This window comes from Saccopteryx leptura, chromosome 10, assembly GCF_036850995.1.
Source record: "Saccopteryx leptura isolate mSacLep1 chromosome 10, mSacLep1_pri_phased_curated, whole genome shotgun sequence".
NCBI classification, from domain to species: domain Eukaryota; kingdom Metazoa; phylum Chordata; class Mammalia; order Chiroptera; family Emballonuridae; genus Saccopteryx; species Saccopteryx leptura.
The window spans coordinates 4,556,015-4,671,370 of NC_089512.1; the positions used below are offsets into that span (position 1 = coordinate 4,556,015).

Here is a 115,356-nt window from a genome sequence, read left to right on the forward strand (position 1 = left end):
ACCTGCCGTGACCTCTGTCCGGAGTAACCCCGTTTCCCCCTCAGACACTGGACGCCGCAGGTCTCCAGATCTCAGCTGGGACACAATTCCCTCCCGGGAGCTTTCTGGGGACCCTCTGCCTGCCCCCTCCGCATCGAATGACATTCTCTGGTGGGGGCCCTCCCAGACCCGCCCTCCTCTAAAGCACTCGTCAAAAACCTAACGAGGTGACTGATACGATGAATGGTTGATGGCTGCCCTTCTCCCTTGGGAAATCCAAGTTCCCGGAGCAGGGGGAGCGTGTCTGTCCCACGTGGTCTGTCATCTGGTCATCTACCTGCTTGTGACACGCTACAACCTCGTGCATACGGCTGGTGCTTAAATTATAATTGAATAAGTGAATGATCAGAACTCGGGAAGGCCGGAGGGAGGTGACTGGATTGTCCGAGGGAGGAGCAGCGGCGGACGAGGAAGGCCGTGGACAGCAGGTCCCACGGGTTGGCAGCGTCCGGCGGGACAGTGTCCTCGCCAGGACAGGAGCACGCTGGGCAGAGGCGGCAGCCCTGAGCCCTGAGTGCTCAGGGCCTGCGGAGAGGGGCCGCGCCCACCCGGACACTCAGCTGTCACGTGGAAGTCAGAGACCTCGTCTTCCCTTGTCTACGGCCATACCACCCTGAACGCGCCCAATCTCGTCTGATCTCGGAAGCTAAGCAGGGTCGGGCCTGGTTAGTACTTGGATGGGAGACCTCGTCTTCCCCAATTTCCTGGGTGTCCCAGGACGTGGGGGGGCGGCTGGCTGGCCGCTGTGCCTGTGCTGATAGCACTTCCGAGATAGTCTCCCAATCTCCTAACTGAGTGGAAGGAACGTGAACCACATCTAGGTCTAAATTCCATCACCCGCCTGCAGCGCGGCTCCGGGAAGCCCAGCACGCAGGCTGAGCTTGGCCGGCAGTTTGGGGAGAATTGTTCTCATGGACGCAGAGAGGGCCCCTGTGGTCCAGGAAGAGCAGAACCAGGCGGCCCGAATGAACGCCTTCTCCAAGCAACCTTAGACGGCTTTCCCACTGGGGCCGTCAGGGGACACACTGCTGCCTCCCTTCAACGGGGCCTTTCCAAGGCCAATGAATTCCTTTCTCCTGAATTAGTTACTTTTTCTTTTTTTTTTTTTTTTTTTTTTTTTTTTTTTATTTATTTATTCATTATAGAGAGGAGAGGGAGAGACAAAGAGAGAGGGGGGGGGGGGAGGAGCTGGAAGCATCAACTCCCATATGTGCCTTGACCAGGCAAGCCCAGGGTTTCGAACCGGTGACCTCAGCATTTCCAGGTCGATGCTTTATCCACTGCACCACCACAGGTCAGGCCTGAATTAGTTACTTTTTCAATGTGAAATTTAAATTTGTTTATAAATGATCATGGCCGTTTTCAAACATCTTCACCCTGGGATGGAACAGTACAGAGAACCTCATACCCAACCTCAACGACCAAGTCACGGACAATGTAGCTTTAGTTATATCTGCTCCCCCCCCCAACTGAACACATTTAAATCAAATTCCAGACAGTCCACCGCGTCATCTGTAAATGCTCTGACTGGTCAATCCCTTTCAAAATGCAAGTAATCCATGTTCCTTCCAAGGGGAAACGGCTTTGAACTGGAAAAGGAAGAAAATCACCCATAATGCCAACCGCCCAGTGTGGATTTGAACAGGGCAGCTCTGTCCAAAGGGGTCAGGCAGATTGGGTTGGCATGTCCTCCCTGTCACCTGCACTTGCACAGCCCTGACCCAGGTGCCTCTCCGAGCCTGGGCTTCCGTGGATATGAAGCCGGCGTAAGGGGTGCGTGAGCCTGACCCGGGGTTGCAGGGAGGAAGGCGCTGGTCACCCCTGGCTCGAGGGAGGAGCACGCTGCCCAGCCTAAGACCTCCTACAACATGCTAGGCCTCGGAGCTGTGCCACAAGCACAGCCGCTTCACCCACAGAATCCGCTCAGAGCTGCTCAGGAAGGGAGGCGGCCGGCGTGGGAGGGAACACTTCTGCTTGCCTGCGGGGGTTTGGAATCTCAGATCCCTGGGCCGTCTTAAATTGCTTCCAGAGGCTGACCTCAGCGCTGGGTTATTGACTAACGCACAACCACTTGGTCAGGGTGACTTTTGCCTTAGAATTCCACTCCCTACTCCCTTTGCTCTGGATGGAAAGGAAGGTGGGGCCTAGACACCTCCACTTTACAGACGGGAAGACTGAGGCCAGAGGGGGGAAGCCCCTGGGATCCCAGCACTAGCTGATGGCAAAGCTAGGACCAGAGGCCAGTTTCAGCCCGAGGGTCCTGGGAATAGATGGGCTGACCGCGTGGGAAATGCCAGCTCCGGTGAGAGGGATACTGGTGGGCCACCAGGCAGAAAGCCAGCTCTCCCCCCAGTGCTGGTCAAGGAGCCAAACCCACCCCGGTGCTGGTCAAGGAGCCACCCCACACACACACTGGTCAAGAAGCCAACCTCCCCCCGGTACTGGTCAAGGAGACACCCCCCCACACACTGGTCAAGGAGCCACCCCCCCCCACCAACGCTGGTCAAGGAGCCAACCTCCCCCTGGTGCTGGTCAAGGAGACACCCCCCCCCGGCACTTGTCAAGGAGCCAACCCCCCCCCCACCGGCGCTGGTCAAGGAGACACCCCCCCACACACTGGTCAAAGAGCCAAACCCACCCCCCGATGCTGGTAAAGGAAGGAGCCAACCCCCCCCACCGGTGCTGGTCAAGGAGCCAACCTCCCCCTGTGCTGGTCAAGGAGCCACCCCCCCGCTGCTGGTCAAGGAGCCAACCCCCCCCCCGGTGCTGGTCAAGGAGCCACACCCCCCCCCCCGTGCTGGTCAAGGAGCCACCCCCCCCCCAGTGCTGGTCAAGGAGCCAACCTCCCCCCCCCCCCCGGCGCTGGTCAAGGAGCCGTGGAGAGGTTGATAAGGGTGGGCTAAGGACAGCTTCTAAGAATCAGGCCATGTGGTTTCTCCCGAGAGACTTGACAGTCCAGCTTGCAGGGACCCCTGTTCCTAGAGACGGAGGCCACAAGCCGAGGTAGCGGCCCGAATGCAAACAACTTCCCTCTCTGTTCTTGTGAATACTGATAAAGGGCTTCCTTCCTCATTCTGGGGACCAGCTTCTCCCCCTCGTGGCTCAGCCGCCAGCCCTCTTGTCACACTACCCTCCCACCTCCTCTCCCCTCTGGCCGCCCCGGACTTGACCTCGCCCCAGACTGTCTTTCTGACAGGATTCGGAGCCACTTGATTCCCCTCCACCAGGCTGGTTCCTTCTCTTCTTTCTGACACCAGCGAGCTTGTATTTCACGTCTCCAGGAGAGAGGTGGGGGCCTGGGGTGGCGATACGCCATCACCTCATTTCTGGCAGCTGTGGTGGGCCCTGGGGCCGAGGTGTCTAGTTCTGGTTCTGCCACCAGGCCCGCCTCTCCACCTGGCCAGCTCTGGTTTCCTCTTGGGCACCCTGGGGAGCAGCATGTCCGCCACCACCGTACAGGGTCTGGCAGAGGAAGCCAAGGTCATGGCTTCCACGATCCAAGCGCCCACTGTGTGCTGGGTCCGATCCGAGCGCCCACTGTGTGCTGGGTCTGATCCGAGCGCCCACTGTGTGCTGGGTCCCATCCGAGCGCCCACTGTGTGCTGGGTCCCATCCGAGCGCCCACTGTGTGCTGGGTCCGATCCGAGCGCCCACTGTGTGCTGGGTCCCATCCGAGCGCCCACTGTGTGCTGGGTCCGATCTGAGCGCCCACTGTGTGCTGGGTCCGCACGGGCCTGACCTACCTCACCAAGGCCTCACGTAGGAAAACAAGCTCAGGGAGAGAACTGCCTGCCCATGGCCACCCAGGGAGCAAGGGGCGGAGGCCCCCGCCACATGACACACTGCCTTCCTGAGCAGGACCACCGGCATGACACCCATAGAACCACCACCCATGTCCCCTCCAGTCACACCTCTGCCATATTTGAGCGACAGCTACGGACGGGATGCCCCAAGATCTTATGTCCCCAAGGGGGAGGGGGCATCGAGCCTGTCCTTTCACTGGCGCTCCGCCCCTGTGCTGATGAGGGAGCAGCAGCTCAGACAGGCGAAGGGACCTGGGCAGGTCACCCAGCCGGGCAAGGGCAGCAGAGAGATCTGAATGCATGCTAATTCATCCATTCTGTGACGGAGTGCCCACTGGGCACTGGCCTGCGTGTCAAGCACCGAGCACGCGGCGGGGTCCGCGGCAGGGCCCCCATCCTCTCGGGGCTCACAGGTGGCGGGGGTCAGGCAGTAAACTGTGGTGGCAGGTTCTCCAGGACCTCACAGCTGGGCTGCTCCCACTCCACGGGCCTGTTTCTTTCGGGCTGTCGACACTGCAACCAATCAGCAGCCGGGTCACGTTTTATTTGCCAGAATGGATAAGCAGTAGGAACAGTGAGTTAGACCCCCCGTGGCCAAAAGAAGTTGTTGACGTGAGTTCCAGGCCCCTGCTGCCTCCACTCTCCTGACACGGCCCAGCTGCGGCCACACCCTGAGGGTGAGGGAGCTGAGGGGTTCGGTGGTTGAGGGGACTGGTGGGGGGAAGCTGGGTGGGGCCCTGACTCACTGCCACCAACAGAGCTTTGTCTGAACACTTCCCCTCGGGCACATGGGAACACCCATCTGGAAACCAAGGTGAAAAGAGGGTGTGGCCCTGGCTGGGATTTGAGCCTGGGCACCCACCTCCTGTGCTCTCGCTCCTGCCTCCCCCTCCCCCTCCTCCCCTCTCCCCTGCCTCTCCCCCTCCCCCCTTCCTCAGCGGGCACCTTCGCTGGGACAACCAGCCAGGCAGCTGCCTACCCCTGAAGCTGCTCAAATGTTTAAAAGTCCATCACTCCTTCTGTCCCCTCTCTAACCGACGCCTCCTTGGGCCACCAGGACTCCCGTTAATGTCCCTGAATCCTTGACTCAGTTTGCTGGGAAGGAGGAGAGCCTCCTCCCTGCACCCTGTTCCCCTTTCTTCTGGTTTCTCTGTGAGGGAACAGCTGCCTTGTTCTTCGGCTTTACAACCATGTTCCGTGGCTGTCTCCTCCCTGCAGGACACACTGGTGTTGGGTGCTCCGATCACACCCATTGGAGGGACTGCTTTGGCAGAAAATATGTACTCTGGTTATTTTTGTGCTGCCAAAACGGACACACCGTCCGTCCCCCTTACCTGTCGGTCTTAACCGGGAAAGGGAGGCCCAAGCCCAGTTCCCCTTTCTGTTGGCCTGTCTGCCGAAAAGTCACCCACCATCCAGCTGGTTGTCCCCATGAGGACAGAGGCCGGGGCTGGGAGTGGGCAGGGCTGGCCCACCGCTGGAGTCGATACCGCGGGAGTCCCCACCGACGTGTGGGGAAGGCACAGCGCGTGGCCGGTCAGATTTCTGCAAGCCCAGGCCGCTGCTACGAGTTACTGCAAACATTTCTCTTTACCACAGAAGTGTTTGTTCGGCCGTGGTTGGTAAAAAGGCATGAGACGAGGGAGGAAGGAGAAGGAGGGAGAGGAAGAGAAGAAAAAAGAGGAGGAGAGAAGGAGGGAGAGAGTCCAACCCAGCAGGGGCCTGAGAAATGCAGAGAGAGAGAGAGAGAGAGAGAGAGACGCAGGTGGGGACGACGTGGATGGGGGCGCACCACAGTGAGGAGAAGACAAAGGGAAGGAAGGACGGGAAGAGCGAAGGACATCTGAGAGTCAGAGGAAGGACGGGGCCAAAGGAGAGACAGATCTGGGAGAGCACAGAAGAGTAATAGGAAAGAAATAGAAAGAATCAGGGACTGCTAGAGCTGGGTAGGGTCTTAATGTTACTTCTTCCTTTTCGCCAACACTTCGGCTCCTGACCCAGCCCACCTTGGTCCCCTCTTCCCAGCTGTGCGGTTGAGACAGGCGACTGAGATGCCGTGCCTCAGTTTCCTCATTGGCAAATGAAGACAACAGTCTCTGCCTCGTAGGATCCCGGGGGAGGGGGGGGTCTGTGCGAGAGTTAACGTGTCAAGCAATGCTCAATAAAACACCAGGACGGTTATTATCTTTTTTTTTTTGGCAGGAAGGGTGGGATGTAGGACCCAAAGATGCCCAAGACCCTGCCCTATAGTCAGGGGCATGTGCTCTCCAGCTGTCCCTGGGTTGTCTGATTGATATTTGTCCTTAGATGTCCCGATTTAGATGACAGACTTATATCTAGATGATAAGCTTATATCATCAGTGGAATTGTGGGGTGGAGGGTGTGAGCTCATAGGGCTGGGCCGGGCCTGCAGCAGCTTAGCACGCGCATGCATGCATGCAGGCAGGCCACTGGGGCTGGGCCGGGCCTGCACCAGCGTAGCACGTGCATGCCTGCAGGCCTCGTTCCCACAGGCACAGGTGGGGATGTCAGTCTGTGTTAGCACTTTCTGATTTTCCAAGAACAGCCGGAAATTGGCGTCTTTATATGAAATCATCCTATTGTTTCCATGGACTTTATTTTTTATATATTTTTTTATAGACTTTATTTTTTAGTGATTCATTATCCTACTTCCGAAGCTCCGCATCTCACTGAACAGGTTTCCCAGCTGCCCTGTAGTCCAGCCAAAGCACGCCTGTGGTTTGGGCCAACTGGTGGTCCGTTTCCAACCGCCCGACTGGAGGAAGGGACGGTCTGTTCAGGGGAGCAAGACAAGGACACAGGCAGTCACCACACCTGGGAGAAGGGTGGTGACAGAAGTGAGCCCAGGGTGAGTCAGAACCCAGAGAAGGGGCAGCTGCCTCAGCTGGCAGGTGGGAGTCAGGGAAGGCTTCTTGGAAGAGGGTGACAACTGAGCTGATTCCTGCGAGGTGAGTGGAAACAGGTTCCAGAAACGATAATAATAACGATGGCAACCACTGTCTCCCTTGTTGCTTTCCAGGTGTGGGGCGCTGCCGTTCACACCTCTGCAAGCCTCCTCTCATCGAACCCACCCCAGAACCCGACACATCACGTGGCTTTGTTTATTCCTGTCTTCAAGAAGAGGAGACGGAGGCGGCCCAGAGAGGGTGAGCAGCTTGTCCAAGGACACACAGTCAACACGCGCGTTGCGAGCCGCCTCACGTGCTCCGCAGCCCTCCCCTAGAAGGGTGCGTGGAAGGGCGGCGTGGCACGTTCGCTGACCGCAGGGCACTTGGAAGCAAGGCAGGCGGACGGCACTGGAGCAGGCCCTGCCGCTGGAGCCGGGGATGTGTTCCGACCCAGGCCAGGAGGCAGGAAGGAGCCCAGAGGAAAACTCGGCCAGGCTAAGGCGCTGGGGCTTCTCTTACAGCCCGGAGGGAAACCCTGGAAGGTTAGAGACCTGCACAGCCGCCTCCTCCTCTCCCCTCCCCCATGGCAGAGAAGAGGAAATAGAGGCCCAGAGCACTTCCCTAGCCTAGCTTACCCTGAGGTCACACAGCCCCCTGGGGGCCAAACCCAGACTCCCATGGGACAGGGCCCCACCCCGGGGAGTGACGTGGGAAAGGAGAAGAAGGCCCAGAACCGCGGCTTTCCAGACTCTCTACTGCAGATTAAAGAGTTATCTGAACAAGAGAAATTAATCTGCCTGATTTCTTTCCCTTGCACACACACCCTGGGTGGACCCACAGTTGTTCCTGTGGCGTCACCCTCCCCACCCACCAGCCTGCTTGCGAAGGAAGAGGGTAGGGGAGGTGACTCTTCCTCACAAACCCTGGGTCTGGGCTTCCTCAAGGTCTGGCTGGCAGCTCAGGAAAGGCTGCCCGTCCAGTGGGCTGGAGCCCGCCCTTGCAAGCCACCCCTCGGTGTGAATAAAGCCACCTGAGAGCAAGGCCACCTAGTCTGCGGTGGGCGGGGCAGTGGGCGGGGCCAGCCCTTCTGAGCCGAGACAACCCCTATCTCCGCTCCCTGGGTGAATGAATGCCTGCCTGCGCCGGCGGATTGATTAGTGTGCAGCTGCCAGCGCAACCCCGCCAAGACCAAGAGTCTGTCCTGTCCTGGCCTGTTTTCAGGGAGGAGTGGTCTCCCTGGCTTAGCCTGCAGCTGGTGGGCCGGTGCTAATCTACACGGGTGAAGTCAAACCACTGGGTTGGCTCCGGCGGTTAGAGACACTCGCTATAGCTACCCAGGGCTGCGTGCGCCTACTCATCTCCAGGCGCTGTTTTAGGAGCTATGGGCAGGGGACGTCCCTGACCTCATGGGACTCAGATCCTAGTAGGGGAAAAAGACAATGAACAAGAAATAAAATCAGGCCCTGGCCGGTTGGCTCAGTGGTAGAGCGTCGGCCTGGCGTGCAGAAGTCCCGAGTTCGATTCCTGGCCAGGGCACACAGGAGAAGCGCCCATTTGCTTCTCCACCCCTCCCCCTCTCCTTCCTCTCTGTCTCTCTCTTCCCCTCCTGCAGCCAAGGCTCCATTGGAGCAAAGATGGCCCGGGCGCTGGGGATGGCTCCTTGGCCTCTGCCCCAGGCGCTAGAGTGGCTCTGGTTGCGACAGAGCGGCGCCCCGGAGGGGCAGAGCATCGCCCCCTGGTGGGCAGAGCATCGCCCCTGGTGGGCGTGCTGGGTGGATCCCCGTCGGGCGCATGCGGGAGTCTGTCTGACTGTCTCTCCCCGTTTCCAGCTTCAGAAAAATACAAAAAAAAAAAAGAAATAAAATCATTTCAGATACAGTGGGGATGGATGATTCTAGACCGGCATTTTGCAACCCAGGTGCTATGAACGTTTGAGGCTGGCTAATTCTCGGTTGCGGGGGGCTGTCCTGTGCCTCTCAGGGTTTAGCAGCATCTCCGGCCTCTACCCTCTGGATGCCAGCAGCAACCCCCTTAGATGTGACATCCTGAAATGTCTCCAGCCATTGCCATATACCCCTGCCGGGCAAAGTCACCCCAACCTGGTTGAGAACCATTGCTCCCCTGCCAGAGCTAGTCCATGAACAGAAGAATGCCGGCCGCAGCAGGCATGATGTGTAATTTTCTAGGACTCACCTTAAAAGAAAGTAAAAAAAAACACAGGTGAAATTTTTGAATATATTTTATTTTACCCATTATCTCTAAAATAGTATCATTCCCATGTGTCATTAATACAGAACGTTATCCGAGAGATATCTCACACCATCTTATTCTACTAGGTCTTCAAGATCTGTGTGCATCTCGCAGTCAGCACAGCCCAGTTCGGAGAGCGCCAGCACCAAGGCCGGAGTGGTGAGTTCCAGTGGACTGTCCCCAGGCTGTCCCCCGGCTCCTGCCAAACAGCCTGAAACCGGAGCCAGGCTGTTCAGAGAGGTCGCAAGGAGGGAGCAGCGGCATCCTGGGAACGGTCAGAAATGCGGGCTCAGGCCCCTGCCAGACCTGCTGACTCAGCATCTGCATTTTAACAACCCCCCCCCTCCCCTCCAGGGGCAGCTCGGTGCCCGTTTTACACGCTTGAGAAGCAATGGACGAGGAAGTCACAGGGCCTGGGTGCCAGGCATTTCGGGGGTGACTGAAGCCCACGAAATGAAATGCTAGTTCGCTCAGCAGACATTGCACCTTCCTGTTAGCTGACCTGCACCTCAGTGTCCCCATCCGTAGAACGGGATTGTTAATGCTCTTTCTCCGGGTCGGGTGACCTTGAGTGCGAGCTTCGCCGTGTACCTCTCCCCTCCGCCCAGGCCCCCTGGACTCACAGAGCCGTGCACCTCTCCCCTCCGCCCAGGCCCCCTGGACTCACAGAGCCGTGCACCTCTCCCCTCCGCCCAGGCCCCCTGGACTCACAGAGCCGTGTACCTCTCCCCTCCGCCCAGGCTCCCTGGACTCACAGAGCCTCCCCTAGGTGAGGGGGCAGGGTATGTGAGTGGGAGGCCGTTTCTGCTGCCAGGGCACATGCCACAGAAGAGAGGGGAGACCCCAATCCCACTACTGGCCCCCTAGGTGGGGAACCTTGAGCAGCTTGGGCTTGGGGTGAAGCTGTCCCTCCAAACACACACACACACACACACACGCACGCACGCACGCACGCACACACACGCGCGCGCGCGCGCACAACCACTTACACGCTCTCACACGCTCATGAGCTGTCACAGGGGAGTGTGTTTGGAGGTGGGGGAGGGGAACAAAACCCTGTTAGCTCTTGTCACCTACATGGACTTCTGTCCCCAAGGCCAGGGCATTATAAAATGGTTATTGAGGAGCTTTTCCCAGGTCCCCACCTCTCGGCTCTCTCCTCCCACCTGTCTCCCCGGGAAGGCCGCCCTCGAGGTCTCGCCCTGGTCTGCCTAGGGCCCGCCCCACCTCCCACACCCACCCCAGCCCAGCCCCAGCCCAGCCCCAGCCCAGGATCTGGGTAAAGCCTGGCCCTCCCTTCTGAACCTCAGCTCGTTTCTAGTTAGGACATGTCCAAATGAAAGGTGCTTATCTCCGAACCCCAAGGCAGCCTCCACCTGGCGCTGGCTTCCTTTCCCTTTCATCAGACCTCCGGGCCAGCTCCCAGGGCAGGTGGGAGGGTGACAGAGAGGTCAGGGGAGGGCCGGAGCCCCAACTGCGGTGAGAGGAGGACGCCTGGCAGCCGCTCCACCAGTCCCCGTGGGCTCCCAGACCCGACCCAGAGCACCACTGGCAAGGGGTGGTGGGTGACCGGGTCAGGCGTGGAGGCAGGAGGCGGGGTGAGCGGAATGCCATCCTCCTGGGTGCCAGGCAGGGGAACAGCCGGACTGCTGCATTGGGGTTCACCCTGTGGGTCCCTCTGGGGGAAGACAGTCACGTTTATGAGGATGAACAAAGTCGCAGGAGGGAGAGTCAGAGAGGGTCCTGGGCTGGAGTGCCACTTCCGAGCTTAGTGACCTTAGTTAGATAGGTCGCTTAATGCCTCCGGCCCTCAGCTGCCTCATCTGTAAAATGGGTGATTTACAGATAAAAGCGACTTTGCAGAGCTGTCAAGTAGAGGAGCTAATACACGTAGGACCCAGCGCCCGCCACAGTCAGTCGTGACCAGCACGATTACGTCTGAGGGAGTTGCCGGAGGGCACACGGCTAGCGGAGAGCCCGCGCTCCGACTCAGGCCTGCGGGGTCCAGCGCGCGCACGTTGAACACCAGGCTGACTCACCGACAAGCCGGGCGAGCGGCTCCTGAACGATGAACCCTCTCTCCCTCAGGCATACATTTCTGCACAGGGAGTGGACACCATTGTTTCTGCCTGCCCAGCAACCATTCCCTTTTATTCTGAACACGGCGTGTATTTCCTTTTCTCCCTGGGAGATATTTTTGTGGAGAAAGGAGGCTTCTTTCTGGTGAAGCGGTTATGCTGCTGGAATGCAAGCCTAGAGTGACGGGCAAGAGTTTCAGCTACCACAGGGGCCCATGCAGGCAGAGCTGAGAACTGTAAAACAACAGGTCCCTAATGCTAGCACTTGGGCATCTGGATACAGCTATGCCTGAAGTCGTCTCTAGATTTCCTTTTCCATTCTGAGTCGATTTAAATCCAGTTGCTGTCCCTCGTAATCAAGAGTACCTGGTTGAGGCCCTGGCCAGCTGGCTCAGTGGTCGAGGGATGGCCCAGCGTGTGGCTGTCCTGGGTTCAATTCCTGATCAGGGCCCATAGGAGAAGGAACCATCTGCTTCTCCATTCCTACCCTCTCCCTTCTCTTTCTCTCTCTCTCTCTCTCTTCGCCTCCTGCAGCCATGGCTCTGTTGGAGCAAGTTGGCCCCGGGCACTGAGGATGGCTCCATGGCCTCCACCTCAGGTGCTAAAATAGCACAGTTGCTGAGCAATAGAGTAGTAGCCCCAGTAGAGCTCTGCCCAGATGGGCAGGGCATCGCCCAGTAGGGGGCATGCCGAGTGGATCCCAGTCGGGCTGCATGCTGGAGTCCGTCTCTCTGCCTCCCTGCTTCTCAAGAAAAATTTAAAAATAAATAAATTAAAGAGAGTACCTGGTTGACTAATTCAAGGCTTGTCTGATGCTAAGGCTCATGTACCTCAAACCGTTCTAGATTGACTCAACAGTATAGAGACCAAAGAGGGAAAAAAGGCAAAACAAACAAAAACTTTCTCTTTTTTTTTTTGCTTTTTTTCATCATATATATATGGTACCTCCGTTAATGGTTGCTAAATGAGTGTGCAAACATGTTCAAGAAAGTCCCTTCCTACAACCGCTATTAATAACCCAGTTACCTGCATGAACATCAGGATTCTTTGCATCAACCAGCGTTGTCTACACGAAACCTGTGTCAGTTCCATGAAACTATAGCTCTGTCTATCTCTAGCTCCACTTCCGGTGCCCCTTTGAGAAAACCAGGGTTGCTCAAACCCAAGTCCGAATATATACATAGTCGTTGACTTCTCGTTTGGGGATTGCCCTTGTCATCCTGTTCCTGCAAAGCAGGAGTCATTCGGCAAATATTTGCCGTCCCCTTTCCTCACGCCTCTCTCTCAGCTTGTCTTAATCGGGGTCATCAAGATAAGCAGATCCAGTCCATCATTTCTGAGATATTTAGCGTTCCAACAAACAGAAGGGTAAAAAGAAAAAGAAAAAAAAAGCTCTCTCTCCACCCTCTCTGCAAGGCTGTATGTCTTCTAAACCGTCATCTGGCGGTCCGGGGTCTCAAGCTCAGAGCCGGCTTTGGCTGCGGGAGGCTTCACCAGCCTGTCTGTCGGGATGCGGGGTCCCTGAGTCATAAAGAGGAATGTCTCCCGCTGAACATCACACCCGAGCAGCTAGACGCTCAGCTAAGCTGGCAGTGACCTGGCCGCCCCTGAGGGGAGCAGATCGGAGGTGTGGGAGGCAGAGCTCGCTCTGCTCTGCGCGCAGACGGTCAACCCATGATGACCTCACCTGCCAAACAGGTGACTCACCCTCCCCCCCTCTCCTCCCTGCTCCCGACCAGATCTTGCTCATTTGGAATACCTGAGGGGAATACCAGGCTCCTGCGTTTAGAGAAAACACAGTTGTGAGCTATTTTTAAAGGTGTGAGGTTTTCTTGCTTTCAATTAGAGGCAGCCACCCCGGAAAAGCCAAGAAATGGGTTTTACATTAAAGCTGCTCCCGCTTGCACACACCTGTGAGAATCCCCCTCTCACAGGAAACGGAGAGTGAGAAGGGGAAGGGAGAGAGCTAAGGCCGTTTCCTCTTGATTTTATAAAACTTCTTTTCATTGTGGTAAAATACTCAAAGAAATTAAATTCCTCATTTTAACCATCGCTGAGTGTCCAGTTCAGTGGCATGGAGTACGTCCCCAGTGCTGTGCCGCCGTTACCCCCATCCGTCCCCAGAACGGGCTCGCCATCCCAGACAGAACCTGTCCCCATTCGACGCCGACTCCCTGTTCGTTTCGCCACCACCCCGACCCCTGGGAGCGTCTGCTCCACTTTCTGTCTCTGTAAATGTGTCTGTCTTAGGTACCTCATCCAAGTGGAACCAGACAAAACCTGTCCTTTTCTTTTTTTTTCCATTTTTCTGAAGCTGGAAACAGGGAGAGACAGTCAGACAGACTCCCGCATGCGCCCGACCGGGATCCACCCGGCACGCCCACCAGGAGGCGACGCTCTGCCCACCAGGGGGCGATGCTCTGCCCATCCTGGGCGTCGCCATGTTGCGACCAGAGCCACTCTAGCGCCTGAGGCAGAGGCCACAGAGCCATCCCCAGCGCCCGGGCCATCTTTGCTCCAATGGAGCCTTGGCTGCGGGAGGGGAAGAGAGAGACAGAGAGGAAAGCGCGGCGGAGGGGTGGAGAAGCAAATGGGCGCTTCTCCTGTGTGCCCTGGCCGGGAATCGAACCCGGGTCCTCCGCACGCTAGGCCGACACTCTACCACTTAGCCAACCGGCCAGGGCAAAACCTGTCCTTTTCTGACTGGCTTCTCTCACTGAACAACGCCTTCAGGGTTCATCCACATCGTCGCATGTGTCTGAATTTCATTCCTTTTTTTTTAGAGCTTATTTGTATTCTACTGTGTATATATGCCATATTTTATTTAACCATTTATCCATTGATGGACATCTGGCTTATTTCCACTTTTGACTGCGGTGGCTGTTTGATTTCTGTTTCCTTAAAGACCCCTTGTTTCCTTGAGTAGTTAAAAGTCTTCCCTGCAAAACTTCTCGGAGTTCACTTGTCCATTGGGACTAACATAACCAGTTCTGACTACTCAAGAGTGTTGTGGAGACATAAGGCCCTGGGTAGGGAAGTGCTTCCTAACTCTAAAATGTCCTGTAATAACATTTTTTACCTTGTTTATACTGTTTGCTTAGCAACTCTTCCCCCAGGGAGATAAAAGAAGTCCTACCCTAGCCTGCTTTCAAATTAGAATACATTTTAGACGGAAATGGTCTCAATAAACAAGACTTTCTGGAGTGTGTATGTGGGGGGGGGGGGTGTTTGTATACAGCGCCCTCTCTCCATTTTCTCCAAAGCAGAGTACAGCGGTACTCTGTACAGAAAGAACACCTACGATGACCAAAAAGCACTTCTGGGCATGACTCAGGATTCTGTTAGCTGTGGGACATGGACAATGACTTCACCTCTCCTGCCTCAGTTTCCTTATTGGGAATGGGTACCAAAGTGGTAGAAGAACGACCTCACAGAGTTGGCATGAACATCAAGTGTGGCAGTGACTATGGAAGGCTTGGCACCGGACCTGGCGTGTGGCGAGCCTTCCATCAGTGTTCGCTGCATTTATAATATAAAATATTTTGTGTTTCTTATTCCTTCTTTAGGATTATTATTGCCCTGACCATCTCAATTATTAACAGATAATACAAGATTAAATGCACGGTCCCGGCACAGTATAAAAGGCATCAAGTCCAAGAGGCCAAGGGTAACCGATAATTAAAGATTACGTGCACGGCCTCAGTGCAGTAAAAAGACAAGCCCAGGGACCAAGGGTCACACCTGCCATTTTAACTGACGTCTTGGTTAAGTACTCCAGTTTAGGACTCCGGATTTTGCTTCCTAGCTGGTTTTAGACTAGCTGGCTAACCCGAGTTTCCTCTTCCGTCAAACAGGATGAGACCCACTGCCGAAGCTTATAGTGAAGGCTAAGCGGGTTCGTGTCTGCGCAGCCTTGCCGATAAGTGTTCAAGACCACTAGGCTATACTGTTGCCCTCTGCCTTGGCTTGACACGTTTATGCGCTCAATCTGACCTGGCCCAAGTGACTTAAAACAAACATTGCTTCTCTAAAAGCTGCTAAAGCCAGCCAGTCTTCTGAAAGAACCATAAGAAACTGCTCCATGGAAAAAAAGATAAGGGGAAAAAAAAAAACCTCAGAGGACTCAAAAGTCAATTCTGGGAGGCACGTGCTGTTTGGGGGTTTCAGTCTTTTCCAGGGAGACAGTGCTTTGAGACTTCGAGGATCCTGTGCCACAAGGCCGGTAGCCCAGCAGGGGACCCCCCAGGGGAGGATCTGGGACCCCTCCCCCCCTGCAGCCAGCGGTGAGTGGGCTGAGCTCCGGGGCACTTTTAGGGGCGGACTGGCCTCACCGAGGCTGCCAGGATGCTGTCGTCTCCATGACAACAGAGATGAACCCGGAGGCGCCACACCAGTGGTGTCATCCTGCGCCACCAAAAGCCCCCGCCCCCGCGCAGCCCGCTGGGGGGGATTCTTCTGAGAAGACGGTGACGTCGCCGGGCCCAGACCGCGCCGCCCCGCACCGCAGGCAGGCGGCGCCCTGGGCGGGTGTCCGCAGCTCTTTGGGTGGGTCCTCACACAACACCCGGTAGGGGGAAATAATGTGCCCTTGTCCAAACCACTTCCTTCTTGCTCTTCCCGGATTTCCCCGGAGAGCCCGAGCATCCCAGCCTGACCTCATTCAGGGCAACGCCAAGGGCCCTCGGGCTCCCCGAAGGCCGCGCCCGGGGCCGGCCCAGTGTGCCCGTGATACCTGGTGACGGCCGGTGCCGAGGGAGCCGCCCGGATCACGAGGGAACCGTGTGTCTCTGGGCGGAGTGGCGGCGAAAGGCCCTGGGGGTGGCCGTGGTCCAGCCAGGGCTGGTGTGCATCGCCCTCTGCTGGGCAAGCGGCGCAGCTGTCTGACCGCCCAGCCGGGGACCTCCCCGGAGTTGGGGGTTGCGGCCGGGTGGGCGAGTGGAGCGGGCGGGACTGGAGAAGTAGAGATGCCCCTCCGCGTACAGCAGACCCGGCAGCCGGCTCCCGGAGGGCGAGGACCCAGGGAGGGCGGTGGGGGCTCCAAGTCACAACCATTGTCATATCAATCCTAGGAGGATACGGGCCTTTTTCGCGATTTCTCTCCTGTGGGCACAGCGCAGTTTGCTCCAAAGACCCACGCGATCGCGCTGCTGCAGCCGACTGAGCCCAGAGCAGGCAGGAGGGGCCGCCGTCGTCTGTTCAAGCGCGCGTTTCGAGAGACGAGCAAGAATGGAAAGCGATGCACCCTTCCCATCAGAGCTTTCTGTGTGAGGAAACAAGGCTACTTTCATAAAAATAGCTGTTCGTCTGTACTGTTTATTATTTTTAAGTGAATTCATATATTTTTTAAAATTTCTAATATGACAAATATGGATCAACATGACCCAGAGAAACAAGCTCATTAGCGCGTCCCAACAACCCTTCAGAATGGACCTGGTTCTGAGACCAGCACCTGGGAGAACAGAGGCCCTATGTAAATGAAATCGCCTAGTCCTTGGTCACTGTCATCTCTCTCTCTCTTTCTCTCTCTCTCTCTCTCTCTCTCTCTTTAACTCCAGTCTTTACCACTGAAGACATTCACTCATTTTATTGATCTGTCCATCAACTGTGGGGATCTTGTTAAAATGCAGATTTGGATTCGGTGGGTGGGGCTGAGGGTCGGCACGGAACAAATTCCCAAGGCCACACTTTTGAGGACCGCTGCTCTAGGGCTCACTGGGTCCTTGCAGGTGACGCTGGCCAGGGGCCCCCTCAGGGTGGGGGTGGTCGGGCGGTTGCTGGTGTCAGCAGTGAGAGAGCAAGTTTATGCGGTTAGGACCGGCTCCTCTCCGCTCAGGGCGAAGGCTCACGGGAAGAAATGGAAGGTCAGCTAACTTGCAAACTGGGCGAGGTCAGAAAAGCAGGAGTCAGGGCTGAAGAGGAAGTGGAGGTGCCTTTGAAAATATGCCTTGAGCTCCAAACAGTAAACTAAAGAGCAGTCCCGTGAGCGAGCCCTGAATCAGACAGGCTGGGGGCTCCGTTGCTGACAGCCGCTCGTCAATAGAATTGTGCTTCTTCAGCCCCCATCCCGGCAACCGCTGGCACCACCGCAAGTCTCAAAACACAGGGCAGAGAGGCAGGTAATGGGAATTTTAGTTCTTTAAAAAAAAAAAAAAAACACCTTTAGCCTGACCAGGCGGTGGTGCAGTGGACAGAGCGTCGGACTGGGATGCGGAGGACCCAGGTTCGAGACCCCGAGGTCGCCAGCTTGAGCACAGGCTCATCTGGTTTGAGCAAAGCTCCCCAGCTTGGACCCAAGGTCGCTGGCTTGAGCAAGGGGTTACTCGGTCTGCTGAAGGCCTCTGGTCAAGGCACAGATGAGAAAGCAATCAATGAACAACTAAGGTGCTGCAACAAAAAACTGATGATTGATGCTTCTCATCTCTCTTCGTTCCTGTCTGTCTATCCCTATCTATCCCTCTCTCTGTCTCTGTAAAAAAAAAAAAAAAAAACCCAAAAAGCCCCACCTTGACTGTGAGAGGGGGAAGAATTCTAAATACACCATGTAACATTTTTGCATTGGGGTGGAAAATATTTAAAACCAAACTGGATGTAACTGCTTCTGCTGTCTAATTTGGGGTGGCCGTATAATTTACATCAGTGGAAAAATGAATCTCTGGGCTGGGTCTTTCCACTTACAGAAGGGAAGAACGAAGATTGACGTCAAACCTCCACCAGTTGGGTGACACGGCCAGGGAAGCATTACCAGCTCAGGGGCTTCTCGAGGCCCGATGATGAGTCAGTCCGGCGGGAGCTCAGGGGGCTCCGGGGAGGAGGAGCCGTCCTGCTGCCTCCGCAGCTCGCTGCTGCCCTGTGTGATCGAGGGCCCCTTGTTGTCCAATCTTCCCATTGCCTGTGAAATATATCCTTTCTGTGTGTGTGTGTGTCTCTCAGAGACAGAGAGAGGACAAGACAGACAGGAAGGGAGAGAGATGAGAAGCATCAGTTCTTCATGGCAACACCTTAATCGTTCATTGATTGCTTTTTCTCATATGTGCCTTGACCGGGGGGCTACAGCAGACTGAGTGACCCCTTGCTCAAGCCAGCAACCTTGGGCTTCAAGCCAGTGACCTTTGGGCTTAAGCCAGCGACCATGGTCATGTCTATGAGCCAGCGCTCAAGCCCAGCGAGCCCACACTCAAACTGGATGAGCCTGCGCTCAAGCCATCAACCTCTGGGTTTCGAACCTGGGTCCTCTGCATCCCAGTCCGACGCTCTGTCCACTGCACCACCGCCCCATCAGGCCCATTTTTTTTTTGTTTGTTTTTTAAATGTCAGGAAGAAAATAAAAAACACACAGTCAAGCAAATGTTTTATGCTGGGGCCAAACAGATCACGTCTTCCAAGCTCTGAGATAAACAAGGAAGGAGCCAGGTTCTGGGGACCTCCCTTTTGGCTGAGCACTGAACCCCAAGGTAGACAGCATCTGAGCGGAGGGGCGGGGTTAAGATGGTCAAGTGCTCTCTGCCCAATCAAATGAGGGGGACCTCAGCGTTCTTGTGGGAAAGGAAGAGCTCAGAGGGGGCGAAGTCTTGGGCAACAGACTCAGAGGAGCAGAGAATATGGGGGAGATGGAAGAAATTCTATCAGACACATTCGTGCTTATAATAAGCTGGGGGGGGGGTTGCTTGTTTTTTACAAATGCTTGCCCCTACCTGCCGCGGACCAGCGCGGCTCCAAATAACGGTGCGGAATTGAGGAAACACACTTGTCAGAACAAAACCAATGGGACCGGGAGGACTCCTCAAACTGCCTGGCAGCATCTGAGTGCCTCACAGCCCCAGTTCGCTTTATTATATGGACCTATGCAAATCAAGGACCTGATACAAAGTTGCACATCAAAGGCTAAGACAGGAACTCTCCCAAGGCAAAAACAGGATACATTAGTGAAATTTACAAACATCTGAAACAAACAGTCAGAGGAAGGGCATGTATATTGCTTCCTGCAACCCAAGGAAACAAGTGGAGTGGGTGCAAACACTCAGCACAAAGCCAAATATGGAGATGGAGGGGGGAGAACTTAGCCCCCTGCCAAGCCTCGAATCTATAATGGCTTTTTGCCATTAACAGTCCACAACACCTACCTTGCAACAGTTTTCTGTTAGTCATTGTGAAGAACCAAGATGAGGAGCAGTACTGACAATTAAGTACCGGTATACCTACGTGAATACCAGAAGGCCGATGGCAGCAAGTTCTATTCACTGGGGTGCTCCTTGGTTCTGGAAGTGACTGATGCTAGATAAATTCTGATGATTTTTTATCAGATAATTTTCCACTTAAACTGTCAGCCTGCAGCGGTAGAGCATCGGCCTAGCGTGCGGGGGACCTGGGTTCGATACCCGGCCAGGGCACACAGGAGAAGCGCCCATTTGCTTCTCCACCCCTCCGCCGCGCCTTCCTCTCTGTCTCTCTCTTCCCCTCCCGCAGCCAAGGCTCCATTGGAGCAAAGATTGCCTGGGCGCTGGGGATGGCTCTGTGGCCTCTGCCTCAGGCGCTAGAGTGGCTCTGGTCGCAACATGGCGACGCCCAGGATGGGCAGAGCATCGCCCCCTGGTGGGCAGAGGGTCACCCCATGGTGGGCGTGCCGGGTGGATCCCGGTCAGGCGCATGCGGGAGTCTGTCTGACTGTCTCTCCGTTTCCAGCTTCAGAAAAAAAAATGCAAAAAAAAATAATAATAAATAAAAATAAATAAATAAACTGTCAGCCTGCCTAGTGTCTATTACATAAACTTTGTAAAATATATATACATATATATACGTGTACATATATATACACGTATGTATATGTATATATATATATATTCTTTTTTCCATTATATGCAAATTGAAAGGAAAATATGTACGATTTCTTTGTTGTATGTCGGATTAGGTAGGAAATGTTCACGAACAATTAAAAAAGGATTTGGGGGAAAAAGAATGTGAGGGAGAGAAAGGGGAGATGAGTGAGTGGGACAAGGTGGGGGAGGACTGTACCTCTGTTGGGGGGGCTGAGGGAGGGAGGCCGCGCTCTACCTGCTCTGGGTGCTGAGCAGACCCACGTTATCAGCAGTTCGAGGTGCGGTGAAACTGAGACGAATCTGTGGGAACAGGGCTCGACCCAACGACTCAGAGAACAGGGGCTCCCAGGAGCTCCAGAAAGACCTGGGCCTGCCTGGGGAGGGCAGGGAGGAGACTTCAGTCACCTTCGCATCTAAGGAGCAGCCAGTGCCCCAGCAGGGGCCCTCTGTGCAGGCCCAGCCCCTGCTGCCACTGCGCACGGTGTCTGAGATTCCGGTGAAGTCATTTAGCATCTCTGGGCCTCGACTTCCTTTTAAAGTGGGTAATGACGTCTGTGTCACCACCCCCCCCGCAAGGTTCTTTCCAGGGGCAACTGAGGAATATGGGAAACGCTTTGTAAAAAGGAGAGAACTCGATTCATGGGAGGTCTTGGCTGACAGATGGCACTCACTTGAGTGACAATGCTGCTTATCTGATTAAAATGGCGTAACAATGACGGGTACCCTTGTCCACATCCGATGGGGAAAATGTTAGCTGGCAATTGTTGGAACCAGGTCTGACTGACTCTTAAGTTATTATATTCTCAACTACTGTGTAACATGTTATTTTAATCATCATTCTTTTCTTTTCTTTTTCTTTTTTTTTTTTAAATTTATTCATTTTAGGCCCTGGCCGGTTGGCTCAGTGGTAGAGCGCCGGCCTGGCGTGCGGGGGACCCGGGTTTGATTCCCAGCCAGGGCACACAGGAGAAGCGCCCATCTGCTTCTCCACCCCCCCTCCTCCTTCCTCTCTGTCTCTCTCTTCCCCTCCCGCAGCCAAGGCTCCACTGGAGCAAAAGATGGCCCGAGCGCTGGGGATGGTTCCTTGGCCTCTGCCCCAGGCGCTAGAGTGGCTCTGGTTGCGGCACAGCAACACCCCAGAGGGGCAGAGCGTCGCCCCTGGTGGGCGTGCCGGGTGGATCCCGGTCGGGCGCATGCGGGAGTCTGTCTGACTGTCTCTCCCCATTTCCAGCTTCAGAAAAATGCAAAAAAAAAAAAAAAAAAAAGAATTGGACTTAAAAAAAAAATAAAAATAAAAAATAAAAATTTATTCATTTTAGAGAAGAGAGAGAAAGAGAAGGGCGGGAAAGGAGCAGGAAGCATCAACTCCCATATGTGCCTTGACCAGGCAAGCTTGGGGTTTTGAACCGGCAACCTTAGTGTTCCGGGTTGACACTTTACCCACTGCGCCACCACAGGTCAGGCTTAATCATCATTAACGTGATGCCAGCTACATATTGGAGAATATTAATCGTGTGTGCTTTTCTTTTCTTAATAACATGTTAGTATGAATAGGGAGTACTTATTCACTAGGATTTTTGAATGTCATTTTGGCCATTTGTTCAAACACAGATCTAGTAAAAATCTATGTGCTGGCCCTGGCCAGTTGGCTCAGTGTTAAAGCCTTGGCCCAGTGTGTGGATATCTCAGGTTTGATTCCCGGTCAGGGCACACAGGAGAAGTACCCATCTGCTTTTCTACCCCGCCCCCTCTCGCTTCTCTCTCTCTCTCTCTCTTTCACTATTTCTCTCTCTCTCTCTCTTTCTCTCCCTCTCCCACAGCAATGGCTTGCTTGGAGCAAATTGGCCACGAGCACTTAGGATGGCTCCATGGCCTCACCTCAAGCACTAAAATATCAATAGCTCAGTTGCCGAACAACAAAGCCACAGCCCCAGATGGGCAGAGCACTGCCCCATAGGATGCTTGCCGGGTGGATCCTGGTCGGGGCACATGCAGGAGTCTGTCTCTCTGCCTCCCTGCTTCTCTCTTAAGGAAAAAGAGAGAAAGAAAACCTATGTGTCAGGCTTGGTGCTACATAGTAGGAATCCTCCATAAACAAGAGACAGAAGGCCTGCTGCCGTCGGGGAACTTACAAGGTAACAGTAGAGGAAAAGGATTAAATGATTACGGGCCCAGGCGGCGAAGGGAAGGCTTGTCGGAGGGAGAGGAGTTCGCTATGGAGAGCCGGTGCAGGTGGGGCGTGTTCCGGGCAGAGGGAACAAAGTGCAATGGAGTGAGCAGCGGGTGGTGACAGAGAACACGCAGCGACAGGGGAAGTGAAAGTGACCCTCTGTGGCCCAACGTGGAGAGTTAAGGCCACTGGTGAGACATGATGCTGGGGACGGGTCAGAGACCAGAGCACACCGGGCTCGTGAGTCGTGTTAAGTCACATATCCACTTATCTCTGTATCTAATACACAAATAGAGGCACCTCAACGTACCCATGTTTTAGTGTTAAAAAACAAGCCAAGCCAGAATGTTGCCTAATCCCGGTTTTTAAGCTTGATTGAGATATAACTGACGTACAATAAACTACACGCACTCAGGGTATATACAGTTTGATGCGTTTCAATGTTCCTATACACCTGGGTCCCTAACCGCTACCAAGAAAGTGGCGTCCATCAGCCGCAGGGAGATGCGAGGTCTGCGGCAAGCCACCGCTGGGCACCACTGATCTGCTTTCTGTTACTGTCTCTCAGTTTGCATTTTCTAGAACAGGGGTCTGGAACCTATGGCTCGCGAGCCAGATGTGGCTCTTCTGATGGCTGCATCTGGCTTACAGACAAATCTTTAATAAAAAAAAAATAATAACGTTAAAAATAGAAAACATTCTCATGTATTACAATCCATTCATTTCCTACCGCTCATGTTCATGGTTGGTTGCGGGTGGCTGGAGCCAATCACAGCTGTCCTCCAGGACAACACCAAATTTTTATTGGATAATGCGTAACGTACACGGGTCGTTGTATGGCTCTCACGGAATTACGTTTTAAAATTTGTGGTGTTCATGGCTCTCTCAGCCAAAAAGTTTCCCGACCCCTGTTCTAGAGTTTTGTCGATTGAACATGCCGTGTCCATGATCACACCCAGCATGCACACTTCTACCAGGTGTCTGTCACGCAGCGTAATTGTGAGACTCACCCTTGTTGCACGTACTTTTGTTCTTTCCCATTGCTGAGTCGTATCCTACGTTGTTTTGAAACCTGCTCTTTTCCCCCCCTTAACATATCAAGATAGCTGGGCTTGAGGTCAGACTGCTGGAGTTCCACTATCAGCCATGCCATTAACAAGTGGAGGACCCTGGGCAAGAAGCTTCAACATGTGACCAGTTTCTCCAGACCTCAATGACCGTGTCTGTGAAAATGGGGTCACAGGACCCGCTCAAGGTGTGCTGTGAGTGTGGGGCAGAGGACATGTATGCCTGTGCCCAGCTGCTGCACACAAGAAGTCATCGGGAATGTTACCACTATGATGACTGTGACAGTTCACACCTGCCACATTTTAATTAAGAAGACGTCAGCCACAACCACAGAACGCCGGTGTGACCCTGAAGCTGTAAAAGCAGGAAACAGGCCGAGTTCCCTGTCTGGTGACGTCTCGGGCTTGAAGGTGGGCGAAGCTGGTTCCTTCAGCTCTTTGCTTCCCAGATTCTCTTCCTCAAACACAGTGGCCCCCAGAAGTGGGGTTCAAGTTGGAAAAAGCTGACAGAGTCTCTAGGGGCAAGAGAAAAGGGGGAGCAGGGGTAACTGCCATCAAATTGGTCACACAGACAATCACACCGCATCATCGCAACCTCAGAGACCCACGCCTTTCTCAATGGCTCGCTCAAATACCGGATTCGGTTATCTTGTACATCAACAACTGCGTGATGTTTAACAAGAAGTTTCCCCGAGCCTGACCAGGAGGTGGCGCAGTGGATAGAGCATCGACTGGGATGCAGAGGACCCAGGTTCGAGACCCCAAGATCACCAGCTTGAGCGTGGGCTCATCTGGTTTGAGCAAAGCTCCCCAGCTTGGACCCAAGGTCGCTGGCTCCAGCAAGGGGTCACTTAGTCTGCTGAAGGCCCATGGTCAAGGCACGTATGAGAAAGCAATCAATGAACAACTAAGGTGTCACAATGAAAAACTGATGATTGATGCTTCTCATCTCTCTCCGTTCCTGTCTCTCTGTCCCTATCTATCCCTCTCTCTGACTCTCTCTCTATCTGTAAAAAAATAAAATAAAAAGTTTCCCCGAGGCTTACGTGTAAAGGAGGGACTCGCCCTGGGTCTCGACCCAGCGATACAAAATCTGCGGAGAATTGTCTGCACAGGTGCTAGCCCGCCCCCCAGTGCCTCATCTCACCCTCTTCCAGGGCTAGAGGGTCAGCAGCACAGAGAGCCGTGTGTAATAGAAACACGCCAATGCTCAGCTCCGGAGTCGGCTGAGCTCCGGACTGAAATCCCAGGCTCTTGAACTTGAGCCAGCAACGTTAAACTCTTCTGGGCTTCATCTTCAAAATGGGGATAAAAATAATCCCTAAATCCACGGTGAATGGTGAAGACTAAAAGAGAAAGCAGAAGAGGTCTGTACAGCCCTGAGCAGAGCCCCCCACCACCACCACCAACACAGGGAAAATGCCACACAGAGGAAGTAACGGGGTCACCATACACCCATCCATGTAGGTGTTTTATCTAAACACTCTCGCTCGAAACCCTCGGTCTTTATGTCTCTCCTTAAATCACACCTCTTGCGGAAAGAAGTCTGCCTGTTTTAGGCGTCTCGCCCGCTGGACGTGAGGTCCCACAAGGAACAGTCAAAAGGAACGGAGGGCTCCGAAGCTGGGAACTAGGTGGGACGTGAAAGCAGTCCGCAGGGAGGGCTACTGGGGAAACATTAATCAGCTCTGCAGCAGCCCGGAGGCCTCAGGCCCGTGATGACCACCACCAGGGAGCAGATGAGGAAGGGCGCTGCCCCCAGAGAGGTCTGTGGAAGGAAGGGGGACAACCTTCAGGCTTGTCAGCTGACCCTTGTGGGCGTGTGCAGCTGAGGCTTGATGAGCAGGTGTCAAAGAGGCAGTCCAGGTGACTCCTGACATCCTCGGTCTGCAGACCCGGACCAGCTTATTAGCCGGCAGGGAGACTCAGGAGGAAGGGGGCGGGGCTGAGGGCCTCCCACACTCTCCGCGGGCTACAGTGGCACTTCCTCTTTTATCCGGTTTGTTTTCTACAATATATTGGGGTTCCTGGAGATCTGAAAAGAAGATTTTTGCTACTTAAAACCAAAGTGTTGTGTTGTTGTTTTTTTAAAGCCACTATCCTGGATGACCTTTGGAGGCCTCTTTCAACTCTGGGGCTTGCAGTGGATGATTCAGAATTGCCTGTGACCCTGACAAATACACAATTTGTCACAGCACTTTGGGTTGCAGGTGTCAAACCTCCTGTCAATTTATAGCTAAAGCAAGGCAGGCAGTTAGTGACCTGAGACACTTGCAGGGCTTGAGGTGGTTCGCGGAATTGGAAAAAAAAAAAAAAAGAGCTGATCGCTGGGTTTGGTTTTAGAGCATCATGATCCGGAAGCACAGAGGTTGCCGGTTCGATCCCCGGTCACAGCACATACAGGAACAGATCTATGTTCCTTCCTCTTTCTCCCTCCCTTCCTCTCTCTCTAAAATCAGTAAAAATAAACATTAAAAAGAAGAAGAAGAAAAGGTTCTGGGCTCGGGGACCAGAACCAGAGACTCAGCGCCGCCTCCAGGCTTTCTCACTGTTTATCTGCCTCTCAGCTCTTTGCTCCCCTCCTGACAGCCTCCAGAGAACATGCAAGCCAGGCAGCCTCAGCTACGGGGAAGAGAGGACTTCAGGCTCACAGTGTCTGTGTATGGATCCCAGGCAAGGATTAAAGTCTTAAGTTCGATTCCCGGTCAGGACACATACAAGAATTAACCAATGAATGCATAGATAAGTGGAACAACAGATTGATGTTTCTCTCTCTCTCTCCCTCCTTTCTTCTCTCTCTAAAAAATAATTTAAAAATTAAAAATAAATAAATGAATGCCCTGGCCGGTTGGCTCAGTGGTAGAGTGTCAGCCTGGGGTGCAGGAGTTCCGGGTTCGATTCCCGGCCAGGGCACACAGGAGAAGCACCCATCTGCTTCTCCACCCCTCCCCCTCTCCTTCCTCTCTCTCTCTTCCCCTCCTGCAGCCAAGGCTCCATTGGAGCAAAGTTGGCCCAGGCACTGAGGATGGCTCTGTGGCCTCTGCCTCAGGAGCTAGAATGGCTCTGGTTGCAACAGAGCGACGCCCCAGATGGGCAGAGCATCGCCCCCTGGTGGGCATGCCAGGTGGATCCCGGTCGGGCGCATGCAAGAGTCTGTCTGACTGCCTCCCCGTTTCCAACTTCAGAAAAATACCAAAATAAATAAATATGTTTTTTAAAAAGTTGCCCACCTTTGAGTCCATGGTCTGCCCTTTGATGGGGATGGAGCCCTGTGCGTGACCAGACCTGGGTCACACTCTCCCCACTGCAGCGCACAGGGACCAGCCTCCCCGGAGTAAAGGAGACCCTTCGGAAACACAGAAAGCAGTGGCTGCTCCAGCTTGGAAGGCCTTAGAGAATGTGTACAGAAAACGTCAGCAAAAATCTCTGATTCCCCCTCAGAAGTCTTGACAATAACAAGACTTCTTATCGATGACTGATTTTAGGTCAGACACATGACCTGCATGATTCTTTTTAAACTGTCATAACAGCCTGACCAGACAGTGGCGCAGTGGATAGAGCGTCGGACTGAGATGCGGAGGACCCAGGTTCAAGACCTCGAGGTCACCAGCTTGAGCGTGGGCTCATCTGGTTTGAGCAAAGCTCACCAGCTTAGACCCAAGGTCACTGACTCGAATAAGGGGTTACTCAGTCTGCTGAAGGGCCGCGCAATCAGTGAACAACTAAGGTGTCGCAACGAAAAACTGATGATTGATGCTTCTCATCTCTCTCTGTTCCTGTCTGTCTGTCCCTATCTATCCCTCTCTCTGTCTCTGTAAAAATAAATAAATAAATGAATAGTCATAACAACGATCTGAGGTGGACATTTTTTCTTTTTTAATCATTTTACAGATGAGAAACCAAGGCCCAAAGATGTTCATTAACTTTCTTAAGACCCACAGCTCAAGGTAAGGCTGGGGCTGGCTCCAGAACACCAAGTGAGCCTGCATGGGGAGCTGTCCTCACTCTAACGATGGAGAAGACGGGGAAGGGGGGGACAGGGGTTTGGACACGAGTGGGACAGGTTCCTCAAACACGAGGTGAGACCAGGGCACACGCTCTGAGGCTGGTGGGAAAGAGCACCGGCCGGAGACACAGAGGCCTGAATTTAAGGTCTACCTCTGCCCGAGCTGCGGACTAGCTGTTGGACAGAAGAGTCCTCCAAAAAAAGCAACAACTTCACAGACACAGATGACAGAGTGGTGGTTACCAGCAGGGAAGGGGGTTGTGGGGAGGACCAAGAAGGTACAGGGGGTCAAATATGTGGTGATAGAAAGAGACTTGACTTTGGGTGGTGAGCCCACATGGAGTGTATAGATGTCGTCTTTTTTTTTTGTATTTTTCTGAAACTGGAAACAGGGAGAGACAGTCAGACAGACTCCCGCATGTGCCTGACCGGGATCCACCCGGCACGCCCACCAGGGGCGATGCTCTGCCCACCAGGGGGCGATGCTCTGCCCCTCCGGGGTGTCACTCTGCCGCGACCAGAGCCACTCTAGTGCCTGGGGCAGAGGCTAAGGAGCCATCCCCAGCACCTGGGCCATCTTTGCTCCGATGGAGCCTTAGCTGCGGGAGGGGAAGAGAGAGACAGAGAGGAAGGGGGGGGTGGGGGTGGAGAAGCAAATGGGCACTTCTCCTATGTGCCCTGGCCGGGAATCAAACCCGGGTCCCCCGCACGCCAGGCCGACGCTCTACCACTGAGCCAACCGGCCAGGGCCTAGATGTCGTCTTATAATGTTATACACCTGAAATGTATATAATGGTCTTAACCACTGGTATCCCCGTAAATTTAACTTTAAAAAATGCAGGTTCAGGCCCTGGCCAGTTGGCTCAGTGGTAGAGTGTCAGCCCGGCATGTTGAAGTCCCAGGTTCGCCTCCCGGCTGGGGCACACAGGAGAAGCACCCTTCTGCTTCTCCACCCCTCCCCCTCTCCTTCCTCTCTCTCTCTCTCTCTCTTCCCCTCCTGCAGCCAAGGCTCCATTGGAGCAAAGTTGGCGCAGGCACTGAGGATGGCTCTGTGGCCTCCGCTTCAGGTGCTAGAATGGCTCCAGTTGCAATGGAGCAACGCCCCAGATGGGCAGGGCATTGCCCCCTGGTGGGCATGCCGGGTGGATCCTGGTCGGGCGCATGGAGGAGTCTGTCTGTCTCCCCGCTTCTCACTTCAGAAAAATACAAAACATGCCGACTCAGCTGTGTCGTCCCACCACCTGATACACCTCCGGAGCGTCAGGAGAACATCCAGATCTTTTTAGGCCAACGAGCTCTGGAGTCTGCCTCTCTCAACAGCGGCTTTGCACCGGTGGCCCCCTCAGGCCACCCACAGTGTCTTACAGCTTTCAGGCTTTTTTTTCAAATACTGCACCACACCCATTCCGCCCCAACTCCCCCACCATGTTTGTAACAGCTGGTCCCTCCCCCCATTTTGAACCAGCACCTACTTCTCCTTCCCACTGTAGCTTTGACGCATCACCTCTTACATGAAGGCCTCCCTGATTGCCTCTGATGAACACCTTTCATCGCATTTACTCTCGGTACGAAGGAATGATCCTATTTTGGCTGGCACTGGATTGGAAGCTCCGTGGGGGGGGGGGGGGGGCAGGGTCCGCCGCCGCCCAGTTCATCTGTGTGCACAAAGCTAGCGTGATGCTGGGGCCCCGGTGAGAGGCTCTGGGAACGTCTGAGCCCAGGCTCTCTGCCTCCTCCTCCCAGCCGGAAATGTCAGATTGTGTGACTTCAAGAGCACCTGGGTAAAGAGGGAATGATGTCCGTGGGTGGAATTTGGTTGAAATCTCAGAGGGTGTCGCATTTTATTTGAAGCCTGTGAAAGAAAAGGCTAGCTGGCCATCTGGTCTGGTGACAGGCAGGCTCCAAACTGAAGAGGAGAAGTTCGCTGGGAACGCAGCCCCATCCCCAACCCGGGGAGAAGCACGCTCCTTCCCAGAAGAAGGCTGTCACTCAGCTCCTCTCTGTAGCTCTGACATATGCTTGCTTCCTTCCCCAGCTCCTCAATGGGGGTGATATTCCGAGTTTGCTGCCGTGTGAGGGGAACTGTTGTCAGAACTGGGAACGGCCTCCCTGAGAGCCACGAGCAGCAGGAAGAATTCAGCGGCGCCTGCAGCCCCGGGGCCCTGGCACAGGGTGTCGGCGGCACAGATGTGGACACTGGCTCCAGTTGTGTTGCAGAATGACCGTCTCTGCGGCTTTGCTTTGTTGCCACAAAGAGCCTGGGTCTGAGGCCCTGGCCGGTTGGCTCAGCGGTAGAGCGTTGGCCTGGCGTGCAGGGGACCCGGGATCGATTCCCGGCCAGGGCACATAGGAGAAGCGCCCATTTGCTTCTCCACCCCCAACCCCTCCTTCCTCTCTGTCTCTCTCTTCCTCTCCCGCAGCCAAGGCTCCATTGGAGCAAAGATGGCCCGGGCGCTGGGGATGGCTCCTTGGCCTCTGCCCCAGGCGCTAGACTGGCTCTGGTCTTGGCAGAGCGATGCCCCGGAGGGGCAGAGCTTCGCCCCTGGTGGGCGTGCCGGGTGGATCCCGGTCGGGCGCATGCGGGAGTCTGTCTGACTGTCTCTCCCCGTTTCCAGCTTCAGAAAAATACAAAAAAAAAAAATTAAAAAAAAAAAAAAAAAAAGAGCCTGGGTCTGCCTGCCGTGTGTGAGCCTCTGCTTTGTCTGAGTGGCCAGACAGAGTTTGAGGTGGAGCTGCCTTCAAATCCTGCCTTTGTTTTTTGTTTGTTTGTTTTAGATTCCACATGTAAGTGACACTGATTGTATGGTATTTGTCTTCCTCTGACTTATTTCACTGAGCATAATACCCACAAGGTCCATCCAAGTTGCCACAAATGGTAAGATTTCATTCTTTTTTATGGCCGAGTAATATTCCGTTGTACCTATGTATGTGCCACATCCTCACTATTTGCTCGTCTGCTGACGGGCACTTGGACTGCTTCCGTATGTTGGCTATTGTAAATAATGCTGCAGTGGACGCAGGGGTGGGTATGTTCTTTCAAGTTAGCGTCTGGTTTTCTTTGGCTAGCTAACCAGAAGGAGAATCAATCCCTTCTCTGTCTCGTTCTACTGTTGGGCAAGACCTGAATTCTTAAAGGCAATGTAGGGAGGGGTAGGAATGCTGTACAACAGTCTGGCCTTAAAGAGAAGAGTCTAGAAAAGTCTCTTACACCTCCCATGCTCCTCTCTGCTGAAGTTCCTAGTCTGTGACTTGAATGCATCAGTTCGGATGTGCGGCAGTCAGAAAAGGCTGGGCCGTGCTGCCGTAACAAACAACCCCCCAATGTCCTCGGTTCTACACAAACAACTTCCTTACTTACGTTGCGTGGATCACGTTGCTGACGCCTCTGTTGATCACGGTCACTGGGGAGCCCGAGTTGATGGAGGCTCCTTCCCCGCCTCCTCGATGGCCAGGCAGGGGGAGGGGGTGTGGAAAATGACACTTTTTTTTTTGCCAAAAATGACACACAGCAGTTACACCCACATTTCATTGGCCAAGGCAAGCCAGATATTTGCACCTTGCTCCCAGGAAGTCAAGGAAGTCCGCCCTACCGTGTGCCCAGAGAGAGAGAAGGCAAATAATTGCAAACATCCCCGATGGGGGCACTTCCGGCCGCAGGTAGCAGGATGTCTGACCGAAACACCTGGGAGATTTATTATCTTATATACGTAGGGGCCCAAATATCGCAGGCGCCGGCTTGGCTCACTTCACGGGCCCGATGTCACCACCCAGCACGTGAGCCCCCTTCTGTTTTCCGCCCGGACAGGATGGCTCTCGTCACGGTCGCCAGAGGGGTGCCTTCTCTTGGCTGCTGCATACCAACAACGACAGTCAGAGACAGAAAGGGAGATGTACCTGCCTCCTATCCCTTTTACAGAACGCTTCTCCTATGTGCCCTGGCCAGGAATCGAACCCGGGTCCCCCGCACGCCAGGCCGACACTCTACTGCTGAGCCAACCAGCCAGGGCCTACAGAACGACGAAACCTTCCCAGAGGCTCCCCAGCAGATTTGTTTTCCCATCTCGCTGGCCAGAGGGGATATCATGTTCTCTTGTCTAGACTACCTGCTGGGCAGAGGCTGCGGACTGCCAGGACTGGCTGAAATGGGAGCTTTATTCCCCGGGGTTGTCTCAGGAGCCGGTCCTTCTGCCCCCAAAGAGAGGACACGGTCACCTCAAGGAGAGGGGAACTGAACGGAGACCCTGTTTCTGAGAGAGAAGGGTATGGAATCACAATAGGGTAGGGGGCTCCCTGTGTGGCACCCGGCTCCAGGAAGGAAGAGAGGAGCGTGGGGGGTGACAGAGGAAACCGTAGGCCAAAGGTGTCTGATCTTGTTGAAGCTTCACACTGAACTTGCCAGGGAGCTTTCTCGCCCGGCATCGCCGCTAAGACACGAGGCATTAGACACACCCACGGGTCTGTCTGACTCCGAAGTCCCCGCTCAACGACACCGGGCCTGGCTGTTTAGTTATTACGTACAACTTACAGAGTGGCATGTCAGAATTAATTTTTTAAAGAGTCTTTCAGGGAACACAGAGGAGGAAGAGGCAAATCCCAGCTTTCGGTTCCATCCACCGTTAGCCACGGTACAGGCAGGCTTTCGGTGACGACCCCGGCGACCTGCTGGGTTCCCTCGGCTAACGTCAACCGGAGAGATCCCTCTTGAACTCGGGACGGTGCCCAGTCCGCAGCAAGCGGAAAAGAGCAGGTGTGTTCCTCTGCAACTTGATCCAGGACTAAATTTACCTCGAAGAGGAATGTGGCCAAGTTGCCTTTGAGGCGGCCCCTGACGAGTCCAGGGCCAGGCACGAATCTCCTGACTCTCCCAGCCAACTCTCCGATGAGCCTCAGCTCCAGAGGAAAAAGCGGCATCCATTTGAAATTCAGCCCTTGGCCCGCATTTGCCAATAGACCCGTGGATCATGTCCTCAGAGCCCAGATCTAAGAACCCATTGGTGGGGGTGGAGAGAGGGGAGGGCTCCCAGGTGGAGGGGAGAAGTGGTCACCGACACGCTACACTGGCCGCCCGTGTCGGCCCCACATCCTGCCCTCAGTCGCTTGCCGCCTGACTCCGGGCTGGGCACTGACTGACTTCAAACCCCTGGCCAAATCATAAGGAATCCCAGGGTCCTGTCCCACCCACAACCCATAAGGACACAGTCCTCTTTGGAGACCCTACTAAGGGCCCGGTACCGAGGCAGGCACACTGCTTACACCCTCACACACTGTCTTATGCCTGCCCCCGGAGGTGGGCGGCTCTCCCAGGGATGAGGACACAGAAGCCCAAGGAGGTGATGTGACGTGCACCGCGTCCCAACGGGGGTGTTATCTCAGGTCTAGCTGCAAACTTAACGCTCCTGACAACAGCACCCTACTTCCTCTGCTCACCCAAAGAACTTGATTTGATTTTTAGCAAGAGAGACAGAGACAGAGAGAAAGAGAGGGACAGATAGACAGGAAGAGAGAGAGATGAGAAACATCAATTCTTCATTGTGGCACCCTAGCTATTCATTGATTGCTTTCTCATGTGCGCCTTGACCGGGGGCTCCAGCAGAGCAAGTGACCCCTTACTCAAGTTATCGACCTTGGGCTTCAAGCCAGCAACCATGGGGTCATGTCTAATCCCATGCTTAAGCCAGTAACCCCACACTCAAGCTGGTGAGCCCGCACTCAAGCTGGCAACCTCAGGGTTGCCAGCAACCTCAGGGTTTTGAACCGGGTCCTTTGCATCCCAGTCCGACGCTCTATCTACTGTGCCACCGCCTGGTCAGTCACTTTTTTAAAGCCCTATGAAAAGTCTACCAGGTGGATGTGGATATGAGTAAACCATATCAGTTCAGAGAAGTTGCATAAAAAAATCTTGCCCCAAGTCACACAACTAGTAAGAGGTGTAGCCAGGATTTGAACCCAGGTCTGAATGGCCCCACATCAGAGCTACTTTCCTTCATGAGCTGCAAGCCCCCCTTTCTGAGTGACCCCCCCCCCCACATACCTGGATAACAGCTTCTTTGTAATAGGGAGTTGCTGCATTTTTTTTTTTAAATCACACCCACCCACAAAAGGATTATGTTTGACATTACAAGCTGGTTTTGAGATATATATGTGTGTATAATTCCCCCCCCCCCTGACATGGCTCTGGGCTTTCTGAGGGCACCTTCTGCTGTTAAAAGTACACCCTCCATTCTCCCTAGTTCCCTTCAGGTCAGCATATTTAAAAAAAGAAAGACTTGGACTTGCCACTCAGCTCTCACTTTGTATGAATCAGAGCAGGGCCCTACGTGGGGGACAGCCTAATTCTAGGGACCCACTATAGAAGCTGGGGTTGTCACCTTCACGGGTGCATCTCAAATCCCACTTGGGTGCTTGTCTGGGGGCCCATGTACCCTCGACCCCGGGGCGGGGGGGACTAGGCACTTGGGCTGTAGGCCACCTCAGCTGACAGATGACCGAATCACACGTACTCTATGACCAGACCCCAGGCTGAGGTCAAAGGGCAGACAAGACTGTTCAGAGGATGACCTCTCCCCCTTCAAGACGGTATTTCTAAATCAGGGGTAATAAAATAATGACGACAAGAATAGCAGCTAACGTTCATTGAACACTTGGCTATGATGACTCTCCCTGGGGTTGCCGTTGTTACTCCATTAATCAAGAAATGGGACCATCAAAGAGCCCTACACGTAGCAATGGGCGGAACATCACCTGGTAGGGGGCTTGCTGGGTGGATCTACATGTAGCAATTATTCTTGCAACGAAGCTTGATGCTTGAGAGATCGGGCTGCGTTTTACCGTTACCACCGCCTCTTGCTGCTCACGTGAGTCTAAGAAGTTACTGCAACGTGCTGGGTCTCAGTTTTCCTCACCTGTAAAAGGGAGACCTCTCACAGAGCCCTTGGGAGGATTAAATAGGATCATGCCTGGAAAACACTGAATAGCATAGTTGCTGCTAAGAGTGAGGGCTCTGTGACGAGGGGTGATGACTAACTTAGAAGCAAAATGCTGGGAAACTGTCATGTCCGCGCCTTCCAGAAGGGCTGGCCTTCTCTGGCCAACTGTCCTCTGCCTGTACTTGTAAGCACCTCCAAGGATCCAAGCTTCCGTTGTGATGTTCGCAAAGAAAAACAAAGGGTGAGATCATCTCTGCCAACGAAGTACGATTTCTCGCCCGTGAGCCGTAACACGGTGCTCAGGCACCCTGCTTGGCAGCTGGCAGCTGGGCGGGGTGCGCGTGGCGGTGGTGGACTGTGGAGGACACAGGAGGCGGGAGGAATCTATTTGTCAGCTTTCATTGGTGCCTGGGATTTAGTACCGAATGCATGTTCTCACTGGCCGAATGGAAGGGATGTCACACCTGACGTGGCTCTTGTGTCCTGCGGGTCGGCAGGGAGGAGGGGGAAGCAATCAAGGCGTTTGCCTCCATAGTCACTGCGTTGGAGAGGAGAGGACGGGTATGAATCTGTGCAGTGAGCTCGACCTTGAAATAGGGTGAGAAATGGCTCCAAAATGCATTTTCTTTTTTCTTTTTCTTTCTTTCTTTCTTTTTTTTTTTTTTTTTGAGATATATATGTGTGTATTATTAAGTGAGAGGCAGGGAGGCAGAGACAGACTGCCCTATATGCCCCAACCAGGATCCACCCAGCAAGCCCCCAACCAGGCGATGCTCTGCCCATCTGGGGCCGCTGCTTGGCAATCAAGCTATTTTAGTGGCTGAGGCTAAGACCATGGAACCATCCTCAGCACCCAGGCCAACTTGCTCAAACCGTTTGAGCCTTGGCTGCGGGAGGGGAAGAAGGAAGGGAGAGGTAAAGAAGGGGGTGAAGGGTGGAGAAGCAGATGGTCACTTCTCCTGTGTGCCCTGACCAGGAATCAAACCTGCGACATCCACACGCCGAGCCAATGCTCTACCACTGAGCCAACCAGCCAGGGCCTCAAAATGCGTTTTCCATCAGGAATGTCGGTGGCCTGGTTACCCTTGAGGGTTGACTGTGTCTATGGATCTAACTATGTTTTAGGACAAACCCAGTCACCATGCTCTACGCTTCGGGGTTTCTTTCCCTTCTCATCCATTTCCTTTCCACTGATGCCCCGTGGGGGCTGACCCTGCACCTCAGAGGGCACAGGGCAAAGGGCACCCCCTGGTGTCTGCCCTCCAGAGTGTTAGCACCGGTGAGAGCTTCCCGTACCCGACAATCGCTGTGCCTGCAGTAGAGGCTGAGACAGCACAGGCTGGAGCTGGTGAGGGTGACCGGGGGTGACAGGGCACCAGCCCTGGCCTGGGTGCAGGGACAGCCTCGGTGAGGGAGCGATGTTTGACCGAGACCTGGAGGATGAGCAGAAATTAGCCAGGCGGAGTGGGCGGTGAGGATGTGGGTAGGGAAGCACAGCGTTTTTCAAGAAACAAGGAAATGGCCCGTGTGGCCAGAGCTCAGAACGCAGAGGGGACAGTGACGTGAGAAGGAGCTGCGGGGGGGGGGGGGGGGGGGAGCCCGGGGCTGGCCTACTCGCCTCTCACTTTGCATGGCTCCTAATGCTCAGCGCTGACGTGTCCGGCCCAAGACCTGCCGTGGGGCCACAGGTCTGCAGGCCCGAGGGGCACCCCTCTGGGCCCTGTGGAGCCGCCCCCCCCCAGGCTGTCTGGCCCCTCGGCTGGCTTCTCCCTGGGGGCCTTGTCCTCCCTGCACCGCCTTGTTCTGGGAGCTACTGAGCGGGGACCCGTGTTGTCCACCCTCTGAGGTTTCGGGAGCCTTGGCTCAGCTCCGTGGGTTGCCTGGTTCGCCCTTCTTGTGATTGGTGCTACCCGGGATCTGTTATCCCAGCAAAGTAACCAAGTCCCCACCTCCTACCCCAGCTCCGGTATCTGGTTCCTTCTCTCGTTATCACTCATGACAGTGAGAATGGCGGCCTTCCACAGGCCCTCCCTCATCAGTTCATTCAACAGGGGTCGGCCGTGGCAACTCAGTGTCAGGTACCCCGGCGCCAAGGGGACCGAATTAGACAGGGACCTGCTCTTGAACAGCGTGCAGGTCCCCAAGCACCATCATGAACACCTTACCAAGGACCCTGTCTCACCCCATAACAACTTCAAGCAGTAGGGACTGTCATTAGTGCCCATTTTATAGACGAGGAGACTGAGTCCAAGAGAAGCAACTGGCCCCACTTCTCAGCAGGTGGCAGTGGGATTTGAAACTGTCTGATCTCAAAGCCCTAGTTCTTTGTGTGTGTGTGTGTGTGTGTGTATTTTTCCGAAGTTGGAAAAGGGGAGGCAGTCAGACAGACTCCAGCATGTGCCCAACCGGGATCCACCCGGCACGCCCACCAGGGGGTGATGCTCTGCCCATCTGGGGTGTCACTCTGTCACAACCAGAGCCATTCTAGCACCTGAGGCAGAGGCCACAGAGCCATCCCCAGTGCCCGGGCCAACTTTGCTCCAATGGAGCCTTGGCTGCGGGAGGGGAAGAGAGAGACAGAGAGGAGGGAGAGGGGGAGGGGTGGAGAGGCAGATGGGCGCTTCTCCTGTGTGCCCTGGCCGGGAATCGAATCCGGGACTCCTGCACGCCAGGCCAACGCTCTACCACTGAGCCAACTGGCCAGGGCCAAAGCCCTAGTTCTTAACCAGTAAGTACCCTCTATTCCCTCCACTCATAACTATTTCTCTCTCTCTCCTCCCCCTGCCCAAATTTCTGGAGCTGTCCTTGCTCTGTGACTCTTCTACAACCAGGGGACTCCTGCTGTACATCCCCGGGCTTTCCCGTGGCTAAAGCTCACCTCCCTGTCCTCACACACCTCGTCGCATCTTGCAGGGCCTCTGTCCCTGTCCTCTGTTCCCTAGTTTCCCTGTCACAGTAGTATGTGCTCTTCGGAGCAGGATTTCACCTACCGCGGGAGGCTCAGCCTGTTACTCAGAATGTTTCCTTTTCCAAGTCACCGTCATTTCTGCTCCGTCCACGCCACCTGCCTGGCAGTAACCCTTAGATTCCCAGCAGGGTGCTCAGGGGGGGCAGAGAGGGCACTAAGGTAAACCCAGAGAGGGACAGAGAGAACTGGAGTTCTCCTAAGTGCTGTGACTTTAAGAAAGAGTTTCTCAAAGTGGGTGGCACCATCCTTCAGGGATGTTTCCTTGTGATGGGGCTTTTGGTTTCCCAAGGACTCCAGGGAATGGAGACAGGGAAGTCTCCTGTCCTACTGGCTTTGGGGTCCAGCATGAGACAGGCCTGTGGGGCAAAGAGATTGGAAATGTCCCACCAGACATTGACAAACTCAATTTACTTTTTTATTATTTGAGCATAGAACCTAAATCTTTTTTTTTTTAATTTACAAGCACAAACACCAGCACGGTTTTAACAGCCACCAAGCTTCCCAGGAATGCTTCCATTGTCTGAATGGAAGTAAGGCTGTCTAGCATATGCCCGAGAGTTGTCCGCCATTTTGGAAAATAGCATCATTAACAGCGGGACCACACTTGGGATCTGAGTCACCAGTGCCACACAGTTGTATCCGTCTCCACTTCTAGCTATTTCATTCATGGAGATCTTTATTTTATTTTATTAAATGTGTTGGGGTGACATTGGTCAACAAAATCGTATAGGTTTTTTTTTTTGTTTTTTTTTTCATTTTTCTGAAGCTGGAAACAGGGAGAGACAGTCAGACAGACTCCCGCATGCGCCCGACCGGGATCCACCCGGCACGCCCACCAGGGGGCAACGCTCTGCCCACCAGGGGGCGATGCTCTGCCCATCCTGGGCGTCGCCATGTTGCGACCAGAGCCACTCTAGCGCCTGGGGCAGAGGCCACAGAGCCATCCCCAGCGCCCGGGCCATCTTTGCTCCAATGGAGCCTCGGCTGCGGGAGGGGAAGGAGAGAGACAGAGAGGAAAGCGCGGCGGAGGGGTGGAGAAGCAAATGGGCGCTTCTCCTGTGTGCCCTGGCCGGGAATCGAACCCGGGTCCTCCACACGCTAGTCTGACGCTCTACCGCTGAGCCAACCGGCCAGGGCTATAGGTTTTAAGTGTAGAACTCTATAATACATCCTCTATCTAGTGTATTGTGTGTTCACTACCCCAAATCAAGTCTCCTTCCGTCACCCTCAATCATGAAGATTTTATGTATGCCCTGATTTAGACATGGCAACAGTAAAGCAAAAGGGGGCGACAATATTCAGTCAAATACTGTCTCACTCCTCGGAAACCCAGGTGCAATCATGAAAAGTAGCACAAACATTGGACCACTCACTGACTTCTCGAATCATCTGAGTGTTTTCATATGGAAATACGTGTTGTACTATATACATGATCCCTTTTATTTCTCCCACAGATGGTATTTAGAACAAGATACTGGTTTTTAGAAAATTTTTATCAGTAGATTGCAGGATCGATGAATTTCAATTGGAGATAATAAAGGCAATGCCAATGAGATATTTGTTTTAAAATGAAGGAGTTGATGACCAGGCGGTGGTGGCGCAGTGGATAGAGCGTCGGACTGGGATGCGGAGGACCCAGGTTCGAGACCCCGAGGTCACCAGCTTGAGCACAGGCTCATCTGGTTTGAGCAAAGCTTACCAGCTTGGACCCAAGGTCGCTGGCTTAAGAAAGGGGTTACTGGGTCTGCTGTAGCCCCTTGGTCAAGGCACATATGAAAAAGCAATCAATGAACAACTAAGGTGTCGCAATGAAAAACTAATGATTGATGCTTCTCATCTCTCTCCGTTCCTGTCTGTCTGTTCCTGTCTCTATCCCTCTCTCTGACTCTCTCTCTGTCTCTGTAAAAATAAAAATTTTAAAAAAGGAGTTGTGGTGGAACTAAGAACTACAGTTTTAAGGAAATGAAAATGACATTCTTGGTCGCGGAAGGTGAGGTGTGTGGGTGGGGGTCGCCTCCATCCGTCTTTGTTCTCCACCCCAGCGCTCAGCACAGGGCGCATCGTCCGTTCCCGGAGTTGAGCTGAACTGAATTCAATCAGATATGCCGTGTGAGCGTGGGGGGAGGAGAGCAGATCAATGCGCGCGCATCGTGCTGAATTTAAATGATGCAGAAGTGTGCGCGCTGGGGCGGAAAGTGAAGCCTCCTCCTCTGGGTGTCAGTCGTAACTATTTATAAGATGGCGTGGCATGGGCAGGAGGGGACGCTGCTGTGGCCAGCACTCCCGTTGAAAACGAGCCCTGCTCCCTCTGTCTGTTCCCTTGGGAGTCCCACTGCCCACAAGGAGCTGTTCGGAGTGATGGGGGTTTGGACAGTTCTCTCCTGACAGGAAACACTGCTCACAACTTAGCGAGCCTCCTTCCAGACTTAACACGTATCCACGGCAGGTCTGTGCAGCCCATGTGGAACCACATTGTCACTGAGCGTCGTGAGCGGTTTGACTTGGAAGGAAATTCCAAAGCAAGGGTGCTAAAGGTGTTCTGAAAACGGGGAGACAAGAGGACAGTTTTCACGAAAAGTGTGCTCTCCGAGACATGCATTGTTATGAATTCATTCCCCTCTTTTTTTTTTTCTTTTTTTTTTTTTTTTTGTATTTTTCTGAAGTCAGAAGCAGGAGACAGAGATACAGACTCCCGTGTGTGCCCGACCGGGATCCACCCGGCATGCCCACCAGGGGGAGATGCTCTTCCCATCTGGGGCGTTGCTCTGTTATAACTGGAGCCATTCTAGTACCTGAGGCAGAGGCCATGGAGCCATCCTCAGTGCCCGGGCCAACTTTGTTCCAATGGAGTCTTGGCTGCAGGAGGGGAAGAGAGAGATAGAGAGAAAGGAGAGGGGGAAGGGTGGAGAAACAGATGGGGGCGCTTCTCCTGTGTGCCCTGACCAGGGATTGAACCCGGGACTTCCACATGCCAAGCCGATGCTCTACTGCTCAGCCAACCGGCCAGGGCCTCCCCTCCTCTTTTGAAATGCACTGGAACTTTGGAGTTGGTAAATCTGAGTTAAATTCGGGGGGGGGGGGGGAGTGCAGGAATTTATTATATTCCAGCGCAAAAGACCAACAGGAAACAGGTGAGCAAATATGGAAACAAGGTCACCATCATTTATTTACAATCAGGGTAACTGTTCTGAAGGGTAGAAAGCGGAATGGTTTAGAAACTAGAAGCAGGAGGTCACTTTAGATAGAGTCATCAGGGAAGGCCTCTTTGAGGAGGTGACCCCTGAATCACACCCAGAGATCACGTGAAGACTCCGAGGCAGGAGAGGCCTGAGGGATCAGTGACCCACCGGCCGGGTCCTCAGTGAGGTCGGGGAGCTAGGTGGGGAGCAGAGCTTGTAAGGTCTTCACAGGCCAGAGAGAACTCCGTCGTGAGGATTCAGATTTTATTTTAAAGGAAGTCACTTGCTGTGATTTGGTTTTAAACGGCCCCCTCTAGACAATGAGATAGAGAAGGACAAAAGTCAAAGCATGAAGACCAGTGAGAAGCCAGGGTCGCTGTCCTGAGAGAGGAGAGGGCTTGGCTGGTGGCGGGCAGCATCCCCCGGAAGAAGTAAATGGGTTCAAGACCTTCAAGATCTCTTTCCCAGGTAGACCCACCAGGATTGGCTGGTGGAGTGGTGTGTGTGTGTGTGTGTGTGTGTGTGTGTGTGTGAGAGAGAGAGAGAGAGAGAGAGAGAGAGAGAGAGAGAGAGAGAGACTACGGAAGGACCAATGCCTAGGTTTTGGACCTGAGTAACTATGCGGATGGTGGCACTGTCTATAGAAACAGGAAAGATGGGCTAAGAAGAAATTCTGGAGGCAGAGTGGTCAGAGAAATGAGAATATGAGAATTCCTCTTTCGGTCAACTTCATTCTGGAACGCCTCTTTCACACACACACACACACACACACACACACACACACACACCCCAGTGAGATGCCCAATAAGTCATCAGATATTCACATGTAGAGCTTTGGGGACAGGTCTGTCTGGAGATGTAAACTTCAGAGGTATCCACATATTTAAAGCCAAGGGGGGAAAAATTACAACGACAAAAAGAACCCACCCCAGAATGTTACCTCCTAGGGCAGAAAACTAAATAAAGCCAAGGGAGCTGGCACTGGAAGGCGGCCGTATTTTCCAGTTTTTAGACATCTTTATTGCAAAGATTCTGGGTGATAATAATAATAAAATTAAATTAATTTAAAAACTTAAGAAAGGGAGACAGAAAAAAGAGTGTGCATGATTCCAATGTTATCTCTAGGCCCTGTCTTGCCCCCAAACAAGTTTTTGGGCTTCTGCAAGCACCTCCTTCCTGAGACGGTGCACTTCTGTGAGACACGGGACGTGCACACCACCTGCTGGTCATTTTTCAGCATTTTTCCACTAGTGCCCTTCAGAGCAAAAAGATGTTTTGAGTTCAAGAGTGTAAAGGCCCTGGCTGGTTAGCTCAGTGGTAGAGCGTCAGCCCGGCATGTGGAAGTCCAAGGTTCGATTCCCGGCCAGGGCACACAGGAGAAGCACCCATCTGCTTCTCCACCCCTCCCCCTCTCCTTCCTCTCTGTCTCTCTCTTCCCCTCCTGCAGCCAAGGCTTCAGTGGTGCAAAGTTGTCCCGGGGACTGAGGATGGCTCCATGACTTCCACCTCAAGTGCTAGAATGGGTCCGGTTGCAACAGAGCAACGTCCCAGATGGGCAGAGCATCGCCCCCTGGTGGGCGTGCCGGGTGGATCCTGGTCAGGCACATGCGGGAGTCTGTCTCTCTGCCTCCCTGCTTCTCACCTCGGAAAAATATAAATAAAGTAAGTAAGTAAGCTGCCTCAGGAAGACTCGAGAAATCAGGGTCAGGGTTGCTGCCAGGGAAGACATCAGGGGCCGTGGCTATGGCGGGATGGCACGGAAAGCCTGGGTGTGGAGCAGACAGAGCCGATTTGAATCTTGCCTTCGCTTAAGCAAATGGCAAGTCTCTCGGCCCCTGGACTCTAGAGCAGCGTGTTCAAGAAAACGTTCTGTGACGATGAAAACGTTCTATGTCTGGCTGCTCAGCACGGCAGCTGCCACTAGTCACCTGTGGCTGGTGAGCACCTGAAATGTGGCTGGTCTAACTGAGAAATGGACTTCTACACATTTGAATGACTTTATGTTTAAATAGCCACCCATGGCTAGGGACCACCATATCAGACAACGTCATTCTAAAGACTCAGTTTCCCCATCTGTACAGTGGGGGTGACACCGCCCACCTATGGGTTTTTGTGCGAGCTAAATGAGATAAGTTGGGAAAAACATCCCACACGGTGCATGGCTTACAACAGGCGGTTATGCTGTGTGTTTGGATAGACACGCAATGGAATCAGTAGAAACTCCCACCCACACGCCTCCATCCATCCCCCAATTTTTGTTGATCTCCTGCTGTGAATTCAAAAGGGAAAATTGGGTATATTTATTAGTACCATGGTCCTGTCTCTTGAAAACATTCCGTTTGGGAGGGATAGGTCAACGTGGTGTGCGGTACTTCCCCCCCCCCACCTTTCGGGGGCAGGAGACAGCGTCAGCTTATGGGAAGCCAGTCATCCCAGTCAATGAATAATCAAAGGCGAAGCCAAGCAGATGATAGATCTTGGCTTCTGTCCTGTGAAGCCACCCACTGAGCACGTAGAATAAATCTGTTCGGGCTTAGCATAAATTTCAGGGTAATTGGTTGCAGCTTTCCCTGACTCTTCGATTGGCTAAACTTATCTCGGGCCCACGCCAAGCGCATGAAACAGAGAATGGAGCGAGTTCTGAGTTTGGCTTATGTTCCGGGGAAGGGACCATCCATCACCTGAGCCCTGGCACCGTGGACAACAAAACAAACATCTGTGCCTGCTCCCCCATCCTGCGGGCAGGTACCCCTGGGCTTCCAGTGGTCTGCAGACAGTCGGTCCCTCCCCCTCAGAGAGGGCAGCGTGTGACCGAGGGAAAAGGCCGCAGGATGCCAGCTAACTCAGCTAACCAGGCTCTGCCGCTGAGGAGGTTAGCCTTCTAAGCCTCGGGGTGAGGAAGCTGCGCAGATAAACAAGAGGCACTTTCTAGACACGCTTCCCGGTGTCCACTTCAGAGTCAGGAGATCTGGGTTCGAGTTCCAGCTTCTGCACTTGCCCATGGCATGGCCTTGAGCGAATTCTTAAGATCTCTGAGCTTCAGCCCTGGCCAGTTGGCTCAGCGGTAAAGCGTCAGCCTGGCGTGTGGAAGTCCCGGGTTCGATTCCTGGCCAGGACACACAGGAGAAGCGCCCATCTGCTTCTCCACCCCTCCCCCCTCCTTCCTCTCTGTCTCTCTCTTCCCCTCCCCGCAGCCAAGGCTCCATTGGAGCAAAGTTGGCCCAGGCGCTGAGGACGGCTCCATGGCCTCCGCCTCAGGCACTAGAATGGCTCTGGCCGCAGCAGAGTGATGCCCCAGATGGGCAGAGCGTCGCCCCCTGGTGGGCGTGCCAGGTGGATCCTGGTCAGGCGCATGCGGGAGTCTGTCTCTCTGCCTCTCCACTTCTCACTTTGGAAAAATTCAAAAAAAAAAAAAATCTCTGAGCCTCTGTGTTCCTGTCAGCAGAACGGGCATGAGGTGCCTGGTAGGTGGGTCGCGGGAACTCAGAACACATGGGCTAGTGCTACGTCACCCCTGTTTACTGTGACATACCATACTTCTGAGAAAGAACACCCACAATGAGGCCTTTTTTGTGTCCCCACACTGTGGTGGGTGAGGTTGTGTTTCCCCCAAAATTTGCATGTTGAAGTCCTAACCCCCAGGGCCTCAGCAGGTGACTGTATTTGGAGATAGGATCTTTAAAGGGGCAATTAAGGTAAAATGAGGAAATCTGGACGCAGACATAGTCACGGAGGCAGACTGTGTGAAAACGCCATCTGCAAACCAAGGACCGAGGAGGCCTCAGGGGACACGGGTCCTGCTGACACTGATCTCAGGCTTCCCATCGCTCTGAGTCCTGTCCCCTCCAGCCTACGCTCTGCCTTAGGGGACACTAAGGAAGGACAAGGCCACAGGAAGGGTCAGGCCAACACCGGAGTGCTGAGGCGGACGCAGCCTGGAGGGTCCATCAGCGTCCCTCAGGGAAGAGCCTGGAAGAGGTCCTGTTCCTGCCCCACAGGCAGCCCGTGGGGAACTCATCCTGAGGAAGACCACCCTCCCACTGCCCCTGCGTGGACAGGCCTTCTCTGTGGACTTCCCCCATGTAACAGAAAGATCAGACTGGTCCCCTGTGGGCCCGAGACAGGGGAGACAACCCTGGATGGGAAACAGGCAGACAGATTCTTGTCTCAGCGTCAAGTATATGTTCAAAGTGTCATCGGAGCCGAAGTGGCTGCTTCGGGTGGGGGGAGGGCCGCTGATGACGAACTCACAGTCTCCTCTCGAAGGTCATCAGTCTCGCGGGGGGCCAGGGACCCGAGAACAAGATAATCAGAAGATGAATTATTATTGCTCTGAAGGCTTCTTCTCTTTCTTTTCCTCCCTCCCTCTTTGCTTCCTTCTTTCTTTGAGTGTCAGTCCTTTATTCGGGATACACTGTATTTGAAATCTTCTTGGTTCTCCCTCACATTGTGGAAACCTTTCCGCCAACCCTCCTTCCACCCAAGCTAATCCGTCCAAATTCAAATACTTGAAATTTACAGCAGCAAATCCAAAGCCCCCCAACCCCCCCACCCACCCCACCCCCCAAAAAAAGAAGGCAGCTGGGGCCAGAACCACCAGGAGCGAACACCGAGGGGCCAGATGGGAGCCTACATTTCTGTTCTTTTCTCTTCTTTCCTCCTTCCTCTCCAGACAGGCGTCTGGGGTGGCTCTGGGTCCGGCGTCATGGCGGCCGCTTCCAGAGCGGGGCTGGAGGGGTCCGATGTGTGTCTCCCCCTTGCTGCCCACGGAGCAGCAGGAGGGAGGCTGTTCTCATTTTTCTTTGAGCAGTTTTGGGCCAGACATCTGCTTTTGCTTTTCCAACCACCAGCATCTGGCCAAAGGAAGGGAAGGGACAGTCTTTCCTCGGACTCCTGATGTCGAACGAGGACCCCCGAGCGGGCGGTGGTGACAGAGGGTCCCGGCAGGTCTGCAGGGGAGCCTGGTCCTCTGCGGAGGACACGGGGAGAGGCCCATGGCCTGAGCAGAACTGGAGGAGCGGGTGTGGGAGAGGAAGGGACCCTCCCGGGAGTGGGGGCTCCTGCCCACGTGCGGGCCCCTCGTTCCCGCCCCACCTGTCCTGTCCTCGGCGTTCCTCCCACACATCTCCTGGTACTGCTGCTCCTTCTCCCGAGTGTCCCCTGAGCACGTCCCGAGGGTTTCCTCACAGACCGCTGGGAAGGCCCCTTTTCCTGGAACCCAGCCAGAGACCAGCCCTGTGCCCAGAGCCCGCCCCCCACTCACATCCCACACGCCTCGCCTGTGCGTCTGGGGAACCACAGCCCCCCGAAGGACCCTGGGCCTTGCTCTGACATGTCCGTGCCAGAGACTCTGACGCTTGTCCTCTCTGGCTTCCTGGTGCTGACTTTGCCACGACCTGTGTTTCCAATTCCACCCCCCCACACACACCCAGTTTTCTAAGGTTCCAGTATCCAGTGAGGGAAGCCACTTGTATCCCCAGATTCCTCTCGCCCTCCGGAAAGTGACTGATGACAACAAGCACCTGCACATGGATCCCTGTGACTTCACCCCCAGCCCAGGTTGGGTGATCGCTTGTGGGACGATGCCCATAAGAGCAGGAGCCTCACCTGACACATGAGGAGCCCAAGGCCCAGAGAAGTTCATTGGCTACCTTAGTTTTGGAAATGGACTTCAAGTTCTGGTCTGCTTGACACCAACATCCGAGACCATGGGATCCTGACCGTTATACAAACTCTTTCTGGTTATTCCTACTAATCTGTCTAGGAGGGGCTGTCAAGAGAATTGCAGCGCTCAGTGGCGGCAGGGAGAAGGAAGTTGTCCGCAGTGTTCATTAGGGAAATGCTGGCTACCGTCGTGACGGCTCAACCCCCCCATTTGAGCGGCTTCCTACAGTCAAATGTGTTTGTTACTCATAACAACCTGATGCAGGTGTTCCTGGTGGCTTGTCTCGGCTCGGGGCTCTGCCATCCTTTACGGCTTTGGAGACCTCCGCACCCAGGAGGAAGGCGGAGGGGGAAAAGAAGCTCGGCCTCTTCTGAACCGCCTTGGCCCACAAGTGACAAGTGTCACCTCTGCTCGCCTGCTCCCGGCCAGGACCAGTCGTGTGGCCTGGAGCAGATGAAGGGGTGTTGGGAAGGGCACTGCATCCTTGGCAGCCTCTCCTCAGCGCCAACTCTGCGCCGGGGAACGGGGAGCGTAATCCGTCGGGCGAAAGGGCAGTGATGTCTGACCCACCTCGGTGACCGCCAGCCAGCTGACGTCTCTCCCGTCAGTGCCGCGGCGTCACAAGGAAAGTTGCCTGGAATGCACGGGAGTCCGATGAAGACTTGACAGAGTGCTTGTGAGGAACGACGAAGACACGGTGTCCACGGGCAGGACACGTGGCGCGGCGAGAAGGGCGTGCCTGGGCCTTTCCCACGCCCCCTCGGCGTGGTCCGCGGCAGCCTCCCAGCGGGAGGGCGAGGCCACAGCCGTGGCCAGCGGCAGCCTGGCTTGGGCTCCTTCGGCTCGTTGGCAAGAGCGGTCCTCCAAAGCAGCGGCTTTCCCGTGATGTTTAGAAATAAGCACCTAAGAAGTGTGGAAACACGCCGTCCCGCCGTACCCCGTTCTATCGCTAAGCACTGACATTATCGCCATCTGCTGAGGGTGGAAGCTGTGTGCGCGTCAGTCATCTGGCACCAAAAGCCATTTCTGCACGGAGCCTCCCACCTCCAACCCATCCCCCGGTGCCAGCGAGAAGCCTCTGATGCTTGTCAGTGCTAAGAAGGCGAAGATAGCATGAGTCCCCCCAACTGGCATTTGGTTAGTGACCCCCCTCCCCCCTGGTTCAAGGTCCTCCACTTCCCTGACCCTATTCGAGGAGGCGGAGTTACCCGCGTGGACAAACGCAGAATTATTTCGGAGTTCACGCGAGCGCTGTCTGAACTGCACCCCTCTGGGTCTCTTCCTCATCTCGCACGCACTCAGTATTTCTTTAACAGCTGGCACCTTAGCCAGTGAGAAGTCCTACGGGGTCAAAGCATAATAAAATCATCCCTCGGGCATCCAAAAACACACCAGACTTCTCCCCAGGAAAGAACCCAAAGCTCCTCTGTCCATTTTGGAGTGATGGTCCTTTTGCTTTTTCCCTAGCCGAGTCACACTGTCCCTTTGAAATCTTGAAACTTAAATACTGAAATAGATGAGTAACTACTATCTATATGCCTTAACGTTAGATCGGTAGGATACTGGAACAGGGGAAAAGGTGATTTGTATAAAAGTAAATGCTCCCATGTCAAAATAAGGAAGACCTGCTCCTATTACCATCCTGGCCGCTGCGGCTGGTCACGTGGTCGCTGGTCACGTGGTCGCTGCGGCTGGTCACGTGACTGGGCGGTAGGGAATGGCCGTTCCTAAGCGCCATTCCCTACCGCCCAGTCCGGAGTCCCTTCGCCCTCAGCGAGCACATGGGATGTGGCTCTTTGCCGGAGCCCAAACTTTCGTTCCTAACCCACGAACTGCGTAACCCAAAAGGCTGTGGGTTGTATGTGGGCCCCTCCCTATGAGTGAATCACAGCACGGAGCCTTAGGCTTTGGGGGCGAAGAGCAGGCATCCTCTGCAGGTAAGTGTTCTCCTGTGAAGAGGCCCTTTGGGTTGGCTGCCGGGCCTCGGTGCAGACTGAACTCGGTGCAGACTGAACGCTTGCCCGGGGCCCAGCAAGCTGCCACACGGCCTGACATGACGTAGGAACCGGGTGTGTGCGGGCTGGCTCTGCGTCGCTCGTGAAACATCAGAACACGTGTCAATCTATGAGGGCCCAGCCAACCCCGGGTGGGCGAGATTCCTTCTGCCGGTCTGCAGAGCAGCAGGTCTGCTTAATGCGGATTTCTCCACGAAGAGTCTGGGCCCAGATCAGTTTGCTGAGCGGTATTTATACCTGTTGTCCTCTTGCCTGACTTCTTATCACCCTTAACATTCTAACATGTGTGGGGCGGGCGGGTGAGGGAGGCATGTGTGAGGAGAGAGACCTGTATTGCTGTCCAAACTTCTCACAAATAAATATATTGCATAGAATATAAATGTAGGCCCTGGCCGGTTGGCTCAGTGGTGGAGCTTCGGCCTGGCGTGCAGAAGTCCCGGGTTCGATTCCCAGCCTGGGCACACAGGAGAAGCGCCCATCTGCTTCTCCACCCCTCCCCCTCTCCTTCCTCTCTGTCTCTCTCTTCCCCTCCCATAGCCGAGGCTCCACTGGAGCAAAGATGGCCCGGGTGCTGGGGATGGCTCCTCGGCCTCTGCCCCAGGCGCTAGAGTGGCTCTGGTCGCAACAGAGCGACGCCCCGGAGGGGCAGAGCATCGCCCCTGGTGGACAGAGCGTGGCCCCCTGGTGGGCATGCTGGGTGGATCCCGGTTGGGCGCATGCGGGAGTCTGTCTGACTGTCTCTCCCTGTTTCCGGCTTCAGAAAAATACAGAAAAAAAAAAAAAAAAAGAATATAAATGTAAAAACGTGTAAACCCCTGTTCTTCACAGACACCTGTTAACACCACCTGGAAGCAGGCTGTTGTGGAACTCAGGCTGGGAACTTCTGTAAGAAATACTCCGTAAAAATGATAAGCAGCTGTCAAAACTGGTGAGTCCAGTGCCTGGATTTCTACATGTGAATTTTTTTATAGGGGAGAAAAAGGAGTTCGATCTTAAACTCTAATTTTAACTTAACTTTTAAGTGAAGAAGAGCCAAAGGTGAAATCACACATGTGTTATTGGTGACTCGGATCAGAGAGAAGTCCCCCACGTTGGCGAGTGGGCGTTCCGGTTAGACGCTTGGCAGGACCTGGTAATATTTCCCTCAAGTGATTTTTAAAATGTCTACTGCCTGCTTTAAATTTTGAGCCCAGTTAGCTCCTGCCACGCTGCAACATGCCTGCGTCTTCTAATGTGATAATGAGCTCAGTAGATAGGTGGAGCCTGGGGGTTGGGGGCGGGGGCGTGGCTGGATGGAGGGGTGACGTCAGCAGGCCCCCCGCAGGACGCTAGCCCGGAACAGCCTCTTCCCCCCCCCCACCCCCGTACCCTGGCACAGCCTAAACCCCCTCCAGGGCTGGGGAGCAGAAACAATGACAGGACCCAGCTTAAACCTGAAATGACCGAGACCCTGGAACTGAGATTTTATTCTATGCCAGGCGACAGAACACGAGATCTCCACAGAGATTAAGCGAAACTGTGAACAAATAAAGAAAGCCCCCCCCTGCCCACCCGGGGCCCCAAGGCTTGTGGGATACGGCGGCTGTGAGAATGTATACTCCCATTATTATATGCGCTTTCAGGAATAATTGCAACGTGAGCTGAAACTTGCTAAACTCAACTGCGTGCCAGGCGCTCCGCGGGGTGCCTTACGTAAGCGGGTTCAGCTAATCCTCGCTCCAGTCCTGGGAGGCACGTGCCGCGACTCACGTTTTCTAGAACAGGGACGTTCTAATGGGTTCACAGACATGAACCCACAGATGTGAAGTCGCTGGACAAGTTCAGAAGCTGACCAATGAGGAGCTGATTTTAAAACCAAGACCCCCTTGCTGTGGGGTCCTATGGCCCTAACCCCTGAGCCATACTGTCCCCTAAATCCATCACTTCTTGCGTTCTACAGTTATTCCAACATGCCCTGCTTCCTCATTATAATATTCGAGGGCAGGAGCATGTCTAAATTATCTTTTAAACTTTTTAATGAGCTATAACTTACTATCACAAATACATATTACCAAGTGTGTGTGCATAATCGCCCAAATCAAGATATTTCAAACATTCTAGCACCAAGGAACTTTCCCCTGAGCTCCATCCCAGTCAAAACGGTGACAAAGATACGCACAATTCTTATTTCTATCACCATAAACTATTTTGGCTCATTCTTGAACATTGTATAAATGAAACCATACAAATATATTAATAACATCATTAAACCTCGGTTTGTTTTTGAGACTTAAGACAGCTGTCTGTTGACATTCGTCTGTGAAAGGAGTGGAAATTAGCACATTTTCAAGGCAACAAGGCAAGTTTCACAAGAGCGTGCTATACTTGTTCTCATTAATAAAAAATACCAGGTGGGGCAAACGTGGGTTTACAGTTGCTGGTGTGGAAAATAATTAATAATAATACAAGAATGAACTCTGGATCCTCATACAACTGTGGACCATCTGCCCACCCTGTATACATGAATACATGCAAATGAACACTCATCATACACGTCTGTCAATGTACGAGGGAAATGTGCAGAAAGGTGTGCAAACGTGGGCATGTTACCCACACCCCTCTAAGCCTTGGTTGTTACATTTGGAAAGCGGAAGTAATAGAAGTAAGGAGAGGAGGACGAAATGAAACAGTGTACAAAGCGTTTAGCACAGTGCCTGACCCCAAAAATGAGTGCTGATCCATTTTTTTTTTTTGCTACTGTTATTATTACTAACGAAAACTCACCAAACAGCCAACAGTGACTGCCTCTCGGGAGGGAAGCTGGGGGTGTCAGGGAGGGGCTGGCGATTCGTGTTTTCTGTGCTATACACATCTGGATTGCTTGAAGTGTTATACACATTATGTAATTCATTAAAAATCTTTTCTCATACGTATATTTATTTTCCCAAATGCATTTTTTTTTCTCCTACAAGCAACCAGTAAAATAATAAAGGACTCTTTTTAAAAGAAAAAAGTTTTTTGAAAGGTCTATTCAGGTGCCTCTGCTCCGTAGGATATTTTTGGCTCTAGAGCCGGATGTTCAGGACGGTTTTCTTGGCATACCCTGAGTCGGAAGGCAGTCTTCTCCCCGCACGTGGGCAGCGCGGACCACCTGCCTAGGCTCGGTCAATGACAGGGGTATTTTGGACGCGACTAGCCGGAAACCTTCGAGACCGCCTTAGAACGTGGCAGCTTGAAAACCTCCTGCTAAAGCGTCGACCGGGAACGCTGAGGTGGCCGGTTCGAAACCCTGGGCTTGCCTGGTCAAGGCACATACGGGAGTTGATGCTTCCTGCTCCTCCCCCCTTTATCTCTCTCTCTCTCTCTCTCTCTCTCTCTCACACACACACACACACACATATACACACATACTCTCTATCTCCTCTCTAAAATGAATAAATAATAATAATAATAATAATAATAATAATAATAATAATAATTAGAAAACCTCCCGCGCCTCCCCACACGTCCCGCTGCGCTCTCAGGAGGCTGGGACCAGCCGTGCAGTGCGCTCCGCGGCCGCCAGCGGGAGCTCGGGAACCAGCAGCCCCGCACGCGGAGCGGAGCGGAGCGCAGTGCCAGCCCACCTGCCGTCAGTTCCGAAGCCGGGCAGAGGTTCACTTACATCTTACTTTTTCTACGCCTGCCTCTTTGTTCCATCATCCAGGGTTAGTAAAACCCAACTGAGCCGTTGCCAAAGGACAGCGATCCGAATGCTGTGAGGACAGGAGCCCGGCCATCCTCCACTGCATGGGAAGCGTTTACAGGCGCCCCCGCCCGGTGTCCGACGGGAGCCAGACGCTGGATGCCAAGCCAAGTAAGACAATGTCTGCCTTCAGACGACCTCAGGCTGGCTAATAACAGAGAATGAAATGAGTAGTTGCGATGAAACCAATTTGTCTTGTTAATCCTAATCCGGAGGGACCCAAAACATTGAAGACACGAACAAAGTCCGTCAATTACACACCAAAGCTTTATTGTCTAGCTTGGCCAAGCGGTGGCAACTCCAACATTGGTCTGAGGGAGAGCGCGCCGGCCCTTTGTTCTACTTAGTTTTTATAGTTTTGTAAGTGGGAAGTACAGAAGCAAAAATTGTAATTAGGAGCCCTTTACCACTATTGGTTATAGTCATATGTCCTTTAACATGATAGGACCATGTTCAATTTGCAAGCCATACATTATTTTGGAGAAAACAAAATTTACAAGTCAACACAATGGCAGAAAGATATCTTTTTACATATTAAAAGGCATTCCTATATTATCTAGTGTTTATCTGCCATCTCTCTGTCCAGAGTCACATGTGTTAACTACACACATTTACATAGGAGAGGTAGTTTCCATGGGGAAAAATGCCTGCAAATAGTTCATTGCTATAAGAAAAGGTTTATTTTGGCTTTTCTCTCCCTGTACCTGGCTAGCCATTCACCCCTTTCCCCACAGGTGTGGTGGAATGTCTGGGAATCCATGTTTTCCTTCCCATTGCATTTACAATACAATGCCAAGGGCCATCCTGGTCATGCCAATCACACAGTACAGGGACTATTTCTCACAATTTCTCTTCACACCTTAACCCAAATTAATAAAATGTTCTTCAAGCCTCCCAAAATATTAGTATTAATTCTGTAGCTTTTGGTACTTTACAACACCTGCGGGTGAGGTGGCGCAGTGGCTCCTCAGTCTTACTTGTGGCTGAAGCACCAAAATTGTGGGTGTCACCTGTCAACGTGACCGTCAGGCAGAGTACGCAAAACCAAGGCTTTGAGAGGCTGAAGCCTCAACCCCCCACTGAGGGAAGCAAGGACGCCAGCAGGGGAATGAAAGAAAAAGATGATGTTTGCAGACAGCTGGCCAGGAGTTGAGCTGCTCCCCCTCCTGGGAGGGTGTGTGTGTGTGTGTGTGTGCGCGTGCGTGCGCGCACACGCGCACGCTGGGGGGGGGGCTACCTAATTGTCACCTTAAACCTAGGGAGAGGGGCTTGAAAGGGACCTGTTAGAGAGGCTGGGGATCACAGTGGACTCCTGCCTGAGTGATCAAAAAAGTGTGGCACTGCAGCTGACTAGCTGTTCTGACTGAGGAGCAAAACTACATCACCACACTGAGGCAGTCTTGTCCCCATGGCTTGTGAGGACAAAGCATGGTTTGCATTTCCAGGGGACCAGATGTGGATCACCTGCCGGAGAGAACTGGGGTCCACCTGTCTCAGGGCCTGTCCCAGGAGGCCTCCGGGCGGGACAAGGAGACCTCAGCAGGAAGAGGAACAACGTCAGGGTTTATTCCTTCCTGACTGCCTGCCGGGGGCCCCTCCGCTCCCACCTCTTGGTACCCACTGCCCCAAAGTGGGTTTAAAGAACAGGGCAGCAGGAAATAGGGGGGAAGTATTTTCTCATCCCGTTGTTTTCAACTGAGGGCAATTTTGTTCCCTAGGGACATCACGCAACGTCTGGAGACGTTTTTGGTTGTCACAACCGGGGGGCTGGGGTGTGGCACAGGCACCTAGTGGGACGCAGGCCAGGGGTACCGCTCACGGTGCCCAGGACTGCCGCCTGCAGCACCTAGGCCAGCAGGGCCGAGCTGGAGGAGCCCTGGCCTCGACACTGCACCACAGGTGCGCCCAAGTGCCTCTAAAGTGCCCGCGCGGGGACAGCCCCAAGGGCGCATCAGGGCCTGAAGACCCGGGGCCTTCCAAAGGAGGGGATGTGTCCGTCATTTTCTGGGTAGCGTGCCTGTCACAGGGACGCAGAAAAGGGCATTTCCACCGGGGCCTTTAGAACCTGGGATGTCAGAAGCGAGAACGGTGCCGTTTAGCAAGCACACTCTATGGGCAGAGCACTGGGCTGAGACACTGTGTTGGATTGGTGCATTGGACTCTCCTGACAACCCTGAGAGGTAGATATTATTGTCCCCATTGTAGGCTCAGAGAGGTGAAGTAATTTGCCAAAAGCCAGAGAGAGGGAACCGGTATGTAAACCCAGACACCTGCCAGACTCCGAAATGATTGCTTCTACCATCAAATCATACACCGACTTGTCATCAAATTTCCCCCACCCCCAAACACAGTGATGACCTGGCTAAAGCAGAGATCCACTTTATTATTTATTTATTTATTTGTATTTTTCTGAAGTTAGAAGCAGGGAGGCAGTCAGAAGGACTCCCGCATGCACCCGACCAGAATCTACCTGGCATGTCCATCAGGGGGCGATGCTCTGCCCATCTGGGGTGTTGCTCTGTTGCAACCAGAGCCATTCTAGCACCTGAGGTGAAAGCCTTGGAGCCATCCTCAGCGACCGGGGCCAATTTTGCTCCAATGGAGCCTTGGCTGCGGGAGGGGAAGAGAGAGACAGAGAGGAAGGAGAGGGGGAGGGGTGGAGAAGCAGATGGGCGCTTCTCCTGTGTGCCCTGACTGGGAATCGAACCTGGGACTTCCACATGCCGGGCCAATGCTCTACTGCTGAGCCAACCGGCCAGGGCCCCACTTTATTTTCTTAAATGTTTATTTTATTGATTTTAGAAAGAGAGGAAGTGAGAGAGAGAGAGAGGAACATTGATCTGTTCCTGTATGTGCTCTGACTAGGAATTGAACCAGCAACCTCTGTGCTTCAGGATGATGCTCTAACCAACTGAGCTATCTGGCCAGGGTCAGAGATCCACTTTAAAAGTAATGCTTGGCCCTGTCCAGTTTGCTCAGTGGATAGATCATCGGCCTGGTGTACGGACATCCTGGGTTTGATCCCTGGTGTCAGAGCATACAGGAGAAGTGACCATATGTTTCTCCACCCCTTCCCCTACTCTCTTTTACTCTCTCTCTTCCCCTCTCACAACCACCTCTTGAGCAAAGTTGGTCCCAGGCATTGAGGAGGGCTCCATAGCCTTGGCCTCAGGTGCTAAAATAGCTTGGTTGCCGAGCAACGAAACAGTAGCCCAAACGTTCAGAGCATCACCTGGTAGGAGGCTTGCTGGGTGGATCCCAGTCGGGGCGCATGTGGGACTCTGTCTTTCTGCCTCCCCACTTCTCACTTAATTAAAAAAAGAAGAAGAGGAAGAGAGAGACTGGTTGTCTTATACAATTGAAAAAATTCAGAATAACAGCTCCAGGACTGGCTGAAGCAGGGTGTGACAACAAACACAAAAATCCTTCAGATCAGCGGTTCTCACTGCGTTTTGGTCGGTCGACCCCCGCCGGGGTCGCGACCCACAGGTTGAGAACCGCTGGTTCAGACCCTTTTCTCCTCTGTCAAATGCTCATGCAGATGTTACTGAGCTCCACTGTTGACTCTTTTTTTTTTTTTAGTTTTCTGTGCCATTTGTTTCTTTTAAATATTTAAAATCATGGAAGATCAAAGTTGAAAAAGTTATCTCAGGGATGAATAGTCAGAGCACAGGAGATTTTTAGGGTGTGCTGTATGCCCTCCTCAGTAGGAGACAGCAGGGGAGCATCCATGACAACATGCATTCGTCAAAACCCAGAGAACAACAAAAAAAAAAGAACAACAACAACAAAAAAACCAGAGAACACACAACCCCAAGATCAAAGCCTAATGTAAATTATGAACTTCAGTTCATCATAACATAGTAATATTGGTTGATGAATTGTAACAAAGGAAAGAAATGTAATTAGCAAACCTTTGAAGGAGGAAGAAGGTTATGCGAACTCTCTGTCCTATCTGCTCAACGTACTGTGAACCTGAAACCCCCCTCTATAGAAATAAAGGCTATTTTGAAATACAGAATTATTTCCTTTCCCACACTGGAATCTGTCCCTGAATGTTTCAGTCAGGCCGCTATGAAATCGTTAGGTTTTAGATAGGAGAGGTTCTTGAATTTTATCTTATCCCAACCCTGTACTTTATAGATAAGGACACTGAAGTCCAGGGAGCGGAAGTGGTTTCCCAAAGAAAAGCACGCAGCGATTTCATTGCTGACCCGGATGGGAAGGTTTCTCTTCCCAGCACGGGGTTCCTGGCGCCACTCCACGCTGCCAGGAATATTTATTTTCAACCTTAAAATTTTCTTCTATTTCTTAAAACTTCCTTAAAATTTCTCAATGTTTTTCTTAAGAAGAGGCTGACTAAACTCAGTGTTAGAATACAGGGGCGCGTTTCCCCTAAAAACAACTCCCTGACTGGCTCCCGCCCTTTCCGGAGACACTCTCCTTTTAAAAGTCGGAGCCAGCCTGTGCCCCTTGCTGATTGGGTGGGGCAGGCTGTCTGTTTGACCTGGAGTGACCTGCGTGGCTAATGAAAAATTCTGGCTCGGTAACTGACTTGGCCAAACTGCAGCCGTGACCTGTGGAGAAGACCCAGGCGCTGTCATCCTGAGATGCTACGAGGCTGATAGTCAGGCCAGTGGGAACATATGGAATGTGTCACGCCCATTTTTCTTCCTTGTCCAAAACGATTATCCCATTAGACAAGGGCGGCGAAGCTAACAAAACAGATGCCTAAGAGATGAGATTTCAGGGTTCCCATACTAACCAACCCGTTTATTCAAATGACTTTATTGCTTTACGTAGAATTGGCCCCTGTCCTTAAAGGAGCCTGACCTGTGGTGGCCTGACCTGTGGTGGCGCAATGGATCGAGTGTTGACCTGGAATGCTGAGGATGCTTGTTTGAAACCCCAGGCTTGCCCGGTCAAGGCGCATACTAGAAGCAACTGCGAGTTGAAGCTTCCCACTCCTTCCCCCGCCCCGCCCCACCCCCTGACTTTCTTTCCCTCTCTCCTTGCTCTAAAATCAATAAATAAAATCTTTTTAAAAGATTACAATTTAAAATCAGGTTCCTAACTTATGATACTTATTTTTGTACATATGTGAAAACTCCCTACCCCAATATATGAATACAAGTGTATTTTGATCACAAAAGAGTAAACTACTAAACTGGGTTACTTCAGAGGTGAGGATTGCTGGTGCCAAGAGACCTTGTCCTTGTCACACTTCGGTACTATTTGAATTTTTACAAACTGGGCTTTTATGGTAAAGACACAGTTTATAAAGTGTTTTAAGTGGGAAACTAGAATCTGGAGGTGAGAAGTGACCTTCCTGCTAAGTAATGATTTTAGAGGTGAAGGGAATTATGATCATTAGAAAGGCTGAGGACTATTCAATTTCTTGTTTTGCAGTTAACTTATTTCTTGTTTACCTGATAATCGTCTGTCTTTCCCATAAGAGTGGAAGCTCTGTGACAGCGGACACCTAAGTGCCTACAGGGTCACGGTCCCAGCCTCCGTCCTCACTCCCTTAAACTAACACAGCAGCCTCCTGGGGCCTCTGCTACTCCCTCTGTGTTGTTTGCAGGAGCCACTGTAACTGAAGTCCGCAAACTGGGTGGCTTAACATCACACAGATTTGTGGTCTCAGAGTCCTGGAGGCTGGACATCCATAGTCAAGGTGTTGGTGAGGTTGATTTCGGCTGAGGCTGTGAGAGTCTGTCCCACGTCTCTGCCCCAGCTCCCCCCACCCCACCCCACCCCCGCCCCATGGTTTGCTGCCAAATTCTTGGAGTTCAGGATGGCAAGTGCTACACTCCCCACTCTGTCTCTGAGGTCACGTGGCACTTTCCCCTGCAGAGTCTGTCTCTCTTCTCTTCTTATAAGGACACCAATCACTTTGGATCAAGGACCCCACTGTACTCTGGTGATTATATCTGCAATGGCCCTATTTCCAAACGAGGTCACATTCTGAGGTGCTGGGGTTCAGGACTACAACATTTCTTTTGGAGGGGGACACAATCCAACCCACAAAGGCTTCCTACAGTAAGGTGACCAACTTTTTTAGAATGAAAAGGAGGACAAAAATAAATGGAAGAAAAAATATCGTAAATAAAAGAAATATTTTATTTGTTGCAACAATAATACACTATAATATGATAAAGGCATAATAAAAGCATTTGCAATATTTTATGTTGTAATTATGCTTACATGCCTATTAATTTTTAATAATAATTTTAAGAAAAAAGTACTCATTTAGATACGAATACGTCACATCACACGCAATGGATCGACTCTGCATCGATCGAATATGGACATTTACAGATTAGTCTTCCGATATCAAAAAGGAGGACCTGTAGGAGGACACTTTTCTAGGGAGGACGGACCTTACAAAAGAAGGACTGTCCTCCCTAAAGGAGGATGATTGGTCACCTTACTACAGCCAATTCTTCACAGAGCTACCAGAGTACACTTTTAAAATATGTCAATTGTTTCACTCTCCTGGCTCCCCGTGACAGCAAGAATAGAATCAAACCAGAGCCATGTGGCTTCCTCTTTGCTCCATCCTCATCCCTTCCCACGTTGCCTTATTCCTCCGAGGGAGGCCCATGGCCACTCCCATCCCTAGGGCGCTCCAATGCTCTGTTCCCCTTGGGATCTTTGCTCATCCTCCTGTCTGGGAGGCGCTCCCTCTACATGCGTGCCTGGCTCTCCTTGCTTCTTCCCAAACCAGGGCCACTTGACGAAGAGGTCTAACTAGAACAGTGACCACTCCTGTCTCCTGTCGCTCAGTTTTCTTTATAAAGCTCAGTGCTGCCTGGCAGTCTAGCTGACATTTATTCGTTTATTATATTACATGGCTCCTCACTAGAATGTAGGCTCCATGAGGGCAGGAATTTTTTTTTTTTTAATGTGAGAGCCTTGCAGGTATTTTTAATTGATTTTTAAATTCAGTTAAACTTTTGAACGGGCAATCATTTACATGGTTGAAAGTCAAAATGATATTAGAGAAAGGTATCTAGAGACGGCTCATTCCCATTCCTGCCTCCGGCCATCCAGTTTTCCCCATCCCCTAAGAAACCATTGCTATTAGTCTCCCAGTGTTTCTTGATGTTTGCATCTGTTTACACATACTGTATATTCTTATTTTCCCCGCTTACACCAAAAAGATCACTTTATACATAGGTTGCACCTTGCATCTATTCCTTGAAAATATTTCCTGGACATCATTCCCTGTGAGTTTATTTATTTATTTATTTATTTATTTATTTATCTATTTTGGTATTTTTCTGAAGTTGGAAACGGGGAGGCCGTCAGACAGACTCCCGCATGCGCTGACCAGGATCCACCCGGCATGCCCACCAGGGGGCGATGCTCTGCCCATCTGGGGCGTCGCTCTGTTGCAACCAGAGTCAGTCTAGCGCCTGAGGCAGAGGCCATAGAGCCATCCTCAGCGCCCGGGCCATCTCCGCTCCAATGGAGCCTGGGCTGCGGAAGAGGCAGAGACAGAGAGGAAGGAAGGGGGAGGGGTGGAGAAGCAGATGGGCTCTTCTCCTGTGTGCCCTGGCCAGGAATCGAACCCGGAACTTCCGCACGCCAACCCCGCCGGCCAGGGCCCATTCCCTGTGAGTTTATAGAGAACGTCCTCATCTTTTTTTACAGCTGCGTCATGTTCCCTTTCTGAGACACACCACAGTTGATTTAATCAGTTCCCTGCTGACAAACACTTGTGGCTTGCGTCTTTCTCTATTACCACACATGCAGGACCGGGGTTTTTATGCTGAGCCCCCGTCCCCCAGTCTTGAAGTCCTTCTGCACGGAGTAGACTGTCATTAAGCAATGCTGGAAAGAATGAATTAACCGAGACTAAGGAGCAAAGGAGGGCATGGTAGAAAGGAGCAGAGGGGTGTTCCCCACCTCCCCGGCACGCGGTCCCGCGCGGAGGCGCCACCAGGTGGCGCTGCAGGCGGCGGATGCGCCTGGCCGGCTGGGGCCTGGCCGCTCTTGCCGTGCGCGCCGACGCCGACGCGGAGACAAGCGTGGGGGGGAGGACGAGTCATATGACCCGCGGGGCTTCCTGGCTCCAGCCGCCGCAGCCGCCGCCACCGCCCGAGCCCGCGGGAGTCGCGCCGGGCTCGAGGAGCCGTTGGGGGGTTCCGGGCCGAGGCCCGCTCGCGTGGAAGCCGCCGCCGCCCGCCCGCGCGTCCGCCCGCGCCCCGTGCCCCGCGCCCCGCGCCCCGCGCCCGGCCGCCATCATGCTGGCGCTCATCTCCCGCCTGCTGGACTGGTTCCGCTCGCTCTTCTGGAAGGAGGAGATGGAGCTGACGCTCGTGGGGCTGCAGTACTCGGGCAAGACCACCTTCGTCAATGTCATCGCGGTGAGCGGGCCGGGCGGCGGCGGGGACGCGGCCGGGGCCCGGGGAGGGCGAGCCTGGGCTGGCTGCGTAGCGCCGGGGGCCGCCGGGGGGCTGCGGGGTGTCCTGGGGCTCGCTCCGCGGGGGCCACCTCCGGCCTGTCCCTCTCCCGGACGGTGGGACTTGGGCCAGCAGCCCGTGCGTGGGTCCTGCGAGAAAGGAGAATGGAGAGGGACCCCGAGTCCCCCGTGCGGGCTCCTTCCTCAAGGGTGCGCGCAGCGTGTCCCCTGGGGCTCGGGTGCAGGTGTCGCTCGTGCCCCGGGGACCGCGATGAGTTGGTGGCTGCCGCGCTGCCCGGTGGCAGCTGGGGACGGAGGTCCAGCACTGCCCCGCGTCTGTTAAGCTAGGCAGGGAGGGAAGGTCTGCTCCAACCCGATCGGCTCGTGTCCCGAGCGGGGGGACAGGACGCAGGACGGACCTGCAGTCCGCGGGAAGTTCGCTGCCTGGACAGACAGGGTTGTGGGGAAGGTCCTACCAGGGGAGGGAAGGGAAGGGACTGAGCAGGGACATGGCTTATTGCAGACCCAGGACGTGGGTGACTGGGAGAGAGAGCGCCCCGGGCACCCGTGAACCGCGCGGTGTTTATGCAGCCGTGGCTGAGCGCGAGGACGGTTATTAAATTATGGCTGTTCGGTCGGTTGTGGAACAAACAAGGATTCTCATCCGTCTCTGCTGAGAGCCCAGGAGTTGCCGTGACTCGGTCTTAGCTGGTAGAGGCTCGTCCTTCTCAGCATGAGTTTGAAACTATTTTATAGGGAGGTAGCAGCAACTATTTTATAGGGAGGTGGCAGCGCTTCTTCCACCTTGGAGGCCACGGCTGGAATCTTTATGTAGCAAGAGGCTAGCTGTCCAACTGGTTTGGTTGCAGAACGATTCAAACCCAGCTCCTGTATTGGAGAAAACAGGCGTCACGTGACTCTTCGCCCTGCACTCATGGAGCAGCAGGAGTGAGTAAGACTTGGAAAAAAAGAGCAGCAGACCTCCAAACTTCCTTTGAAGAATGTTGTTATGTATAAGTAGAAACAGATTTACCTGTTTGTTTGGCTCTTTTTGTAATAGGATCTTTTTTTTTCTTGAAATGACTGTTTCAACAGGTATAGTAGGGTGGAATGTGTATCTAATACCACTAAAATTAATGAAGGAAAAACTTTGGACTAATTATCCATGTTAGAACTTTAATATCATGGGGCAAAAGACTGTCTGGGTGTCTGAGCTCAGTTTAACTATATTTTCTGGTATTCCCTTGGTTGAAGACTTGGAGTCGCCTTGTAAGGCAATCTTAACCTTTAGGTAAGACTGAGTTAATATCTAGTCTAGATAGGTATATTACTACAATCAGTCGTATCCGTTGTAGAGTAGTTATGCTTGGGACACCTGAACAAAACTTGGGTAGTAAATCTTTGAGAAACTCAAAACAGTGTGGCTTAATAGAATGAGCATGAACTTTGACGTCAGGCAACCATGGGTTTGCCCTCTGCCTCGGCCACCTTGCAGCCTTGTGTCCTCATTCACTGTTTGCTTTCTCGTGAGTTAAGTGGAGATAATATGTTCCTTGCTGAGTTGCTCTGAGAAGTGAAATGACATGTGTGAAGTGAGTAGCATTGTACCTGCCCATAGCAGGGGCTAGGTAAATGGTAACTGTTGGTATTATACGTAGTGGGTACCATCCTTTCATGCAGAAACGTTGAGAAGGGAATTAATTAACTGGGGTCCTTTTTTTTCTTTGAACCGAGTCTGTATGTATCTTACTGTGAGCTGCAGTAGTGGATTTATGGATTGAGGCAAGTAATCACATTACATCACACATACAGACCCATTTTAAGAATTTAGATTGGCCCTGGCCGGTTGGCTCAGCGGTAGAGCGTCGGCCTAGCGTGCGGAGGACCCGGGTTCGATTCCCGGCCAGGGCACACAGGAGAAGCACCCATTTGCTTCTCCACCCCTCCGCCGCGCTTTCCCTCTCTGTCTCTCTCTTCCCCTCCCGCAGCCAAGGCTCCATTGGAGCAAAGATGGCCCGGGCGCTGGGGATGGCTCTGTGGCCTCTGCCCCAGGCGCTAGAGTGGCTCTGGTCGCAACATGGCGACGCCCAGGATGGGCAGAGCATCGCCCCCTGGTGGGCAGAGCGCCGCCCCATGGTGGGCGTGCCGGGTGGATCCCGGTCGGGCGCATGCGGGAGTCTGTCTGACTGTCTCTCCCTGTTTCCAGCTTCAGAAAAATGAAAAAAAAAAAAAAAAAAAAAAAAAAAAAAAAGAATTTAGATTATTTTTAACAACAAAACTTCTGGAAAGCTGTTGAACTCAAAAGTGAACCAGTGGTTCCACTATTTTTTTATTATTATTACTATTGATTTTAGTGAGAGAGGAAGAGAGACAGAGAAAGACAGAAACATCAATCTGTTTTTGTAGGTGCCCTGACCAGGTACTAAACTGGTTACCTCTGTGGTTTGGAATATGCTGTAACCAACCGAGCTATCCAGCCAGGGCATCCACTGTTATTTTAACATTAGACTGTTCTGTTTGAATTATAATGATATGCGTAGGTTCCATTAAGAAAAAGATCTGGGCTGTAATTGATGATGTATTAAGGTGCAGAAAATAAGGCCCTAGCCTGTTGGCTCAATGGTAGAGCGTCGGCCTGGCGTGCAGGAGTCTCAGGTTCGATTCCCAGCCAGGGCACACAGGAGAGGCGCCCATCTGCTTCTCCACCCCTCCCCCTCTCCTTCCTCTCTGTCTCTCTCTTCCCCTCCCGCAGCCAAGGCTCCATTGGAGCAAAGTTGGCCCGGGCACTGAGGATGGCTCTGTGGCCTCTGCCTCAGGCGCTAGAATGGCTCTGGTTGCAACAGAGCAACACCCCAGATGGGCAGAGCATCGCCCCCTGGTGGGCGTGCCGGGTGGATCCCGGTCGGGCGCATGCGGGAGTCTGTCTGACTGCTTCCCCATTTCTGGCTTCGGAAAAATACCAAAAAAAAAAAAAGGTGCAGAAAATAAGATACCTCAGTAAATCTCATTCTTTTTTCTTTTGAAACCTCAGGCTCTAAGTCTAATCAGTGATTCTCATAGACTATATTGAGGGTGAGGAAGAGTTTAGTAATTAAAGGTGATTTTACAGAGTTTTAGATAGAAACAGTGTGTACAAAATAGTAAATTTAGCATTATCTTTTTTAGAAATCAACTGTACTGGTCTCTGTCTTTTGTATAAAGTGTTTGTTTTATAAGTGTGTTGAGCACCAGGAGTCACTTTTCTCAGATTCAACAAGTAACTTCCCAAGTATGAAAGGCTTCAGATGAAGCCAGTTGTTTGGGGTTTTTTTTAGTAAAAATCAACTTTTTTTTGTAAATATCAAATTAAAATGTGGCTATATCTTCTTCCTTAAAAGTTTAAAAGTAGGCAGTAGATGTTATTCAACTTACTCAAGTGGTTTCTGAAGCTGAAGTACTTATTTGTAGGGTTTGGTCCATTCTGAAATTAGGCAGTTTACTGACAGTTTCCCTCCTAACATTCCTATTCTTATGGTTTTAAAACTGAAATGATGCTTCATTTTACCTAATACTTTTTGTAGGGACCCTTGATGTACATAGTGTTCTCTTTGTTTTAGACATTAAGAAGAGTAACACCGCCTGACCTGTGGTGGCGCAGTGGATAAAGCGTCGACCTGGAAATGCTGAGGTCGCCGGTTTGAAACCCTGGGCTTGCCTGGTCAAGGCACATGGGAGTTGATGCTTCCTGCTCCTCACCCCTTCTCTCTCTCTGTCTCTCCTCTCTGTGTCTCTCCCTCTCCTCTCTAAAATGAATAAATAAAAAATTAAAAAAAAATGTTGACAAGAAGAGTAACTCCTCTCATTCCATAGCGTTGTGAGTCAGGGTCAGGAGTGGTGTTGTGCCCGTTGCTAAGTATCCGGGCAGTTATTGCACAACGAATCATGTGCCCTATACGTGTAATGTATGTTGAGCAATCATTTATTTTTAACTGAGGCTTTAGATGGGCTATAGGATAGTTACTAAGAAATGTTTAGCCCCAGCTGGTTGGCTCAGTGATAGAGCGTCAGCCGGGCGTGTGAATGTCCCGGGTTCGATTCCCCATCAGGGCACACAGGAGGTGCACCTGTCTGCTTCTCCACCCCTCCCCTTTATCCCTTTCTTTCTCTTTCTTACCCTCCACAGCCATGGCTCAGTTGGTTCAAGTGAGTTGGCCTAAGGCGCTAAAAATAAAATACATACATATATGTATGGCTCCATTGCTGAGCAACGGAGCAGCGGCCTCAGATGGTCAGAGCATCGCCCCCTAGTGGGCTTGCCCGGTGGATCGTGGGGGTGCATGCGGGAGTCTGTCTCTCTGCCTCCCCTCCTCTCACTAAAGGAAAAGAAAATGTATAATAGAATCTACTAAAATGTTACAGGATAAGTTTTACAGACAGCGTGTATTTTCTAAAGGAGTGGTAGTATAAATGTTTGTTTACATTTTTGTGAAATGTTGATACTATAAAGGTTAATCCAAGGAAAAGTTTATTACTGCTGATAATTAATGAAAGGAGATATTTGGCAAGATTGTGGAAATCTGAACCTAGAATTATTTTTTTAGGAGTTTGTGGAAACCTTAATTAAAGGATAAAATTTTATCCTCATTTTATAGATGTAGCTTGGAGATCCAGAAAGGTTAAGGGAAATTCCTGCAACCACAAAGCTAATTAGTAGCAGAGATAAAATTAGAACCTAGGTCCAGTGCACTTCCTACTTTTAAGTGAAAGGAGGGGAGATAGACTCCCGCATGCACCCTGACTGGGATCCACCCAGCAGCCTCCGTCTGGGACCGATGCTTGAATCACCCAGCTATCCTCGGCACCTGAGGCCTACACTCGAACCAGTTGAGCCACTGGCTGTGGAAGAGGAGGGGGGGTGGAGAGTGAAGGGAAGAGAAGCAGATGGTCGTTTCTCATGTGTGCCCTGACCGGGGATCAAACCCGTGATGTCCACATGCCAGGCCAACACTCTATCCACCGAGCCAACGGCCAGGGCCTCTTTGTGTTTTTAATTTGCATTTCCTTAATGACTAGTGATGTTAAGCAGTTTTTCATGTGTCTGTTGGCCTTTCATATGTCTTCTTTGGAGAAATGCCTAGTCATGTCTTTTGCCTGTTTCTTATTGGTTTTAGAGAGAGAGGAGAGAGAGAGAAACATTGATTTGTTATTCCCCTTGTTTGTGGATTCATTGGTCCCTTCCCATATGTGCCCTGACCAAGGATTGAACCCACAACCTTGCTGTATTAGGGTGATGCTGTAACCAGCTGAGCTAATTGGCCAGGGTTTGCCTTTTTTTATTGTCTTTTTTGCTATTGAATTGTATGGGTTCTTTTAATATTTTGGATCTCAATCCCTTATCGGATAGATGGTTTGTAAATATTTTTTGCCATTCTGTAGGTTGTCTTTTCACTTTGTTGACAGTTTCTTGTGCTGTGCAGAAGCTTTTTAGATTGATTTTGCTGCCCTTTGGTAATTTTTTAGTTTGTTGCTGCTACTTTAGGTATCATATCCAAAAAATTGTTACCAAGACCTATATCAATGAGCTTTTTTTTTTCTATGTTCTCTTATAGAAATTTTATGGTTTCAAGCTTACATATAAAGTTTTAATCCATTTTAAGTTAATTTTTGTGAGTGATGTAAAATATGGGTCCAGTTTTATCCTTTTACATGTGACTATACAGTTATCCCAGCATCATTTATTGAAGAGCCTGTATTCTTGGCTCCCTTGTCAAATATTAGTTGACCATGTATACTTGGGTTTATTTCTGGGCTCTTGATTCTGTCCCATTGGTCTGTTTTTATGCCAGTTTATACTCTTTTGATGACTAAAGCTTCATAATATAGTTTGAAATCAGGAAGTGTGGTGCCTTCTGCTTTGTTCTTTTTTCTCAGAATTTCCTTGACTATTTGGGTCTTTTGTAGTTTCCTATTAATTTTAGGAGAGAGTAAAACAGTTTTTAATGCCTTCATAATTTATTCTGTTACGGCATGTCTTGTGGGTATGTCTGTATACTTGGGCACTTCCTCATTGTTGGACATTGAATGATATCCAGGGTTTTGCTGTTGTACGTCAGTTTGATCCAAATTTCCTGAGGATTGGCTCCAGAGTGGACGTCACTGCGGTCAAAGGATGTGAATGCATTTTCTATCAGATGGTCAAATTATTTTCCAGAAAATGTGTATTCCCGCTGAGAAGTTCTTCTGAACAGATTTTATATATAAAGTTGGACATGAGTTAAACACTTTGTCCTTTGATATTTTTAGGGTAAAATATATTTAGTTTTGTTGATAAGGTAAAACACAGCAGCAGTATCTTCAAACCATCTTACTAGATAATTGCTCTGTTTCTGTGTTTAATGTTTTAAGAAGTTCCCATTCATGTGTCAGCAGCTGCTAAGACTAAGACTATAGAGAACAGAATTTCTTTTTAGTTCTTTTTTATGCAACTTTGCAGGCAAGCTGTATAAATACAGCTCATTTCCTTTAGCTATCACAGTCTAGTTGGTTTTAAACTTATTGATGTATTGTGTTATTATGTATTCCAGAATTCTGGCATATTTCCACGTGGTCTTTACCACGTGGAATGCTGCTTTATTCTTTTCTAAATCAGAGACTATAAGAAAATATGCCAAGAGACCATTTTTGAGGCTATAGCATATGAATTTTTTAAATTTTATAATTTTTCTTATTTTAAGTGAGAGGAGGAGAGATAGATTCCCGCATGTGCCCCCACTGGGATCCACCAGGCACCCCCGTCTGGGGCCAGTGCTCAGACTAACTGAGCTATCCTCAGTGCCTGAAGCCAACGCTGGAACCAATCTAGCCACCGGCTGTGAGGGGAAAAGAGAGAAAAGGGGAGAGGGGAAGGGAATAGAAACAGAAGATTGCTTCTCATGTGTGCCCCGACCAGGGATCGAACTCATGATGATGATGTCCATATGCCAGGCTAACGCTTTATCTGCAGAGCCAACCAGCCAGGGCCTTAAAATTTTATAACTTGTTCATAATTATAAAAGTTGACTCATGTCCTTTGAGCTCATATGTGAGAAAAACATATTAACCTATTTGTTGAATAGGTCAAGATTAAATAATAATTTGAGGCAATCGTTTTTTTAAGATGTAACAAACCAAAAATGAAATCTCTAATAGAGTAATTTGAGTTAATTTTTTTCTTCAAAGTTAAAAGCACAGCCTTGACATTCTGTTGTGCATTTCTTCTAGGTTGTGCTGTTTCTTAGGCAGCTGATCTTTGTTGGGGTCTGCTCTTAGTTTGCCCAGTTCTGTGCACTAGAATAACATTCTTATTGCATTTCCTGAAAGGAACTTGTCTTTTTTAGTTTAAAAAGTCTGTAGTGCTTTTTAAACTAGTCTATAGTGAGGGTTCATTTAATAATCATCTCTAAGAATTCTGTATTTTTTAAAAATTACATTACTGGCAAAATAATTGTAGATTGCAGGTATCTAAATAGTGATATTTCTTCTTGAAAATTGAGGTGTTTCCTTCTAAACTGGATTAGAAAAGTAATTATTTGTTGTATAAAAAAGAAAGAATTTAGATGATAATTGGGAAAATGATGCTAAAAATGTCTTGTGTGTACTGACTTAATAACAGTTACTTTAGCATCTACCAGAGTAGTAGTAGTATAAGAAAAAATAATCTTTAATAGCATTAAGATTTAATCACTTAATGTTATGCTATATGTCCTTTCAATCTTTTCTTGTCCCTTTGTCTATACAAATATACACTTTTTATTGAGATATCATTGACGTTGAACGTTATATTGATTTCAGGTGTACAGCATAATGATCCAGTATTTGTATACATTGCTAAAACATCACTGCAATAAGTCTACTTACCGTTGTCACCACACAGATTATTTTCTCATGATAAGAACTTTTAAATCTCTCTTAGCAATGTTTAAATACACAATATAATAGTATTAACTATTTGCAATGTAATTATTAATATCACCATACTATACATTGTATTCCATGACTTACTCATTTTATAATTGGAAGTTTGTATTTTTTGACGCCTTCACCTGTTTTTCCCAACCCTCACTTCTGGCAGTTGCCAGCTCTTTCCTTTTTTTTTCTTTTCTTTTTTATATTTCTCTGAAGTGAGAAGTGGAGACAGACAGACTCCCACATGCTCCCGACCGGGATCCACCCGACATGCCCACCAGGGGGCAATGCTCTGCCCATCTTGGGGTGTTGTTCTGCCGCAATCAGAGCCATTCTAGTGCCTGAGGCGGAGGCCATGGAGCCATCCTCAGCGCCCAGGCCAACTTTGCTCCAATGGAGCCTTGGCTGCGGGAGGGGAAGAGAGAGACAGAGAGGAAGGAGAGGGGGAGGGGTGGAGAGGCAGATGGGCGCTTCTCCTGTGTGCCCTGGCCGGGAATCAAACCCAGGACTCCTGCACACCAGGCCGGCGCTCTACCACTGAGCCAACCGGCCAGGGCCGCCAGCTCTTTTCTTGTCTGTTAGTTTGGAGATGTTTTGGTTTTGGTTTTTGGTGTTGTCATTTTTAGATTCTATGTGTCAATCAGTTTTGACCATGAACTGCAAGGCAGACAGAATCTTTATTTGGGGTCTTTTAAGGAATCGCAAAGCCGAGAGACAGACTTGGGTAGAAACTTCAACTGTGTTCTGACAAGGAAAGAAAAGGACAGAGTTTATAAAGACAAAAAGGGGGGCTTCCAAAGGGATCGCACAAGTTGCTTTGAAAGAGCTGTGATGGATGCTGGCTAGCCAGTTTCTATTAACGTTATATGTCATGGGTTATTTATGTATTTTGTTCGGTGAAAATTTCATTGTTTTAATGGAGAGTTCAGTGATGTGGACCCCGTTCCAGAAGCTGTATCAGATGTAGCCATTTCAAAAGTTCAAAAAGTTTGGTTTCAGATGGACGGGAGGTTGTATTAGCTCAGCTCCCAGGAGACTTTCAGCTCCGTTTTAGACGGTGGTCCTGGTGACACCAGCTCCGTCGTGCGGCTCTTCTCTCTCTCTTTCTCTCTCTCTCTCTCTCTCACACACACACACACAAACACACACACACACACACACGTAAGTGAGGACATAAAGTATTTGTCTTTCTCTGCCTGAGTTATAGCACTTACCAGTGCAGTTTCTTGGTATCAGTGAGAGGATCGTGCTGCATGGACCGAGTGGTCCGTGTGATCGACTCAGTTTACCTGCTTTGATCGGCGCAAGTGCAGGCGGTGGGAGATGGAACTCTTGCTCCCTTCCTCCCTCCATCCAAAGAACCAGCATCTGACCGTTTGTAAAACTATTCAACCAGATGGCTGTTACAGACTTGAAATGACCCCGTGCATATTTTGGTTACAGGCATCATTTTTCACTGCTGAGTGATTGAAATGTTTATTCCTAAAACTTTGGATTTTATAGTTTTCTTCAGAGTTCCAGAAGCTGGGCCAAAGAGTTGGACCGGTTTTCACCTTCAGTTTCCTCTCGCCCTCGCTGGGGTGGGCGTCCTCCGCGTCAGGGTTCCGGTGTCTCCTCCACCGTTGTTTTCACCTCACTCACCGCCGTCAGCAGTCACGCCATTTATTGTCTTGGTCTCTATGAATTCTGTCGGGGCAGGGCTTTGCCCTTTCTTTTTCAGTGCTGTGTTCCAGTGGAAAGAGCAGGGCTTGGCACGTAATAAATAAGCTTTCTAAACACTGAATGAATACGACGGCAAGATATATCAATATTTTGTATATTTAAACTGTGTGCAAGGCATTGTGATAGGAGGTGATTCACAAATGCAGCAAACAGGTTATTTGTGGTAAAGTGTGTGCCTCATAGTAACCGTGTGTCGGATAGTAACCATGTGTGTTGAGATTGGCACAGAATGCTTTAGAACCTCCCCGCCTCCCCGCACTAGGACGCCAGGAGTTTTAGAAAGGCGTTGTGCTGACTTTTGGTGGGACCGTGGTGGGAATGACCGTTGAGCTGGTGGTTTTGCCAGTGTTTTGTACACAAGGACCAGGCAGAGTGTTCTCCATCCCCCGGAACTTTGGCTGTGCTCTCCTGATCTGTGAATCTGTGCGGGGCCCGCAGACTGCCCTGCTGGGGCAGCCCCGAGCGCAGGCCCCTCGGGAGCTAGCTGGAGGGGCGGCTCCGTGTTCGCAGGGGCTCAGACTCGCGCAGCCTTGGAAGCCTTTGCTCTCTAATTTGAAGGGGAATGTTTCTGTTTAAAGTGGTTCAGGTTTGTATTGTGTGTTTTTACTGAAGGTAAAAGTTGGTGCGTGTTTTAAAACTTGTGTGTTTAGGCCTGACCTGTGGTGGCGCAGTGGATCAAGTGTCAACCTGGAAACGCTGAGGTCGTCGGTTCAAAACCCTGGGCTTGCGTGGTCAAGGCACATATGGGAGTTGATGCTTCCTGCTCCTCCCCCTTCTCTCTCTCTCTCTCTCTCTCTCTCTCTCTTTCTTCATAATGAATAAATAAAATCTTAAAAAATAATTAAAAAAAAACTTGTGTGTTTAAACACAAAGGATATCTGATCCCTTGGGATTTAAGTCCACAATTTTCTGAGGTGCTGGGTAGACATGTAGATAGTGTTAGGCTCAGAATATCAGTTTTCTTTCATGTCAGGGTACATTACTGATTATTTTACTGTGTGGTTGAAAAGACAGAGTGATCCTCAGCCCTCAGATTCCAGTTAGGCTGTTTGATACTTGCTTAGAGACCCACTTAGTGCGGTCTGTTGTGGATTTATAGTGCTCAGAGACACCAGTTCATCTTTCTTTCAATTTATTTATTTATTTTTTTGAGAGAGAGAGAAATGAGAAGCTTCAACTTGTAGTTACATCAGTTTAGTTGTTCATTGATTCTTAAATGTGCCTTGATGCGCTGGGTGGGGACACTTAAGTGGATCCAGTGACCCCATGCTTAAGCCAGTGACCATGAGGTCGTGTTGATGGCCCCGTGCTCAAGCTGGTGACCTCATGCTCAAGTCAGCAGCAACCTTGAGGTTTTGAACCTGGGACCTCTGTGTCCAGGTCGACACTGTCCACTGCACCACCACGGGTCAGGCAAAGACACCAGTTAATCTTAGACTATGTGGACATTAACACTGAAACAAGACCATAAATAGTGGTAACACCTACACTATGTTGTAGTTAAGAATAGTGAACACGAAGATCATTTCTAGACATCCTCCTATTTTCCTTTTTTTAACGATAGGAAGGGAGAGAGATGAGGTGCATCAGCTTGTGGTTGCAGCGCTTTCGTTCATTGCTGCTCATACGTGCTGTGGTTGGGGCAAGGGGTGGGGCTCCAGCTGAGCTAGTGACCCCTTGTTCAAGCCAGTGACCTTTGGGCTTAAGCCAGTGACCATGAGATCATGTTGATGATCCGTACTCAAGCCAGCAAGCCTACATTCAAGCTGGATGAGCCCATGCTCTAGTAGTGACCTTGGGGTTTCGAACATGGGACCTCTGTGTCCCAGGTCAGTGCTCTGTCCACTGTACCACCCCCGGTCAGGCATCTACAAGACATTTTTTACCTCCTGGTGTTTCTCTTCCCTTAGCTGACACTGTCACACATTGTTTAGGTTCCAGATCTGTGGAATCTTGTCCCATGCAAAGTTAGTTGCCCCTTATTGTCCCAAAGTGCAGAGGTTGCTGGTTCGATCCCCGGTCAGGGCACATACAGGACCAGCTTGATGTTCCTGTCTCTGTCTCTCTCTAAAAAACAAAACAAAACAAAACAAAGTTAGTTGCCCCTTGCTGTGTTTATATAGCATTTTGTTTAAAAATTGTATTTATTTGTTTTATTATTTATCATTATTTATCTGTCTCTACTTCCGGACTGCAGACATCCTTATTATTTATGCCTGCGTGTAGCTCTGGGCCGGACTCCACGGGTGCTCTGGAAATGTGGCTGGTAGAGGAAGGCAGTGCAGGGCTTGACTCAGTATGTTGGGTCAGACAGGCCTGCAGGTGACTGTTAGATGGCCAGAGCTCTGTGACCGTCAGAGCCTCAGTCTTCATTGGCGACGTGGGGACGAGAAGATTGCCCGGAGGCTGGTAGTGTGAGGTGAGGTGGTGAGCGCCGTGCCGGCGCCCAGTGAGTGCTCCGGAGTTGGTGGTTACTATGGTGGTCGCTGTGATATTTGGGGATTAGGGCAGGAGAGTGTGCACCAGTTAGATGGTCCATGAAATGGACCCTACTCACCCTTAAGTGAGCCCCATGTAGGGATTCGATTTCAGAGGGAGATGGAAGGTTCCTGAGGTGTGCGGGCACTAAGGACCAGTTTCTGATTCTTTCTTTTTTTTTTTTTTTTTTTTTTCATTTTTCTGAAGCTGGAAACAGGGAGAGACAGTCAGACAGACTCCCGCATGCGCCCGACCGGGATCCACCCGGCACACCCACCATGGGGCGATGCTCTGCCCATCCTGGGCGTCGCCATATTGCGACCAGAGCCACTCTAGCGCCTGGGGCAGAGGCCGAGGAGCCATCCCCAGCGCCCGGGCCATCTTTGCTCCAATGGAGCCTTGGCTGCGGGAGGGGAAGAGAGAGACAGAGAGGAAAGCGCGGCGGAGGGGTGGAGAAGCAAATGGGCGCTTCTCCTGTGTGCCCTGGCCGGGAATCGAACCCGGGTCCTCCGCACGCTAGGCCGACGCTCTATCGCTGAGCCAACCGGCCAGGGCCCAGTTTCTGATTCTTCATGAAGGGTTTCATTCATGAGAAAGAAACTAAATAACAGTCCTTTGCCGTAATCCGTGTAGATGTGCTAGGATGTATGAGCAGCTTACTGAACAATACGCCAGTTTGGTGTGTCTTCTGGGAGGTAGATTGGTTGTAGTTGCTAGTTTGGGCTTGAATAAACGAGACTTTGAATGCTCTAAGTTGGCATTTTACTACATATACTAGTAGAATGCCAGCCTGGTATTATGTGCGGCCACTCGTTGACCATTGAGTTGGTATTTTGTTGCTGCTGTTGAGCAGCCTAACATTCACTCAAGCTTCTGTACAAATAAAGATCTTTGCTGTCACCAAATAATCTTTAAGTGCCTGAAGCATTATACTTGAGAAGAAAGTAACATTAGGACTTTGAAGTTCAGGCCTGGGTTCAGATCCCAATTTGTCTGCTATTTAGCTGTGGTTGTGACTTTGTGACCTTGACTTCAAGCTTTCTTTTCTGTAAAATGAGACCAGCGAAGTAAATGGTGTCATGCAGCTATCGTCATCACCATTATTATTAATGGTGTAAGTCAGCTACATGTATCCCAGCTAATAACAATGACATCTTCTTGATGCTGTAATTGAATGTAACTGGAAAACACTCGTTGCTCCAACCTCTTCCTGGACTCCTAATTCTCTGCCAAGCCTCCCGCCAGGGTGGTAATGAGTGGGGTTGTAGACAGTACTGAATAAATAATGATGTTATTTGGAACCTGAGCAGCGTACAGTGACTCAGGATTTTATGACTGCCCATCATTGAAGAGTTGAGTTTCAGTGTGAAGCAGTGCTGATAACACTGAGTAGAGTGTTGAGTGTTCCTTCCCAGACACCCAGAGAAAGCCAAACAGTGGGCAGTGGCCACTGAAAGAGAATGAGTCAGACCACAGCGTTTTCTGCACCCAGCTCTCTACTCCCGGAGACACTGTTAAGCGTAGAAGCAGGGATGTCTTTACTGATATATAAATAGATAGCTAAAAGATTGGATAAAAATGGCCCTGGCCAGTTGGCTCGGCAGTAGAGCATCGGCCCGGCATGTGCAAGTCCTGGGTTCGATTCCTGGCCAGGGCACACAGGAGAAGCGCCCATCTGCTTCTCCACACCTCCTCCTCTCCTTCCTCTCTGTTTCTCTCTTCCCCTCCCACAGCCACGGCTCCACTGGAGCAAAGTTGGCCCAGGTGCTGAGGATGGCTCCATGGCCTCCACCTCAGGTGCTAAAATGGCTCCGGTTGCAGCGGAGCAACACCCCACACAGGCAGAGCATCGCCCCCTGGTGGGCATGCTGGGTGGATTCCAGTCGGGCACATGCAGGGGTCTGTCTAACTGCCTCCCTGTTTCTCATTTTATAAAAATACAAAAAATAAAAAAGATTGGATAAATTCTAGTTTTAAATGTATTTAGGGAATTAGTAACTGTTTAATATTTTAAAAGTAAACAATGTTACTAAACATTTCACAATGTGGGGGGACACAGAGCAATCCACATGATGTCATCAGTGGAGTAGATAAGGTTGCACATCTGAGACAGAAAAATGTTCCAAGTAGACAGTGAAGGACTATAAATGACACGCAGGTGTCCGTGTACCCTGATGCCAGGTGCCGCGGTTTGCTTCCTCCGGTCTGGCATCCAAATTGTGTCTATAAACCTTTTTTTTTCTCTCACGCCTGCTTTCAAGAATTCCTGGATTAGTCTCTAAAAGTAAGGAAGGGAGGGTTGCCTGTCTGTTTCACGGCAAAGCTGTGGAACAGGGTTTTAGGAACTTCACTTGTCCGCCAGATAGAAAAGAAAACTGACGCGATCGTGCACGTGCTGTCATCTGACATAATATGCTGTCATCCTTGGTTTCTTTGGAGGATTTTTCACTTCTGACATTTATGGGTTCTGATTAGCAGTAGGAGTCAAGGGTTAAATTCTAAACTAGGAGACAGTTTCTGGGTAACTTCTCAGTAATGTCTCTGACATTTTAATTGCAGCTCTAAATAGCTCCTAATGGATGTTACAGTTTCAGTGAACAGTGAAGTTTATTTCCCTGGAAGTAGATGAGGCAGACTCAGAAAATTGTGTAAGATGTTCATCACCAGTTAGATTTCTTCATAGCCCAGAAAAACCTGTATAACTTCCCTTAAAGAAAGAAGCTGAACGAGAAGCAGTAGTTAACAGATCAAATTGGACCTGGGAACTCTGAATGAGTCAGTTCAGTTCCTACAGGGTGTCCTGTCTCCTAGAAATTAGGGCAAGTATGTGGTACCAAGCTCACAGGATTCCCACTAGGCTTCCTGGTCATGTTCTTTCAGAGGTAGCAGTGGTCATGGCATTGTGGCATTTCTTTTTTCTTTTATTATTTTTTTAAATAAATTTTTATTTTAATGGGGTGACATCAATAAATCAGGGTACATATATTCAAAGAAAACATGTCCAGGTTATCTTTTCATTCAATTCTGTTGCATACCCATCACCCAAAGAGAGATTATCCTCTGTCACCTTCTATCTAGTTTTCTTTGTAACCCTCCCCCTCCCCTTCCCCCTCTCCCTCCTTCCCTCCCCCTGCCCCCCATAACCACCACACTCTTGTCCATGTCTCTTAGTCTCGTTTTTATGTCCCCCCAATGTATGGAATCCTGCAGTTCTTGTTTTTTTCTGATTTACTTATTTCACTCCGTATGTTATCAAGATCCCACCATTTTGTTGTAAGTGATCCAATGTCATCATTTCTTCTAGCTGAATAGTAAACCATGGTGTATATGTGCCACATCTTCTTTATCTAGTCTTCTATTTTTTTTTTACAGTGATTAAAGCCTTTAAGCAAACTCGTGGCCAATACAGCAAGAATCTATAAAAGAGTAGTGTCCTTAACATGTTCACCAAGTCTAAGTTGGCCCCAACACCATGCCAAATCCCTGGAAAATGCCACCCAACCCCAGTTCAGTCTGTTAGGAGCTGTCACAAGGGGCATCTTTTTTCTATGCAAGGTGCAGTGAGCTTGTGTTCTTCACTTTGGGGACCATACATGATGGTTTTCAAAATAATGCTGTCCTGATGGTTCATCAGGAATGAAGCCTCCTGGCTAAATTCCAACAGATTATTCTTGCCTTTTATTCTGTATCTGGTGGATGTTGGTCAGTTTTCCAGGCTACTTAGAATTGAATCAGAGCACAACTAGAAGAGAAAAGACACCCTGCAGGAAGCAGCTGTATGTGTGGAACTGTGATTTATTATAGTCTGAAATTTTAGACTACAATAAATGGTCCTAGGACACCAGGAAACATTGATGGGTTACCACCAGGAGTAACCTGATGGGAGGTTGGTATACCTTGACACCTCTACCCTGCACTCATCAGCATTTCGTTGAACAAAAGTAACAGTCTATTCTAGACCAGTGGTTTTCAACCTTTTTACACTTGGGGACAAGTGAAAATAGAATATTTTTTGGGATTGCTAAGGCAGAAGTCATCCTGAGTGTAAGTGAATTTGAGATCATGGGGTCTGTAAATCTTCATACAACATCAGGTGGTTAACGCTTTCACAGACTGGCACGAAATTTCTGGCGGACCATTGGTTGAAAAACACTGTTCTAGATCAGTGGTCCCCAACCTTTTCTGGGCCACAGACCGGTTTAATGTCAGAAAATATTTTCATGGACCAGCCTTTAGGGTGGGACAGATAAATGTATCACGTGACCGAGACAAGGGTCAAGAGTGAGTCTTAGACAATGTAACAGGAATTTGGTCATTTTTAAAAAATAAAACATCGTTCAGACTTAAATATAAATAAAACGGAAATAATGTAAATTATTTATTCTTTCTCTGCGGGCCAGTACCAAATGGCCCACGGACCGGTACTGGTCCGCGGCCCAGGGTTTGGGGACCACTGTTCTAGATGATTCAACAAATGATAGATGTTCCTTAGGCAGGGACTATTGTTCCCACATCACAGACACACACATAAAAAAATCCATTGGTTTATAGAACTTTACTGTAGATTAGCTTCCATTTTCTACCCGGTGATTTATTCCTCTTCCTTCCTGTAGCTGTCTCCTATCATTCTACTTGTTTTATGATAGTGTCAACCTTTTGAATACTGTAAACTATTTTTTGGTACCAAAATGTACTGGACTCATAAAACAAATTGAGAAGTATTTCTGTTTGGGGGAAGAGATCTATAGAATTGTTGTTAATTTTTTAACTATCTGGGCCTAGAGTTTTCTTCTTAAGATTTAAAATTACTAATTCCATTTTTCCCTAGTCTTTTTATTAAATTGTGGTTTAATTGACATATAACATTATCTTAGTTTCAGGTGTACAACCTAGTGATTTTATATTTGTATATATTGCAAAATGATCATAGTAAGTCTAGTTATTATTTGTCACCACACGTAGTTACAATTTTTTTTCCTGTGATGAGAACTTTTAAAATATACTTTCTTGACAACTTTCAAGTATGCAACACAGTATTTATAACGGGAAGTTTGTACCTCCTCACCCCTTTTACCCATTTCTCCAACCCCTTACCCCTCACTTCTAGCAACAGCCAATCTGTTCTCTGTAGCTATGAGTTCAGTGTTTAATTTTTAAAACAGAGCCCACATATGAGTGACATCATACAGTATTTGTCTTTTTGTGACTCATTTCATTCAGCACGAGGCCCTCAAGGTCCATCCATATTGACCCAAATAACAAGATTTCGTACGTTTTTGTGGCCGAATGGTATTGTGTGTGTGTGCGTGTATCTGGGTGTACGTGTCCCATTCTTCTTTATCCATCCATCCATCAGTGAACACTTAGCTTGGGTTCCATCTTGCCTGTCGAAAATGATTCTGCACTGAGCATAGGGGTGCATATACCTTTTTGCATTAATGTTTTGGATTTCTTCATATAAATACCCAGAAGTGGAATTGCAGGATCACACGATAGTTCCATTTTTAAGTTTTTGAGGAACTTCTGTACTGTTTCCCATAGTGGCTGTACCAATCTACATCCCCACCAACAGTGCACAAAGGTTTCTTTTCTCCATGTCTCCGCCAACACTTGTTATTTCTTTTCTTTTGACAATAGCCATTTTAACAGGTGTGGGGTGATATTTCACTGTGGTTTGATTTTCATTTCCTGAGTAACTAGTGAAGTTGAGCATGTTTTCGTGTACCTGTTGGCTATCTATCTGTATGTCTTCTTTGGGAAAATGTCTATTTAGATCCTCTGACCTTTTCTTAATTACATTTTATTTGCTATTGAACTATTAGGTTGTATGAGTTCTTTGTATATTTTGGATACTGGCTCCATATCAGATACAGTGATACCTTGACACATGAGCTCTTGAAATCACGAGCAATTTGAGAGACGAGCCGTCACTGGTGGGATTTTTTGCTCTAAGTCACAAGTGGATATTTGAATCACGAACTTCCGCCACCGTCCACTAGATGGCCTGCAGAACGTTCTGAAAGGGAGGAAGCAACAGTTCCATGGAAAGGTTTTTGTTGAAACAGCCTCTAAGTGAAAGCCAAAAGTCAGTGAAGAAAATGATGATTGTTGGGCAAATGAGTTTGTAAAGTTTATATTTTCTGAGTTTGCTCACTTTTATTGTTAAAAATGGTGCTGGGCAGCTGTCTGTGAAATTGCTAATTACCTTCCTGCTTGGGAAGGGCCATGGTTATATATACTAATATTGCTGGAGGAGGGGTTTTTGCACCAAAAAGTTTTGAAAAGCAGAGAAAGAGAAAGGGAAGGAGAAGGAAGCCATACAATGATGATTAAGGAAAGCAAAAAAATAACAATTAAGCCTGACCAGGTGGTGGCGCAGTGGATAGAGCATCGGACTGGGATGCAGAGGACCCAGGTTTAAGACCCCAAGGTCACCAGCTTGAGCGCAGGCTCATTTGGTTTGAGCAAAAGCTCACCAGCTTCAACACAAAGTCGCTGGCTCGAGCAAGGGGTTACTCAGTCTGCTGAAGACCTGCGGTCAAGGCACATATGAGAAAGCAATCAATGAACAACTAAGGTGTTGCAACGCGCAACAAAAAGCTAATGATTGATGCTTCTCATCTCTCCATTCCTGTCTGTCTGTCCCTGTCTATTCCTCTCTCTGACTCTCTCTGTCTCTGTAAAAACACACACACACACACACAAAAAAATAGCAATTAAGTTTAGCGATAAAGTTACATATCATACATAGTGGGTAAGTTTAATTTTGCAATTAAATGTAGCATTAAGTTTGTAGAGAGTAAGTTATGCTAAGTGATAGGGCACGAAATGAAAATCTCTGCCATCTCCTCCCCCTCCACCAGCATCTTCACCTGACCCTGAAGGTAAATACACTTCATAAACCAGTTTACTTCTTTACATTCTCTCTTATTATGTATATATATGTGTGTATTTGTTATTTATAAAGTACATTTTCTTATTTAAAAGCATATAAGGCCCTGGCCGGTTGGCTCAGTGGTAGAGCGTTGGCCTAGCGTGTAGAAGTCCCGGGTTCGATTCCCGGCCAGGGCACACAGAAGAAGCACCCATCTGCTTCTCCACCCCTCCCCCTCTCTTTCCTCTCTGTCTCTCTCTTCCCCTCCTGCAGCTGAGGCTCCATTGGAGCAAAGATGGCCCGGGCGCTGGGGATGGCTCCTTGGCCTCTGCCCCAGGCGCTAGAGTGGCTCTGGTTGCAACAGAGTGATGCCCCGGAGGGGCAAAGCATCGCCCCCTGGTGGGCAGAGCATCGCCCCTGGTGGGCGTGCTGGGTGGATCCCAGTGGGGCGCATGCAGGAGTCTGTCTCTCCCCGTTTCCAGCTTCAGAAAAATACAGTAAATAAATAAATAAATAAATAAATAAAATTTAAAGAGCATATAAAACAAAAAATTCATGTGGTTTTTGGGGGCCGGAACGGATTAATTGCATTCCCATTAATTTAAATGGGGAAATTCGATTTGATACACGAGTAAATTGAGTCACGAGCTCAGCCATGAAACAAATTAAACTCGTGTGTCAAGGTACCGCTGTATATGATTTCAAGTATTTTCTGCCATTTTCAGAGACAGAGAGAGGGATAGACAGACAGGAATGGAGAGATGAGAAGCATCAATCAGTTTTTCGTTGCGCATTGTGACACCTTAATTGTTCATTGATTGCTTTCTTTCTTTGTTTGTTTGGGTTTTTTTGGTTTGGGGGTTTTTTTTGTTTTTTATAGGGACAGAGAGAGAGTCAGAAAGAGGGATAGATAGGGACAGACAGACAGGAATGGAGAGAGATGAGAAGCATCAATCATCAGTTTTTCGTTGCAACACCTTAGTTGTTCATTGATTGCTTTCTCATATGTGCCGTGACCGGGGGCTTTCAGCAGACTGAGTAACTCCTTGCTGGAGCCAGCGACCTTGGGTCCAAGCTGGTGAGCTTTTTGCTTAAGCCAGATGAGCCCGTGCTCAAGCTGGCGACCTCGGGGTCTCGAACCTGGGTCCTTCCACATCCCAATTCAACACTCCAACCACTGTGCCACCGCCTGGTCAGGCCCAACACCTTTTATTAAAGAAGTCTGTCCTTTCCCCCGTTTTATATTCTTGGTTCTTTGTCCTAAAGTCATTGACCATATGGGTGGGGCAAAGGTAGGTTTACAGTTGTGAGTATGCAAAATAGTTTATTCTTATAACTTTATTTATTTTTTACAGAGACAGAGAGAGGGATAGATAGGGACAGACAGACAGGAACACAGAGAGATGAGAAGCATCAATCATCAGTTTTTCGTTGCAACACCTTAGTTGTTCATTGATTGCTTTCTGATATGTGCCTTGACCACAGACCTTCAGCAGACCGAGTAACCCCTTGCTCAAGCCAGCGACCTTGGGTCCAAGCTGGGGAGTTTTGCTCAAACCAGATGAGCCCACACCAAGCTGGCAACCTCGGAGTCTCGAACCTGGGTCCTTCGCATCCCAAGGTAGCACGGGCGCATTTGCTGGGGCTCCAGCACGGATGTGGGAGGCTCATCTTTACGTTGCTCTTGCCTCCTCTCAAGTTCTGAATATCGGCAAAGGTGCTGCCCCGTGTGTGATATGCAGCCCCTGAGCCGCTGACTAGGGTGCGCCCTAGCACATGGTTTCCCAGACAAGCAAGCTGAATTTTCCCTCAGATTCTTTGGTTGTAGAATTAGTAAAATCATTAATGAGAGTTGGTAATGAAAGGTGTAGCGAGCACAGAACAGAGTCATTAGAGACTGCTTGAAGTGAATTTTCTTCAGGAATAGAGGTTAGCGGGAGTGAGAGTTTTTGGTCCTAATTGGAATTGTGGGCTTGAGAATATTTAATCCTCAGGAGCTGTCTATGCAAAGGAGGTGGCTGCAAAGCAACCCTATGGGTATTAGCAGGCAGTTGGGATTCATTAGTTGCTACAAATGAATTGAATTATATATAGAATGACAGTCAAGCATTTAATTAGTAAAGAGTTACCTTTGCCATTATGCTTTATATTTTATAAAAAGTTCTATCTAGAGAATTTTTTTCGGTTACATTCAGTTTTCATAGCCTAATGTCAAAGAAAACATAATGAGTCTTTCACTATTAATGTTGCCAACCCAAAAATAACTATTAAAGTCCATGTTTCTACTACTGCTTGGGGTGTTGTATATCCTGACAGTATAAATAAAACCAGCAGCTTGAAAAGGAAACTGTCCACTGCCCACTCCCCCAAAATAAACCTGATTCCTTGTCAAATTACTATAAATTTAAGACAACAGGCCTGACCTGTGGTGGCACAGTGGATAAAGTGTCAACCTGGAAATGCTGAGGTTGCCGGTTCAAAACCCTGGGCTTGCCTGGTCAAGGCACATATGGGAGTTGATGCTTCCTGCTCCTCCCCCCTTCTCTCTCTCTCTCTCTCCTCTATAATGAATAAATAAAAATCTTAAAAAAAAAAAAAAAAAATTTAAGACAACAAAAAAGACAAAACAAAAAAACCCTAGCAGTTTTAACACTAAAACCTAGAGAACTGCTTTGTTGGTCCGTGACGTTCAGGAGTGTTCGTCAGCCCGGAAGTAGATTAACCCTCTGAGTAGTACGAACGTTCATGTGCGGCCTCGTGCCTCCTGCCCGTCCAGAGTACGATCTGGACGTGCATGTACGTCTTTAAACTTTGAGCTGGAACAGTAAAGGAACTAATTTTAATTAGTATTTTCTTCTTGTTTCCATAAATTGATTATCAAACAAACATCATTTTAAGTTAATAAAATTGTAACTGGAACTAATTTCATTTAAAAAAAAACTCACTTCCAGGGGTCAGCAAGCATGAAAAACACTCACTACTCAAAGGGTTAATTAAGAGCCTCTCTTGAGAGCAGGGCGGCCATGCTTGAGGGCCTCCTGAGGACAGGCCAGCAATTAAGAGTTAAACAGTCCAGCTTAGGTGTTGGAGTGGGTCTTTTTCCTCCTAGATGAAAGGAATGCCGTGTTTACTAAAGGCCTGCTGTGCGGGAACAGAAACCCCTGTGGGCAGTAGCATTTGAGGCTCAAGAAGGAAGAGAAGCAGAGGGCGGGGGCAAACACTCCAGGCGATGGAGAAAGTGAACTCAGGCACTTGGGAGAAGCAGCTGCAAGGAGGCAGGAGCGGGAACCTGAAATTAGACACTTTTTCATGTTACTTACTTCTGTATAGTAAGTACTGAGGAGAATCCCTTCCTCCCCATACAAACCACTGGACTTTTGAGAGATGTTTTCTTTGATTAATAAGATTTCATTGCCCAAATGAATCTTTTAACATTTGCTTTTAAACTGACTTTTTGTGGGAAGGAATTTTGTCTGTAGTTAAAAGTGCAGATTTGAACATAAAATTAAACAAATCATTTTCTTTTGAGAATTATTTAAGGAAAGATTGTTCGAAGTGTTCTAAAATTGGCAGAAAATGAACATTATATGATCCTTGAAATACTAATGGCCTTGGCCGGTGGCTTAGTGGATAGAGCGTCACTCCAGCATATGGAGGCCCCGGGTTCGATTCCTGGTCAGGGCACACACAGGAGAAGCAACTATCTTTCTCTCTCCTTCCCTCTCTCGTTTCTCTCCCTCTTCCCCTCCCGCAGCCAGTGGCTTGATTCCAGCATGGCCCTGGGCACTGAGGATAGCTAGGTTGGTCTGAGCTGTGGCCTCAGACACTGAAAATGGCTCGGTACTCAAGCATTACCCCAGGTGGATCCCGGTTGGTGCACATGCAGGAGTCTGCCTCACTATCTCCCTTTCTCTCACATAAAAAAAATTTTATTTTGTATTTTTTAAAAAGGAAATAGTACTCTAGTTTTTACTGGACTGAGGGGGTTCATTTTCCTGCACACATTAAAGCCCAATAAGACATGAACAGCAGTTTGCAGCAAAGAAAGTAAGGGTTTATTACTTGAGCAAGTGGCCCACACCCAGAGTCACAGGTGAACTAATGCTTAAAGACCCAGTTCCCGATGGCTTCCAGGGGGTGGGTTATACAGGGGGAAATCACTGTTCGTGGTGACTAAGGGAGTCAGGGTCGTGGTCCCCACTGAGACCACTCTGGGGTGAGGGGCCGTCTGATCAGCCAGTCTGGGCCTGATGTCGGCCATGGTATCGCCTCACCTGGTGTTCTCTGCTTTTCTGGGCCTGGAGCTGAGACGGCTGAGGCCTGGTGCCAGACTGTCTCTGGAGTCAGCAGACCTGAGGCTTCTTTCCTGAGATGACAGTATTTGATCCTGACCAGAACCTCATTGTCCTGAGGGCCTAATGATGTAAGGGAGTGGTCGTGTGAGGGAAAGGAAGGCTTTCTTCCTATGCCCAAACTACAAAACGCATATTTCTATTAGGAGACATTTGAAATTTAGCATTTTTTTTGCAGATTTTACTTACTGATTTTGGAGAGAGGAGAGAGAAAGAGAGAGAGAGAAAGGGTGGGGAGGTGCAGGAAGCATCAACTCGTAGTAGCTGTTTTTCATATGTGCCTTGACTGGGCAAGCTTGGCGTCCCGAGCTGGGGGCCTCAGCATTTCAGGTCGACACTTTATCCACTGCACCACCACAGGTCAGGCTGAAAGTTAGTACGGGGGTCCTCGGGTTACAACACAGTTCCCTCCGTTCCTACAGAAGTGACGTAACCCGAATTTTGCTGTAAGTCAAAACACACCCTAGCCTAAGTCACTTACCTATCCTAACACAGCTGTAAAATCATAGTCTATAGAAACATAACTAAGCCACAGGAAAAGGACCCTGTACTGTACACAGTACTGCGTTTTCTTCCGCCTCTGCAGCCAAACTAGTTTGCCACGCAGTCCATAAGTACAGTGATGTGTAAGGTGAAACACATCTCAAGTTTTTAAAGTTTTTATGGGAGTGAGAGTCATAAACTCAAAACGTTGTATGTTGAAATTGTCGGCCCTGGCCGGTTGGCTCAGTGGTAGAGCGTCAGCCTGGCGTGCAGGAGTCCCGGGTTCAATTTCCGGCCAGGGCACACAGGAGAAGCGCCCATCTGCTTCTCCCCCCCCCCTTCCTCACTGTCTCTCTCTTCCCCTCCCGCAGCCGAGGCTCCATTGGAGCAAAAAGATGGCCCGAGCGCTGGGGATGGCTCCTTGGCCTCTGCCCCAGGCGCTAGAGTGGCTCTGGTCGCGACAGAGCGATGCCCCGGATGGGCAGAGCATCCCCCCCTGGTGGGCGTGCCAGGTGAATCCTGGTCGGGCGCATGCGGGAGTCTGTCTGACTGCCTCCCCGTTTCCAGCTTCAGAAAAATAAAAAAATAATAATAATTAAAAAAAAAAGAAATTGTCATAACCCAAGGACCCCTGTATTCTTTTAGAATATTAATTGTGGACCACTCACAAGTTACCGCGTTTTCATGCCCCAGCAATGTAGTTAACTCTTGTTTGCACTTGCATTAGCTGTTTCAGTTTCTGAAACTCAGGGTAACATAGGATTATTGTATTTGTGACTCTTCGCCCTCAGGGTCGAAGTTGGAAAGACCGCACACTGTTCTATATTCTCGTGTGGACTCCCTTTCTTCCCACTCCTCCAGGCGTGAGACCACACATTGAAGGTGCCGGTAAGCAAACACAATCACAGTGTCGCCGTCTAACCTGGAGCTCGCAGCGTGAACACACATATCAAGGATATTGTGAGATCTTTCTTCGTTGTGTTCAGTCATGTTCACTTTATTATTAAAAAAAAAAAGTGGCTTTTCTTGATATTTAGGTTTTTATCGCAGTTATAGCATTATAAAAGTTTCAACCACGATGGATCGTGAAGGTGAAGAACTTTTCAGTGAATTATTTATTTTTTTTTTATTTTATTTATTCATTTTAGAAAAGATAGAGAAAGAGAGGGAGAGAGAGAGGAGAGAGAAACAGAGAGAGACAGGGGGGAGGAGCTGGAATCATCAACTCCCATATGTGCCTTGACCAGGCAAGCCCAGGGTTTTGAACTGGCGACCTCAGCATTTCCAGGTCGACTTTTCAGTGAATTATATGCAGACACTATCTGATTGTCCGAGTGATTTTGAAATATGTATAAAATATAATATGTAGCAGATATGCACAAAGTTTCATTTAAATTCATTATGTATAAATAAAGTATACTGAAGTTTATTTAGATTGTTTCACTTTCATACTCAGTTACAAAAAATAGCCGGTGACATGAGATAACCTCTGTGTAAAATTGCCGGTCAACAATGCGTCCAGGGACAGAACAAGATTAGCAAGGACTTGTTCTTGGACTGTTTGTTGGAATTCCTTGTGATTGTTTGTACGCATGAATTTCACTGTTATGATGGTAGTAGGTGGTGGCGCTGGCCTGGCTGGTGTATTTAATTCTAGATGCCTTCTGTGTAATACAGGCCAGCACTTTCTAACCGCCGGCCCACCAGAAACTTGGTGCTGGTCCATGAAAGAGTTAACCACCTTGATATTATGTGAAGATTACTGGTACCAGTCCATGGACTGGCAGTTGAAAACCACTGATCTCGGCTAAGGTGATGTTGGATTATGGCCCCTTTAAAAAGTCATCATTTAAAATGACATATTAGAAATGATTTAAAATTTATAGAAGAGTCGCAGGATTAAAAGCATTGCAAAGAACATCATATACCCTTTACCGGGATCACACTTGTGCTAACATTTTATTTACCCCGTTTGCTTTGTCGTTCACATACCTCGTATGTGACCTTACACAGGATGGGTGCACCATGACCCTTTATTCCCAGACACTTAAACTGGTATTTTCTGTAGGGATATCTTTTTGCTTGACTGGTATAGTGACTGACTGTATAACATTAGAAAATGGTAATAATATCAGATTTTGTCTATTCCTTTGTCAGTTCACCCAATAATGGCATGTGTAGCATTGTTAGTTATCACGTCTTTTTAGCCCCTCTGCTCTAAACCATATCTGTACCCTTTCTTTGTCTTTTTGGAAAATACCCCCCCTTTTTGTGACAGAGACGGAAGGGGGTCAGATAGGGACAGACAGACAGGAAGGGAAAGAGATGAGAATCATCAGTTCTTTGTTGCAACACCTTAGTTGTTCATTGATTGCTTTCTCGTGTGCCTTGACCCGGGGTGGGGAGGGGCGCACTGCAGAGCGAGTGACCCGTTGCCAGCGACCTTGGGCTCAAGCCAGTGAGTCATGCTCAAACCAGATGAGCCCACTCAAGCCAACGACCTCGGGGTTTCGAACCTGGGTCCTTTGCGTCCCAGTCTGACACTCTATCCACTGCGCCACCTCCTGGTCAGGTACTCCCCCCCCCTTTTTTTTTAATAGAATGATCCTCGTTTTGGGTTTATCTGATGTTTCCTCATGATTAGATTCAATTTATGCATTTTCAGTGACATACCGTCTGTACATGTCCATATGGTATCACTTCTGTAGGCTGTAACGTCCCCTGAGCCTCCTGCTGGTGTGCATTTGATACTGGGGTGCTGTAGGGGTCACTGTTGGCACCTGCCAGCAGTGAGGACTGGAGAAGAGGAGAATGGACATGTAAGGAAGGAGATGTCCCCAGTGACCTGCAGCTCCCGGCGGCATCGTATCAGGAAGCGTTTCTCCTCCCCTACCGGGTGGTTTGTGGGGAGACACTGGAGCGCCTGGAAATACCCTCTCCTCAGAATTTCCCCGAGATCTAGCACCTGCTTACCTTTTGTTTAAGTGCTTCACCAGCAAAAACAGAACTGGTCGTTGTTGTTTTTTCTTACTAACGTATCTGGAATATAAAAGTAATATTACCAGAAATTCCACATAGTGGAGAACAATATTAAAGGCATCATAATGCTACTGAAAAACAATATTGGCGATAGTAATTTCACATTTCGGCCCTATCTTTTCACTTGTTAAATGTGTGAAGTTTGGCAGTGAAACAGTTGAGTCCTAGTTTGGGTTGTTTTTTAAAAAACAAAAAACACTCTGCTTAGCATGTGAAAGGAGTTTCTTTTGGCCAAACAGAAATTAGTCTGAGCCTTTTGTTGTGCTGTCTTTCATTGTCTTTCTAAAGTAGCTTGATAACCAAAGCCTTAAAAACAATTCTCAGAGGAAGAGCTGACCCATTGGTCAAAATGGGCATTTTCCATTTTTCAATTGGATTGGATTGGGTGAGACTTACTGCAAATGGACAGATGAAGCAAAGTGAAGTTTCTTTTCCCGTGTTAACAGCTTGCTTTCTGCACTTGTCCATTTAAAAGAGCAGTGGTGCAACTCGAATTCGTTTGGACTCTTACGTCAAGGCGCTGGGACGCCTGCCTGTGCGTTGCCTGTTCACGCTGTCAGCCGGGCGCGGTCCAGTGCTTGCTGGGTCTGCCTGCTTACAGAGTGGACGCCGCCCCCGGCCTCACCGCTCTGGTCCTCTCCCGATCCTGGCTCGCTGCCTCCTGCCTTCCTGGGGTTCCTTTACCTGGGCTCCTCCTCAGCTCCCTCCCCCGGTCCGTTTGCCAGGTTTCTGAGCTCTGCAGTGCTAAACTCGGCACTGTGGAGTTGAGACAACTTTTTGGGACAAGGTCTGCTTTGTAGCCTTTGGTACACTAAAGAATTTTGGGAAAAGAGGCACATTTTTTTCCTGTTCTAGACATTCATCTTATCAAATGTTAGAGCTAGGAGTGCCTTGGAAGATAGTCTTCCAGTTCCCTCTTCTAGATAAGGCAGCTTAATTCCAAAGTGAAATGACTTGCATGTTGTTAGGAAGTAGCATAACCTCCATCCCCTGACTTCCAGGTAATGTATTCTTTACCATCTTACTTTGCTTCAAATTTATTTTACCCAATCAAAGAAGTGCCAGGGCTACTGCGCTGCGACTTTGGCTTATTGGGTAAGGAGACAGACATGAAAGCATGTTTTTATTTCTCTATGCAGTTCTTTAAAATAATGTGACCTTATTAAGTGCTTAAAACACTGCTTGGTGTTAAGTGCTTGTTAAATTTAGTCAAATACATATAGTGATGCACAGTTAACTACTATTTTTACCCATCTGTTTCTTTCCAAATTGCTAATCTTACTTCAGTGGCATTTTGACAGGCACTGAAATAAATTCTCCGTTATCTGCCAACTGAGTAGTTTGGTCATTTAACACAAGCTTTGAAAAGTGACTATTAAGAGTTGACACTAAGAAAGAAATAGGCCCCTAAGACTTTAAAGTAGTTATACCACAAAATCTGTGCATCAAAGTTAACAAATATTTATTGAATATTTTGCTCTACTTGACATTTTGGGATTAAAAACCAAGGACTCGATTACCTAGTGGTCAGCCATTGCAGATGAGCAGTCGCAGTAGGGGTCACTGTTGGCGCCTGCCAGCAGCGAGAAGGGCTGGAGAAGAGAGGAGAGTGGACATGGAAGGAAACCAGGGCACCCAGTGCCTGCACTCCCGGCACCGTGCTCGTGTGGGTGCTGCTCTGGGTGACACTCACTTCCTAGGTATAACATTTTGCTGCCAGGAGGACCCTTAAAGGTTTCTTGTTTTACAATTGATAAAATAACTGAAACACTGAGAACACATTATGTTTCACGGATTATGTATGAGAAGGTGGCCAACTCTGCACTGCATTTTATTTTTATTTATTTTTTTATTTTTTAGAAAGGAGAGAGAAGGGGGGAGGAGCAGGAAGCATCAACTCCCATATGTGCTTTGACCAGGCAAGCCCAGGGTTTCGAACTGGCGACCTCAGCATTTCCAGGTCGACGCTTTATCCACTGCGCCACCACAGGTCAGGCCTATGCACTGCATTTTAGAAAGCTTTCAATGCAAGCTGGTTTAAAAGTTTTGGTACCTAAAAACTTTAGCTGCCATTTCTATGTAAAATGTGCATCACTATGTAAAATACACATTTCCTAATGATAACAAGTAAATGAGGCATTATTTCACAGAGAGCTCTCCTCAGAGATTAACTAAAGCCTGTACTTACAATTCCAGTGGAAATCTTCAAGAAAAATATTATCAACCACCATTGAGCTTTGTGATCTTGGGAATTTATTTCCTGATCTATAAAATGATCATTGCGGCTCTGGCTGGTTAGCTCAGTCGGTTAAGAGTGTCATCCCGAAGTGACAAGTTTGCAGGTTCGATTCCTGGTCAGGCACACACGGGAAGCAGCCAGTGAACGCAGGACTGAGTGGAATAATGAGTGCCTCCTTCCCCCTCCCCTCTCTCTCCCTTCCTCTCTGTCTCTAAAAAAAATAAAATGAAAAAGCCCTGGCCCATAGCTCCATAGGCTGAGTGTCATCCTGGAGTGCAGAGGTTGCTGATTCGATTTCCCGGTCAGGGCACATGCTGGAGCAGCCCAGTTCCTGTCTCTCCCCTGCCTTTCTCAAAAAAAAAAAAAAAAATCATGCTCATTTTTTTCTTATTGTGGTAAAGTATACAAAATGTATAAAATTTCCCATCTTAACTATTTTTAATTGTTTGGTTCAGTAGTGGTGAGTACATTCACATTGCTGTGTAATCGTCACCACTCTTCATCCAGAGAGCTTTCTCTTCCCGAACGGAAATGCTCTACCCGCCACACCACGCAGTAACTTTCTGTTCCTCACCCTCCCTGGCTTTTGGCAGCCACCATTCTATTCTTATGAATTTATCTACTCAAGGTTCCTCCTATAAGTCAAATCATATAGTACTCATATTTTTGTTACTGGCTGCTTTCACTCAGCATAATGTCTTCCAGGTTCAGTTCATCCATGTCGTAGCATAAATGAGGGGGTTTTTTATATTATTTTTTTTAACTTTTACTTTATTTTTATTTATATTTTTACAGAGACAGAGAGAAAGGCATAGATAGGGACAGACAGACAGGAACTCAGAGAGATGAGAAGCATCAATCATCAGTTTTTTGTTGCGACACCATTGATTGCTTTCTCATATGAGCCTTGACCGTGGGCCTTCAGCAGACAGAGTAACTAACCCCTTGCTCGAGCCAGCGACCTTGGGTCCAAGCTGGTGAGCTTTGCTCAAACCAGATGAGCCCACGCTCAAGCTGGCGACCTCGGGTCTCGTACCTGGGTCTTCCGCATCCCAGTCCAACGCTCTATTCACTGTGCCACCACTATATTATTTTCTTTTTTATTTATTTATTTTTAGTGAGAGGAGGAGAGGCAGAGACAGACTCCCGCATGTGCCCCAACCGGGATCCACCCGGCAAGCCCACTAGTGGGCGATGCTCTGCCTATCTGAGGCACTGCTCCATTGCTCAGCAACCAAGCTGTTCTTAGTGCCTGAGGCAGAGGCTGTGGAACCATCCTCAGCATCTGGGGCCAACTTGCTCCAATCAAGCCATGGCTGCAGGAGGGAAGGTGAAGAGAGAGAGAGAGAAGCAGTGGGGGGTTATAGAAGCAGATAGGTGCTTCTCTGTGTCTTGACAGGGAATCAAACCCAGGACATCCACATGCCAGGCCAACGCTCTACCACTGAACCAACCGGCCAGGGCCTGAATGAGGTTTTTAAGGCTGTGTAACACTACATTGTAGGAACAGACCATGTTCTGTTTATCTGTCCGTCTGCCAATGGGCACTTGGGTTGCAGCTCAGTAACCCTGCTGTGACGTGGGTGAACAGATACCCCTCTGAGTCCTTGCTTCCAGTCCTTTTGGGGACACACCCTGAAGTGGAATTGAAGAACCACCATTCTGTTTTCCTCGCCAACAGTGCACCGGGGTTCCAGTTTCTCCACAGCCTCATTATTTCTTATTTTGTTTTGGGTTTTTTTTTGAGGGATTTCTTTATATGCATATAATAGCCATTCTAATGGGTATGAGGTAGTAGCTCTTTGGTTTTGATTTGCACTTCTCTAATGATTAGTGATGGTAAGTGTCTTTTCATACGCTTATATTTCCTTTAGAAAATGTCTATTCAAGTCCTTTGCCCATTTTTGTTTTCATTTTGTTAAGACATTTAGAACAGTTTTAGGTTTGCAGCATAATTAAGGGGACTGCACACGCACAGCCCCTGCACGGAGCCCCCATTACCAGCGTCCCACCCCAGAGTGGTACGCTGGCCCAGCACTGTCACCCGAGGTCATAGGCTTCACTGTTGGGGCTGTACGTTCTGTGGGTTTGGGCAGATGAATGTGTAATGACTTGTATCCATCGCTCGGGCCTCGTGCAGAGTGATACTGCCTACAACTCCCCTCTGCTCTGCCCGTTCACCCCTCCTGCCCCTCCAAACCCCTGGCGCTCAGTGATCTTCTCACTGTTTCCAGAGCTTTGCCTTTTTCAGAATGACGAATTGTTGGAATCATACACACGCTGTCTTTCCAGATTGGATCTTTTATTTAGATATGCATCTGAGTTTCCTCCCTGTCTCTCCATAGCTTGATAGCTCATTTCTTTTCAGTGCTGAATAAAATAGTCTGTTGTCTCTCTGTCCGCACTTGACCCATTCACTTACTGGAGGACATCTTGGCTGCCTGCAGTTTGGGCAGCCGTGACGAAGGCTGCTCTGAACAGCCACGTGCAGGTTTTGTGTGGACTGCAGTGTTCGGCTCCCTCGGGTAAACACGGGGGCACAGTGGCTGGATTGCACAGTGCAGGTGTGTTTGGTTTTGTAAGAAACCACTAGACTGTCCTCCAAAGTGGCTGTCCACGTTGCTCCCCGGCAGCATGAAGGAGAGACCCTGGGGCTCCATGTCCTCCCCAGCACGTGGGTCCGTGAACTGGACTTTGGGGCCCTGCTGGGTGTGTATTGCTGCCTCCTTTTCATTGCCGTTCCCCTGACCGTGTGGGATGTGGAGGAGCCTCTCGTGGGCTTGTTTGCCGTCTGTGTGTCCTCTGCTGAGTTCTCTGTGAAGGTCTTTGGCTCCTTTGTTTACTTGGGTTGCTTTCTTACTGTTGAGTTTACTTTGTATACTTTGGTAACATGCCTTTTTAGATGTGTCTTTTGTAGAGCAGAAGTTTTTATTTTAATGAAGTCAGCTTTCTAACTATTCCCTATGTGGGTCATGCCTTTGATGTTACTTTTCTCGATTTTTTAATCATGGTTATATTTTTTTGTTGTTATATCGTGACTAATTTTTTATGTAGTTTTCATATGACTAGGTTTTCACATATAAATCGTATGTGAAATTCTGAGAATTATAATGTCTGATATAAATGAAAGTAGTGATTATAGTTGTGTTAAAAAAATTTTAATTAGCCAAAATTCTACTGAATGGTGGGTAGGGGGAAAGGTAGAACTTTTGGAGTTATATAGAGGAAATTAATTTGTGAAATTGGAATTCAGTGCTCAGGACTTAAAGAGTTTGAAAATGCATGGATGCCTAGCCTGGGGTCACAGAAGATCCATCAACCACTCTTAGGGCCTCGAAAATAATCCTGTTCATTTACTCAGTGCCTACTTGAGATATTTCATCCACACTTTACCTAAAAAGTAAGAGGTTGACTTAGTTAATATTCGGTAAATAAAATATAGAAATATATAAAATCAGTATTAACTGTGTCTAATTGGGTGTACTTCACAATTGCAATCAAAATAAGGAATATGACAAGAAATATGGAAGGTCTGTTACAAGAATTACGATACTTCACTGGAAGATATAAAAGATGAAAATGTGTGAGTGGACAAACCACGTGCCTGGATGGAGAGACCGATGGTGCTTAAATGTCATCTCTGGAGTTTATTTGGACAGTGAGAGAGGAACCAAGACAGCTCCACACACATTCCCAATTCCTGTTCTGCTACATAGAACGATACAGTGTGAGCTGTGGTAGTTCATGTAGGGTTGATCTAGGAATAAACACGCAACTGAAAAGAATTGAGAACTCAGATATAGAACTACCTCTGTGGAATTTGGTGTGTCGCTTCAAACTGGTTGGGAAAGTATGGGTTTTTAAATGAGGAGATGATGATTGGTGATTCATTTGAAAAAAAAAAATCTTACACTCTGTTATAAAATTTGAGGTAGATGGACATTTTAAATTTGAAAAAGTTGCCTGACCTGTGGTGGCGCAGTGGATAAAGCATCGACCTGGAATGCTGAGGTCACTGGTTCGATCCCTGGGCTTGCCTGGTCAAGGCACATATGGGAGTTGATGCTTCCTGCTCCTCCCCCCTTCTCTCTCTCTCTCTACCCTCTGTCTAAAATGAATAAATAAAATCTTAAAAATTAATAAATAAATAAATTTGAAAAAGTCATACAAATACTATTAGAAAATACTTCATTTTACTCTTTTTTTTTTTTTCTTTGTATTTTTCTGAAGCTGGAAACGGGGAGAGACAGTCAGATTCCCACATGCGCCCGACCGGGATCCACCCGGCACGCCCACCAGGGGCGAAGCTCTGCCCACCAGGGGGCAATGCTCTGCCCCTCCAGGGCGTTGCTCTGCCGCGACCAGAGCCACTCTAGCGCCTGGGGCAGAGGCCAAGGAGCCATCCCCAGCGCCCGGGCCATCTTTGCTCCAATGGAGCCTTGGCTGCGGGAGGGGAAGAGAGAGACAGAGAGGAAGGAGGGGGGAGTGGAGAAGCAAATGGGCGCTTCTCCCATGTGCCCTGGCCGGGAATCGAACCCGGGTCCCCCGCACGCCAGGCCGACGCTCTACCGCTGAGCCAACCAGCCAGGGCCTTCATTTTACTCTTATGACAGGAAGGTAATGGACTAACAGGAGAACAAAAATTGTTACATAAAGGGATGACCTTCTTTATGACAAACATTTTATGTCTTATTAAAAGATAAAGTCATGGTCCTGCCGGTTTGCCCAATGGATAGAGTGTTGGCCCAGCATTTGGATGTCCCAGGTTCAATTCCCTCTGCTTCTCTCCCCCTCCCCCCCTCTACCCCCCCACACCTCTACCCCCCCCTCTACCCCCCCACCCCGCTCCCCCTTCTCTCCCTCTTCCCTCCCGCAGCCAGTGGCTTGATTGGTTCAGGCATTGGCCCCAGATAGGGATTTTCGGATGGATCCCAGTTGGGGCGCATGGGGGAGTCTGTCTCACTATCTCCCTTCTTCTCACTTAAAAAAAAAAAAGGCAAACTCAAACTATTCAGCAGAAAATCTTAACAGTGATTGTCGAAATAATTTAAATGCTAATAATGGAAAGCTTTGGAGTTTTCCTTCAAATTTTCTTCTGCTTTGTGAAAATGTATGTGTAGGTGGGGGGATTAATTTTTATATGATATATAATTATGATGTACATATATCCTTTTTATACTTAAGGTAATGTGCAAAAGATTTCCTTAGTTTCAGAAATATCTTTCTTTAATGGGAGAATATGTCTTTCTGTGAACAGAATCCGACCTCTTCAAGAGCTGTGGCTTAAGGACTGTTTTCTGAAGGCGGGTGGTCGCCACCATACAGAACGGGCTGTTCGCTGCGAGGGCACAGAGTGGGGTGGGTGCTCGACAGGTGCTGATGATCCTCACTTCCTATGTTCTCTTCCCTCCAGTCAGGCCAGTTCAGTGAGGACATGATCCCCACGGTGGGCTTCAACATGAGGAAAGTGACCAAAGGGAACGTCACAATAAAGGTACGTCATCTTCTCACCACACGCGATTTAAAGGGCTAGCGCACACAGCTACAAGCTTTTCTGTGCGCTGGATTTTTACATGAGTATCTGCAGTTCTTAACTAATGGATGGCCTGTTCCAAAAGAGTGTGAACACTTGTGTTTCTTCTTCCTCCAGTTATAAGAGTTGAATGGTAAGTCCCCATAGAAAACTTAGCATATGGGTTGGCGCAGGTGATTATTTGAGATTCAGATGGTCCTAGGAATAAAAACCTCATCTTCAGAGTATTTGAAATGTGGTATTACATTATTTCATGAATAAATTTTATATTGAAAAATGATTCATTGTTTATAATAGTGGTTCACTATATCTGTGGAACGAATGTGGTAAGCCAGCTTTCCCTTTCTTTACCACTGAGCCTTAAAATTTAAACTACAAAGCGGGGGGGGGGGGGGGGTACTAATAACGTAATTTCGTTTTAGAATGAGTTTGAATCGTCACCTGTTGGACTGTTTATTAGGGGCTGTATTTTGGTTTTGTTTTTTGGGGCTCGGTTCAGTTCGGTAGTCGTGGGAGTTGACTTCAGTGGCCGGGGCCTTCCAGCCATGTCACCCAGTTCTTAGGGCTCACAGACACTGTTGACTAGATTCTTCATGTAGTCCATCTAATGAAGCGCCTAACTTCTCATGTGTATGTCTCTTTATACATGTTACCAGTGCCTGTGTGTATCTAAATTGGAAGCGTTTTGAAGATAAATACCATGACTTAGAATTTATGTGGCCCATCATCTGGAACAGTAGACGTAATAATGAAATTACTGGCTTTCATATGAGTAAAATAATTTTACATACGTACACATAGGTGGGAATGTTGGCTGTGTTGTTACAGAATAATTTTAAATGATTAGGCATTAATGTAGATATTTAGTCAGACAATTTTAATAAATTCTAAGTGACCCGTTTTCTGTCCTGGCACTCCAGTCCGATGCTGCCAGCTTCTGGACAGTCCAGGTGTTACGTTAAAGGTACAGAGCGTAGACGCCCTTATCTGCTGTCTCACTCCCCTCAGTCACCCGCAGTCCAAAATAGTAAATGGAGAATACCGGAAGTCAACAGTCGTAAGCTCCAGGTTGTGCGCTAGCTGATAAAGTCTTGTGCCCCCTCCCACTCTGTCCCACCCGGGCGTGAATTATCCCTTTGTCTGGCATATCCATGCTGTATCCGCCACCCACCCTTTGGTCACTTAGAATTGTTATAATTTTTCTTTTTTGTTACCAGTTATTCTTGTTCATCTCTTACTGTGTCTAACTTATAAGTTACATTTTATCATAAGTATGTACATTCGGTGTGTAGGGTTCAGCACTGTCTGCGTCTCCAGGCGTCCACTCAGAGGGGCTTGGAACGTATTCCCTGCTGGTGTGAGAGGATGGACTGTGTTTTCAATATTGGAGATGTACTGGTAAACAGGCAAAGAATAGTATTACACAGAAACTGATCGAATCTTCACTCAAGCTGAACTTACTCGATTTAGTATAACCATATTAAATATTAACTTAAAGTTTAGAAGTGGCCCCAGGAACTTTCAGATTAAGAGCTTGTTTGAGCTTAATTTTTTCAGGAGCAGTTTGGCTCATTGTGAAAATGGTCCTATCTACCTGATCTTTCTCCTTATGCATGTTACTTTAACTGGCTGTTGAGAGGGTCTGTCTTGATTGCAGATCTGGGACATAGGAGGGCAGCCCCGGTTCCGGAGCATGTGGGAGCGGTACTGCAGAGGTGTCAATGCCATCGTGTAAGTGCTTTCTTAAAATGTCACTTTAGCCTGACCTGTGGTGTGGCACAGTGGATAAAGTGTCGATCTGGAACACTGAGGACACCGGTTCAAACCCCTGGGCTTGCCTGGTCAAGACACATAGGGGGCCTGACCAGGTGGTGGCGCAGTGGATAGAGTGTTGGACTGGGATGCAGAGGACCCAGGTTTGAGACCCTGAGGTCACCAACTTGGCGCGGGCTCATCTGGCTTGAGCAAAGCTCACCAGCTTGGACCCAAGGTCGCTGGCTCAAGCAAGGGTTTACTCGGTCTGCTGTAGCCCCACAGTCAAGGCACATATGAGAAAGCAATCAATGAACAACTAAGGTGTCCCAGTGAAAAACTGATGATTGATGCTTCTCATCTCTCTGTGTTCCTGTCTGTCTGTCCCTATCTATCCCTCTCTCTGACTCTCTCTCTGTCTCTGTGGAAAAAAAAAAAAGACACATATGGGAGTTGATGCTTTCTGTTCCTCCCCCCCTTTCTCTCTCTCTCCTCTCTCTAAAATGAATAAATAAAATCTAAAAAAAAAAAAATCAATTTAGCATGACCAGGCAGATAGAGCATTCGCCTGGGATGCTGAGGACCCAGGTTTGAAACCCCGAGTTCGTGGTCACCAGCTTGAGCATAGGATCATAGACATGACCCCTTGGACACTTGCTTAAAACTGAAAGTCACTGGGTTGAGCAAGGGGAGTCACTGGCTTGGCTGGAGCCCCCCCCCCCCCCCCCCCCCCCCCCCGTTAAAGCATATTTGAGAAGAAATCAATGAACAACTAAGGAGCCACAACAAAGAATTGATGCTTCTCATCTCTCTCCCTTCCGGTCTGTCCCTGTCTCTTTCTCTCACTAAAAAAATTTTTTAAAATAAAAAAATACTAATAAGTAAAAAGTCAATTTAAGTTTCAAAGAAAAGAATTGTTTTACTGCCAAAGGCTCATTTTTTATTTTTGGCAGTAAGTCTTAGATGTTGTCTTAGTGAAATTTGTTAACATGAAACTTTATATTTAATCATAGAATGAGAGTTTTATTTATGTTTTTTGTTTATGCAGCTCTGAGCTAAGTGATATAAATGTGTTATTATTGTGTATTAGCTCCTAAGAATGGTCTATTTAAAAGTATTTTGGGGTGGCCTGACCTGTGGTGGCGCAGTGGATAAAGCGTCGACCTGGAAATGCCGAAGTCGCCAGTTCAAAACCCTGGGCTTGCCTGGTCAAGGCGCATATGGTAGTTGATGTTTCCAGCTCCTCCCCCCTTCTCTCTCTCTCTCCTCTCTCTCCCTCTCTGTCTCTCTCCTCTCTAAAAATGAATAAATAAAATTTAAAAAAAAATAAATTTGAAAAAAAATAAAATAAAATAAAAGTATTTTGGGGTGCCAAGCTTTTCTTTATCTAGGGCATCATTTTGATGAACAGTTTCAGTAGTGTAAATCAATTTTTTTTTTTTTTTTTGTATTTTTCTGAAGCTGGAAACGGAGGCAGAGAGACAGGCTCCCCACATGCGCTGTCCGGAATTTCCACCCGGCATGCCCACCAGGGGGCAATACTCTGCCCATCTGGGGCGTTGCTCCGTTGTGGCCGTAGCCATTCTAGCGCCTGAGGCAGAGCCATCCTCAGTGCCCCAGGCCAACTTTGCTCCAATGGAGCCTTGGCTGCAGGAGAGGAAGAGCTAGATAGAGAGAAAGGAGAGAGAGAAGGATGGAGAAGCAAATGGGCGCTTCTGTGTGCCCTGGCCAGGAATCAAACCTGGGACTTTCACACACCGAGCCAACTTTCTACCACTGAGCCAACCAACTAGGGCAATCAAATTTTTATTTATTGATTGTTTTGAGAGAGAGAGACATCGATTTGTTGTTCCACTTATTTATGCATTTATTGGTTGTTTCTTGTACGTGTCCTGACTGGGGATTGAACCCACAACCTTGGCATATTGGGACAACTTTCTTTTTTTTTTTTTTTTTTTTTACTTTTTTTTTTTTTTTTTTTTTTCATTTTTCTGAAGCTGGAAACGGGGGAGAGACAGTCAGACAGACTCCCGCATGCGCCCGACCAGGATCCACCCGGCACGCCCACCATGGGGCGACGCTCTGCCCACCAGGGGGCGATGCTCTGCCCATCCTGGGCGTCGCCATATTGCGACCAGAGCCACTCTAGCGCCTAGGGCAGAGGCCACAGAGCCATCCCCAGCGCCCGGGCCATCTTTGCTCCAATGGAGCCTTGGCTGCGGGAGGGGAAGAGAGAGACAGAGAGGAAAGTGCGGCGGAGGGGTGGAGAAGCAAATGGGCGCTTCTCCTGTGTGCCCTGGCCGGGAATCGAACCCGGGTCCTCCGCACGCTAGGCCGACGCTCTACCGCTGAGCCAACCGGCCAGGGCGGGACAACTTTCTTAACAAACTGAGCCACCTGGCCACGGAGTATATAGTGTCAATTTAAAAATGCGTTGTGATCAGCAAAGAATATGACATACTGAGATCACTTTCTTTTTAAGTTACATGATAGATGCTGCGGACCGTGATAAGATAGAAGCTTCACGAAACGAACTACATAATCTTCTAGATAAACCACAGTTACAGGGAATTCCAGTAAGTATGGAGTCCTTGTTATTTTGCATTATATGTAATAGCTATAGTTACTATATTATTAAAGCTGCACATTATACAATTGTGTAATTATGTTTGATACCAGTCTGGAAGGCTCGCACTTGCCGAGCACCTGCTGTGTCCTGGGCACTGTGCTGTTTCCTCTCCTGAGCAGCCGCGTCCCAGACCACCTGCAGCAGGAGCGTGCTCCACGCTGGGCAGTGGTGGACACAGCATGGAGGGGGGCTCACCTGCCATCGTGGAGCCTGTGGTCTGGTAGGAAAGGTAGATGCCGTGAAGTCATCAAATGACGGCTCGGATAAGTGCCGCCGGGAGAGGTGCCTGGGCCATGAGTGTGACTCGGGGAGATTAGATCCGGGTTGAGGGAAGAACCGTCTCCCTGGGGAGGTGATGCTCAAGCTGAGGGGTGAGGGTGTGACACTCGGAGGCCCTTTGGTGGGAGGACGCAGGGCCCGCAGAGGAGGCCAGTCTCTGGAGCACAGAGCAGAGCGGGCGCGGGGCAGCGGGCGTGCTGGAGGAGGCCGTGGGAGCTAGGCCGGCTGGGGAGCCATTGCAGTATTTAAGCGACCTGACTTATTACTTAAATCCTTGTGATTGCAACTTAAGAACGGACTGAAGTGGCAAGAAGGACTCTAAGGACAGTACTAGGAAGCTGGTGAAGTTGTCCTGACAGATCGCAGCCCATAGAGTAAGGTGGTGGCCAAGGTGGTGAGACGGGAGCAGATGTCGTGCCTTGGACCGACTGGAAGGGAAGTTGTAGGGAGGAATCCCTAGTTCCTGGAGTATTTAGTCAGGTGGCAGGTGGTGCCACTCGTGAGAAGTTCATGGGTGGCAGGTGCTTGGGGTGTGTTGGCTCAGTTAACCCTCACAGCATGCTGAGGTCGGGGGGTTGCCCCTGCTTTCTGACAGCTGTCACTCAGGACCACCTGCCGCTGGTACGCTGCACAACCAGATTTGGAATCTGTCATTTTCTTCTCCATTACAAACTGTCTCACAGACCAGGAGTGACCTCGGTCTCGTCTCGGCACTGGGAGGGTTCTTGGTGACCAGTCCTGGGGAGGTGGTGCCCGTCCGTTTCCCGTGGCGCTGGCTCTGCAGTCAGTTTGGGTGGCCCCTGGGTCGTGTCCCCATGCTCCAGCCGAAAAGAAAGCTGGGAAAGCGATTGATCTACAGAAGCAAGTAGCTTTACTGGGAGGCAGGTTCATAAGGTGGAGATTTCCTAAATGTAGGAAGAAGGCTGAGATGCCAGGCAGCCCCATAACCAACAGCTCGTCACACGTGCCCACGATGCCGTGTTAGGAACTCAAGGCACGTCAGCTTGAGAACCTCAGTGACTTCAGTAAGAGTGGGGGAAGGGAAGGCAAGCTGACCAGACGGACCGAGCCTGGGCTCTGGCTCCCTGTAGTTTAACATCCCTTGAGAGCTCCATTGCCCCGCTCTCTGGGCCTCCGTCCTGGTTTCTCTGTCCTTTGTGTGGGTGAGAATCTAGGACCTGTGAGTAGAATCGGCGAGGTCCAGAGTCAGGGTGGAGTTGGGGGGGGGGCAGTAAGAGAGAGGATAGGTATGACAGCAAACGGGGCGTGTACTTTGCTGGCACGTCACAGACACCAGTTCTTAGCGTGGCTGTTACCAGAGACGTTACAGGTACTCGTTCTCTTTGCTTTCTGTGAGGCAGGACGGGTCCACCTGGGAAAGGCAGGGAGGTGGCTGGAAAGCACGTCTCTGCTTCCCTCTCTTCAGAGCATGCCTGGCGATCAGATGACAGCATTTGTTCCCAGGGCTGATGGCGACGCTGTTTGTCCTGAGCGCCAGACTTGCCCACTGCCCTGGCAGATTGACACGTGATGTTCTATGGGACGGACCCAGAATTATAAAAGCTTGTTTACATATATGATTAGCAGCTTACAGTTAAAAAAAAAAGGTTAAAACTTCCCCCACCATTGATTATTGAGATCATACTCACATTTTGGTAGAGCTCTTTTAAGAAATAGCAGAATGCACACCGTAGGCTGAGTCATTTAAGTCGAAGTTGGCAGCCACATCCTGAGTAAAGGCATCTACACGTGGAAGTCAGATGAATGCTGCTGTAAGTGGTGGGCTGAGGGAGGCGGCCACCAGTTACACAAAGTGCTTTATGTCATGGCATGTGGTAACATTCTCATTTTTGTATTTACACAGATGAATATGATTTGCTTCTTTGACATTTCTTATGTTAACTCTTTATATCTTCTTTTTAAAGGTGCTAGTCCTTGGAAACAAGAGAGATCTTCCTAATGCCTTGGATGAGAAACAGCTCATTGAAAAAATGTACGTCTTAAGAATGAACGATGGCTTTTTATTTTAATTGGTTCTAAATTGTGCTGTTTTCCCCACTACTTTGTTTAGCATCATTGCATTATTCAGTGATGATCTAGCTATGTTTTTAGGCAGATAAACCTGGCCTGCAGAGAAGCAAACCCCTAACGTTTTAGTAAAATAATTTATTTACCTTAGTAATAAAAAAATAAAATAAAATTGAGCTAATTTAAGCCCAGACTGATTCTCAATTCTGCTTCTTATAGGAACCTGTCTGCTATTCAGGATAGAGAAATTTGCTGCTATTCAATTTCTTGCAAAGAAAAGGATAATATAGGTAAGAAATGACGGGTTTTTGGAAGAACAGGTTATGATTGGAAGGGGTGTCTGATGATATTTCCCTTTATTACCCCCCATTTATTTCTGTTTGACTTCTTTCATGGAGTGCTGTTGTTTTGCTTCAGAAGAAGAGTAGACATCATACCTTTGACACAGGTTTCACATCTGGACTCTGCTCTGCACTATTTGAAGACGCAGACACAATAGAGACACGAAGTGAAGCAGATGGGGCTTCAATTTATTGTGTCAATTTTCACAGAACTAGTATCCAGCTGTGACAGTCTTGAAATAACATTTTACAAAAATTGGCCCATAGGCACAATACCCATTTTTCCTTTATGGGACCAGCGTTTTACTGCAATATTTTACCCCTCTGTTAGAGGTATAAACCCAGAATACCCTTTATCTGCTTAATGTCTGTATTGATTTCCTAGGACCGCCGTAGCAAAGTGCCGCAGACTGAGTGGCTTAGTACATACCTGTTCCTTTCAGTTCAGGAGGCCGGACGTGTGAGGTCAGGGTGTGAGCAGAGCCTGCTCTCCGAAGGCTCAGTGGGGGTGGGGGGGCCCTTGCCTCTCCGCGCTGTGGGGACGGCCAGCGGTCCTTGGCATTCCGGGGCTTGGAGCTGCATCACCAGTTTCTGCCCCCAGCCTCGTGTGGCCTTCTCTGTGTGTGCCCTGTGTGTCTGTTTTCTCTTCCAATAAGGACACCTGTCATGGATTAGGGCCCCCATAACCAGTATGACCTCATTTTAACTAACTCGTTTAACTCCATCTGCAAAGACCCTATTTCCAAATAAATTCTGAGGTTCCTGGTGGATGTGAATTTTTAGGGGACACGGTTCAGTCTAGAGTTCTTAAGAGTAAGTATGTGGTGGCTCAGCTGTGGCCTCAGGTAAAACTCGCTGAGGGATTATTACAAAAGTGTGCAGAAATAAGTGCAATGAATAGTGCCCAAACAGGGTGTTCCAGGTACTCTGGGTGCTCTCCCTCCCCGAGCACACCCTGCCTTTCTGCCCCACAGGCGTGCGTCTCCCACACTCTGAGGGGCCCAGAGACCTGCAGCCGGGCGGGCGGGGCGGGCGGGGCGGGCGGCAGCTCATCCCAGGCCACCCCCTGAACCTGCCCCAGGGCCCCTTTTCTCCCGCCCGGGCTCTCCCTGCTGCTGCTTCCTAAATCCTTCGTGTTTCACTGTCCCCAGCGTTAGTAAACATACTCTCAAAATAATAATAATAATAATAAGTGTTGGCCCTGGCCGGTTGGCTCAGTGGTAGAGCGTCGGCCTGGCATGCAGGAGTCCCGGGTTTGATTCCCGACCAGGGCACACAGGAGAAGCGCCCATCTGCTTCTCCACCCCTCCCCCTCTCCTTCCTCTCTGTCTCTTTCTTCCCCTCCCGCAGCCAAGGCTCCATTGGAGCAAAGATGGCCCGGGTGCTGAGGATGGCTCTGTGGCCTCTGCCTCAGGCACTGGAATGGCTCTGGTTGCAACAGAGCAACGCCCCAGATGGGCAGAGCATCGCCCCCAGTGGGTGTGCCGGGTGGATCCTGGTCGGGCGCGTGCGGGAGTCTGTCTGACTGCCTCCCCGTTTCCAGCTTCAGGAAAAATAATAAGTGTTAAAGGCATTTTAATATTTTCCCTTTAGCCGTTGTTCAGCATTGGCTCTCATCATACTTAACCCTTTCCCACATCAATTCCAGTCTCTGCCACGCTCCTTCCCCACCCCCTCAAACATGAGCTCAAAGTGTTGAAACTAGTTTTCTGGCTGAGTCGGGCTTCCTTTCAGACCACTCAAAGCAATCTGAGCCCATTACTTTGCTGGCGGACACAAATTCTCTATTAAATGGATAAAGTAAGTGACTTGTTACATTGGAGTATTCAGTTAATTTGAGAACATACAATTCACGCATTTAAGCTGGCTTCAAGCTTGTTTAAAATGTCTTTTCCTTTGTTGGCGGTAACTCTTGTTAAATTTTAAGTTGAGACAGAATTTACGCGCATACCAGTGGTTCTCAGTAAGGGTTTTCTCTAGGAGACTGTTGGCAATGTCTGGAAGGATTTATGGGCTGTCGTCACGAGGAAGGTGATTCTGGTGTCTAGTTGTAGAGAACAAGGATGTGATACTCTACACCCCCTACACACCTACGCCGGAAACGGTCCAGCCTAGAACGCCAGGCCAGCGGGGGGGGGGGGGGGGGGGGGCGCTGAGCAGCTCCGTCCTGTACTAACCACAGCTGTTAGGGCACTGTGCTGTTCCTAAATCCATTATCCCCTTGTATTTACTAGTTCCGAAAAGGGGGCGGGGGGTGAATTGAGAGTAAAATCCTTGTTTTACCAACCATGACAGACTAGCCAGATTCTTTCCTGAGGGAAGTTCCCTTGGGGTTGGTTAGGAAGCGGAGGCAGGAGAGCTGTTGAGAACACCAGGGTTTGCTGTAGGGCTCCCGGTCAGCGGGTGGCTCGCAGACCAGCTCCTGGTTCACGTGGGGCTCCCGGTCAGCGGGTGGCTCGCAGACCAGCTCCTGGTTCACGTGGGCGTAACAAGCCCCGGGAAGACTGGTCCACTTTAACTAGATTCAAAGTGAGTAGCTTGTAAATCAGAATGCCTGTTTATTTGAAGCAAGAAATACAACTAACAGCCAAGTATTCAAGTCAAAACGTCCTTGTTAATTTCAGCTTTTATAGCATATTTTAGTGTCAGATTTATCAATTTACTAATAAATTGCTCCAACAAGTACACATGGGTCATATATTATACATTCAGCTCCCTAATGTGGCGCAGGAAACACTTTCGTTTCCCTGGTAATGTGGCCTCAAACCACACACAGAACAGATTATTCTGGGAGGGTGATCTTTGCAATGACGGCCATTTTGTCATGGAAGTTGACAGTTTTATTTCTTGTCTGCTTTTTTATCTAGTCTTAAGGATCCCTCTCCTCTGTCCAGTGTCCATAAGATTATTTTATTTTGGGTAAATTTCTGCAATACTTGAACCTTGTCATTTCCCTTCCGGGCCTGCCTTTCCTCCGTGCAGTCCAGATGGGCATGGCTTCGTGGCGACCCATCTCTGCCTCCCCTTGAGGGGCAGACCGCCTGCTTCAGCAGATGGGCTCCATTCGTCAGCTTGTTTCCATGACAGCGACAGCGAGTGGTCGTGTGGGTTCAGCTCCCCTCTGTTGTGTGTCCTGTGGGTGTCACCGCCCCTTAGCTGTGGGAGCTGGGGCGCCAGGAGCACGGGGCTGCGCCCATCCCGGGCCGGGAGCACCCGGCAGACACACTGGGAGGCGCTGGAGGGCAGGGAGGCAGTGTGCTGACTTCGCCGACTTCTTGTCTCGGTCTGAATGCTTTTCTTGGCTGTTCTCAGCTGCCGCCATTCGGGTGGCACCTGTGCGCTGGCATCTTGCCAGTCTCCACCTCCTCTCTTGTCTGTACAGCGCCCCCTCTCTGTGGGGCGCCTGCGTTACTGTTACCTTCTGCACATGCCACAAACTCTTGCCTGTGTCTGAATTCTTCACCTTTCTTCTCAAGGCTGTTCTTCCTTTCCTCCCCACGCCACTCAGCAGCTCGGTGACACACACTCCTTCAGGCCAGGCGAGCCCTCTCACCCTCAGCATGTAGTCGGTCGCCAGGGCCTGTGTCCACTCTGCGGTCGTGCTGCTCGTTTGCGCCCTCTCCCGCCCTACCCACGGCGCCCGGCTGGCTGTGGGCCTCCGTCCTGTCCTGGTCCCAGGGATTGTGTCTGTGCTGGCAGTGCGCCAGGCTGGCCTGATGTCGCCACTGTTGATCTTACTGATACAATTTCCCTGCTAAAAATTAATTCCCCAATAACTTTCCATTGACTTGAGAATAAAGTCTAAATTTCTTAGCATCTCAGAGTGGCATACAAGGTTATCTGGCTCCCTTTACCGTGTGGTTCTCAACTGAGGACAAGTTTGCTCACCAGGGGACACTTGGCAATGTCTGGAGATGTTCCTGGTTGTCAGAACTGAGGGGGATGATGATAATGGCATCGGGTGGTGAAGGTCATGGATGTGGCAAAATATTCCACCATGCAGAGGAAGGGGCCTCCCCCCTTCCCAGCAGAGAGTTACCCAGCCCCACATGTCAAGGCTGGGGTCAGGAACCTCTGCTCTAGCCTTAGCAGTGACTGTCCACCCCGCCACTCCCGGGCCTCGGCCACTCTTGTCACTGATGATCCACCCGGAGTGCCACGTTGTTCCCTTTGCCTGGCGTCTGTGGGACAGCCCCCAGCCCCAGATGATCACTGGCATGTTTTCCGACTACGATGCTTGAAGCTCCTTGAGGGTGGGGAGGACTCCCCCCACATCTGCGTGCCCGGCACTCACGGTGCCCGGCCCGGCTCCTCCCACGCCTGCGTGTCCGGCACTCACGGTACCCGACCTGCTCTCCCCACATCTGTGTGCCCGGCACTCATGGTGCCCAGCACTCACGGTACCTGGCCTGCTCCTCCCACGTTCACATGCCCGACACTCACAGTGCCCGGCCTGGCTCCTCCCACATTCACATGCCCGGCACTCATGGTGCCCAGCACTCATGGTACTCGGCCTGCTCCTCCCACGTTCACATGCCCAGCATTCACGGTACCCGGCCTGCTCCCCCCACATTCACATGCCCGGCACTCATGGTGCCCGGCCTGGCTCCTCCCACGTCTGCGTGCCCGGCACTCACGGTGTCCGGCCTGCTCCTCCCAAGTCCACGTGCCTGGCACTCACGGTGTCTGGCCTTACAGGCGGGCAGCAGATTTTTGAGTGAATGAAAGATGGCACAAGCGGCCTTTACACACTTTCACTTTTAAACCAGGCTCTTTGGTCTCGCCCTTCCTCGACGGTCCCCATGGGGTCAGGTAGCGGAACCGGAGGACAGGTCCAGAAAGCAGAAGAGGGCTGGCCCAGCGTGTGCTTTGAATTAGCTGTTTTAAATATTCTCTCTGGTGTTCCATTTCTTAACTTGAGTATTTTAACGCCTTTTTTCTCTCCATCTTTTAGATATCACACTTCAGTGGCTTATTCAACATTCAAAGTCTAGAAGAAGCTGAAAAGCGCCTCCTGGAGTCTTCCAGTCCTTCCTGGCTCTGATCCTAGAACTACTGCCCGTTCCGCTGAAGTACTTCCCAGAACACGGTCCTTCCCAAACCCAAGAAATTGCCTTTTCAGAGTTTATTTCTCATGTGCACTGCTGACGATGTGTGTCCCTAACCCTTCATACCGAATCAGCTAGAGTTGTCATGATAAAGTCAGCACACACAAAGGCTTCTTATACGTACTGTCTTAAACAGTGTGTAGAGATTTTTTTTAAAAAAACAAAACAAAAAACATACTTTTGACCATCTTAAATCAAGAAAATTGCATATTTCTGTTCTGGTCTTTGTGGGCCAGATTTTTATATTGGTTTTTGGTAAACGTCTATCTGATACTTCATTGTAGAGTCTAGTAGCTTCCCACTGACACTGACCTGGTACAGCATGGAGTTTCTAGTGCCGCGCGCAGTACTTAGAGAACCTTTAGCCTGACTCACGTGGGATGTGAACACAATGTTGACGTCTCCCACAAATGCATGTGAAATGTATACTTACACCTTAGGAGTTTTAAAAATGGCCCGCCAAGAGTGAACAGAGGCACCAGACCAATGTTGTCATTGGTCCTTCACACTGGTGAGACCTTACGTGATGAATTTTTAAAAGATTCTGCTTTCTGAGAATTGTCACTAGATGCAGCTGGGGACATGGGAGGAACTAAGGCATGCTGTTCTGTATCTGTCCAGATCGTTACTTCTCTATTTTTTCCTCTTTTTTTTTTTTTTTTTTTTGCTGGTTCAACACACTTTTTTAAGGGGTTGGGAATTGAAGATTTTCTCCAAAGCTTTCATGAATTTAGAGCATTCCGGCCAATGTAATAAAGCGTGTGAAGAGTGTCAGACTCCGTCCTCTCTCTCTGCAGTCCTCCTGTCGGGCAGTGGCCTGGCGGCACTCCTGACCCCTGACTCTCTATATCCAGGCAGACAGTGGACTCTCAGCACACTAGATCTGTGCACACACAGAGTTCTTGCCTTTCTCTCTTACTGATGTAAGCGTGGGCACTTGTTTGCCTGGTGCCATTAGACATCTCGGTTATTGTGACAACTCTAGAGCTGCCGCCCCGTCTAAAGGGATTGTGTGGAACGGCTGCAGGCTGGTGGGTGACGAGTCAGACTCGGAACTGAGGGCCTGAGGCTGCTCGCTGTCGGCTTCTGGGAGGTGGGCTGTGGGAGTCTAAAGCTGGTCTGTCGTGTGCGCTCTCCACATCCACGCGGGGACATGGTGCTGTGGTTCGCGCACAGACTGCTTCCCACGACCGCTGCGGTAGGTGCGGCTGTGGTGGCCACGCGGCCTGTCTCTGTGCGACTTTGTTTCTTTTGTTAAGCAGCCCCCACATGGCCAGCACGTTCCAGACACGCTGGGCACTCAGAGTGCAGTCGCCGTGAGGCCCCTGACTGGCCCCAGTTTGAATCTGGAGACGCTGTGGCCGTAGCAGTGTCTGTACAGAACGCTGCGCTGCGCAAACACTACTTGATTTTCTCCAGCCACATTTTCATGCGTAGAATCTCAGCTTTTAAAATTCTGTTATTATATGAAGCATGTTGCCTACTCCCTGGGGGGGCGGATGGTTCTGTCATCAAAGGTTAGTTACATTCGCTACTGCAGTTCAACGCCATGAATGGTTGGTCACTGTGAACCATTACAGAGAATGTGGCAATTTGCTCGTGCCTAAAAGGAGGAATGGGAACTAGAATGTGTGGCTCGGGACCGCATGGGTCCAGAATTGACCTACAGCTAACACCTTGGTGTGTTTGTGTGTCTGTTCATTGCTTCCAGCATTTCAAGACATCCAAACACTACTGTCGACACTTTCCTGTGCATTATTAACCTCTGCATGTGAAAACATAACAGTACTGAACTTTGTAAATACGTGAATTTTTTATTTAGGTGGATGCATTTTTTGTCTGTTTACTGCTCTTCTCAGCTTTATTCAATAAACTTGCATTTTGAGGGTTGTATTGACAATTTTAACTTAAAATGAGCATCATTAATGGGAGATGCTGACTTTTTGGGATGGGATGAAGGGTTAGACCCAGTGAGGAGGGTGTGTGAACGTGTGCAAGAAAGAAACCAGCTCAGCTCTCAAAGAACTGAGTCTGTAGGCTAAAGGTGAAATAAACTTTTAAAATATCCACGTGACTGATTCTGTCATTTTTATTTTGAGGGTGGATGCAGGAGATGCTAACCATCATGATATATCAAATTTAGGGCTTTTATTGTTTGTTTGTTTTAGTTATCACTTATAGAGAGAGGAACGGAGAAAGAGAAACGACTTTGTGCTCCAGTTGTTGATGCATTCATTGTTGGCTCTTGAAACATGGACCCTGACCAGGGATCAGTATCTGTATGACCTTTCAATTTAGCTACCCGCCAGGGCCCAGATTGAAGACTTTTAAAGTGGCAAGCACTCATTAACTATTTTATAATCCTTTTTTAAAAAAAAAAAAAAAAAAAAAAACCCTAACCTGTGGTAGCGCAGTGGGTAAAGCGTGGACCTGGAATGCGGAGGTCCTCGGTTCAAAACCCCAGACTTGCCCAGTCAGGGCACATATGAGAAACAATATGTTTTGATGCTTCCCATTGCTCCCCCCTTCTCTGTCTCTCTATCCTCTCTCTAAAGTCAATAAATAAAAATTTTTTTAAATGATAAGGTGCCTTGTTAGCACCAGTAGGTAGCACATCAGTCTCCTAAAAATAACAAAACTCTACTAGTGGCCAATTGGTTGTATAATTTACTATCTTTAGGGCAGAAGTGCCTTGAATATCAGGTGAAAATTGTTTTATTGAATTGGTGGAGTCAATTGATCAATTTGTTCCTTTTCTGACCACCCTCTTGTCCAAGTGGTTTTTTTAATTAATTAATTTATTTTTTACAGAGAGTGAGTCAGAGAGAGGGATAGACAGGGACAGACAGGAATGGAGAGAGATGAGAAGCATCAATCATTAGTTTTTCATTGCACGTTGCAACACCTCAGTTGTTCATTGATTGCTTTCTCATATGTGCCTTGACCGTGGGCCTTCAGCAGACCGAGTAACCCCTTGCTCAAGCCAGCGACCTTGAGTCCAAGCTGGTGAGCTTTGCTCAAACCAGATGAGTCTGCACTCAAGCTGGCAACCTCAGGGTCTCGAACTTGGGTCCTTCCGCATCCCAGTCTGACGCTCTATCCACTGCGCCTCCTCCTGGTCAGGCTGTCCAAGTGGTTTTTGAATGGGGGGGTATAGTTAGCTTACTTTACCCTTGATTGTAAGTTTATATACTGCTCACAAAAATTAGGGGTATTTTTTTTTTTTTCAAAGTTAGAAGCAGGGAGGCAGACTCCCGCATGCGCCTGACCGGGATCCACCTGGCATGCCCACCAGGAGGCGATGCTCTGCCCATCTGGGGTGTTGCTCCGCTGCAGCCAGAGCCATTCTAGCACCTGAGGCAGAGGCCATGGTGCCATCCTCAGTGCCCCGGCCAACTTGGCTCCCGTAGAGCTTTGGCTGCGGGATGGGAAGAGAGAGACAGAGAGGAAGAAAAGGGGGAAGGGTGGAGAAGCAGATGGTGCTTCTCCTGTGTGCCCTGACTGGGAATTGAACCTGGGACTTCACATGCCAGGCAGACACTCTACCACTGAGCCAACCGGCCAGGGCCAGAGATACTTTATAATGAATATGAAGCAGTAAAATAATTCCCTACTTTTTATGAGCAGTGTATCTGCTTTCAAAAACTGAGACTTCTAAAATCAACCCCTTTGATTCCATCAGGTAAATTGACTAGATTAGACTGGACTGGGTCATTGTCATATTTATTGTTTTGACTAAGGAACTAATTGCCTTGTGCCTTCTGTCCACATAGATTTAGTTACACTGAACCTCCGTTGATTTGGTCATTCTGACCCCTTTGGGTCTGGCAAATTGTGCCCGGAGGAACAATTTAAATTCATGGTAGGCAGCACCACAACTGTCACATTCAGCTGGCCACATGATTTACTTGAAATTGGCTGTTAAGGGGAAACCATGTTTAGAATTTGAAATGTTTTCATTTAGTTACAAACTTTGAAGGTGGTGCCCTCAACGTGTCAGTGAAGACCCTTGAGAAGGAAGACAGCAAAGTGAACACCCGTCTTACTGACTTCCCTTAAACGTGCAGTTCCCCAAGCACGTGGGCGTCCATTGCAGGTGTTTCCTGTTGATGAGTAAATATCCTCCACACATTTTTTTTTAAGATTTTTATTTATTGGTTTTTTTAGAGAGAGGAAAGAGAGAAAGGGGGAAGGAGCAGGAAGCATCAACAAACAGTACTATGTGCCTTGATCGAGCAAGCACAGGGTTTCAAACCAGGGACCTCGGCATTCCAGGTCCACACTTTATCCTCTGCACCACTGCAGGTCAGGCACAATTTCTGTTTAAAATTTGGTGTTAATTAAAATGGCTACCGTCATGACGGCTGCCTCCTGAATGATCTTGGGGAAGCAGAAGCAGGTCGAAAGTGCGAGACAAAGCCACAGAGGCTCTGGAGTCCGAGCCCCAGCCGTCACTCATTATTCCATCCCTGTCTTCACTGAGGCAGTTCTGTTGGAAAATCTCAAGGCAGTGGTGATGTCATTCCAGTTCCCAGCAGGAATGGGAGCAGGGGAAGATGCCTTAGCTTCATTCTTTCCTGGGACCTTCGTTAAAGGAAGGGATGTAGCAGGAAAAGAATTGTGATTTGAGAATGTTAACGTAGCTTGGTTCTGTCGGTGAGCATGGCAAGGTCGGGTTCTCTTTGCCGTTGACAGATCATGTGACAGGTGAATGGCTGAAGCCCCGATCCCTACTGTACTGGCTCCGTAGTACCGTATCTCTGATACAATTTCTTCCACTCACGGGCTCTGGGCTCTAGCAGCCTGAGATTTGGACAAGGGTGAAACAAAGGAGAGGTGGGAACACCCACTTACCCTTGTAAGTATGTTATTGTTCTTCCACTTGAAAATAATCCAAAACACCAATGTTTACACTTTATAACTTTGCATTTTAACATAGTTATGGGTTAGAGATCACAGACATTCTGCAAAATGATACACTAACTTAACATTTGGTGTGAAGAAAATGCTGTGAACACAGGGGTTTATACTTTGAAAGCCACTTAAAATTTTTAAAGCATTTCTTCCAGACTGCAGAACCTGTATATTGGTATACAATGTGGAAATATATATACCAATTTGGGGGTAAATGGTTTAGAGGTAACGTTTAACACTTTATTGCTACTCTGTTTCTAGTTTCTGCTAGAATTTATTTGGAGTTTGGAGAAACCTGGAGTCGTTTTTTTGGAAGACACTTCCTTTCAAAGTAGTGAGGGTGGGGGTGGGGGCAACAAAACCAACGTGTTCCCTTTTGAACACGGGAAGTAGAACGTGTAGGATTGCTCATTATATTTTATATCTCCTCAACCAGCTCAGGCCCACCCGTCAGCTTTGTCATTCTGTGTCTATACGCTTTTTTGTGGCTACATTTTAAGGTTCTATGGTTTCTAGTTACCCGGTATATGAATTAGATATCTCCTTTTTCTGTCTGTATCATTCTCTAAAGAGAAAGAAATTGCTATTATTTTTCATAGCTCTCACCAGTTTATGAAAGCACTAGCTCTCCTCACCCTTCAAAGAAAGGTTAGACTAGAATTCCTCCTCTCCAGGAATATCCCTGCCACTTGCTTGGGTGGTGTCAGTTCCTGCTGGGGTAGTGGCCGCATTTGATTGATTTAGTAGTGGGAAAGAAAGCACACCGCTTTTATTTTGTGTAAAAGGCGAAAGACTGATGCAATCTGAAGAGAACCCAGAGGATCCCACCACTTGTATTTTTTGGACAAGTTTATTCTTAATAGGTAAGTCACATAATTCAAAAATTGAAAATAGATGAAAAGACATGAACTCAATCCCACCCATGGCTGAGTAACCAACCTTCCATCACTACCCTGGCCCTGCAGGTAACCCTTACATCAGTTTATCTTTCCAGCATATTTATACAAAACACGAAAAGCAAACAGAAATGTGTGCTTGGTTCTTTTCTTTCTTCTTTTCAAAGTGAGAAGAGGAGAGATAGACTCCCACATGCGCCCCAACAAGGATCCACCCATCAACCCCCATCGGGGCCGGTGCTCTGCTCATCTGGGGTCATGCTTGCAACCGAGCTATTTTTTAGCACCTGCGGCAGAGGCTCCGCAGAGCCATCCTCAGTGCCGGGCCAATGCGCTTGAACCAATCAAGCCATGGCTGTGGGAGGAGGAAGAGGTGGAGAAGCAGATTGTTGCTTCTCCGGTGTGCCGGGACAGGAAATCGAACCCGGACATCCACACACGGGGCTGACACTCTACCACTGAGCCAACCTGCCAGGGCCTGGTTCTTTTTTTAAAATCACTTTCTTACACAGAAGGTAGTATACTGATTTGCACATGGCTTTTTTCCAATTACTGTGTCCTGGTGACCTCTTCATATCAGAAAGTTAATTTTCAGGTTGGGTTTTCTGATTAGATACAGGTGTTTTCCCAGTCATGTCAGACACATTTACCTTGAGGGGGGAGTCCCAATCTAATCTAAAGGACTAGCACAAGATACTCCATTTTCTTTTGGTTCAGTTTAATTCGAGCAGGGAACATTTTTCTGAACCTGAGCCCTAAGCCCTGGTCTGTGCCTTGCAGGGCACTGATGTCCACATTGTTGCCTGGGCTGTGGGTTGGGGAGAGCAGAAGGACCAGGCTGTCTGCATCCAGGGCCAGCTAGTGGTAGTAAATTTCCCTGGGACTAATGTGGGAGACCTAGGCAGTAGCTTTTTTTTTTTTTTTTTCCAGAGAGAGGGAGGGATAGACAGGGACAGACAGACAGGAACAGAGAGAGATGAGAAGCATCAGTCATTAGTTTTTCATTGCGCCTTGCAACACCCTAGTTGTTCATTGATTGCTTTCTCATATGTGCCTTGACCGCAGGCCTTCAGCAGACCGAGTAACCCCTTGCTTGAGCCAGCAACCTTGGGTTCAAGCTGGTGGGCTTTTTGCTCAAACCAGATGAGCCCGCGCTCAATCTGGCGACCTCGGGGTCTCGAACCTGGGTCCTCTGCATCCCAGTCCAATGCTGTATCCACTGCGCCACCGCCTGGTCAGGTGGCAGTAGCTCTTTTTCTGTGAGCAGCCAACCAGCTCTGAGAACTTGAGCCCACAACCTGATTTCTTCCCTCATGGCTGGTGGAGTATATAGCAGCCCTTACAAGGTTTTTTGTGAAGAGTAAATGAGAACGTGAAATATTTTGAAAACCGCAAGATGTATACCACCGGCAGCTGTTGTCAGTTTTATCATAAAAAAAAGCATCTTTCAGAATTTGGATGGTTTTCTCTGATTATGAAAGAGGTTTGTTTTTATTAGAGCTTGTTTCTAATGCGAGGACAGGAGCGGTCACTGATGTGGTCCATAGTTGACCTGGGTAAAGATTGAATTTAAATCTTTTAAGTTAAAAATTGCAATGAAATAGCTTAGGAAGGAAACGTGCAACACAGCTTCATACTCACATTCAGTCTGCGAGCTTCCAGCAAGACAGACCTGAAGTTCAGGATCGAGCTCTGAGGTTGACCTTGAGCCAGGTGCCGATGTGCCCTTCCCAGAGAAGAAAAGGCAGAATCTGTGTAGGCAGAACGTCATGGCTCCGTACATTCTTTTTAATGCTCGGGCAGGGCTTTCTCAGGATTTCAGGGAGGAATACGGCTCAGCCAACAAAAAGGGCTTTACTGTGTGCAAGCTACCTTGTGTTCTAGTGAAATGTCTCTTTGGGATCCTTTTCAGTCTCCATTCCATCTCCTCTATATTATTGCAGAAAGTCCCCTGACCCGGAGAATGTGATGAGTGTGCCACATGACTTGATCACCCTGTGAATCACTCCTTTGGTCACTCGGCCGAGGTCTGATTTGGGTCTCCCATCAGGACTTGCTTCCCAAGCTTTTCAGGAACCTCGACATAACCGGCACATGGTCTAAACTTATGGAAGGCAAACCTTAGCAGATGTTTCCAAATGCAGCCAACAAAAGAAAACAAAAACCCCTGTTGCATCATTACCTGAAAGCTACAATCCTTCAGAGCCGACATGTGCAACCTGCTTCGTTAGAGGAAGTAGACTCAGGGCGGTCAAGTGATCTGATCGGGAATCTAGCCCCCACCTCAAAGCTGCCGTCACTGCTGCGGTGGACAGGGGATATGGTGAGAGTGGAGGAGCAGGAGGGGACATGGTTAAATAGATCTGGTGAAAACAATTTGGTGGTGGCAGCAGCCTTGACTCCTCCCGCAGCCTTCCCCCGACCTTCTTAAAGGTCGTATTTCCGAGACAAAGACAATGCAATCTTAATAATTCCTGAAATTGCCAGGTGCTGAAATCTCCCAAGAGCACTTGTTAACATACATTCCGGGGAGCCTCTGTTGGAGTTCTAGAGGTCCAGGACAGGATCTGGGAATATGTGTTTTACAATATGTGGGCAGTTCCTACAAATTAGGGTGTTCTAATAAAAACAATTCAAGATAGAGTTTTTTTTAAATATTTTATTTATTGATTTTTAGAGAGAGGGGAGAGAGAGAGAGAGAGAGAGAAAGGGGAGGAGCAGGAAGCATCAACTCCCATATGTGC

The 115,356-nt window shown here is 49.6% G+C and overlaps 1 protein-coding gene and 1 non-coding gene across 2 annotated transcripts; both read left to right on the forward strand.

The window, feature by feature from the left end:
• The first annotated feature begins 25,966 nt into the window (after window positions 1-25,966).
• Window positions 25,967-26,042, forward strand: TRNAP-GGG (transfer RNA proline (anticodon GGG)). The gene has a single exon. It is a non-coding gene; the product is annotated as a tRNA-Pro (tRNA).
• Window positions 26,043-59,637: 33,595 nt separating this feature from the next.
• On the forward strand, window positions 59,638-108,869 carry ARL8B (ADP ribosylation factor like GTPase 8B). The gene is made up of 7 exons (XM_066350988.1): window positions 59,638-59,987; window positions 94,546-94,626; window positions 96,323-96,396; window positions 98,900-98,993; window positions 101,251-101,318; window positions 101,573-101,643; window positions 106,649-108,869. The coding sequence occupies exons 1-7, from the start codon at window positions 59,670-59,672 to the stop codon at window positions 106,696-106,698; spliced, it is 756 nt and encodes a 251-aa protein (XP_066207085.1). The 5' UTR covers window positions 59,638-59,669; the 3' UTR covers window positions 106,699-108,869.
• Window positions 108,870-115,356: the final 6,487 nt, after the last annotated feature.

Excerpts from the sequence above, each read along its gene's own strand:
- ARL8B (XM_066350988.1), top strand. The coding sequence starts at position 59,670 with ATGACCCGCGGGGCTTCCTGGCTCCAGCCGCCGCAGCCGCCGCCACCG. Across the intron at positions 96,397-98,899 it reads AGAGGTGTCAATGCCATCGT|TTACATGATAGATGCTGCGG; the intron begins GTAAGTGCTTTC and ends TTTCTTTTTAAG. Across the intron at positions 101,644-106,648 it reads CAAAGAAAAGGATAATATAG|ATATCACACTTCAGTGGCTT; the intron begins GTAAGAAATGAC and ends TCCATCTTTTAG.